The sequence below is a fragment of the Ursus arctos genome, unplaced genomic scaffold, assembly GCF_023065955.2.
Source record: "Ursus arctos isolate Adak ecotype North America unplaced genomic scaffold, UrsArc2.0 scaffold_14, whole genome shotgun sequence".
Classification (NCBI taxonomy): domain Eukaryota; kingdom Metazoa; phylum Chordata; class Mammalia; order Carnivora; family Ursidae; genus Ursus; species Ursus arctos.
In genome coordinates this window covers 71,749,024-71,886,606 of record NW_026622808.1, presented here as the reverse complement: position 1 = coordinate 71,886,606, position 137,583 = coordinate 71,749,024, and the positions used below count along the sequence as shown (strand labels likewise).

The window sequence follows — 137,583 nt, the reverse complement described above, 5'->3', positions numbered from 1 at the left end:
GGAAAAGGACAGTCTCTACAACAAATGGTGTTGGGAAAACTAGACAGCTACGCACAAAGAATGAAATTAGACTGCTTTCTTACATCATACAGACAAACACAGAACAGTTTCAAGAGCTCAGTGTGAGACCTGAAACCATAAAAATCCTACAAGAGGGCAAACAGTAGGGGACGCCTGGGTGGCATAGTCGTTAAGCGTCTGCCTTTGGCTGAGGGCGTGATCCCAGCGTTCTGAGATCGAGCCCCACATCAGGCTCCTCTGCTATGAGTCTGCTTCTTCCTCTCCCACTCCCCCTGCTTGTGTTCCCTCTCTCGCTGGCTGTCTCTCTGTCAAATAAATAAATAAAAATCTTTAAAAAAAGAAAAAAAGGAGGGCAGACAGTAACTTCTTGACATGGACTGTACCAACATTTTTCTAGACTGTCTCCTGAGGCAAAGGAAATGAAAGCAAAAATAAACTATTGGGAATACAGCAAAATAAAAACTTTCCACACAGCAGAAGAACAATGAAAACGTAATAATGAGACAACCTACTCAAAAGGAGAAGATATTTGCAAAGATCATATGCAATAAAGCAATAGTGTCCAAAACATATAGAACTGATACTACTCGACCCCCCAAAAACAAATAATCCAGTTAAAAAATAGTGAGAAGACATGAACAGACATTTCTCCAAAGAAGAAATACTGATGGCCAACAGTCCCGTGAAAAGATGTTCACCATCATCAGGAAAATGTAAGTCCAAAGGACAATGAGGTATTACCTCACACCTGTCAGAATGGCTAACATCAACAGCACAAGAAAGAGCAGGTGTTGGGAGGATGTGGATAAAGGGGAATCCTCATGAACTGTGGGTGGGAATGCAAACTGTGGTGGCCACCGTGGAAAACGGTATGAAGGTTCCTCAAAAAATTAAATATAGAACTACCCTACGATCCAGCAATCACTCTACTGGTATTTACCCAAAGACTAGGAAAACAGTAACTTAAAAGGATACGTGCACCCCTATGTTTTTTGCAACATTATTTACAATATCACAATATGGAAGCAACCCAAGTGTCTGTTGAAAAATTGATAAATGAGATGATAGATGTGTGTATTCACACACACACACACACACACACACACACACACACACACACACTGGAATATTACTTGGCCATAAAAAGAATGCAACCTTGCCATTTGCAGCCACATGGATGGAGCTAGAGAGTATTACCCTAAATGAAATCAGTCAAAGAAAGACAAATACCATATGACGTCACTCTTACATGGAATTTAAGACACAAACATACATAAATAAAGGAGAAAAAGAGACAAACCAAAATACAGACTCTTAGCAATAGAAAACAAACGGATGGTTACCAGAGGGGAGGTGGATGGAGGGATGAGTGAAATAGATGAAGCGGATTAAGAGGACACTTTTATTGATGACCACTGAGTAATATATAGAATTACTGAATCACTCTATTGTACACCCGAAACTAACGTTAACACTGTATGTTAGCTCTACTAGAATTAAAATAAATTTTTCAAAAATATTTTTCTTTCAGTAACCTATTTGAAAAAGCTTCTGCTGTGCAATGTGCATAAGCCCTACTTGGGAGGATTCACTCTACAATAATTATTCCCTCTATGCCTCAAATTCAAATTTCACTGAGTTCTTACACTTTACCTGTGGAGCTGTGGTCCTTTTCTGTCCAGGCTCAGCACCTATGCATTCAAGATTGGAAGTAGAGACAGATGCCACGTCACAATCCAGAAAGCTGTTATACTTTCTGTTTTAGTGTGAGATAGTCACAGACTGTGGGACAGGTTTCAGAGCGGGTTTGTTATATATCCTGGATCTCTAATTCAACGGTCATTACCTGGATCCATTTGGCTAATAGGTTCTGTGTGGATGGGCTTGCTTCCAACCACATACATGGAAGATGCAAAGGTGGGTGGGCTCAGTGCGGGACAGGAGGACCAAGTACAGACAAGAGTACGAACCCTCCCCTGATCCAGGAACTCCTACGGGAGCGGGTATGGGTGGTAGAATCCATGGGAAACTCCAAGGTCACCAGGTGAACACAGGAGGCACAGGTCAAGGGATCTGGATATGCAGGGCTTGGAGGCTGCTCTGAGCTACCTCTGGGAGGGAGGGAGGGAGGGAGGGAGGGAAGGAATGAGAAGGAGACACTGCCTGCCCCTCGACCATGCCATCTGCCCACCGCTCTGGCACATGTCAGACTACACAGCTGACACAGCCTTGGCTCAGGATGGGCTGGCTCGGGTCCCTCAACCCTCAGTGGGACAGCTAGCTCCAGGGCTCAGGGACATGCTGAGGGAGGTGAGAGGGAAGGCTACCCCTCCCAAGTCATCCTCTCCTTGAGCAGACAGCCCCCCAGGACTGCTGAAAACACGCTAACTGGTTTGAAAGACATGCCATGGATGAACTAAGGCATAGAGAAATATAAAACAATGTTCGTTTTTAAGTTCAGAGCTGTCATCTCAGGAAGCGGGGAAAGCTTCCCAAAGAGGACTGCGAGGAGGGCAGGCCAGGCTGAAAAGGGAGACATGGCTCTCCTGATTGGGGACCTGCAGCCCCCTTCCAGGGCAGGGCATCGTCCTCACCTCATGGGGGATCCATGGAAGTGTTCCTTCAGGGGACTGACAGGGCCAGAGGTGTGTCTCAAGAAGGCTACCCTGGCATAGGACTGCATAGGGCACCGGGAACGAGGGCCAGATGGAGGACGGGCAATACCCTGGAGGCCATGGGGCAAGAGCAGAGGCACATGACCTTGAAGATGATGATGAAAAGCAGGAGGTCGCAGCATGGAGCCGGCCCGAAAGTGCCATGGGAGCAGTGCCCACAGCTACACTGACTGGGTGCCTTCTGTGCCAGGTGTGGCTGACTTCAGTGGGCTCCAGACTAGTCCTGACCACAGCCCTAGGAAGTGTGCACCACCCCCGGCCCCCTCTCCCCTTGCAGCTGCTAGGAATCACGGTCACAGACCCTGGTCAGTTTTCCTGGAAACCAAGCAGTGGCTCCCCTGCACGCTGCCCCTCTGGTGGCAGTCCAAGGAGAACGTCATACCTGTCCAGAGACTGATGTCTACCTGTCTCCACACAACTCCACAGACAGGAGGGTGTTGCTAAATTCCACAGCCCCTGATGAGACAGATCCACAGAACCCAACACCCAGTGGGTCACTCGGGACCTCGCCTATGGTCATGGAGCTCACCATGCCCTATTTCTTTCACTTCCCACAGAAAGCCTGGTTCTGATCCCCCACAATATCATACATCCTGGTTGCTGATGTGTTGTCATGCCATGAACCCACATGGCACCTTTCTTTTAGAGAAGGCTACCACTGCACCCCCTATAAAATATTTCTAATGAAGTACAAGTCCATCAGGACTACGGTGTGAACAGAGCTACACAGCCTGCATGGTAGTAGTCAGTAATTCTAACAAGGGTTGACCCCCCCTCCCATCTCACAAAACCTTCCTCTGTCCCCACAGAACCCATGGTCTGCCCTCAGAAAAACCCCCAGGAAACAAAGTTTAATCTGAATGCTCCCTTCACCTTCTGGTTCAAATCTTGTCCAACCACAATGATATGAAACTAGAAATCAGTCTCAAGAAGAAAATGGGACACGATGGGTAGTAAGGAGGGCATGTATCGCATGGTGCACTGGGTGTTATACGCAACTAATGAATCATCGAACTTTACATCAGAAACCAGGGATTTACTGTATGGTGACTAACATAATATAATAAAAAAAACATTTAAAAAAAAGAAGAAGAAGAAAATGGGACAGTTGAAAGTATGTGGAGATTGGGGCGCCTGGGTAGCTCAGTCATTAAGCATCTGCCTTCAGCTCAGGTCGTGATCCCAGGGTCCTGGGATCGAGCCCCACATCAGGCTCCTCCACTGGGAGCCTGCTTCTTCCTCTCCCACTCCCCCTGCTTGTGTTCCCTCTCTCGCTGTCTCACTCTCTGTCAAATACATAAATAAAAAAGTCTTTAAAAAATATGTGGACATTTAACAACATGCTACTGAACAACCAACAGTCAAAGAAGAAATCAAAAGAAATTTTAGAAGTACCTTGACACAAATGAAAAAGAGAAACTACAAAAACTTATGGGATGCAGCAAAAGTAGCTCTAAGGGGGACGTTCATAGAAATTCAGGTCTTCGTCAATCCATAAGAATGCTCTCCAATAAACAACCTGATTTCATGTAGTAAAGAAGTAGGGGGGAAAAAAAGCAAAGCCCCAAATTAGTAGAAATAAGGAAAATAAGTAAAAAAATAAGGAAAATAAGTAAAAAGGAATGCGTAAATAAATCCAATGGAGACTAAAAAGACAAAAAAAAAAAAACAATGAAAATAAGAGCTGCCTTCTTTGGAAAGATAAACAAAACTGACAAACTTAGCTAGACTCACCAAGAAAGACAGAGGACTCAAATACAATCAGGAAAGAAAGATAATGGATTCCTGTCTCACATCAAAATCAAAAGAACACAAGCAGCAAACTCTTTGACCTTGGACACAACAACTTCTTCCAAGACACGTCTCTAAAGGCAAAGGAAATAAAAGCAAAAATGAACTATGGGGACTTCATCAAGATGAAAATCTTCTCAACAGCAAAACAAACAATCAACAAAACTAAAAGGCAACCTACAGAATCGCAGAAGATATTGGCAAATGATATTACAGATAAAGGGCTGGTATCCAAGATCTATACAGAACTTCTCAAACTCAACACCCAGGAAATGGGCAGAAGACACAAAGAGATACTTCACATGAAAAATTGCTCCACATCACTTGCCATCAGGGAAATACAAATCAAAATTACAATGAGATACCACCTCACACCAGTTAGAATGGTTAAAATGAACAAGGCAGGAAATAAAAAGTGTTGGAGAGGATATGGAGAAAGGGGAACCCTCTTACACTATTGGTGAGAATGCAAGTTGGTACAGCCACTTTTGAAAACAGTATGGAGGTTCCTCAAGACGTTAAACACAGAGCTACCCTACGACCCACCAATTGCACTACTGGGTATTTACCCCATAGACACAGAGTAATGAAAAGAAGGGGCACCTGTATCCCAATGTTCATAGCAGCAATGTCCATAATAGCCAAACTGTGGAAGGAGCCAAGATGTCCTTCAGCAGATGAATGGACAAAGAAGATGTGGTTCATCTATACAATGGAATATTACTCAGCCATCAGAAAGGATGAATACCCACCATTTGCACCAACGTGGATGGACCAGGAGGGGATTATGCTAAGTGAAATTAAGTCAATCAGAGAAAGACAATTATCATATGGTTTCACTCCTATGTGGAACGGAAGGAATAGCATGGAGGACATTAGGAGAAGGAAGGGAGAAGTGAAGGGGGGGAATGAGAGGGGGAGATGAACCATGAGAGACTATTGACACTGGGAAACAAACTGAAGGTTGCAGAAAGGGAGGGGTAGGGGAATGGGTTATCCTGGTGATGGGTATTAAGGAGGGCACGTGTCATAATGAGCACTAGGTGTTATATGCAAACAATGAATCATGGAACACTACATCAAAAACTAATGAAGTACTGTAGGGTGACTAACATAATTTTTTAAAAAGAGGAAGATACGAAATCCACACAGAAAAACTGTCACTCTTTGCAAATGACATGAAATCCCTAAAGATTCCACAAAAAAACTGTTAGAATAAACAAATTCAGTAAAGCTGCAGGATATAAAGTCAACATACAGAGACCTGTTGCATTTATTTTTTTTTCAGATTTTATTTATTTATTTGACAGGGAGAAAAAAAGCACGAGCAGGGGGAGTGTCAGACAGAGGGAGAAGCAAACCCTCGCTAAGAGGGGAGCCCAACACGGGGATCGATCCCAGGACTCTGGGATCATGACCTGAGCTGAAGGCAGACGCTTCACTGATGACCCAACTTCTTGCATTTCTATATACTGATGACACACTTTCGCAAAGATAAATTAAAAAAGCAATGCCATTTACAATTGCATCCAAAAAAAATCTAGGAATAAAAGTAACCAAGAATGAGAAAGACATGGTACACTCAACACATGGCAGAAAAGAAAGGAAAAACATGTGTGTCGGGGGGGGGCAGAATGTATGGGTCAAAGATTTGGAAGGCAACACAAACAAATGGAAGCATACGCCATGCTCCTTAACTGGAAGAGTTAATTATGTGAACATGTCCATCGTACCCAAAGCAATCGACAGATGTGATGAAATCCCTATCTGAATTCCAGTGGCATTATTCGAGGAAATAGAAGACAGTCCTAAAACTCGTATGGAATCACAAAAGACCCCAAATACCCAATGCAACCTGGAGAAAGAAAGGTGCAGTCAACACACTCCTGGATTTCAAGCTGGATTACAAAGCTGTTGTCATCAAAACAGGATGGTACTGGCAGAAACACAGACACCAGGTCAGTGGAACAGAACAGAAAGCTCAGGAACTTACCCACACGTAGATGATCCTAACTTACGACACAGCAGCAGAAGATATGCCATGAGGGAAAGGACTGTCTCTTCAGTGAGTGGTAACAGGCAAACTGGACACTAAATGCAGAAGAATATAACTGGGCCACTTTCTTACACCGCACACAAAATTTTTAATGGATGAATGATTTGAACATAAGACCTGAATCCATAAACCTCCAAGAAGACACAGGTACTAAGTCTCTCGACATTGGTTTTGGCAAAGAGTCTTCAGATCGGACACCAAATGCAAAGGCAACAAAAGCAAAAATAAACAAGTGGAACATCAAACTGAAATCTTCCACACGGCAAAAGAAACCAGCAAAAACTTAGAAGGCCACTGAGCCAATAAGAAAAAAATATCTGCGAATCATATGTGTGAGAAGAGGCTAATATCCAGAATGCACACAACACTCTTACAAATCAAAACAAAAAAAACTGTATAAAAAATGGGGGGAATATGTGAATAGATACTTTCCAAAGATGGCACACAGGTGCCAACAGACAGAAAAAGTTGTTCGACATCACTAATCATCGTTAGGGAGACATAAGTCAAAACCACAATCGGCTATCCCCTCACAACTGTTGCAACGGCAATCGTCCCAGAGGCAGACGACGGGACCCTGTACACTGTTGGTGGGAATGGAAATGGGTGCACCCACTGTGACAAACGGTATGGAGGTTCCTGAAAAAAATAAATACAACTACCACATGACCCAGTAATGGCTCTACTGATTATTGATTTGGAGAACACAAAAACACTGCCTCAAAAAGACAGATGCACTCCCACGTTCACTGCAGCATTATTCACAATAACCAGACATAGAAACAGAGACTTTGGGAGCCTTATGCCAAGTAACTCAGACACAGAAAGACAAATACCAGATGCTCTCATGTACATTCCACATGGAATAAACAAATACTGAACGCATAGATACTGAGAACAGATGGGTGGGTGCCTGATTCGGGGATGGGGTGGTAGAAACGGTTGAAGGTGGTCAAAGGCGCAATGTTTGAGTGATAAAATCCAACAGTCATGGAATGTTCTGTCCAGCAGGGAGACTAAAACTAACCCCGCAGGATGGGGTATAGGTTTCCCTGCTCTTTGAAAGTACAGTGTTCCAAGGAAACCTTCCACAGAAGAAATGGTGTCAAGAAGGAATGACCATTAATTTATATGGAAAAATTAGAAAGCACGCTCAGACTCCAAAAATTCCTTCTCTTTGGCTTTTCTTAGGCCTCAGGACACAACTCCTAACGGATGCCAAAAATAAATGGAGATAAAGCACAGCAGAGGCTCACAGACACAATTCAAAGCGCTGGTGGCTGGACGCGGAGAGCTGTTCCCAGCGGAAGGAGCTGGTTGGGGTGCACGCCGCCTCTGTCATGCTTCTCCCCAAAACAGACGCAGAACGCGATTCTCACTGTTTGACTTTTTTCATAAGAGGGAAATCTTCTTCAGGTCTCTTCCTGTTACTGAAGCCGGGTAATAACGTAGATCTTTCAAGAAAGCCAAGTGTCTTACTGTGAACGTTTAAAAAGTGGGGGATACCTGTACTTGAATGTTGCTGAGGGAGGAGATGTGAAAGGTTCTCCCAGACACAAACTTCAGCAGATCCACTGGGAAAGGCACCTTCCTCAGCATGCGGCACACGGACTACCTCCTACCCCAAGAAACCTTCTCCTTCCCCTAGCTCAGGACAACCCACAACAGCTGGGAGTTACCCCAGTTCCTCCTTTCTCTCATTCCCAATATCTAAGCTGTCAGCAAATCCTGTGAGCTCCATCTTCAAGACGCACCCAGAATAGGACTAACCACTCCTTCCAAGGCCACCTGTCTGGTCCACACTGAAGCTCATCTCTTGCTTGAGTTCCTAGAAAAGGGTCATCATTGACCTTCCTTGCCCATCCTCAACCCTCTGTCATCTGTTCTCAACACTGAAGCCAGGATGGCCTGGTGAAACAGGGTCCCGTGGGGTCACAGCCCTGCAATGGCTTTCTGTCACGCTCTGTCACGTCCCTGAGGTCATGTCCTAAGCTGTCTCCTGTAGCCACAGGGCCTTCTTGCTGCTCCTGGACGTGCCTCCTATGCTCCTGCCCCACGGCCTTTACACATGCTTTCCCTTCTGTTTAGAATGCTCTTGATGTAAAAAGGAGAATTACAGACCGATATCCCTGATGAATATAGATGCCAAAATTCTCAGCAAGATCCTAGCTAATAGGATCCAATACATTAAAGGGATTATCCATCATGACCAAGTGGGATTCATCCCTGGGATGCAAGCGTGGTTCAACATATACAAATCGATCAGTGTGATAGATCACATCAACAAGAAAAGAGTCAAGAACCATAGGATCCTCTCAATGGATGCAGAAAAAGAATTTGACAAAAAACAGCATCCTTTCCTGATTAAAACACTTCAGAGTGTAGGGATAGAGGGTACATTCCTCAAGCTCAAAAACCCATCTATGAAAAGCCTACGGCGAATATCATTCTCAATGGGGAAAAGCTGGAAGCCTTTCCCTTAAGATCAGGAAAAGGACAAGGATGCCCACTCTCGCCACTATTATTCAACACAGTACTAGAAGTCCTTGCAACAGCAATCAGACAACAAAAAGGAATAAAACGTATTCAAATCGGCAATGAAGAAGTCAAACTGTCTCTCTTCACAGATGACATGATACTCTATATGGAAAACCCAAAAGACTCCACCCCCAAATTACTAGGACTTATAGAGCAATTCAGTAATGTGGCAGGATTCAAAATCAATGCTCAGGAATCAGTTGCATTTCTTTACACGAACAATGAGACTGAAGAAAGAGAAATTAGGGAATCCATCCCATTTACAATAGCACCAAAAATCATACGATATCTCAGAATTAACTTAACCAGAGAGGTAAAGGATCTATATTCTAGAAACTACAGATCACTCTTGAAAGACATTGAAGAAAACACAAAAAGATGGAAAAACGTTCCATGCTCATGGATCATAAGAATACACAGTTAAAATGTCTGTGCTACCCAGAGCAATCTACACTTTCAATGCCATCCCGATCAAATTACCAATGACATTTTTCAAAGAACTAAAACAAATAGCCCTTAAATTTGTGTGGAACCAGAAAAGGCCCCAAATCTCCAAGGAACTGTTGAAAAGGAAAAACAAAGCTGGGGGCATCACAATGCCGGATTTCGAGCTGTACTACAAAGCTGTGATCACAAAGAGAGCATGGTACTGGCACAAAAAAAGACACATAGTCCAATGGAACAGAATAGAGAATCCAAAAATGGACCCTCGGCTCTTTGGGCAACTAATCTTTGACGAAGCAGGAAAAAACATCCAGTGGAAAAAAGACAGTCTCTTCAATAAATGGTGCTGGGAAAATTGGACAGCTACATGCAAAAGAATGAAACTTGACCACTCTCTCACACCATACACAAAGATAAACTCCAATTGGATGCAAGACCTCAATGTGAGACAAGAATACATCAAAATTCTAGAGGAGAACATAGGCAGCAACCTCTACGACATCGGCCAAAGCAACCTTTTTCATGACACATCTCCAAATGCAAGAGAAACAAAAGAAAAAATGAACTTGTGGGACTACATCAAGATAAAAACTTCTGCACGGCCAAGGAAACAGTAAAAAAAACTAAGAGGCAGCCCACGGAATGAGAGAATATATTTGCAAATGACACTACAGATAAAAAACTGGTATCCGAGATCTACAAAGAACTTCTCAAACTCAATACACGAGAAACAAATAATCAAATCAAACATGCGCAGAAGATATGAACAGACACTTTTCCAATGAAGACATACAAATGGCTAAAAGACACATGAAAAAATTTTCAAGATCATCAGCCAACAAGGAAAATCAAATCAAAACCACACTGAGATACCACCTTACGCCAGTTAGAATGGCAAAAATTGACAAGGCAAGAGACAACAATTGCTGGAGAGGATGTGGAGAAAGGGGATCCCTCCTACATTGTTGGTGGGAATGCAAGTTGGTACAGCCACTCTGGAAAACAGTGTGGAGGTCCCTTAAAAAGTCAAAAATAGAGCTACCCTATGATCCAGCCATTGCACTACTGGGTATTTACCCCAAAGATACAGACATAGTGAAGAGAAGGGCCGTAGGCACCCCACTGTTCATAGCAGCATTGTCCACAATAGCTAAATTGTGGAAGGAGTCGAGATGCCCTTCAACAGACAAATGGATTAAGAAGATGTGGTCCAGGGGCGACTGGGTAGTGCAGTCGTTAAGCATCTGCCTTTGGCTCAGGGCGTGATCCCGGTGTTCCGGGATCAAGTCCCACATCGGGCTCCTCCGCTGGGAGCCTGCCTCTTCCTCTCCCACTCCCCTGCTGTGTTCCCTCTCTCGCTGGTTGTCTCCCTGTCACATAAATAAATAAAATCTTTAAAAAAAAAAAAAAGAAGAAGAAGAAGATGTGGTCCATATACACAATAGAATATTACTCAGCCATCAGAGAGAACGATTACCCAACATTTGCAGCAACATGGACAGGACTCGAAGAGATTATGCAAAGTGAAATAGGTCAAGCAGAAAAAGACAATTATCATATGGTTTCACTCATTTATGGAACATAAGAAATAAGATTGGTAGGAGAAGGAAGGGAAGAATGAAGGGGGGGGCGGTAAACAGAAGAGGGAATGAACCACCAGAGACTATGGACTCTGGGAAACAAACTGAGGGCCTCAGGGGAAGAGGGATGGGGGATTTGTGCTGGGCTAGTGATGGGTATTAAGGAGGGCACGTATTGCATGGAGCACTGGGTGTTATACGCAAATAATGAATCATGGAACACTACATCAAAAAATAAGGATGTACTGTACGGTGACTAATAAAAAATTATTATTAAAAAATGCTCTTGATGTGATATCATTCACCTTCTTTATATCTTGACTCAGGTAACACCTTCTTAGTGAAGTCCCACCTGGCCCGTATGTGAATAGCAAACACCACCCTCACCTCCCCTTGTCTGTCTCCTGTTTTATATTTCCATAGCACTTATCAAATGTCTCCAGTCCATCTCGGCAAGCAAGAAACCAAGGCAAAAACTGTTCGCTTAACCACCGACTTCCCCCAATGTCGTGCTCCAAATCCCCAGGGGAAAAGATGCCCCAGGCTCTTGCACAGCCAGGATGCCTGGGACACGGGGGTCCACCTCCTGCACCCTGAACACCATCATGAAAGGGAGCCATACGAGGAATCCACCTGCACACGAAACCTGAAACCAGACACCTTCCTCGATGACAGGTGAGCACACACGCTTCCTCCCCTTGCCTGAGGTGCTCATCCAAGAAAGCTGAGCAAAGACGCATCCCAGGGTCCAAATCTCCCTCTGGCTGAGGTCCTGGGAAAGAGACATCTCTCCTCCCTGCACCAACCACCTGGGATTGGTGTCCGGAATCCTCCTGTGCTCAGGCAGAGCGGTGCTCCTGTCCCTCTTTCCTGTGAGGTCCTCACAAACCAGTGGTCAGGAAGGAGCCTGCAGCAGTGTCAACAGGCCGCCCAGCTCAGCCTCAGTCCTGCACGTCCGCCCCACGCGGAACTGGACCTTCACAGAGACTGGTGTCCTGTGTGGCCTCAGAACCTAACGGCAGGAGTGGAGATTTCAAGGTCCAAAGGAACACTGACCTCTTCCACAAAGCACAGCAACGTGGAGAGAGGATTTCTCAGGGGTGTGGCTCCGGAAGAAGTGCTTCTGCTGGCTGAACTCAGACACCAGGCAGAGGACATCTGCTGTGTGTCCTCCGAGGAAACGGGCAGCACACTGGGCAAGAATCCATAATGCTGCCTGGGGGCTGCTTCCCACTGACCACCCTGCTGAGCCGAGGGCTTGAGAACCAATCAGGAACCAACTGTCTTATCACATATGCAGCCTGAGTGCTGCCGGGGCGGGGGGGTGGGGGTAGGGGTGGGGGGAAGTGACCCCAGTCCCGATCCTTGTAGCAACCTGGCCTGCCCATCAAGAGCGACGGTCCAAGACCATGACGTCACAACCCCCCAGCTATCTGATCCGACCACCCTGCCAGGCTAGCACCCGCTCAGTGAGTCCTAAGACCCAGAGAATTCTTTGCACTCCAGCTCAATCCTTCTCACAGAGAAGCAATCTCCAGCCTCAGAAAAGCCTCATCATTAGCTCTGGAATTCCCTGGGTTGTGTCTACATTGGCCCACACAGGGGTCCCATGCAGACCACTCCGCAAATGCCCTAGGGTTGCAAGCCACTTTCAAGCTGCCCTTAGAAAGGCAGAAACTGGCCCGGTTAGGCAGACCAGCCAAGTGACTCGATGTGCTGCAAACTCGGACAACATCCTCCCTGAGCACCAAGGCTTCCGAGTCCAAGCTTCCAACCTTCACTCACTGGGCACTGAGCACCATGCCAGCATGAACACTGCTCTTCGATTCACTGGCCTCCCAGGCCTTCCAATCAGAAACCCAGCTCCAGACACCACTCTAGTTTCCCTTCAGAGAGAGAAGTCAACTGATGGAATAAAACACTCCCTGTGCACAGCACACTTCTATCCACATCGAATTCCTTGGTCTTTCTCATTCGGGCAGCCCTACAAGACCCACACCAGTGAGAGATACCACAAGTTCAATCATCACGTATATATTTGACCTTGTGTTGTTCCTTTTGCTATGTGTATCTCAAAGTCAATGTCTATATTGCTTTCTTAAAACATCAATAATAATAATGACACTGTCACCTAAGGGTTAGGATCACCACAGCCAGACAACATGACTCTGGTCCAGATAAGGATGAAGACACAACCTCAGCCCATGAATCAAACCCCACACCCTCAGGAATCCCGACACACCTCACGGGTGAAGAGTTCCTTTGCTACATGGAGTTGTCTGCGTCCAAAGGATACAGGCAACCCCCAGCATTCATTCTGTTTTCTTCGTCAATTCCCCAGCTCAAGTCGCAAGTGACTCACTGGGTCAAGCTTCCAGAGCCCAGGATGGGCCTCCAGGTAAGCAGCACCCCCCCGCCCCCACCCCAGGAAAGGTAACGGGGGGGGGGGGGCTCGATTTCCTTTGGGAGCACAATGTGGCACTCCCCGAGCTCCTAAAGAACCCACACTCCTTCTCCCTTTCTCCCTCTCACAAAGGCCACCAAACCCTGTGACAGCTCTGAGGCTGTTTTAACAAATAATTTCTCATATCGGAATGTGGCTCACAGAAGAGAAAAACATGAACACCCACAAAGGATTCTCTTAATATTTCAGAAGACTGTTTTTCCATTGTTTAATTAAAACAGGAAATAAAAGGCACAGATAGCCCCTTCCACTAGCAGGTCCAATTCACTTCAGTGATCGAAAGTAGAGCAGGAAATAAAAGAGTAACAGATGTTCTGAGGACCCATCACGTCCATCACCTCAGGTTTGAAACTTCGCACGCATGCAAGGAAAGAAGCACCACCAAACATCTCGGCCTGGCGACTCTGACAGTCTGAACTGGAGTGACAGGGACAGACGATGAGGCTGTGTGTGCTGGCTGAGGCTGGTGGCCCAGAAGAAGGGGCTCGGCCAGCTCTCCACCTGTGCCTCACCTGTCCTCAGACAGGAACTTGCACACGGCCCTCACCTGTCACAACTCTCACCCAGGAGACCCACAGCCACCCCTGGAGCCCTGCCTGCCCACACTGTTCTGCAGAATGCATTCAGCTCTCCTCCGGGACCCCTGTCAGCTTTACCCAGACCTGGAACTCCCCCGGCTCCTGCAAAGCTCCAGGATTGCCCCTCTTCTTCCAAAATCACACTGGCTCAAGGCTTTCATGGGAAAGCTATAACGCTAACTAATGAAAGGTTCACACCTACTTTCCCCTTCTGTTGCATTTCTCTGCACCTTCCTTCCTACCTGTGCAAACTGGTACATATCAGTGGAACATGAACATGCTCTGAGACCTGAATCTTTCATTGCAGCTTTCCGAGGACTCCTTATGCGATAAGAAACTAGTGTATCCTACAACAGGGTGTTTTACAATTCTCATCTATAGAATAGTACAGCCCAATTCACTATAATTTTACCTCACTCTTCATGAAGCAGAACACTTTTTCCTTTCTTCTTTTACTTAAATTCCAGTTAGTTCACATGCCATGGAATATTCACTTCAGGGGTAGGATTTAGTGATTCCTCACCTGCATACAGTACCCAGTGCTCATCACAAGCGCCCTCCTTAATACCCCTCACCCATTTAACTCTTCCCCCCACGCCCCTGTCCTGCAGCAACACTCAGTTTGTTCTCCAAGGTTGAGTCTATTTCCTTGTTTGCCTCTCTCATCACCCCTCAACTCTGTTCATCTGTTTTCGTTCTGAAATTCCACATGAGTGAGATCATAGGATATTTGTCTTTCCTCACTGATGTTGCTTAGCTTAATACACTCTAGGTCCATCCACATCCTTGCAAATGGTAAGATTTCATTCTTTTTGAAGCTGGGGCATATTCCATTATATATATGTACCCCACATCTGCTTTATCCATTCATCAGTGCATGGACTTTGGGATTCTCTCCATAGTTTGGCTACTGTGGACATTGCTGCTATAAACATTATGGTGCATGTACCCCCTTCGAATCTGCATTTCTGTATCCTTTGGGTAAATACCTAGGAGAGCGATTGCTGGATCATGGGGTTGTTCAATGTTTAACTTTTTGAGGAACCCCCACACTGTTTCCCAGACTGGCTGCACCACTTTGCATTCCCACCAACAGGATGGGAGGGCTCCCCTTTAAGCAGAACATTATCTGCCGTCAATTTCATAAGAGGAAACAAAACCTCTGTGAGATGCACCCAGGGTCAGGCAAGCAGTTGCAGAATTCATGCCAGGGCTCCTGACGCCAAGCCCCTTGAAGCCACCAGCATGCCACTATCCAAAAGAATTACCAGACTCTCCTTCTGACTCCACCACCAAAGAAACTACAGAGAGAATATGGCACCTCAAAATATCGAGATAATACATTTAGTAAAACTAGAAAGTCAAGCTCAACTTTTAAACAGGAACAGGCCGCTTTGGATAATTTTGAATTTTCCCTCCACCCTAATTTTAACTCTTCCAATGAAAAGACTAACCAATGATGAAACATCACCTTTGACAAATGACAAGACATCATCCAAGTCTGTATCTGATGACAAAAAGCCACCTAACTCTAGATGCTGGCCACTCAACCATATCTTAGGCCCAATTAAATCAACACTGTTAGATGAAGGAACAAATTAGATGTTACAAACAGGCACAGAGTGAATCTCACCTTCCCTTTCTAATACAAGAGGGTTCCTAGGAAACAGATGTTCAAAATACATTTGTAAGCAATAAATGGACAAAGAAATTGTCATCCCCTGCAAAGTTCTACCTGCAGGGAAACTATGTGACTCTTGCACCAAACCCAGAATGCTGACAGCTACTTAAGTTTTACTTTGAGGCTCAACTAGAGAAAAGAGAAAAGCCCAGGAGGTTTTGGGATAATGAGAGGTTTTACCTCCAGTCCTGACATAGACAGGACCTTTCACCAAACGTACGTGTGCTTTCTCTGAACGCTGGCGTCCTGTGACAAGCTGCCTCGCTGACTCAGATGCTGAACTCGGGTCTCGTGGAGCCAGAGCAGAGAAGTGCTGTCAGCTGGGGAGAAGAAGGCACCTCTGACCTAAAGCCTGCACACCTGCTTTGGTTTCTGGGCGAAGGGGCAACACATGCTTGTTGTTTAGCAGCAATTATCTTCATTCTAAATAGACGATGACCTTGCCTTTTCTGGAAAGCGGACTTACTCTCCTAAAGAAACCCTCAATCCGTCTGTTCCCAATGCAACTGGTTTACACCCGCCTCCAGGCCCCCACCTGGAGGATTTTCCAGCACGATTCTAACAGCCAATTACCACTAACCTGGGGGCACATGGGGCATAATGCTGAAGTTGGGGGACGGCTCTGGGGCTTGTTACCACCACACGTATGCCTGGGGGAACAGGGAACACCCTGCTGAACTCGGGGTACTGCTCAAGGTCCATCACCAGCACTGTGTCAGGGAACCGGGAGACACTCCACTGAAGATGGGGACTGTGTGCGGCCCTTACTCACACTCTTCCCGGGGAACACGGGAAACCCTGACATTCTGCAACCCATCCCACAAAAGCTCAGGTGAGCGGGCGCCCTGGAGTTCACGGGTCTGGGGAATATGGCCAGTTGACGGACATCGGGCAGAAGAGACTTTAAACGGAAAAAGAAAACTCACCTGAGTCCCCACGATGAACTCTCTCCACGCGCCCTTCCAGAACCCCGCCTCCCACCCGGGGCGCACCCTACCCCCGGACCCCCACGCCAGTGCACAGTGCTCACTCACCAGCGGGGAACTCCGCAGGGCAACTCTCTCTCTCCCAGCGCCCCTTCTTCTGCCCCAGGTCGGCAACCCGCTGCAACTCCAGGACCGCCCACAGAGACGTAGCTCCACCCCCACGCAGTGATTGGTCGGGGAGGGTGGTGCCCGAGCCCCTTGGATGTCGGGCAACCCGCCCTGGCGCCCTGCAACCCTGCCAGTGCAGGGGGTCCAGGAGGCGCCTCCCTGCCCCAACACCCAGCGCAGGCATGGGTGGGGTCGTGGGCCGGGCCCCACTCACACACCTGACCCCTTCCGGGGGAACCCTCTAGCTGCAGAAGACCCTCAGAGCCCTTTCTGCACCAGCCCTCCCTGCTGGGGTGTGCCTGGTTCCAGGCAAGGTCAGCTGCTCTCAGACCCTCCAAGGCTTGGGCTTTAGGAAATGCAATGATTTCATGCATTTCCAAAGCAACTTTAAGACTCCAATTACAGCCCTACAAGAAGCTGAACCATTCACTGAAAATCAATTACACACACACACACACACACACACACACACACACGCACAGCTGTCATTTCACCAATTACTTAAACATTCAAGGTTCTTCCTACCTTTTCTTTTTCAGATTGATATTTATACTCACATGAAATGTCATCATTTCTAATGAATACTGATGTCAAAATAGAGAGCCATCGACACAATATTCACAAAATGGAACTTCCCTGTTGTAATTTTCAATATAGCATTTTTTAAAGTTCATACATATTTTAGGTTTTTGGTAACTCATACAGGAGAAGATCAGCATTGAAAAACTCTAAATACTGACAATGAGTTTTAAGCCTAGAGAACAAAAATTGTCCAATTTCATAGATAATAAGGAACCAAAGGGAAAGCATGGAAGCTGTAGTCGAATAATTTTACACATATGCATCCTCTATTATTCTACTACTGAGGGGCGTGTTTTATTACCACTATGCATGCATCAATTGTCTTCCACGTGCACCTGCACAGGTATAATGAATTACTACAGTAGAATGAAATGTCTGGGAACTACTTGGCGGCATCTATAATGAACAATGAAATTTCGATCTTATATTTGGTGAACTTCCACTGTCTGCCCCTTTAGACAATGGACCCTAAACAGAAGGGGGAATGAACCACGAGAGACTATGGACTCTGGGAAACAAACTGAGGGCTTCAGAGGGGAGAGGGGTGGGGGATTGGGATGGGCCAGTGATGGGTATTAAGGAAGGTACATATTGCATGGAGCACTGGGTGTTATATGCAAATAATGAATCACGGAACACTAAATCAAAAACTAAGGAAATACTGTATAGTGACTAACATATCATAATAAAAAATTATTATTAGAAAAAAAATTAAAGGTAAAAAAAAGACCAATACAGCTTTTCTGTTTCAAGAACAGTCACAATTGAGAAAAAACTAACTTCCAATCCCTAAAGCAAAACACAGAACAAGTTCCATTTCACTCCCCTTTATTCAGATTCTCTGTGGGTTCTAAGCTATTTCCCTACCTCCTTTCCTGCTGAGCAGGGAGCCCGGGCTCGATCCCAGAACCCTGGGATCATAACCTGAGCCAAAGGCACATGCTTAACTGGCTGAGCCAGCCAGGAGCCCCAGCCATGTTTTAAGCAAAAGGACACTTTCTCACGATGCCTTCACATGACTTCACATGGTACCAGAGATCTGCATTTGCCTCTAGGAGGTTGCAGATGAAGGCAATTGCAAACTCTCACAGTGGTTTATCAAATACAATGACCTGCCTGGTGACAGTGAAACTCTTATGAGCCCACGAGAGGGTGCTGTGACACTCAGCTGTGGCTGGGCTGGCACAGAGAACCAAATCCATTTCCCTGCCTGATGTCTGTGAGGAACAGATGCCCCCACTGTGAATGAGACCCTGCCACTGAGCTGTCCAGAGATGGCCATCCTCACGGAGGATGAGGATAAAGGACAATGCCTGAGGAGACCTCATCTGTCTCTTTTATCTTTTCATATTTTTGACAGTGGACAAATCACTGCCTAGGAGTCCCCAGCTACCTTAGTCTCATGTGTGAATGGCCAAGAGGTTTTACAAAACACTCAAGATTTTGACCTCACAAGTGCCCACAACCACTTACCATAGGGATTCAACATTAAGCAAAGATACTGTTCGTTGGAAGAGAGGTCCTGCCCACTGTTGTTTCTCACTTATATGCTCATCTTCCTTACCTCATGGTAACATAACCACCTTGATTCCTGCTTCCGTCTTCAGGAAGGCTGAGGTGACTTGAAGGGCATTACCCTGACACCGACTGTCTTAGCTATAAGGATGTGGACCTTTCCCTAGGCCTTCACACCAAATGTGGAATCGGGATCAGCATTGAGGAGGCTGAAGTTAGTTGAAATTGTTTTCTTGTACCCGGTGGTTTATTACCAATAAGGATGGGGCAGAGTCCTGGAAATTCCAGAACCTTTTCATTAATGCTTCCTACTCGTGAAAGATGATGTTCATTGGTCTTTCCCTGTATAGTGTGTTGTCTCACAGATAAGTGTTTGGCACTTTCGTTAGGCTTCCAAGATCACTTTGGTTCATACTTCCATATTCACGAATGATAATGATAGGGCTAAGAAGGTTCCTGTACACTGTTGTATCTTACAGATAAGTGTATGGCATTTTCGTTATCTTGCCACAACCACTTGTGATAGGGTTTGCATGTTAAGAAAATATTTTTCGTTGGAAGCGGGTTTTTTCCAAATTTTGTTTCTCAGTACTATGTTCGTGGGGTTTAAATCATGGTACCGAAAGCACAATGATAATGTTAGGGCTAAGACAGTCACTGTACACTGTTGTTTCTTATAGATAAGTGTATGGCATTTTCGTTACATTGCCAGAACCACTTATGATAGGGTTTGCACGTTAAGAAAATATTTTTCGTTGGGGTGCCTGTGTGGCACAGTGGTTAAGCGTCTGCCTTCAGCCCAGGGCGTAATCCCGGCATTATGGGATCGAGCCCCACATCAGGCTCCTCTGCTCTGAGCCTGCTTCTTCCTCTCCCACTCCCCCTGCTTGTGTTCCCTCTCTCGCTGGATGTCTTATCTCTGTCAAATAAATAAATAAAATCTTTTTAAAAAAATTCTTCATTGGAATCGGGTTTTTGCCTAATGTTTTTCAGAGCTACATTCGTCGGGTTTTACTCATGGTACTAAAAGCACCATGATGATGTTAGGGCTAAGACAGTACCTGTAGACTGTTGTATCTTACAGATAAGTGTATGGCATTTTCATTACATTGCCAGGACCACTTATGATAGGGTTTGCATGTTAAGAAAATATTTTTCATTGGAAGCAGGTTTCTCCCAAATTTTGTTTCTCAGTGCTATGTTTGTCGGGTTAAATCATGGTACCAAAAGCACAATGATGATGTTAGGGCTAAGAGTGTTTCTGTACACTGTTGTTTCTTACAGATAAGTTTATGGAATTTTCGTTACCTTCCCAGAACCACTTATGATAGGGTTTGCACGTTCAGAAAATATCGCCTCACGGGTGAAGAGTTCGAAAGCTACATGGAGTTGTCTGAGTCCAAATGATACAGACAACCTCCAGCATTCATTCTGTTGTCTTTATCAATTCCTCAGCTCAAGTCGCAAGTGACTCAGCGGGTCAAGCTTCTGGAGCCGCGGATGGGCCACCAGGTAAGCACCCCCACCCCAGGGAAGGGGGAACATGAACACCCTCAGGTGCAGCATCACATCCTTATATGGCAACCGGTCATTGTAAAACATTCAGGGTGATTGTTCCTCTACCTAGTAGGGGTCCAGGTGCTGCTGTGGAGACTAGTGTCTGTATAGAAGGGCATGTGTGGCATTTAGGAGGACAGATTTGTTTCACAAACTGATTCCATGCCCACACGTTGTTATTGTGTTTAAGAAAAGTTTTATGAGAGAAAATGTCCTGCCCCCCAAATAGAGTTGACAGAAAATTTCATTGTGATTCAGGGGATAAAGCTGGCATGTGGAGAATAAGGAGAAGATACCTTCTGGATTTAAAACACCATTTCCACCCATTTCCCCTATTCCTGAGCTACCAGATATTTCCAGAGCAAAGAATTAAAATGTATTCCAGAGGAAAAAATAAGCATTAGTAGAAATTTGAGTTTTAAATGTCCTATTTACTCTGTCTCATCATATGATTCTCAAATTATATACATTTTCTTACCCTCTGTGTGACATATGTTCTTTTTTTTTCCTGTACACAGCAAAATCTATACATTAGGGTAGCTCATTTGTGTGCATGCCCTGAACATTTTCCCTTGTCTGTCTGGAAGTGAAGGGATGGTTATTCTCAGAGCAATGAAGAAAAAAGAATATGTGTTCACCAGCAGGCTGGGTGAAAACACAGAATCAATGCTTTTGTAAACATGCTTCAGATACCCAACACTCTGGGATTATGTGTGCTCTGGATCCTGATTCTACACCTAATCACACCCATCCTGATCCTGTGGTGGTGAGAACTTGCCATGGAAGATATGTGCCCAACCCCCAAAAACAGTACAAGTGAACATGATAGTATAAAGAAGAGAGTGTTGCCAATTTAAAGCACATTTCTCAATGGGAACAAGGCAAAGGAAATTTCAACAGGGTTTTAAAATTTCCACATGCATATGCCAGTGTAAACCATTGCCACTTGCAGGATTACCACTCCAAAGTGTGTGATACAGGACATGTATTTCCGTACAAGGTCAAGGTCAAGGTCAAGATCAATGTAGGTTGGACTCCTGCCTCCATCCGTATGTGCTGCCTGAGAAGTAAACAGGTTTAGTAGGCCTTACAGAATGATGATAAGACCACGAAAGTCAACATCTACCTTAAATGTTGTTCCATCATGGAATCTTATCCTCCTGTCATACATTAAGATGCATGACTGGTATGCCCCTAGAGAATACTGCACTTTTCCCATAAAGCAGTGCACATGTTTGTATCTATTGATGGATTTGTGTACAAGGTGCCTGGTGATCACTTTCCCTTTTAGCCTGGAAACTTAGCAGTGAACAAGGTCAAGCCTATTTGGTTCCTTCCAGCTCTTTGCTCACCTGAAGGGTGATGGGTCCTGCTGAAGAAACATAACACTGTCTCCAGGCACAATTCCATGTATCTTCCTTCCCTCAATTCTTTTTTTTTAAATAATTTTTATTTTGTTATATTAGTCACCATACAGTACATCCCCAGTTTTTGATGCCATGTTCCATGATTCATTATTTGCGTATAACACCCAGTGCACCATGCAACATGTGCCCTCCTTACTACCCATCACCAGCCTATCCCAATCCCCCACCCCCTCCCCTCTGAAGCCCTCAATTCTAAATTCATACATCTCTCACAGGGCCTGCTTTCTTCTTGAAGATGGCACCATAATGGAAATAACAGCAAACATGATTCGACTAAAGAGAACCCATGTAGACTCTTTCTAAATTAAAACTGACCCGGGGTTCTAGGTATTTTGCCCCAATGATCTCAATGTTTTGGATTTGTGGATGCAGCTGCGGGACTGGCTGGGGATGCTGAGTGCGTTATGGCACATGGACTCTTTTCCTTTCTCATTTGGGAGAGAGGAAAAGGGAGCACACTGTGGTAACTTTCCCTCTCAGGTTCCAGGATTTGCATTTGTTCCGCAGGGTAGAGAGAGGCCCTGGTGAGTGTGAGCAGGAGAGCAACCCCATGACCACAGAGGTCACGTGTGGAGAGGGGAGGGTGGAGAAGGAGTGGAATGGTGGCAGTGGGAGCAGTGTGCTCAGCATCGGCATGAAAGGCAACCAGGCTGTTGAGAATAACTTTGAAGGCAGGCACAGGTGTAGAGAGTGAGGAGAGAAGGGAGCTGGCAAGGCAAACAAAACGAGGTTCTGAAGGATGAGAACAGGAGGCCTCTATCTCTTTCCTCTTTGTGGGGACTGAGATAAGAGCCCTAGATCAGGAGGATGGACTAAGAAGGGAGGAAAAAGCGATACTGGCACTTATGTTACTAGGAGGTATTGTGCTGAGCTCCATCTGTACTTACATAAGAGTTAATCTCTTCCTTCAGCACCTTGTACAATAATGTTGATGATACGAATAAAGACCTAGGACACACTCTGCAAGCACTCTAGGAATCACATAGCCAGGGGCTGATTAAAGAGATGCAGGCCCAAGGTGCCTTTTGAGCATCAGGGGCCCCAAGATAAGGACATGTTAGTCTGTGTTCCTCATGCATGTGTTGGAGGAGCAGGACCGTTATTCAGAAAGCACAGGCACTGCTTCTTCCAGGCGGCCATCGGTGCTCTTCCCTACAGCATAAGTACTGTGTTAGGGGCAGCCAGAAGCAATACTTTAATCTTCACACTCAAACCCAGCATCCTTTCACCTAGATGTCCAAAACCACAGTTTTTCTTAATAAAAATTTTTTATTATGTTATGTTAGCCACCATACAGTACACCCCAAGTTTTTGATGTAAAGTTCCATGATTCATTACTTGTGTATAACACCCAGTGCACCATACAATACATGCCCTCCTTACTACCCATCACCAGCCTATCCCATTCCTCCACCCCCCTCCCCTCTAAAGCCCTCAGTTTGTTTTCCCAGAGTCCATAGTCTCTCATGGTTCATTCCCCCTTCTGTTTACCCCCCTTTCTTCTTCCCTTCCTTCTTCTACCAATCTTTCTATTTCTTATGTTCCATAAGTGAGTGAAACCATATGATAATTGTGTTTCTCTACTTGACTTATTTCACTTAGCATAATCTCCTCCAGTCCCATCCATGTTGCTGCAGAGAAACAAAAGAAAAAATGAACTTGTGGACTTCATCAAGATAAAAACCTTCTGTACAGCCAAGGAAACAGTCAAAAAAACTAAGAGGCAGCCCACGGAATGGGAGAAGATATTTGCAAATGACACTACAGATAAAAGACTGGTATCCAAGATCTACAAAGAATGTCTCAAACTCAATATATGAGAAACAAATAATCAAATCAAAAAATGGGCAGTAGATATGAACAGACACTTTTCCAATGAAGAGATACAAATGGCTAACAGACACATGAAAAAATGTTCAAAATCATTAGCCATCAGGGAAATTCAAATCAAAACCACATTGAGATACCGCCTTACGCCAGTTAGAATGGCAAAAATAGACAAGGCATGAAACAACAATTGTTGGAGAGTATGTGGAGAAAGGGGATCCCTCTTACACTGTTGGTGGGAATGCAAGTTGGTACAGCTGCTTTGTAAAACAGGGTGGAGGTCCCTTAAAAAGTTGAAAATTGAGCTACCCTATGATCCAGCAATTGCACTACTGGGTATTTACCCCAAAGATACAGACATAGTGAAGAGAAGGGCCATATGCACCCCAATGTTCATAGCAGCATTGTCCACAATAGCTAAATTGCAGAGGGAGCCAAGATGCCCTTCAACAGGTGACTGGATTAAGAATATGTGGGTCCATATATACAATGGAATATTATTCAGCCACCAGAAAGAATGATTACCCAACATTTGCAGCAACATGGACGGGACTGGAGGAGTTTATGCTAAGTGAAATAAGTCAAGCAGAGAAAGACAACTACCATGTGGTTTCACTCATTTATGGAACATAAGAAATAGCTGGAAGATCAGGAGAAGGAAGGGAAGAATGAAAGGGGGGTAAACAGAAGGGGGAATAAACAGTGAGAGACTGTGGAGTCTGGGAAACAAACTGAGGGTTTCAGAGGGGAGGGGATGGGGGTTGGGATAGGCTGGTGATGGGTATTAAGGAGGGCACATATTGCATGGAGCACTGGGTGTTATACACAAATAATGAATTATGGAACACTACCTCAAAAACTAAGGATGTACTGTATGGTGGCTAACATAACATAATAAAAAATTATTATAATAAATAAAGAAATAAATAAAACTGGACCAGTTTCTTACAGTATATTCAAAAATAAACTCAAAATGTTTTAAATACATAAATGTAAAACCTAAGACCATACAAGTCTTAGAAAAAACATAGGCAGTAATTTCTTGACATTGGTCATATAAACATTTTTTTACATATGTTCCCTGAAGCAAGGGAAACAATGCAAAATTAAACTATTGGGACCGCACCAAAGTAAAAACCTTTGGCACAGTGAAGGAAACAGTTAAGAAAACAAAAAGATAATAATCCAGTCAAGAAATGGACAGAAGATGTAAATAGACACTTCTCCAAGGAAGTCATACAAATGGTCAACAGACACATGAAAAAATATTCCACATCACTTGTCATTAGGGAAATAAAAATCAAAACCACAATTAGATACCACCTTATCCCAGTTAGAATAGCTAAAATTAACAAAGAGTAAACAATAAATATTGGTGAGGATGTGGAGAAAGGGGAACCCTCTTACACTGTTGGTGGGAATGCAAGCTGGTACAGCTACTCTGAAAAACAGTATGGAGGTCCCTCAAGACATTAAAAATAGAGATATCCTATGACCCAGCAATTGCACTACTAGGTATTTACCCCAAAGATACAGACATAATGAAAAGAAGGGGCACATGCACCCCAATGTGCATAGCTGCAATTTCTGAAATAGCCAAACTGTGGAAAGAGCTGAGATGTCCTTCAATGGATGAAATGATAAAGAATATTGGTTCATACATACAATGGAATATTACTCAGCCATCATAAAAGGATGAAAACCTACCATTTACATTGACATGGATGGAATGGAGAGTATTATACTAAGTGAAATAAGTCAAGCAGAGAAAGACAATTATCATATGGTTTCACTCATATGTGGAACATAAGGAATAGTGCAGAGGACAATAGGGGGAGGGAAGGAAAACTGAACGGGAAGAAATCAGAGAGGAAGAGAAACCATATGAGACTCTTGATTCCAGGAAGAAAACTGAGGGTTGTGGAAAGGGAAGTAGGTGGGGGGATGAGGTACTGGGTGATGGGAATTAAAGAGGGCAGGTAATATGATGAGCTCTCGGTGTTATAGTCAACTAATGAATCAATGAACATTACCTCAAAAACTAATGATGTACTATACCTTGGCTAATTGAATTTAAATTAAAAAAATAAATTAACAAAAAAAGAAAAGAAAAGAAAGTACTTTACCAGCAAGGCTGTCATTCAGAATGGACAAAGAGATAAAGAGCTTCCAGGACTGGGAGAAACAGAAAGATTATGTGACCACCAAGCCAGCCCCTCAAGAAATGTTAAGGAGGTCTTATAAAAGAAGAAACACCCTAAGAGTAATGTAGACCAGAAATTATCAGAGACTCTCTACAGACAATGTAACAGGGACATTACAGGCAATCCGATGGCACTAAATTCATATCTTTCAATAGTTACTTTCAGTGTGAACAGGCTGAATGCTCACATCTAGAGACACAGGGTTTCAGATTGGATAAAAAAAATCAGGACCCATCCATATGCTGTCTACAAGAGACTAATTTTGAACCTAAAGAAACCTCTAGTTGCTTTCTCCCCACACTTGTTTCTCAGAGTTAAGTATATGGCACTATCCTTATGTTTTGACACACACTTCTGAAAATGCCTCTATCTTCATGAAATAAGATGTTAGTGGAAAGTCAGTTCCTCTACAGGGTTGTTTCTTTGAGTTCTGTATGTGGTACTTTTCTTATGCTTTCACATGCATTTTTGAAATGTTTCTATCTTCCATAAAGATGATGTTGTTTGAAAGACAGTTCACCTACTGTGTTATTTCTTCGAGTTACATATAGGGCACTTTCCTTACACTTTCCACTCATACATTTGAAAATGCTTCTCTCTTCATGAAACAAGATGTTAGTTGAAAGGATACATTCTAAGCAGACTTGTATCTCAGAGTTAAGTATATATGGTACTTTCCTTATGTTTTCAGACATGCTTTTGAAAATGCTTCTACCTCAGGAAAGACGATGTTAGTTGAAACACGGTTTCTCTACAGTATTCTTTCTTAGAGTTAAGTTTGTGGCACTTTTCCTTATGCTTCCACACATACATGTGTAAACTCGTCCATCTTCATGATACAAGAGGTTAGTGAAAGTTGCATTCTACACAGACTTGTTTCTCAGAGTTAAGTATATGGTACTTTCCTTATTCTTTCCAACACACTTTTGAAAATGCTTCTATCTTCAGGTAAGGAGAAATTAGTGGAAAGCCAGTTTCTCTAGTGTTGTTTATTAGATTTTAAGTATATGCCACTTGCCTTATGCTTCCACACATACATTTGTCAATGCTTCTATCTTCATGAAACAAGATATTAGTTAAAACTTGAATTCTATGTCTTTGATGTAGTGTAAATAAGGTGCACCTGCACCCCAATGTTCATAGCAGCAATGTCCACAATAACCAAACTGTGGAAGGAGCCGAGATGTCCTTCAACAGATGAATGGATAAAGAACATGTTGTTCATATATACAATGGAATATTACCCAGCCAACAGAAAGGATGAATACCTACCATTTGCGTTGACAGGGATGAACTGGAAGGGATTATGCCAAGTGAAATAAGTCAAGCTGAGAAAGACAATTATCATATGGTTTCACTCATATGTGGAACATAAGGAATATTGTGAAGGACCACAGAGGAAGGGAGGGAAAGCTGAATGGGAAGAAATCAGAGAGGGAGAGTAACCATGAAAGACTCTGGACTTTGGGAAATAAAATGAGGGTTACAAAAGGGAGGATGTGGGAGGGATGGGGTAACCAGGTGATGGGTATTAAGGAGGGCATGTGTCGTGATGATCACTGGGTGTTATACACACTAATGAATTGTTGAAGACTATATCAGAAACTAAAGATGGACTCTATGTTGGCTAACTGAACACAATTATATATATATTCATTCTTGATGGAGTGTAAAAAAAAAGTGTATCGGGCTTCCCGTTTGGCCTCAGGGAGAGCCTCCTTGTATGCCTGAGGTTTCAGCTTTTCAATACGGTCATGGTTGCCAGCCACATCCCAGGGGTCGCGAGTCACCCGGTTTCCTTCTTTGTTCTTGCCTGATTAGCCTGACACTGCCCAGGTGTCCAAAATCCATCTGATGCACACAACTAAGGTTTGGGTCTGGTCAGGGCCACACCCAGGGCCAGGGTTAGGGTTACAGTCCTGAAGACCAGAGGCCAATTTGATGGCAATGCAGAGTCCTACCGTGAGGGCTGAGGGTAGGGCTAGCATTAGGGTGAGGCTCAGTCTTTGCATTTGGCCTCAGGGGGATGCTCCTGGTGAGGCTGAGTTCCAGGCATTTGGCTAGAATCATGTTCTCCAGCAATATCTCTGGGTTCCAAGTGGCATGGGTTCTTTCTCTGTCCCTGACAGATGAGTCTGGCATAGATCAGGTGACTCAAATCCATTACACTCTCAGAACTAGGGTTCGGGCACAGTAGGCTCTTTTTATAGGCAGGACTAGTGTTAGGGCTATGGTCTGGTAGAGGGTAGGAGTCAATCTGATGGCAGTGTGGAGACTAGCCTTGAGGCCTGAATTGAGGGTGATATTTAGGGTGAAACTGAGGATTCGTGTTTGGTCATAGGGACGATGCACATTGTGGGGTGGAGGGTTAGGTTTTTGCTAGAAGTATGCTATTAGCTTCACTGCGGTGTTTCCCATGGTATGGCTTGCTTCTGTATTCTGTGGTATTTGTCGTGCACTAGTCTTGTGTCCCAAATCCAGTCATTCCTTGTGTTGCTGAGTTTCAGGTTTTTCGCTAGAATCATGTTCTCCAGTAGCAGGAGGCACGGTTTCCGTCTGTGTTCCTGATTGATGAGTCTTGCATCAGTCATGTGTACCAAATTGATTGTGCCCTAAGAACTTGTGCACGGACACATGACATTGCACAGCAAGGGCCAGGGTTAGGGTTCTGGTAGGGAGATAGTAGGAATCTATCTGATGGGAGTGTGGAGACCTACCCTGAGACCTGAGTTCAGGTTAAGCTCTAGAGTGAAGCTCAGGGTTAGGGTTTGGTTTCAAGGTTTTGGTACATTGTGGGGTGGAGTGTCAGGTCTTCGCTGGAACCATGCTATTAGTTTCACTGCTGTTGTTACCCATGGCATGGCTTGCTTCTGTCTTCTTGGGGGATTTGTCTTGCAGCAGTCGTGTGTCCCAAATTCCATCATTCCTCAGAATTACAACTGGGGCCTGGGCAGGGCCAGAGCCAAACCTATGGTAAGGGTGAAAAACCAGGAGAGTGTAGGCATCTAACCAGTGGAGGTGCATAGAAGTGCCCTGAGGGCTGAGTTGAGGGTTAGCAGTAGGTTGAGAATCTAGCTTCCCATTTGACTTCAGGGAGATGTTCCTAGTGTTCCTGAGGTTTTGGCTTTTCAGTACAATCATGGTCACCGGCCACAACCCAGGTGTTGCAAGTCTCCTGGTTTACTTCTTTGTTCTTGACTGATTAGCCTGGCACTGCCCACGTGTCCAGTCCATTGGACCCTCCCATCTCGGAATTGGGTTTGATTTGGGCCAGCTCTAGGGCTAGGATTAGGGTTATAGTCCTGAAGACGTTAAGCGTCAATCTGATGGCAGTGCCGAGTCCTATCCTGAGGGCTGAGTGGAGGGCTAGCATTAGGGTGAGTCTCGGTCTTCAGGTTTGGCCTCAGGGGGATGATCCTAGGGTTGTTGAGTTTCTGTTTTTTCCCTATGATCTTGTTCTCCAGCATCATCCCAGGATTGCAAGGGGTATGGTTTCCCATTGTGTTCCTGACTCAAGAGTCCGGTATCAGTCAGGTGACCCAATGTTTTGTGCTCCACCCCCCCCACCCATAACTTGGGTTCAAGTACAAAAAGTTGCACAGCCAGGGTTTGGGTTAGGGTTCTTTTCTGGGACATAGTAGGAGTCAATCTGATGGCAGTGTGGAGAACTGCTCTGAGGTCTGAGCTGAGCATGAGCTCTAGGGTGAAGCTCAGGGTTAAGTTTTGGTTTCAGGGACTAGGCACATTATGGGGTGGAGGCTTAGGTTTTTGCTAGAACCATGCTATTCGCTTCACTGTAGTGTTTCCCATGGCATGGCTTGCTTCTGTATTCTTGGGGTATTTGTCATGCACCAGTCTTGCGTCCCTAATCCAGTCATTCCTTAGAATTACTCTTTGGGGCCGGGTAGTGCCAGAACTAAGTTGAAGGTCTTGCCACAGTTCTCTTTCTTGTTGGGCCTCTGCTTTGATAATATTTGCCCAACTGTACAATGACTTTTGGTCTATGGCAATACTAATCTGTAAGCTGATCCTGGAACTTGCTGTTTTCAGTTAGCTTTTCCTCTCCAATGGTTGGGGACTGTACCACACTCTGGAACCCTCCTTCTTTTTTCACCCTGGGGATTCTAGGACCATGCTCTCCCACCTGGGATTCCCTCCCACTTCACTACCTGAACATCTTCCACACAGACTTCTAAAGGTTCCAATTTTGTGCTCCACTGCTTATAACACTTTCCATTACCCAACTTATAGAGGCTCCCTCTACCCATGGTTTATCTTCCAATATATCGCCTGGGATTCACTTCTCTGCACCTCCTACTTTGCAAAAAGTGGTAGCTTTTCTTCTTTTTTTAAGATTTTATTTATTTGAGAGAGAATGAGAGAGAGCATGGGAGAGGGGAGGCTCAGAGGGAGAAGCAGACTCCCTACTGAGCAGGGAGCCCAATGTGAGACTCAATCCCAGGACTTCAGGATCATTACCTGAGCCATAGGCAGTTGCTTAACCAACTGAGCCACCAAGGCACCCCAAGTGGTCACTTTTCTATTTGTAGAATTGCAGCAATTCTTTTATGAGATCTCTAGTTGATTGCATACCAATGTTCAGAATGATTTGATATCTAACTGAATTTCAGAGACCAGGTGAAATTAGGGCCCCTTACTCCTCCACCATCTTAACTCCTTCTGCCTGGTTTCCTTTTATACATTCCCATGCTGTCCTCCAACAGGAGCATGGCAGGCCTATGCAACCAGGAGCCTTTTAATGGCCACAATGTCTTTTCAAATCATTCATTTATCCCAGCCTCACACTCAGCTTGGAGGGAGTGAAGGGATGACTGATCTTCGGAGTGGTTAGGGTGACAGGTGAGAGGCACTGCCAGTCTAGAATGCCCTCCTACCTACTAGAAGGTTCGAGAGAATCATCTTGTCCCCAGTAATACAACCTGGTTCCTACCCCACCCACCCAAGGCCAGAGAAATCAGCTTGGGCAGGCTCAGGTCTTAAAAGAAACTGCCCTTGCTCTGGGCTGAGCCTCTCCTTTCCCAACCCCCAATCCCCAACCCCCCACACCACCCCATCTGTCCCCTTTCCTTACCCACCACTTCCTCCACATCTCTGCTCTTCCCATCCATTGATGATTCTCCCCCAGCTGGCCCTGGCCCCATTCCCAACACTCCCTCCATCCCCCACCTCAGTTGAAGACTACTCTGTTCCCTCACTGACCTCAGGCTGCAGTCCCCACTTCACTTCCTCTTCCAACACGCCCCTGCCTGCACAGAACTGGGTCCTCCCTCTCCCTTGCCCATGAATGTGGCCTCTTCTCCCCCACCCCCAGCTCTTCTTTCCCATGTCGCCCCCTCCCATTATTCCTGCCCTCTATTAACCAGAGTGCAAGCGGTGTGGCATCGATGGGCCCAGCGCAGACCTTGGCTGATCTCAAGCTGGGTTGCTGGAGTTTACCCACCGCCCCCCCACCCACACACTGGGAAGGAGGTACATGGATGCAGGCTTTCACCCAGCAGTTCAGGGAAGACAGGAGCTGTCTTCATCTTTGTGGTTCTGCAGATTGATTCCTCCTGCTGGGACCAGAGGAAAAGGGGTGGGCAGTGGGACTAGGATCCAATTCAGTTGTTACTCCAAAATGAATTTCAAATGGGGGCGCCTGGGTGGTGCACCTGTTAAGCGTCTGCCTTCAGCTCAGGGCGTGATCCCTGCGTTCTGGGATCGAGTCCCACATCAGGCTCCTCCGCTATGAGCCTGCTTCTTCCTCTCCCACTCCCCCTGCTTGTGTTCCCTCTCTCGCTGGCTGTCTCTATCTCTGTCAAATAAATAAATAAAATATTTAAAAAAAATGAATTTCAAATGGACCTAAATCAAAGGACTAGGCGAAATTATGGGAGAATGTGTAATTTGAAGAGGGAGAAGTCTTGGACTTGACTTTAAAACTGAAATACCCAAACATTAAAAATTAAAGAAGTGTAAACTAGGGAATATTTGCAACACATATGGCAGATAAATAATTTCTTTACTACAGAGTCCATACAAACCAATTCTTTTTTAAAATTATTAACATATAATGTATTGTTTCAGGGGTACACGCCTGTGATTTATCAGTCTTACACAACACACAGCACTCACAACACATACCCTGCTGAATGTCCATCACCCAGCTACCCCATCCCCCCACCTCCTCCCCTCCAGCAACCTCAGTTTGCTTTCTAAGATTAAGAGTCTCTTACGGTTTGTCTCCCTCTCTGGTTTCATCTTGTTTCATTTTTTTTCCTCTCTTCCCCTATGATCCTCTGCCTTGTTTCTTAAATTCCACATATCAGTGAGATCATGTGATAACTGTCTTTCTCTGATTGACTTATTTCACCCAGCATCATACCATCTAGTTCCATCCACGTCATTGGAAATGGCAAGATTCTATTTCTTGATGGCTGCATAATATTCCATTGTGTGTGTGTGTGTGTGTGTGTGTGTGTGTGTGTGTGTGTGTATCACATCTTCTTTATCCATTCATCTTTTCAATGGACATCTGGGCTCTTTCCATAGTTTGGCCATTATGGACATCGCTGCTATAAACATTGGGATGCAGGTGCCCCGTTGGATCACTACATTTGTATCTTTGGGGTAAATACCCAGTAATGCAATTGCTGGGTCATAGGGTAGCTCTATTTTCAATGTTTTGAGGAAACTCCATATTGTTTTCCAAAGTGGCTGTACCAGCTTGCAGTCCCACCAACAGTTTAAGAGGGTTCCCCTTTCTCCACATCCTTGCCAGCATTTGCTGTTTCCTGTTTTGTTAATTTTAGCCATTCTGACTGGTATAAGGTGGTGTCTCATTGTGGTTTTGATTCGTATTTCACTGATGCCAAGTGATGTTGGGCACTTTTTCATGTGCCTGTTGGCCATTTGGATCTTCTTTAGAGAAATGTCTGTTCGTGTCTTCTGACCATTTCTTGATTGGATTGTTTGTTCTGTGGGTGTTGAGTTTGAAAAGTTCTTTACAGATTTTGGATACTAGCCCTTTATCTGATATGTCATTTGCAAATATCTTCTCCCATTCTGTTGGCTGTCTTTTGGTTTTGTTGACTGTTTCCTTTGTTGTACAAAAGGTTTTTATCTTAATGAAGTCTCAAAAGTTCATTTTTGCCTTTGTTTCCCTTGCCTTTGGAGACGTGTCTAGCAAGAAGTTGCTGTGGCCAAGGTTGAAGAGGTTGCTGTCTGTGTTCTCCTCAAGGATTTTGATGGATTCCTGTCTCACATTTAGCTCTCTCATCCATTTTGAGTCTATTTTTGTGTATAGTGTAAGGAAATAGTCCAGTTTCATTCTTCTGCATTTGGCTGTCCAATTTTCCCAACACCATTTGTTGAAGAGACTGTCTTTTTTTTCCTCCATTGGATATTCTTTCCTGATTTGTCAAAGATTAGTTGACCATAGAGTTGAGGGTCCATTTCTGAGTTCTCTATTCTGTTCCATTGATCTATGTGTCTGTTTGTGTGCCATTACCATACTGTCTTGATGATTACAGCTTTTAATAGAGCTTGAAGTCCAGAATTGTGATGCCACCAGCTTTGGTTTTCTTTTTCAACATCACTTTAGTTATTCAGGGTCTTTTCTGGTCCATATAAATTTTAGGATTATTTGTTCCAGTTCTGTGAAAAAAGCTGATGGTAGTTTGAGAGGGATTGTGCTGAATGTGTAGATTGCTTTAGGTAGCATAGACATTTTAATAAGATTGGTTCTTCCAATCTATGAGCATGGAACATTTTCCCATTTCATTTGTGTCTTCCTCAATTTCATGAGTTGTCTATCAGTTTCTGAGTGAGACCTTTTGCCTCTTTGGTTAGATTTGTTCCTAGGTATCTTATGATTTGGGGTGCAATTATAAATGGGATTGACTCCTTAATTTCTCTTTCTTCTGTCTCATTGCTAGTGTATAGAAATGCAACTGATTTCTGTGCATTGATTTTATATCCTTCCACTTTGCTGAATTCCTATATGAGTTCCAGGAATTTTGGGGTGGAGTCTTTTGGGTTTTCCACATAAAGTATCATATCATCTGCAAAGAGTGAGAGTTTGACTTCTTTGCCAATTTGGATGCCTTTTATTTCTTTTTGTTGTCTGATTGCTAAGGCTAGGACTTCTAGTACTATGTTGAACAGCAGTGGTGAGAGTGGACATCCCTGCTGTGTTCCTGACCTTAGGGGAAAAGCTCTGTTTTTCCCCATTGAGAATGATATTCATAGATGGCTTTTATGATACTGAGGTATGTACCCTCTATCCTTACACTGTGAAGTTTTAATCAAGAAAGGATGCTGCACTCATACAAACCAATTCTTAAAAGGACCAACAACCAACAGAAAACTGCTAAAGAACATGAACAAGCAAATGATGAAAAAAGAAACACACAACTTTGTAAACACCTGACACAATATCCAGTTTCCCTCGTAACTGAACACAAAATAAAACATGAGAGAATTTTTCACTTATCAGACCAGAAAACAATAGTTTTATAGAAGACTCATGGAAATGGGCATTTTCATACACATAGTGGGAACTGCATTTGCAATTTCTATCAAAATACCAAATGTACCTACCCTTTATCAACTTATCCTGCAAAGTCGCACACACAAGATAGCATGCTGGGCTATTCAGCATGGCATTGTTTATAAAACAAAAGATAGAAAAGATCCTATATGCCCAACAACAGGACACTGCTACATGAATCATGGTACATCTATACAATTCACTATCACATGGCAAAGAAAAGAATGAGGTAGATCTTATAGGCTAAAATAGAACCATCTCCAAGACACACTACATGAGGGGAAAAAAAAGGTATAGATAGTGCATATCCTAAACTCCTGTGAGTGTGTTTTAAAGGGGGATACATAAGACTGTAAATGCACAGACTCTCTCTGGAAGGATCAAGAAATTTGCAACAGTTATTTCCAGGGTACTCCTAACCTGGGGTACTCTGGGCTAGGAGGAAGACTTACTCTTCATTGTTTCCTTTTATAACTTTTGATGAGAAGGGTCTCTGGAGGGACATTGAGAAAGTAGCTTGGGAGAAAGGGGCACAGGTTTCGGCCTCAGAGTTATTCTAATACTGTGAATACTGCCCTTGAAAACGGGGATTATAAAAGAACTTCCCTCCTCAGGTGAGGCCTAAATGAAATAAAGAACATTTGGCATTTAGTCTCCCACACAGGAACCCCTCAACGAATGGGGTGGTCACAATCTTGCTACTAGCCTGCTAGGACTTAGGTTTGCTTCTCCCAAACCCCACCCAACCACCACATAAGTATTGACCACTGTTAACACAGGGTGGCTCCAGAGAGGCACAAAGAAACCAGGGCTTCTCTCTCATGGGCCAGGACCCATTTGTCACAAGTCATGTTTCACCAGGGTGTGGAGGCTGATTTCTGGCTTGGGGATTTGTTGCTTGATCTTTCATGCCCCTAAGACCTGCTCATTCTATCTGTCCCTTCTCTTCTGGCCCCCTGACACTGCCTGGGTCAGAATCTCCCTTGTAGTCTGACAAAAGCTATCTCTACGTCTCCAGGATTCATTTCTCCCCTCACCAGCCTAGCCTCCACACTCCAGCCACAACTATATGTCACAATCAGTATGGTTACATATATTCCCTGACTGAACTCTGTTCACCATTAGGTCATTGGTAACCAGTCCCTTCTTCTGCTGCTCCCAACTACCACACTCCCCGAAATTATCTCATCACTCTGTATGTCCATGATCTTGTTTTTTATTAGCTTTTCCCCTCCTGATCATGAAAGTAATTGAGGCATATTGTAGAAAATATAGACAAAGCAGTAAAATTTAACCACTAATCACCCCATGTACTTATTGTCTTTCAGTCTTTTCTATGCATGTATATTTAAGAAAACTGGGCTATCTGTACCCACCATTTAATTTTGTACTTAGCATTGTTCATTTAATATTGGGAATATTTTATATCACTGAATATCCTTTAAATTATTATTTTAGTGGTTGCATAATATTCTATCATAATTTAATCATTCCCCTATCATTAGTCACTTGGATTGTTTTCTTTCTTTCTTTTTTAAAAACAGTACCACTGGCAAGTACATAAATCACTGTCAAAATATTCATTTTTAGGGTAGCTAAGGTAGTACTATATCAAACCATACCAACATTGTTTTTTTAAATGTTTTAACTTCCCCTAAAATGATAATGAATTATTATAATGACTTAAAATGTATAAATAATAATGTGATAAGGGGAACAAATCTCTGTAAGATGGAAAATGGATGAAGTGGTAACTGAGAAAGTTGCATGGAGGGAATAACAGCTTGAAACACTTGCTGAGGGCAATACAATGGAAGGAAGTAGCTGACATACCCTGCCAAATCACAAAGCAACTCGGGACTTGGAAACACCAGGTATATTAAGGGTGGGAGGGAAAAGTAAGGCTAAAAATATGGGCATTAACCAAAAGTTTATAACAACACGTGATTTTCTTCTCTCCCACTGCTACAGAACCACTCATGGCATCCAAACCCCAGACAAAAACATCAGAGGATTTCCTGCTAAAGAAGCATATGAGCCACAGACAAAAGATCTCAGCATTCTGGCACTTAGAGGTTTCCAGGGAAAGAGCTTGCTCCCTACCAAGTACTCTAGAAGGAAGCCTCTTAACTGAGCAAATCCCACTCCCACATACAGAGGTCTCAATTGGACTTTTGATAAACACACAGAGACTTATTTGTATATGTCAGTAAGAATCACAACATATTTGAGGAAAGTCTCCAATGAGAATAAACAAAGACAAAAAAGGACCCAGGGGCAAGGGCATGAAGGGGTGAGATATCAGGTTACAGAGAAACCTTTAAGAAAATGTATCTCTAAAATGAGAAAAGAATACTACAAAAAAGAACAAACGGGGGAAAGGGGCTTTTTAGAAATTATTGCCAAAATAAGAAATTCACTAGACAGGCTGAAAAATAACGAATGTATTTTCCCTGAAAATAGCACAAAACAAGGACATGGTAGTAACACAGAAAGTAGTTGAGGATCAAACCACAAGGTTCAACATTTGATTGACAGGAATTCCAGAAAGAGTAAAACCAGAAAAAAAAAATATATGGAATTACTCAGCCATCAGAAAAGATGATTACCTAACAATTGCATCAACATGGATGGAACTAGAGGAGATTATACTAAGTGAAATAAGTCAAGCAGAGAAAGGCAATTATCATATGGTTTCACTTATTTGTGGAACATAAGGAACAGCATGAAGGACATTAGAAGGAAGGGAAGAGTGAATGGGGGGGAATCAGAGATGAACCATGACAGACTATGGACTCCCGGAAATAAACCGAGGTTTTAGAGGAGAGGGGGGTGGGGGGATGCATTAGCCCAGTGATGGGTATTAAGGAGGGCATGTATTGCATGGAGCACTGGGTGTTATATGCAAACAATGACTCATGGAACACTACAACAAAAACTAATGATGTACTGTATGGTGACTAACATAGCAATTAATTTACATATATATGGAAAGGGAGGAATTATCACATAACACAAGAAAATTTCCAAAAATAAAAGTAACTTGAGTCACTAGATTGAAAAATTCCACTGAGTACACTGGGGAATCGAGTGCACCAAGAATAAAGAGGAGACTTTAAAAGCTTCCAGGCATGGGAGTATGGGGACAGATCACAGTAATGCAAGCAGTATTTATTGATTATCAAAGAAATAAGAATCAGACTGGAGGGACGCCTGGGTGGTTCAGTTGGTGAAGCAGCTGCCTTCTGCTCAGGTCATGATCCCAGGATCCAGGAATCAAGTCCCATATCGGGCTCCTTGTTCAGCCAGGAGCCTGCTTCTCCCTCTGCCTGCTGCTGCCCATTTGTGCTCTCTCTCTCTCTATGATAAATAAATATATAAAATCTTAAAAAAATCAGATTGGAACCAGGCATCTACGAATTCTGGGGAAATTTTTTCAATGCAGAATTTCAGAGCCAGTCAAAGTACCAATCAAGCTTGAGGACAGAAAAAGTTGTTTTTTGATATATAAGCTCTCAATAATTTTGTCTTCCATATACTCTTTCTTGACAAGTGACTTGAAGATGTGCTACAGTGAAATGAGGGAGTTAATGAAAAAAGAGCAACATGTACAATTCGGGACACAACGAAGTCCTGTATAACAACAAAACAGTGGGCAGGAAAACATCAAGGACAGACCAGAACAGGAAGCTAGAGATCCCTTGAAGAGAAAAAAAGGGACTCAACAGAGTATCTAACTGGATGGAGAATCTGAAAATCACTCAGGGTGTGCTAAAAGCAACCAGTACAAGGGGAAAAGAAAGGCAACTAAAAACTCCAGTAAAAACAAAATGCAGTGTGTGTGTGTGTGTGTGTGTGTGTGTGTGTGTGTATTATCATAGTAAGCTACTTAGATCTGCAATATTTGCATGGTCATATTAACATTCATGCTGTTTATTTTCAACTTTTAGAACAAATCAATAAACAAAGCATAAAAGACTGTGGTTACAGAATAGAGTTCAAGAATCAGACTTGACATTGTCAGAGGCAGAAAGGTGGAAAGGGAGAAAGAAATGGCAGGGTATATCCCGTATATTAAAATACAGAATAAAATACTGTTTATAGTTAATACAAAAAAACTAAATATGGAAATATAATAATGTATTTTTTCCTGATTATAAAATTCTTGTTCCTTATAGAAAATGTGGAACTGATTTAAAGAGAAAAAAATGACTTTTTGTCACCCGTTATTCTATAATCTATAGGACCAGATTTGAGCCTAAGTTCTGCAATTTACCATCTGCATGGCTGTGAATATGTTACTTAACCACTTACAACATTTTCTTATATTTCCTTCAGGTAATTTATCTATTACTTTTTAACAGTATATAGCATATGAAACATTATATGTGAACTGTACTAAACACACAATTATGAATTCTTTTTTTTTTCACTTTAAAGCATAAAGTAGAACACAAGCAGGGGGAGTGGGAGAGGAAGAAGCAGGCTCCCAGCAGAGGAGCCTGAGGTGGGACTCGATCCCAGGACGCTGGGATCACACCCTGAGCCGAAGGCAGACACTTAACGACTGGGCCACCCATGAGATAGGCTGGTGATGGGTAGTAAGGAGGGCATGTATTGCATGGTGCACTGGGTGTTATACGCAACTAATGAATCATGGAACTTTACATCAAAAACCAGGGATGTACTGTATGGTGACTAACATAATAAAAATATTATAAAAAAGAAAAAAATAAACATGATGTTTTCTGAAAAAAAAACATATTATAAAAAAAATAAACACATCGACTCTCAAAAAAAAAAATAAAGCATAAAGTGGATAGATACCATAGGTTCTTCCATACTTCTAAATATATACTTGCTAAAGGGCAGTCAGAGGGTTCCCAAAGATGAGACTGGAATCAAACCTTAAAAGAAATCTAAAGCTAGGCAAAGTGGACAGGGGCAGATAAGAAGTGGTGGTACTAAGTTCCCGGGACAGTGTGAGCAAAGGCACAGAGAAAAGCAAGCACATATCTCCAGGCTACAGTAAAAAGTACATGGAAAGTGGAGAGATTAGGTTGGAAAGAGACTATGAAAACCTTAATAAATCAAGTCAACGGGTCCAGACAGGTTTCCTATGAAACATCAGAAGGATTTGGTAGGCCTTGTTTGCCTTTGCACTCCTGGAACCAGCACCATGTTTGTCACAAAGAGACTGAAAAGTACATTGTAGCAAAAGAATGATACACAGAAAGCCAGAAATACCTCCTGGGTTTCCAGTTTGGGTGCTGGATAATGCTGTCATTTGCTTAAGGAAGGAATCCAAGAAAAGCAAGATTTAGAAGGTTGTGTTTGGGCAACATCCAGAACTTCTGACCTCATTTTTTAAAAATGCCGCTGGCAATTATGTAGTGAATCACCAGGTGTGACTTTAAGCCTTAGAGGATTCAAGAACTGGCCTCAGGGAGCCTATATGCCCCCACAAATGAGCAAAAAACTGAATGTGCTACCTGCATTTCTTTGGAAAAGGATCTACAACTTCCATTAGTTCCTCAAAGGGGCTGTGAGCTCAGAAAGATTGAACACACTGGATGGAGGAGTGAGCAAAGTGACATGTGAAAGGACAACTGCCTTGGCAAGGGAGGGAGGGGACCCAGAACACTGAATAAGATTAGATTAGCTTTGCCCAAAGACCTCTTCCTGAGCTTGGAGGAATCCAGTGGGGGGTGTGTGGGTGTATGTGTGTGTGCGTGTGTGTGAATGATGAGTCTCTCCTGTGCCTCCCAAAGTACAAGATTTTATTATCACTTTCACATCACTGTGCTCCCCTTAATACACAACTGTTGCACTCTCTTGAGACTTCTTGGCTCTAGTTTAAATACCCATCAATTGGCCTGGCTCTTTGACAGCTAAAACTCTGATAGTTCTTGGCAACTTAACAGGGTTTGACATCAGGGAAATTCAAATCAAAACCACACTGAGATACCACCCTATACCAGTTAGAATGGCAAAAATTGACAAGGCAAGAAACAACAAATGTTGGAGAGGATGTGGAGAAAGGGGAACCCTCTTACAGTTGGTGGGGATGCAAGCTGGTACAGCCACTTTGGAAAACAGTGTGGAGCTTCCTCAACAAGTTAAAAATAGAGCTATTCTATGACCCAGCAATTGCACTACTGGATATTTACCCCAAAGATACAGATGTAGTCAAAAGAAGGACCATATTCACCCCAATGTTCATAGCAGCAATGTCCACAATAGCCAAGCTGTGGAAGTAGCAGAGATGCCCTTCAACAGATGAATGGATAAAGATGATGTGGTCCATATATACATAAAAGACTATGGACTCCGGGAAACAAACTGAGGGTTTTAAAGGGGAGGGGGGTGGGGGAATGGGCTAGCCCAGTGACGGGTATTACAGAGCATATTGCATGGAACACGGTGTTACATGCAATTAACGAATCATGGAACACTACATCAAAAGCTAATTATGTACTGTACGGTGACCAACATAACATAATTAAACAAACAAACAAACAAACAAACAGGGCTTGAGCTCCCACCTGCTTCTAGAAATAACAGCCAACGGAGAAAGAAGTTGACCTCTAGGAAAAGGAAAACCTAAGCCAACGGTGACAACTAGTAGTAGTCACTTCTCATCTACCTGAAACCATACAGAAAAAGGAGAGCAGTAATTTATTTTGAGAGCTGGAAATGCATTGGAAGTAAGAGTTGTTAGTTGGGTAAGGATCTGGTCTGTCTGGTAATCCACTAGGCTCACATGATTTGTGCAGGATTGGAGGTCCTGAACCTGGGTGCAGGTTTATGGAAACCAAGACCTGGAGACGAAATACAGTAGAAATGTAAAAAGTCATTTTGTTGAATGAGGAATATAAAAGTATGATGTATAAAACTTGGTTCGCTCATATATATACAGTATTTGGTATATTCACTTAAACAGAAATAAAGTTAGGGCACAGAACCCTTATAGCCAAGGTACAGGACATCCAATACAGCCAATGTGGTTAGCATCCTGTTTTGCTGAAACCACAGAGCACTCTGCATATCCACATCTTTATATAGGGCTTCCCCACTCCACCTTTGATCACTTGCATTTGTGGCCTGTAGACTTGACTGCAGTGGCCATTACCTTGGTTACATATTGGGTTCCCCTTCAGAACTGGGGGGAAAAAAGTTGGCCCTGGGAATGAAAAAAAATTTTAAGTGCACTAGGTGATTCTAAGATGCAGCCAAGTGAACACCACTGTTTCACTGCAAGGTTGGGTCAGTGATTCCCAAGTCTAGCTTTACATCACAATTACCTGGGTAGCCTTTTCTGAACTATCAACAGCAATCTTGAGCCAGGAAACCACAATCACCCATGACAAGCATTCAAATAGGAGGATGAACATACAATGTGAAGCTAAAAGAATTAACCTGTCCTAAGGATCCTAACCCAGCAGGTAACATTCAGGAAAATATACTTTTGGTCTCTTGACAGGTCCAGGTCACAGATTTATCCCGTCTTCACCTGCTTTCCCTCTCTTCTGGGATTCCTGATCCTGCAGGGGGGAAAACCTAAGCTTGTTCCTCAGCAGACACGGGGTTTTATATTTGGGTTTCTCCACTCCCAGCTGGGGGACAGGAACAGTCACTTTCAAGGTTCAAATGAGTACACGAGCATTTTTGGTTCTCACTTTTGAATCCTATTAGTTTCTTAGAATTGTGTCTGTATGATTTAGAGTGCAAACTGGGAAAAGGTGGTGCACATGCTTGGATGAAAGACCCTGGTTGAAGGGGAGGAGAAAGAGGAAATAAGCTTTCTTGTTTATGCCTTCTGTACATAAAAGTGCTCTGTAAAATACAAAACAAATGAGCCAGCAAGAGTCCCAATGGCGGGACTTCTACATGAGAGTTGAACCCGATAGCTTATCACCAGGTAGGGCATTTATGATATGCTCTTGCTTGCTGAGTGGGGTGAAGAGACAGACCCAGAACTTGGGAGACTCAAATTCCAGTCTCAGATTTGCTGCTTACTGGTCACACTGCCTAAGGCACATCATAAAATCTGTCACCTCAGCTTCCTCACCTGAAAATGAGGCCATATACCCCTTTCTCAGGCTTTCCACAGATCTGGGTGGGGATTATTGGTGGTTAGACACAGCACGGCAGAACAGAAAACCTGGATTTAAGTCCTGGATTTGAATGTAGGCTGTTCTTTGTTGTCTGACCACTCTCAGCTAACTGGGACAAACACTTCTTTCAGTGTTCAAAGGAATAAAGGATCTATGTGAAAGCATAAGACAAGTGCTAGGGATTATGATTCTACACATGAAGGTGTATAAACAAAGAATTAAGTTCTATATTAAATACAAGGCAATATTACATAGCTCTACCTATTGCATAGTTTTATAAATTATTTTTTTCCAGGAATAAAGGCTCAATGGTAACAAAGGTTATCTTACCTTAGCCAGTTTCTTCATCTTTCTAAGTTTTCACATTCCAATACCTTTGAACTTCTCCAAAAAAATAAATAAATAAATAAATAAAGACCTTAGAAGTCCCACTCTGCCTCTCCTTCCCTCTTTGGTCCTCTCAAAATTAGGACTTCATTATTTCTTCTAAAGACCAGCCAAAAAGTGAGAATGACACCCAAACTGAGTCCCCTGGCTGGGCCTGAGCAGAATGAGCATAGAAAATGTGGGCACGCCTATCAGCAAGCTTTATTCTTTGACTCCTCTATCTGGGAAGGGGACTGTTAGAGGCATCTCACTCCAATGGACTGCAATGGAAGCTAGGGCGACTTGGAGAGTTGTTGATGTTAGCAAATGAATACTGTCTGGTAGCATTTTGGCCCCAGTGTTTTGTCTCCGTCAATCCTCAAGTGCTTGGCCACAGACTGCAGAATGGAAGACTCATGAGACGTCCCCAGAGCTTTACATACCAAGGTTCATGAGGTATAGACAATTAAGAGAAACAGCTGTTTCCTCCTTCTATCCATTTTAGGAACAGCAGATAATGTTTTGTTTTTTTCTTTTAATGTTTAAATTGCCTAAGAAATGGAAAGCTTATAAATGTTCACAGGTGAGTTGGTGAATTGCTACCCCAAGTAGTTTCCCTAACTAGTCATTAGTTCTTAACCCAAAATTAGAGTACAAGATTCAAAGCCCCAGAATTCCACCAAGCAGACCTATACCAATAACCTGCCTGTTGCTCAAGAAATGGTGAGTTTTAAAAAACAAGATTAAAATACCTTTCCTCAAATAGGATGGTTATCACTTAGATTTGCATGACCCATTTCTAAGAAAGCCACATTCCATTTCAAACATGATGACCACTGAGGGTACAGTTAAGAACACAGTCCTTGTCTTTAGGCGCTTAGCTTTCACTCAAGTCAGCCTCTGAGATGCTTATGTTCTGGGATGCACTCCTGAAAACTGTTACTTTTAAGAACATGGTTGGCCTCATTTTTACTGAGGTAAAAAACAGCAAAGATGTGTTCAATTAGGGTGTAGTGGATTATGATTAATGCCTGGAGTAACAAGTACTTGTTACTCCACAAGATGGGTTCTGTGGTGTCGCATGAGGTGCGAGTTAGAAATGAAAGCCGCACCGCACTTGGCACACTCATAGGGCTTCTCCCCAGTGTGGGTTCTCTGGTGCACAGTGAGGCTCGACCGCTGCCGGAAGGCCTTGCCACACTCATTGCATGTGTAAGGCTTTTCCCCATTATGAATTCTCTGATGAATAAGCAGGTATGAGCTACACGTGAAGGCCTTCCCACACTCGTTACACACATAAGGAAGATCTCCACTGTGAATCCTCTGATGCACAATAAGGCAAGACAGCTGACTGAAGGCTTTTCCACACTCACTGCAATCATAAGGTTTCTCCGCAGTGTGAATTCTCTGGTGCACAATAAGGTGTGAAAAACAACTAAAGGCTTTTCCACACTCTTTACACTCATATGGCTTTTCACCAGTATGGCTTCGTTGATGTACGATAAGATTTGCACTCTGGGTGAAGGCTTTGCCACAATCGTTACAGGCAAAGGGCTTCTCCCCAGTGTGGATCCTCTGGTGGACAATGAGGTTTGAGCTCCGAGTAAATGTTTTCCCACACTCATTACATTCATAGCATTTTTCTGTAATGTGAACTTTCTGGTGTCGGGCAAGTTGTGAGCTATAACTGAAGGCTTTCTCACATTCACTGCACTTAAAGGTTTTTTCTAAAGAGTGGATTTTTTGATGTACGGTCAAATTTGAACTCTGAGTGAAGGCTTTCCCACATTTTGAACAAACATATGGTTTCTGTCCAGTGTGGATTCGCTGATGTACAACAAGGTTTGCACTCTGAATGAAGGCTTTCCCACACTCGTGACATTCGAAGGGCTTCTCCCCTGTGTGGATTCGCTGATGCACTACGAGGTTTGCACTCTGACTAAAGCCTTTCCCACACACACTACATGTAAAAGGTTTCTGTCCAGGCTGGCTTTTCTGATTTTTAACAGAGCTAGAACTAAGGCTATATCTTTCCCCAGATTTCTGACATTTCTGATCTTCCTCTACTTTGAAGCTTTCAGGTACAAGACAGTCCTTCACTGTCACATGTCTGAAATCTTTCTTTTCCCTCTTAATTCTCTGCCTCTTTAACATGTTCCCTTTTACACAGGCTTCTCCTAACTCAAGTCCTTGAGGATTAACTTTCTGGATTCTTCCTGATTTTATGAACGGTTTTTCTGCTTCATCACATATCTCAGTTTTTGGAACCAGTAACTGTGGGTTCTTAGTTTCAGCACCTGAAACAACAAACAAAGTACAGATGTCAGCTTATTCTGGCCTAGAAAAAGAACAGGATCAAGTGATAAATGTCAGGAAGTATGTGACTTCAGTGTACATAAAATGGCTTCATCAAAGGAAAGAATTCCCCCCGTGTGTCATCTCTCTCCCCCACACCCAGAGCAGAATCCACTGATTCATGGTCTTTCCAGCACTTCCATTTACCTCCATTAGACATCCAGCCCACTGCCTCATGCCAGGAAAACCATCTTCAGACAGCTCTCCTGGTTGTGTGATGAATGATGTTACAATTAAGACCAGTTATGAAGGACACCAATCTCTCCCCAGGCTTGCCTCCTTACCTTGGCCACTTAGTGTGGATTTGCTTACAACCCACCAATTAATTAGGGAGATTTTGTCCCTGGAAATGAAGATCTATACAACTTAGACTTTTGTGTATAAGGAAGCTGGATATCAAAGAAAGGATAAGAAAGGGTCACAGTGGATGCCAAAAGGACCAGAGCGACTAAGAGTGCCTGAAAATTGAGAGGCTATGCCGCATAGAGGTTAAGAACATGGACTGTGGAGCCAGACTGCTTGGTTTCAAATACCTGCTCTGCCACTTACCAGCTGCATGACTTTCGGCTAGTAACTTAACTTCTCTGTGCCTCAGTTTCCTTATCTACAAAACAGGGACAATAACAGTATCTATCCCATAAAACCATGAGAAGATTAACTGAGTTACTCTATAGTAACACCTGAGAACAGCCTTGGAGCACAGGAAGTGGCTCTGTGAGGGTCTGCAGTCACTTTGAGCTGGACAACTAGTGCTGTGGGTCCATGTGTTAAGGCCCAGGAGCAAAGATGAACCTTAGGGCATAGGAGCTGTTATGGTGATAGATGGCAACCCTAGAAGGGACTGAAGAATATGAACAGAGTAAACAGCTGAACCCTTGTGTTGAATAAACAGCTTCGCTTTGTGTCAGGGAAAGCTGACCTTTCTAAGTTTGAGACATTGTATAGCCTGCTCCATTATGCCAGTATCATGAAAACACCAAAACATCATGAAGTTTTAAAACTCCTGACTAGTGTCTGGCTGCTCTACATTGCCTCAGAACCTTAATGGTGTCAGAAAAGGGGTCCTGCAGTCAGTAACATCATAATTCTTTGTCCCCTCTCCATCCCTACTACCCTTGAAACAAAAATGTGCACCCATGCAGCCTAGTGTTGGTAGAGTGAACCTTTCAACAGTATTTGAATTATACCAAGCTCAGGAGCACTACCCAGATAAGGTACAAGAAACAAGGGCGAGAGCAGTGGGAGGCAAGCCTCCAGAGGGGAGATATTCCTACTGGTGTCAGCTTAGAAGCAAGCAGGAAAGCTGTGAGCTGCAGGTCATGCAGCAACTGCAGAGGTAAGAATCCAGCATCTACAAAACATTCCACCAGCACAGACCAGGCAACTCTCTAACCTAGGAGATGAGTGAGTGAGACATGGATGTCGGGATATAAAGCATCATGGGGGGCAGGGAAACAGTCCACTATGGCTGCCTTGTTAAGAAAACAGTTACATGACACTCTGTCACAATCATTCAGATGAGATGGGGGATGCTGGAAAAAGGCAATGCCTGAGAGCAGCATATAGCAGAGCACCGAATGTGACAACAAATTCTGAAGTGCCAGTCTTTTTCCAGTTATTTCTTTCCTTTTTTTTTTTATTATATTATGTTAGTCACCATACAGGACATCCCTGGTTTCCGATGTAAAGTTCGATGATTCATTAGTTGCGTATAACACCCAGTGCACCATGCAATACGTGCCCTCCTTACTACCCATCACTGGCCTATCCCATTCCCCGACCCCCTCCCCTCTGAAGCCCTCAGTTTGTTTCTCAGAGTCCATAGTCTCTCGTGGTTCATTCCCCCTTCTGATTACCCCCCCTTTCTTTATCCCTTTCTTCTACCGATCTTCCTAGTTCTTATGTTCCATAAATGAGAGAAACCATATGATAATTGTCTTTCTCTGCTTGACTTATTTCACTTAGCATTATCTCCTCCAGTGCCATCCATGTTGCAGCAAATGTTGAGAAATCATTCTTTTTGATAGCTGAGTAATATTCCATTGTATATATGGACCACAACTTCTTAATCCAGTTATTTCTCCTCTTACTTTTCTGATATCTTTGTCATATCTATTCTATTTTTCTCCCTGTAGTTTAACTGCCCTTACGTCACTTTTTTCTCTTTATTTTTTTAACTGAAGTATAATTAACATACAGTCTTATATCAGTTTCAAGTGTACAACATATTAATTCAACAATTCCACACATACATTCCATGCTCACCACCCTAAGTATAGTCACCGTTTGTTTCCATATCTTTTTATCTTACTTTGTTCCCACTATCTCTTTCCCCTACTGCCTCTTCATCTCTCCTCTCTTGGTTTTTATTTTTAAAATCAGTGTGTGTGAAATATTCTGATTTTTTTCTTATAATGGTTTCATGTCTCTTCTGCTTTTCCTTTGCTCATTACTTTCTTCTATGTTCTCTACTTTTCTTTATCTCATATATCTCATCTAATTTTTCTCCCTTCTAACATCTCCCTCCTGCTTTTTTCCATCTCCTTCTTCTTTCCTTTAGCCCTGCATCACTTACACCGGCTGGGGGGGGGGGGGGGCTTCTATCCCTACCAAGCATGTCTCCAACAAGAATAAAGTCCAAGAATACTTCAGTCTATGACCTCACTTGCATCCCCTGACCGTACTCCTACCCTTTTTACCATGAGATTTAGAACACTAGAAAGACATAAGAGAACACTGGTGGGAGTTACCGAACCAATTACAACCAATAACAGAAACAATTACTTTTACTTGCATCACGCTTTCTGTCAAAACTACTACCGAAGCAGGTACAACTGTGGCCTACAAGGGTCTCCATGTAGTGGTTATTTAACAGTTTCATCACAGGGATGAAGTAAGAGCTAGGATCTTGGCCAATGCCCAGGGTGTAAGAAAAGGAAAGGCTGCTCATTCTGTGTTCTCAAGCTCAAGTCCCCTTGGGTTCTTAGCCAATAGTGTAGAACCTGTACCTCTGGCTTGTTTGAGATGGTCTTTTTCCTTTTTTGGATCTTGAAGGATTATTGTAACCCTAGTAAAGTACAGAAATAAACTAAAATGCACTTGTAATCAACTAGAGAATAGGCCAAGTAGTAACTTTTGAAATCAATACTCTTCTTTCATTTTTTAAAAAAGAGATCTGAAATGCTGTACAAGTCTGCCATCTTAGATGGTGACTGCATTATAAGATATGAAAGGTAATTTAATTTACTAAGTTTGTAAGTCATTACAAATTCATTAGATTTACAAAAGCCATGAGTTTATCAAGATTTTACACATAAGATTAGAAAGTCTGCCTACTTAGGTGTTTGAAATGTTTTAAAGAATTAGATATAGTAAATTTGAAACAATATATTTTATATATTTTTATTTGAGAATAAAAACGAGACAATTTTTATGTCAAGAAACTGATATGTAGGTGGAGCAAAATGCTTTAAAAAGTTTAAAAAATTAATCTGTAAAACCTGAGGCTTAACTAAACATGAATTAAAGAAAAAGTACAAATACTCTCATTTTTATAAAAATTTCTCTAGATGTATAAGTAAAATAAGTTATGTTTAAAAGCTTAAAAACTTGGTTTTAAATGTATAAACTTTAATAAATTCAATAGTAATTAATACATAGGAAACTGCAGATAAAACTCCCTCAAATGTTAACCACCAGTAACACATCCAAATTTCCAAAACATGTTCGTGTATATTATATGATTTTATCAAGATGAAACTATTCTCTTTCACCTGTATGGGAGCTAAAAAAAAAAAAAACAAAAAAACAAAAACACTACCCAGCACATAGAAAGCAGGCCCCCCAAAAATCCTGATATTTACCGAATGAATATACCCCAGCTGACAGAACAGGAAATGCAGGTCGAGAGAGAAAGGACTTGTTCAAGGTCACAGAGTTATCAAAGGCAGGGCAGCAACTACACTCAGATCTTTCTCTTAATTCCTAGAGCTCATGTCACTGCTGTTACCTGCTGCTATGCAAATAGCTGGCAGCACACAGAAAGGTAACTTTTGGCTGGGAACAGGGTCTTGAGGTTAGAGGCAAAGAAGGAAAACAGTGACCATTGCTGGCGGATGGGTGTCACTGGCAAAGTTAAGGCTGTGAATGAGTGCTACAGCAAGGGAACAGAGAAGGAGTGATGCTACACAGAACGTACCAGAGAGAATGCAAGAGAGAGCAGAAAGTGGACAAGAGAAGCTGCTTACAGTTAGGGGGAATGATTAAAGAAGAGACAAGAAAATGAGAGGTGATAACCCTAATCTTCCCCACAATACTGGTTTAAGAAAGTAGTCAGTCTGTGGAATGGGTTAGAGAGCAGAGTGGGTTCAAAATATTCAGGTGTACTCTGTACCAGGCAGACTTATAGAATGTGAGTGCCAGAAGGACCTTGGCAGTCAGCCAGAGATTACTTCTACAACACAGGACCCATGGCTATCATATTCTGGACCCACAGTCAAGAATTACAGGTCTCTCCTCCATAGGTAAGCTTCTGCCATTGCTAGTCAGACATATCCTGAGTCCCAGCTTAGAGAGAGAACCAGGTGATAAGCCAGCCATCTGTACCATCCATGAAGACCTTGCTTTGAACATCAGTATAGCTGACACACCTGCTCAAAATCCTCTGGAACCTGCACAAACATCTATAAAAACAGAACATTTCCAGAACATTTCCTCAAAATCACCACAAAAATTGATCCTTCCTACCTTAGCTAGCTTCCCCTCCAGGCTCACCAACCAATGATAAACACAAAGCATATGAAGAGGATGCGTCTCTGTGTGCGAATAGACATGAAACTTGCTAATCAGTAAACGTGATTAAAAGGTGAATTTGGAGTTCACCTGGGTTTGGTGTCTTAAGACTGTGTGCAAAATAAGCCGTTTCCTGTGACAAATGCATACGCATCTTTTGGCATTCCTCTATCCAGCTCTCCTTGATAGTTTCGATACCTCAAAACTCTTTCTCAAGTTATAAGACCAGACCACCAGTCTCTGAATAGATTTTTGAGAAACCCCAATGGTCAGATACTGAATCGGGGGTTGAACCTTACCTAAAGAGGTCATGATCCCATGAGTCTCCAGTATCTCACTCTTGGTCAGCGTCCCTGGTAGTGAGTAGCTGCCAATGGCTGAGGCAGCAGGTGCCTCCTGTGTTGCTTTCAGGACGACAGCCATGTCCCAGAACATGTTTGGACCCTAGAGACAAGAAAGCTCAGGTCAGTTTATGAGGGGATTGTCAATGGGAGGTGGTATGATTAGTTTTGAATATGAGAACATAAGTACCTATTTGTGGAGACCATAAAAAATATATTTTTTTAATTTTTTAACTTAAAAAAAATCACCAAAAAAACAAAAAAGGAAAATAAAGTCACAGTCTTCTCTGATCCCCAACTGAGTCAGACAGAGAATCAAGCCTGCAACTTTCTTCTCTATCACTTTCATTTCACTTCATTGCCCACTCTGGCATCCAAAACTAGCTTGCCAGGGAGTGCATGACAAACGAGCATATGGGGAGATTTTCCAGGCTAGAGTTTTCTAAGGGCTAAACATCACAGAAGCAAGATTATGATCTTTGGGGAACCTCAGTCCCATCTGGCTAGTGATGGTAAGGAGCAGTATTTGAAAACATTACGGAGCACAGTGCAGTGTGTATCCTCACTACTCGAAGTGCAACCTATAGATCACCATCACCTGGGAGCTGGTGGGAAGTACAGAATCTTAACCCAGATCTTCTGAATAGAATCTTCATTTTAACAAGACCTCCTGGTGATTAAAATTTGAGATATTAAATCATATTAAAATTTGAGAAGCATAGGTTAGAGCAATCAGATCCTGACTGGAGTCATGTGAAGAGTTTTTAAAAAACACAGATGTCTGGGTTCCACCCCAAGATTCTCATTTAATTGGAACCAAGTATGGCATGAGCAACACAATTTTATAAAAAGCTCCCCAATTAATTCTGCGTAGCAAGGTTTGAGAGCCACTGGTTTACAGAAAGCACTAAATGTCCCATCAATCAGCAGAGACTGTTTCTATTATATTCCAAAGGCCTACAGGCCAGGGCCCTCGCCAGAAAATAATACTCCAGGTGTGGAAACAGAGGGACACACTCCCCTCTGAGACCACTTGAGGTCTTCAGGTCTCTCCTCCCACTTTCCTCCCAGACCATTATTTACCTTTTCTTCCTGTTCTGATACATCAAGGCCTGTCTGAGGACCTTCCCCAGGAGCCCAGACTTTGATGTTCTCGGAGTGCCCTTGTTGGCTGGATGCCTGACCCAGGAAGTTTTCTTCCTCTTCCTCCTCCTTTTTCACTATCACTGAGCCCCACGGGGCTAAGGCCATGGCCTCTCTCAGTTGTGCAGTCATCTTCTTTGCTCAGGATGGGAACTCTTATAGGTGGGGGCTGCCCTGTAGAGGTCAAGCCCCATCTAATCTTTACGTTTCAAAAGCTTCTTGAGTTTCTTCCCAGGGCCAAGATGCAGACTGTCTACTGAAAAACCAGAAAACATTGTTAGCACCAAGTAGAGGTTTGCCTGGATGCCATTAAGCCCATTGGCCAATTTTACCAGTGCCTAGGCAGCAGCCACTACAGCAAGAGTCTGCTCTACTCCTCCCTCATAGGATGGAGAGGGTTCAACTGCAAACATGTAATTTATTCCCATAATAATCACATTACAAACAGCTTTATATAATGTTTATTGATTTTCTTCCTGATTATAGAGTTAATGTATTTTTATTGTAAAACTTTAAAAATACAGAAAATGACTAAGAAATATCACCCCTACTCCACCACCAAAGAGCTATAGCACTGAATCTCAGATACTTCTTTTAAGGGAAAACCTTCAACCACAGACAATTACGACTTATTAAACTTTGTTTCTATCTATGGGGATATATATATTACAACACAAAGAGGTTTTATCACCAAAGATACACAATAGCATAAACTAAAGAATCTCAAGAAAAAGACTGAGAGTCTAGACACCATTTAGGGGTGGTCATCTCTAGGTGATGTTATTTATTTACAGGTGGTTTTGCACTTCTTTTTCTTTGATGTTTACTTTTTCCATTTCTTCCAAATGCCTTGTACTACTCTTAAGATTAAAAAAAAAAAGATATTTTATGTTTTATGTTGCCATTCTTCATGCTTATCATTTTTAGTAGCTATACAATAACCTATAACATTAATTCTCCTGTTATTCTCATCAAAAAAGGATCAAGTAATACAGAAATATGTATAAGTAAATATATGCCCTACACACACACACACACACAGTAATTACCAGTCATCAGTGTTTTCTCTGCATTTCCATACAGATAACGTACACCTTTACAAATACTGCTTATTTTCCCAAAACAGAGATTAAATCACATTTGTGCATTTTTCAGCATTCCGACTCAATTTCTATATTTCATATACTATTCCATAGTCTTAGATATATCTTTCAATATAAGTACATACAGAGCTACCTCATTCTGGTACACTATTCTAAATTATAGCTATATTATAGTTAACCAACCCTATTTATGAGCTGTTGCTTTAGTAAAAGGAGTTTTGATTGTTTCCAGTTTATATTCTTAACTAATGTCAAAAATTTTTCTGTGCAAATAGTTTTTTCTTCTGCTGAGTTATTCCTTCAGAATAGAGCGATTATTGGTTTAAGGATTTCATGGCTGATATACAGTGCCAAATTGCTTTCTAAAAGGATCACACCAAATCACACCACCACCAACTTCACAACACCCTTTTATCATAGCCAAGCCAGCGGATCTTTGTTGTTGTTTTTGTTGTTTAATTTATGAATAAAATGATCTTACTAGTTTAGTTTATTTTGAAGAAATTAAGATTTTTCTGTTCCCCTTCAGATGTTTTATTGGGGGGGGGGAGTGCAAAATCTTATTAAGTACCCTTTTGCTATTATTGAAGTAATCACATGCTTTCTCCTATGTCAACTTACTAGGAATTTACTGTACACACTGAACTTCTTAAATAACGCAATAGCACTTTCACTCCTGCAACAACACTCAATTCTGGAGGATTCTTCTTTCCATGACTAGCTGAATTCTACCACGTACGAAGGCCCTTAACACTCATCTCACCTGTGTATAGGCAAGACTGCCTACTTCGAGCGTTCTTATTGGACTGCTGACAAAACTCACATCGCCTCCACCCCAGACAGCACAGGGTCCCCTACCAAGAGCTTCCCTTTCACTGTCCTTTCCCTATTTCCAAATGTGGCAACCCACCTCCTCCCCCTTCATACCCCAAACAGCCCTGTTCCCGGGGTGAGCCTGGCCTCTGGTGCTGTCCGTGTCCAAAATCCCCCAGCACAGACCCCCGGTAGGCGGCAGCTGTGTTTCTGAAGTGGTGGGACGCGGAGCCGCCCTACGGACAGACAAGCCTGGGCCCCCGAGGGGGGTCGCGGCAGTCCGCTCCTGGGATGCCCCTCCCGCAGCCGTGAGGTCCGCGACCACCCCGCCAACCCCACTGACCGTGTTCATCGAAGAGGCCCGGTCGGAGCTCGCAACCTCTATAGCAAAAGGCCAGCAAGATCCGATGCCCCGCGCCTGCCGGCGCGAGAACAATGACCGGACAGGAAGTGCCTCGAGACGGGCTTCCGGCTTCCCAAGTCGCCAGGCCGGCCTCTCTAGGAATCTCGGAGGTGCTGTCTTCTCGATGGGTGTCCAATGTCGCTGCGGACCAGGGATGGGAGCAAAAGTGTTTAGGAGGGTGTAGGGGTACTGTGGCCCTGAGCTTCAGGGAAGGGTACATCCCCTGAATCGGCAGTAGTTACGCGAGGCGCATACGCAGGAGCCTGAAGCCAGAAAGCATTTGTCTGTAGAAAGCCCTGATATAATTCTGCCTCAAACGTTTTATTTTCAAAATACAAACGGTACAGGAAAGTTGAAAGAATGGTACCATGAATACCTGTATCCTGCATCTGGACTCAACACTTGGCTACGTTTTCCTTATCTCTCTATATATACTGAAAAAATTTTTTTGAAAGTTGTAAACTTCAAACCACTTCATTCCAAACACTTCAAAATGCATCCTTTAATAATAATATTCTCCACACGTTATAATACCACCATCACATAATGGTAAGAAAATTAACAATTTCCTAATATCATCTAATATCCAATCATATTCAAATCTCCCCAACTATCCTAAAATATATATTTCATCATTTTGTTTTCAAATCTATTTCACACAATGCATTTGATTATGGCTTTTTAAGGGTCGTTTTACCTTTTATTTTGAATTTAATTCCAGAGTTGGAAAGATAATAGCCTTCCCCCAGTTTCCCTCAACAGGTACAACTTACATAATTACCGTTTAATATAAAAATCAGGAAACTGACACTGGTGCAATGTTTGTGTAGACTTCTACCTCATTTTATCACTTGCATTTGTGTAACCTCTACCACAATCAAGATACACAACTGTTTCAACATCACTAAGACCTTCCTAAGTGCTACCCCTCCCTCTCCCTCCTGTCCCCTCCCACCATCCCCAACCTCTGGCAACCAGTAATCTTTCATCTCTATATAGTTTTGTCATTTTAGAATATTATATAAATAGAATCATACAGAATCACCTTTTGAGGTTGGATTTTTTTTCCACACTCCACATAATTTTATTGAAATTCACTTGTCATTGCAGCAATGGGTCATTCCATTTTATTTTATTGCAGAGTAGCAGGTATTCATGGTATATATATATACTGTTTTGGCCACTTGTTGAAGCTATTTGGGTTCCTTACATATTTTGACTATTACAAATAAAACTGCTATGAACAGTCATGTACATATGTTTGTCTGAATTACGTTTTCATTTCTCTGGGGGTAAGTGCTCAGGAGCACAGATGCTGGGTCATATCATCAGTGCATGTTTGGTTTTTAAGGAACTGCCAAACTATTTTCCAGAGTGGCTGTACCATTTAACATTCCCAGCAACAGACAAGACCCGGTTTCTCTGCATCCTTGCCAATTTAATAACACTATTTTTTTTCTCTTTTTTTAAGCTATTGTGATAGATGTGCGGTCATTTTTAACTTGTATTTCTCTACTGGCTAATGATGGTGGATACCTTTTCATTTGTTTATTTGCTATCTATATTTTGGTGAAATATCTTTACATGTCTTTTGCCCATTTTCTAATTGAATGAATTGATACACTGAGTTTTGATATTTCTTTATATAGTCTAGATACAAATCCTGTTGGATATATGATTTACAAATATTTTCCCCAAGTCTGTAATGTCTTATCACTCTTAAAAGTTTTTTTTTTTTTCAGAGCAAATTATTTTGTGTTGAGGTCCAATTTATCATTTTTCCTTTTATGGAGACTGCTTTTGATGTAAGTCTAAGAGTTCTTTGCTTAGTCCTACCTCCTGACTGTGGATGGATGGATGGATGGATGGATGGATGGATGGATGGATAGGTATGGCTATCAAATTCCACCAGCAGCACTTGTTGAAAAAGCCATCCCTCTTCTACCGGACTGCTGTTGTACCTTTGCCAAAAATCAGTTGGACATTTGTGTGAGTCTATCTCTGGCTCTTAGTGTCTTATGATTCTTCAATATCTTTTAAAAACAACCTCCCTCACCCACTTTTTATACCTTTCATTCTGGAAAATTTAATACATATGCAAAAGCAGAGATCAGGACAATGAACTCCCAGTATTCATCTAGCTTCAACAATTACCACCCCCTTCCTTTTTCACCATACTTTTGAATCCAGTGCAGTTTTCTTATACATTCCCTGTTCTAAATTTGTTTCTTGTGGTGTCATTTACCTTGTCTGCTTCCTGTATTTCCTGTAAACTGATGATTAGGTCTAAGAAGAATGATAAATTCAGGTTACACTTTTGGCTTATTGCATCACATGAGGAGGCACATAATGTAGGCTGTCTCAGTCTTAGTGATGGTTAAGAGGTGAATGACAGCTCCTCTGTTAAAGTACATATTTCCCTTTATAATTACATAATCTGTAGTGATTCTTCTATAGCACAGATATAAAACATCTCCATATTCCTTACCTCATAACAACTTTGTGAGGCAGATATTCTCCCTCCTGTTATACAGTTGAGGAAATCAAGGCTCCAAGTAATAGAGGCATCTGTCCAAGAAAGGTGGCAGAAGCTGACTTATACCCAGGTCTTAAGACTTTAAGTCTTGGGCTCTTCCATTTTTCACTCTTGTTTACTTTTCAGTCTAATGAGAAACCAGCCCTCAAGGAACTCTGGGGTTGCATTAGTAACATTTATCAACACATCAGTTCAATGATACTATTAGAAACACAATCTGGATATTAAGGTATTTATAGTCCACCTGCAGAATTAGGAGTTTTGAGAATTACAATATAAAATTAGCAACTCAAGAATATAGGATGAATTAAATCTACAAATGTACAAACAAGAACAGACTGAATGAATGACTGGTTCACAAGCAGAAATGGGCCTGACCACTCAGAGGTGGATTCTGAATTGATTTAATCAGAGCTTTAAGGACTTGGTCCTGTGTGAAACTTATGTAGTTAGTTGGGTACTGGAACAGAATGTTGTTTCTTGAGTAACAAGCTTTCATATGTCAGCAACGGTGAAATGTTGATTAGAAATGAGAATAAAGTGGCAGGGATCAAGAGCTCAGGAGTTGGAGTTAAGGATTTTTCCCTATGAACAAGGAAAGCAACATAGGACTGTCCTTCCATTTTGACATTCTACATCTGCCAGATTTCAAATTTGAAGGTTGAAAAATAGTTTTCCTTGTCATCAATGTTAACAGCTGGACATAACATTGTTTTTCCATAATAAGCCAATATTTTACCATAAAAAAACTAGGCATATTATCTATGATCCCATCAAAATTCTGAAAGCTATCTTTTTAAACATTCTTCTTAGACTATTAAATCCAAAGTTAGCTATCCACTTCCTCTTACTATAAGAATGAGGATTTTTGAAGTTCCCAGAGTCCTAATATTGATGTAATGAATAAACATTATATTATGACATGTTCTAGATTTTGACCACACCTCTTTTACCCAACTTTATTGACAACTAAATTATTTCACAAAAGTTGTTCACAAACATCCTTTCACTTAATCCTCAAATCCTTTGAGGTAGGCATTATGTCAACATTTGACTGACAGAGAAACTGAGGCCTAGAGACTGACTTAACATCACATAGCTAGTAAGACAAAGAGCCAGGACCTAACCCTCGGTCTTCTGATTCCAAATCTAGTACTCTTCTTAAGTTGTCCTCAAACGACAGACTCTTGCCCACTCAACTCCATGTCTGACATGTCTCCATCATACAGTCAATAGAGACTTTTTATGATGCTATTTTTAAAATGTACAATATACACATTTTCAGAAACAATGTCCATTTTTTAATACAAAGGTATTTCTGCTATCATTTACAACTACATTTACACCTCATAAGCTTCTTCAGAGTCTTCAAGTGCTCTAAGGTCCCTTTTCAGAGTCATAACAAATGGTCTGGGACATACAGTATTCCTTAACTAGAATTTGGTTTATGTTTTTGTAGTCTTGAAAGTCTAGATTAACTTTCTTTCACATGCAAATCACTTGTCTATAAAAGGGTCAATTATGAATTTTTTCCTTGCAAGGACCATATACTGCCATTTGTCTAACAGTTACTTAGGTAGGCAGGGATTTTATTCCATTTTACAAATGACACTAGATTTTCTGAATCTCTGTCTTGGACTCATTGGCATTTTCAAGCCAAGAGAATTCCTCCATGGTATGGATTTCTTGTTGAAGATGAAGGTTTGAAGTCTGAGAGAATTCTTTTTCAGACTCATCACATTCACAAAGTTTTCCATCTGTATGAATTTTCTGATGTACAGTAAGGTTTTTTCTCTGCCTAAAAACTTTACTACAATCATTACATCCATACGGTTTCTCCCCTGTATGGATTCTCTGGTGGCCAACTAAATTCCTCTTAGAAGTAAAAGATTTTCTACACTTCTCACACTCATATGGTTTTTCCCCAGTGTGCATCCTCTGATGTACAACAAGGTTTTTATTCTGACTGAAGTCTTTTCCACACTCATTACATTTATAAGGCTTCTCTCCGGTATGGATTCGTTGATGTACCATAAGATTTCTACTAGAAGTAAGAACTTTTCTACATATATGACATTCATAGGTTTTTTCCCCACTGTGAATTCTCTGATGTTCAATAAGGTTTCTGTTGTAAGTAAAGCCTTTCCCACACTCAGTACATGCATAGGGCTTCTCACCAGTGTGGATTCTCTGATGGGCTATAAGGTTTGAGCGGTAACTGAAGACTTTCCCACAGTCACTGCATTTATAAGATTTTTCCCTTGTGTGAATCCGCTGATGTCCAATGAGGCTTTTCTTCAAAATGAAGCATTTACCACACTCATTACACTCATAGGGTTTCTCACCACTGTGGATTCTCTTATGTTCAATGAGGTTTCTGTTAGAACTGAAAGCTCTTCCACACTCACTGCATTCAAAGGGCTTTTCTCCGGTGTGAATTCTCCGATGTACAAGCAGGCTTGAATTATAACTAAAAGCCTTCCCACAATCCTCACACTTGTAGGATTTCTCCTGTGTATGTAGTTTCTGATGGACCATGAAACTTTTGCTCATGATGAAAGTCTTCCCACACTCTCGACATTCATAGGGCTTCTCCCCGTTGTGTAGTCTCTCATGGTCAATGAGGTTTCTGTTAGAACCAAAGACCTTGCCACAGTCTTTACATTCATAGAGATTCTCTCCAGTATGGAACCTCTGATGTAAAATGAGGCTCTTCTTTAGAATGAAAACTTTCCCACACTCATTACATTCATAAGGTTTCTCTCCATTGTGGAGTCTCTGATGGTCAAAAAGGTAAGCACTCTGAGTGAAGGCTTTCCCACATTCAGTACATTTATATGGCTTCTCTCTGCTATGCATCCTTTTATGGTCAATGAGGTTTGACTTTGAATTGAAAATCTTCCCACATTTTTTGCAACCAAAAGTCTTCTTTTCTGTGTGTACTCTCTGGTGTAAGAGGAGGCTTTTGCTTCGAATGAAAACTTTTCCACATTCCTTACATTTGTATGGGTTCTCTGCACTGTGGAGCCGCTGATGGTCAACAAGGTAAGTGGTCTGAGCAAAGGTTTTTCCACATTCTTCACATTTATAGGGTTTTTCCCCAGAGTGGATTCTCTGGTGCAGAATGAGGCTCTTCTTCAGAATGAAAGCTTTCTGACACTTGTTACATTTATAAGGTTCTTCCCCTTTGTGGAGTCTCTGATGGTCAATGAGATAAGCATTCTGAGAGAAAACTTTCCCACATTCATTACATTTATAAGGTCTCTCCCCAGAATGGCGCCTTAGATGTATAATAAGGCCTGAATGCCTATAGAAGCCCTTTCCACACTCTTTACATTTGTAAGGCTTCTCCCCAGTGTGGATTCTCTGATGGTTTAGAAGGTAAGCACTTTGAGAGAAGGCTTTCCCACATTCATTACATTTATAAGGTTTTTCCCCAGAATGGTTCCGTAAATGCATTAGAAGGCTTGAGCGCTGAATAAAGCCTTTTCCACACTCCTTACATTTATGAGGTTTCTCACCAGTGTGGATTCTCCGATGGTTTATAAGATGGGAGATTTTATTGAAATGTTTACAACATATATCACATCTATAAAACTTCTTTCCTTCAGTACCTATTAAACTTTCTGAAAGAGCTGAACCTAAAGTCAAGCTTTCTCCAAATTCCTTCCACTTTTGGCCTTGTTTTTCTGGTAGAGTCCTTTTCTTCTTATCTCTTTCACAGATGGAAACTTTCTTTAGGGTATCTCTTTCGCCGGTTTTAGTTCTCCAATGACTTGCCAAAACTTGCCATTCACATGCTTCCTCGAAACCAGGGGTCTGAGGAGCACCTCCCTGAAGTCTTCTGGATGTTCCTTTCTGAGAATCAGCTCTTTGAGAAATGCTTGGCTTTGGTGTCACCTCCTCATTCTCAGTCATGGTCTCCCATTCTGGTAAAAGGAATTAAAAATGCAAATGTTACCATGTCCCTGTGTTAGTAAGAATAAGCTCTTCAAATGACTTTAAAACAAGCCAGTAGGGTACACTTTTATATGAATACAAAAAGAAGACACTTTGCATTAAATGAAAGTACAAAGTAAAATACTACACTCACAAGGTTGTGTTTTAACACAGAACTCACTTGGACACTTCTAAGCTCTTTGTCTTCAGGGAGCATATGGAAAAATATAAATGATGTTGAATAAACAGATGCAAGGAAGAACCAGAGAGAGAACATGGGATCATGTGTAGGTGGTTCAGACATGAGGCTCAGGAAGAATCAATGCAACAGGCTTATAAAGAATTGTCTCTTTATTTTCTTCTTGCTAGGAAGATGGGAACTCAAACGGAGAGAAAATATACCTCAGGACCCTAAAGCAATCTTTAGTTTTTGAAGAGTCAAGTGCATAAACATTTTTTAATTACTTGAAAGCAAGTAACCTACAGGGAAAAAATCCACTAAAAAGCAACTTAATGCTTAGAATTCATCTATAACTCCCACTAGTCCTTTTAAAATTGAGAAATGGAAAACATCAGGACTCAGATTCAATTAAATATAAAAAGGAAGAGGGGCACCTGGGTGGCTCAGTTGGTTAAGCACCTGACTCTTGATTTCCGGTCAGGTCATGATCTCAGGGTCATGAGACTGAGCCCCACATCAGGCTCTACACTCACCATGGAGTCTGCTTGTTCCTCTCCCTTCTCCTGCTTGCTCACTCTCTCTCAAATAAATAAATGAAATCTTAAGAAAAAAAACACTTCATATATATATATGAAATACAGAATGAAAAGAAAACATAGAAAAGACATTTTAAAAACATAATACATCTATAAAATGATGTGGCTGAACTAGTAAACTGCCAGTCCCTTTCTACTCCAACATTCTCAAATATTGTAAAATGTGAAATTATCTTTTTGAAAATGTTTTGGCAACTTACTTTCACCATCCAAATGTAAGGAGAAATTATGAACTTGTTCCCCAAGTGATCTAGTAAGTAAAATAATGTGAATAATACTGATATTATCTTCTATTAGAGGATAACAACACTGTTCTACTCAAATACAGAGAAAAGACATAGGAAAGAAATAGCTATTTTATTTCATTATAGATTTAATTTATATGAGAGGGTGAGGGCAGAAAATACCTAATAAATGTCAATTTGAACTACATTCTTAGGTTAGGTTTACATATCTCAACTGCCCCTTTCTCCAGGATTCAGGCAGTACTGCCAATCACACTGCTTCACCTGACAATAGGGATGGGCATGTGTCCTATCCAATTAGTACTCCAGTTTCCTCGTCCACAGTGACTGGATGAAGGAGTGGTTTCACAGTGTAAGCAGGATGCTGGTTTCAGGAAGGTTCTCTTTAAGGAAGCAGAAGTGTTTTAAAGAAGTAGAAGTGCTTTTAAGAAGTGGAAGTGTTCCAAGTGGTTAATTGAGATGAAAAACGGTTAAGAAATTAGCAATTCTTGGGGCACCTGGCTGGCTCAGTCATAGAGCATGCAACTCTTGATCTTGCGATTGTGAGTTCAAGTCTCACACTGGGCATAGAGTTTACTTAAAACAAAAACAAAAACAGAAAGACAGAAGAAATGTCTTAAAATATATATTCAGTATTCTAAATGTCTTGAAAGGAAAAAAAAATGATTAAAATTCTTAAAAAAAGAGGGCGCCTGGGTGGCTCAGTCAGTTTAGTGTCTGCCTTCAGCTCAGGTCATGATCCCAGGGTCCTGGGATCGAGTCCCACATTGGGCTCCCCGCTCAGTGGGGAGTCTGCTTCTCCCTCTCCCTCTGCCCCTCCCCCCTGCTTGTGCTTTCTCTCTCCTTGTCTCTCTCAAATAAATAAAATCTTTAAAAATAAAATTCTTAAAAACAGAGAAAATAGCAATTCTTGTATACACAGTCATTAGCTGGTTAAACTATTTTAACCAATTTTAGTATAGAAATCAGACAATGTGTAAGCCTATTGAACTTTAGCAGACTTCAGAGAAAAATGTCAGATTGATAGAGGAAGCTGGTTACTTTTTGCAATCTTTAATGAAGCCTCCAAGAAACATACAGGCTTCCCTACTTCCAACCCTCCCCTCTTCTTTAATCCATCTCCATTCCATTGCCAATTATCTTTCCAATAGGTAAATTTGATCATGTCACTCACTTGCTCAAAACAAATGATTCTTCACTGCCTAGAGGATAAAGCACAGGTAACCAGCATAGCCCAAGAGATGCCCTCACCCGCTGTCTGCCTATCTTTCTGGTTTCACTTCTTGCCAGCACTCTTGATGCCCCTAGACTCTAGGCAGAGAGAACTACATGCAGATGCCCAAACATGTCATGTTTTTGCTTGCTTCTCTATCACTGTCCATGCTCTCTTCTCTTCCTGAATTGTTCTTCCTCTTCCCAATTCATTACAAGCCCAATACCTACACCCTTAAAAATAAGCCCCAAAGTCACCCCCTTAGACATTACCAAATATTACAAAAATAAAAAGGATTCTATGGGAATACTAGAAATGATTCTGTGCAAATAAACTGGACAATTTAAGATGAAATGGGCAAATTCCTAGAAGGACGTAAATTACTAAAACAGACTCAAGAAGCAATAGAAAATCTGAATAGATCTCTAAAAAATAAAGAAATTGAGTCAGTAATCAAAAAACCACCCACAAAGAAAAGCCCAGGCCCAGAGTGCTTCACTGACGAATTCTACCAAACAACAGAAGACTTAATACCAATTTTTCACAAACTCTTCCAATAAATAGAAGAGCTGGGAACACTTTACAATTCACTCTATGAGACCAGTATTACCCTGATACCAAAACCAGACAAAGACGCCACAAAAAAATAAAAAAGAAATCTACAAATAGATCTTCTGAATATAGACATACAAATCCTCAACAAAATACTAGTCAACATAATCCAGCAAAACATGAAAAAAAAAATTATATGCCATGACCAAGTGAGATTTATCACAGGAATGCAATTTGGCATAATATTGGAAAATCAATTAATGTAATACACCGTATCAATGTAATGAAGGACACAAATCACATAATTATCTCAATAGACGCAGAAAAAGTATCTGGTAAAATCCAATACCCCTTCATGAATAAAACACTTCACAAAGTAGGAATAAAAGAGGAACTTCTTCAATGTGATAAAGGAGACCTACCAAAAAAATCCAAATCTAACATCATAATTAATGGCGAACAATTGATGCTTTCTCTCTAAGAACCCTTAACAAGAAAAAGATTTCTGTTCCTGCCACTTCTATGCAACATAGACTGCAGGTTTCAGCCAGGGCAATTAGGCAATAGAAAGAACTAAAAGTCATCCAGATTGAAAAGTTAGAAGTAAAACTACCTCTATTTGCAGATGACAAGATCTTATATATAGAAAATCCTAAAAAATCTACCAAAAAACTGCTAAAACTAAGTTAAGTACAGCAAGGTTGCAGGATACAAGATCAATGAACAAAAAACAATGGGATTTCTACACAATAGCACTGAACAATCCTAAATGGAGATTAAGAAACAACAGCATAAAAAAGAATAAAAGACTTAGGAATAAATTTTAGAAAGAAGTACAAAACTTACGCTCTGAAAACTATGAAACACTGCTGAATGAGGTTAAAGACTAAATAAATGAAAACATATCTCATGTTCATGGATTGGAAGAGTTAATACTGTTAAAATGGCAATAATCCCCACATCGATCTACAAATTCAGTGCAATCATCCCTATCATAAATCCCCTGGCTTCTTCACAGAAATTGACAAGTTAATCCTAAAATCGATATGGAAACTCAACAAGCCTAGAGTAGCTAAAGCAATATTGAAAAAGAACACAAATGAAGGGCTCACACTTCCCAATTTTAAAATGTACTTCAAAGCAACAGTAATAAGACAGGATTCCACTGACATAAGGACAGATATATAATCAAAGGAACAGAACTGAGAGTCCAGAAATAAGCCTCCAAATTTATGGTTAACTGATTCTCAAAAGGGTACCAGAACAATTCAATGGGGGAAACATGCTGCTAAGATAATGGAATGGTGCTGAGACATGATGCTGAGACATGGAAAGAATGAAGTTGGACCCTTATTTATACTATATACAAAAATTAACTCAAAATGGATCAAAGAACTAAACACAAGAACTAAAACTATAAAACTCTCAGAAGAAAACACATACATAAATCTCCATGACCTTGAATTAGGCAGTAGTTTGGTAGATATAACAGCAAAGCACAAGCAACAAAAGAAAAGATAATTGAAATTCATCAAAATTAGTAACTTCTGTGCTTCAAGGGATATAATTGAGAAAGTGAAAAGACACTCACAGAATGGGAGAAAATACTTGAAAGTCCCATATCTGATAAGGTATTTGTATTTAAAATATATAAACTCCTACAATAAAAAGACAACCCAATTAAAATATAGGCAAAGACATTTCTTCGAAGACACACAGCCAATAAGCACATGAAAAGTTGCACAACATCTTTAGTCATCAGGGAAATACAAATGAAAACCACAATGAGTTGTCTTTTTAGGTCCACCAGGATGGCTATAATCAGAAAGATCATAAATTATTAAATTATTAAAGATTGTAAATGCTGGGGAAGATCTGGAGAAACTGCGGGGTGCCTGGGTGGCTCAGTCAGTTAAGATCTGCCTTCAGCTCAGGTCATGATCCCAGAGTCCCAGGATAGAGCCCTGCATCGTGCTCCCCACTCAGTGGGGAGTCTGCTTCTCCCTCTGACCCTCCCCCTTCTTGTGCTCTCTCTCTCACTCTCTCTCTCAAATAAATAAATAACATCTTAAAAAAAAAAAAAAAGATCTGAAAAAAATGAAACCCTTATATACTACTGGTGAAAGTGTAAAATGGTGCAGCAACTTTGGAACAGTCTGTCAGCTCCTAATATGATTAAACATAGAGTTACCATATGACCCAGTGTTTCATATGGATGGATCTTTTTGTGATTTGTCTTGCATAACCAACCACCTAGACCTGCATATACGCAGGCAGGCTACAGAACGTTGTTTGTGAGACTGAGGTTATGTGAATAATCTTTGGAGCCTCATTACTTAAAATATATTATCTGGCCTCCAGGTCAGAACTGGCCCTTCAGGATGCCAAGAGTTATAAATCCTGCCTCACATCCCCTCCACCTACACATGGGGCTGGCTCCCCAGAATGTAACCTGGGAGGGGAGGCAAACACAAATAACCCAGGCTCCTTGAAAATATAAAAACATGATAACATAGAAATGCAGCTCACCCCAAACTGCACATAGGTGAACAAATGTTTAACTCCAGACCCCATCATCTGCCCTATAAATATGGCCCTTATGGGAATCGTCAGTTGGAAGTCTCACCTGAGGGGAGGATGCTCTGCCCAAGCCTCTCAATCTGGACTCCAGCCAGGCTGTCTCCACCGGGCTTCCCCACTTAATGAGTTAGATGCTGTGTACCTGATTTGATGTAGCTTTGTCTTATTCTCATTTACTGCTTACTATTGCTCTCATTTATCTGTAGATTCCTTTCCTCCTCTGTTTCTATTAGATTTCTATAATAATAAAGTTTTCTTTCCTTTTAGAAACCAAAATACAGCTGTTGTGAATCTTTTCACAGAACACCCAGCTATTCCACTCCCTGGTATATTTCCAAGAGAAATGAAAACATACATCCACACAAAAACTTGTGCACAAATATTCACAGTGTTATTTATATAGCTCAAACATGGAAACAAAATGTCCACCAACTGATGACTCAATAAAATGTGATATATATACACAAAAGAATATTATTCAGCATTAAAAGGAATAAAGTATTAATACATGCCACAATACGGATGAACCTTGAGAACACTATGCTCACTAAAAGCAGTCACAAAGACCACATACTGTATGATTCCATTTATATAAAATGTCCATAGATTAGGCAAATCTAAAGAGATAGAAAGCAGATTAATGGTTGCCTAAGGTTGGGTTGGAGGGGCAGCTGGGTGAAATGAATGTGACTGCTATATGGTACAAGGCTTCTTTTTGGGGTGATAAACTGTTCTAAAATTAATTGTGGTGATAGTCACACAGTTCTGTGTATTACTAACAACCACTATACTGTAACCTTTTAATGGGTGAATTATAAGGTATGTGAATTATATCTCAATAAAACTGTTATTAAAATAAAAAGTCACCCCCACTGTACATCTTTCCCTTAGCCACCCAAACCTGCCCCCACTTTCCTAGACCTACAATCCCAAGCTCCTATGGGCTCCCACACTTGCGCACACTTTTATTACACAGCATTTGTCACACCGTATTGTAATTATTACTATAAATGTCTACCACTCCAACTTAAATGTTTGAAGGCGGGGGATAAGCTTAACATATGGGAAGTAGTCAGTATTTCCTGAATTTCCTTTAAATTCTATTCCAATCCCTTAAATAAACGTGTACAAATCTTTTACATACTGAAACTGTGTGTGCAAGCCATCTGACAATCTGCTTTTCTACCAAATAGTTTATCAATGCATGGAAATTGAGAGCACAGAATTGTCATATTTGATAGTGTCAGAGCGTAACTCCAAGTCAAACACCATGGTTTGCTTAGTACTTTCTCTATCTCAGAGAATTAGGTTGTGCCCAACTTTTAGCTATTACACTTTCCTGGTACTATCCTTAGACATTTACTTATTTTCCTCTTTCTGAACCATTTCCTTAAGGTATAATGCTCAAATGAAAATCACTAGGTCAAAGGACATAAACCTCTGGGTATCTGTTTGCTAAAGTCCGAACAACATTGCAGTTGAAGCATATCTTATTTGTTAAAATTGATTCAAATTTCTCTTTCCTCAAAGAGCTAGACTAAATAAGGAATTCCACTTTCTTCTCTCTCTTTTTTTTTTTTTAGTTTAACTTTTAGATCCATCTAGAATTTATTTCGGCTCCATGGTGAGTGTTGTTTATAAAAGTAACCAATTTACTCATAAAACATATTTTTAAATTCTTAGAAAAGATGGCTTATTGAGTAAATAGCATTACAACTACTAAAAGTTACTTGGGTTAAAAAACAAACAAACACGCATCTCCAAAGGCAAGAGAAAGAAAAGATAAAATGAACTTGCGGGACTTCATAAGATAAAAAGCTTCTGCACAGCCAAGGACACATTCAAAAAAACAAAGAGGCTGCCCACGGAATGGGAGAAGATATTTGCAAATGACACTACAGATAAAAGATTAGTATCCAAGATCTACAAAGAACTTCTCAAACTCAATACACGAGAAACAAATAATCAAATCAAAAAATGGGCAGAAGATATGAACAGACATTTTCCAATGAAGACATAGAAAATGGCTAACAGACACATGAAAAAATGTTCAAAATCATTAGCCATCAGGGAAATTCAAATCAAAACCACATTGAGATACCACCTTATGCCAGTTAGAATGGCAAAAATGGACAAAGCAGGAAACAAGAAATGTTGGAGAGGGTGTGGAGAAAGGAGATCCCTCTTACACTGTTGGTGGGAATGCAAGTTGGTACAGCTGCTTTGGAAAACAGTGGGGAGGTCCCTTAAAAAGTTAAAAATTTAGCTACCCTATGATCCAGCAATTGCACTACTGGGTATTTACCCCAAAGATACAGACGTAGTGATGAGAAGGGCCATATGCAACCTAATGTTCACAGCAGCATTATCCACAATAGCTAAATTGCGGAAGGAGCCGAGATGCCCTTCAACAGGTGACTGGATTAAGAAGATGTGGTCCATATATACAATGGAGTATTACTCAGCCATCAGAAAGAACGATTACCCAACATTTGCAGCAACATGGACGGGACTGGAGGAGATTATGCTAAGTGAAATAAGTCAAGCAGAGAAAGACAATTATCATATGGTTTCTCTCATCTATGGAACATAAGAACTAGGAAGATCGGTAGGAGAAGAAAGGGATAAAGAAGGGGGGTAATCAGAGGGGGCAGGGAAGCGTGAGAGACTATGGACTCTGAGAAACAAACTGAGGGCGTCGGAGGGGAGGTGGGGGAATGGGATAGGCTGGTGATGGGTAGTAAGGAAGGCACGTATTGCATGGTGCATGGGGTGTTATATGCAACTAATGAATCATCGAACTTTACATCAAAAATCAGGGATGTACTGTATGGTGACTAACATAATAAAAAAATATTTAAAAAAAAAGACGATGTGAAGGCTTGAAAAAAAAATGTTAAAGAAAATATTAACGAGAATATAGAATCTCTACGGGCGGAAATGAGAGCGAATCTGGAAGAAATTAAAAATGCTATGAATCAAATGCAGTCAAAACCAGATGCTCTGACGGCCAGGGTAAATGAGGCAGAAGAGCGAATTAGTGAATTGGAGGATGGGATGGGAGAAAAGAAAGTTAAAACAGAAACTTGGCTCAAAAAAAATCCAATCTCAAGAATGTAGATTACGGGAGATTACTGACTCAATGAAACGTCCCAATGTCAGAATGATCGGCATCCCCGAGGGAGTGGAGAAACAGAGAGGTCTGGAAGAGATATTTGAAAAAACTGTAGCTGAAAACTTCCCTAATCTGGCAAAGGAAATAAGCATTCATGTCCAAGGGACAGAGAGGACCCCTCCCAAGGTCAACCACGGCAAACCTACACCACGTCACGTCATAGTGCAGTTCGCAAATTTTAGATCCAAGGATACAGTATTGAAAGGGACCAGGGTGAAAAGATTTCTCATGTACAGAGGTAAAAATATCAGAATAACTTGAGACCTGTCTACACAGACCTGGCAAGAGAGGAAGGGTTGGCAGGGTATTTTTTGAGCTCTATCCGAGAAGAACATGCAGCCAAGGATCCTTTATCCAGCAAGGCTGTCATTCAGAATTGATGGAGAGATAAGGACCTTCCAGGATTGGCAGAAACTGACAAAATTCGTAACCACCAAACAAGCCCTACAGGAGATATTAAGGGGGGTTCTATAAAAGTAAAAAGGCCCCAAGAGTGATACAGAACAGAAAGTTACAATCTATAGAAACAAAGACTTTACAGGCAACATGGCATCATTAAAAACATACCTCTCAATAATCACTCTCAATGTCAATGGCCTAAATGCTCCCATGAAATGCCACGGGGTTGCAGATTGAATATTAAGGCATGACCCGTCCATTTGCTGTCTACAAGAGACTCATTTTGACCTAAAGATACATCTAGACTGAAAGTGAAGGGATGGAGAACCATTTTTCATGCCAACGGACCTCAAAAGAAAGCTGGGGTAGCAATTTTCATATCAGAAAGATTAGATTTTAAACTAAAGACTGTAGTTAGAGATACAGAAGGACATTATATTATTCTTAAAGGATGTATCCAACAAGTGGATATGACAATTATAAATATCTATGACCCAACAGAGGAGCAGCTAGATACACAACCCAACTCTTAAACAGAATCAAGACACATAGATAAAAATACGTTAATAGTAGGGGACCTCAACACTCGACTCTCAGCAATACACAGATCATCTAAGCAGAAAATCAACAAAGAAACAAGAGCTTTGAATGCCATACTCGACGAGTTGGACCTCATAGAGATATATAGAACACTACACCCCAGAACCAAAGAATACTCATTCTATTCTAATGCCCATGGAACATTCTCAAGAATAGACCATGTTCTGGGTACAAGAATAGACAGGTCTCAACCGATACCAAAAGACTGAGATTATTCCCTGCATATTCTCAGACCACAATGCTTTGAAAATGGAACTCAATCACAAGGAAAAATTTGGAAGAAACTCAAACACTCGGAAACTAAGAACCATCCTGCTCAAGAATGATTTGGTAAACAAGGAAATTAAAAATCAGCTTCAACAATTTTTGGAGACCAAGGAGAATGAAAACACACTGGTCCAAAACCTATGGGACACTGCAAAGTCAGTCATAAGGGGAAAATACATAGCCATCCAAGCCTCACCCAAAAGAATAGAACGACCTAAAATGCAGTCTTTATTTTCTCACCTCAAGAAGCTGGAGTTGGAACAGAAGAACAGGCCTAACCCACGCACGAGAAAGCAGCTGATCAAGAGTAGAGCAGAGATCAGTGAATTAGAAACCAGGAGCACAGTAGAGCAGATAACAGAACTAGAAGCTGGTTCTTTGAAAGAATAAGTAAGATCAATAAGCCACTGGAAAGACTTATTCAAAAGAATACAGAAAGGACCCAAATTAATAAAATTATGAATGAAAGGGGAGAGGTCACAACAAACACCAATGAAATAGGAAGGATCTTTAGAAACTATTATCAACAACTTTATGCCAATAAATTAAACAACCTGGAAGAAATGGATGCCTTTCTGGAAACCAATAAACCACCAAGACTGAAACAGGAAGAAACTGATTATTTAAACAAACCGATTAATTATGAAGAGATTGAAGCAGTGATCAAAAGCCTCCCCAAAAACAAGAGTCCAGGGCCTGACAGATTCCCCGGGGAATTCTACCAAACATTCAAAGGACAACTAATACCTATTCTCCTGAAGCTGCTTCAAAAAATTGAAACAGAAGGAAAACTACCAAAATCATTCTATGAGGCCAGTATTACCTTGATCCCCAAACCAGGCAAAGACCCCAACAAAAAGGAGAATTACAGACCAATACACCTGATGAATACGGACATCAAAATTCCCAAGATCCTAACTAACAGGATCCAACACTACAGTAAAAGGATTATCCATTATGACCAAGTGGGTTTCATCCCTGGGATGCGAGGGTGGTCAAAATTCGCAATCGATCAGTGTGATAAAGAGTCAAGAACCATATGATCCTCTCAATAGATGCATTTAACAAAATACAGCATCCTTTCCTGATGAAAACTCTTCAGAGTGTAGGGATAGAGGGTACATTCCTCAATCTCATAAAAACCATCTATGAAAAGCCTACAGCAAATCTCATTCTCAATGGGGAAAAGCTGGAAGCCTTTCCCTTAAGATCAGGAACACAACAAGGATACCCACTCTCGCCATTATTATTCAACGTAGTACTAGAAGTCCTTGCAACAGCAATTAGAAAACAAAAAGGGAAAAAAGGTATTCAAATCGGCAAAGAAGAAGTCAAACTGTCTCTCTTCGCAGATGACATGATGCTCTATATGGAAAACCCAAAAGAATCCACCCCCAAATTGCTAGAACTTATAGAGCAATTCAGTAATGTGGTGGGATACAAAATCAAAGCTCAGAAATTAGTTGCATTTCTATACACGAATAATGAGACTGAAGAAAGAAATTAGGAAATCCATTCCATTTACAGTAGCACCAAAAACCATACATTATCTCAGAATTAACTTAACCGAGACGTAAAGGATCTATATTCTAGAAACTACAAATCACTCTTGAAAGACATTGAGGAAGACATAAAAAGATGGAAAAATATTCCATGCTCATGGATCGGAAGAATTAACATAGTTAAAATGTCCATGCTACCCAGAGCAATCTACACTTTCAATGCCATCCCTATCAAAATACCAATGACATTTTTCAAAGAACTGGAACAAAGAGCCCTTAAATTTGTGTGGAACCAGAAAAGGCCCCAAATCGCCAAGGAATTGTTGAAAAGGAAAAACAAAGCTGGGGGCATCACAATGCCGGATTTTGAGCTGTACTACAAAGCTGTGATCACAAAGACAGCATGGTACTGGCACAAAAACAGACACAGAGACCAATGGAACAGAATAGAGAACCCAGAAATGGACCCTCGGCTCTGTGGGCATCTAATCTTTGACAAAGCAGGAAAAAACATCCAGTGGAAAAAAGACAGTCTCTTCAATAAATGGTGCTGGGAATATTGGACAGCTATATGCAAAAGAATGAAACTTGACCACTCTCTCACACCATACACAAAAATAAACTCCAAATGGATGAAAGACCTCGATGTGAGACAGGAATCCATCAGAATCCTAGAGGAGAACATAGGCAGCAAGCTCTTTGACATCGGCCACAGCAACTTTTTTCATGACACATCTCCAAAGGCAAGAGAAACAAAAGAAAAAATGATCCTGTGGGACTTCATCAAGATAAAAAGATTCTGCACAGCCAAGGAAACAGTCAAGAAAACAAAGAGGCACCCCACAGAATGGGAGAAGATATTTGCATACGACACCACAGATAAAACATTAGTATCCAAGATCTACACAAAACTTCTCAAACTCAATACATGGGAAAAAATAATCAAATCATAAAATGGGCAGAAGATATGAACAGGCAGTTTTCCAATGAAGACATACAAATGGCTAACAGACACATGAAAAAATGTTCACAATCATTAGCCATCAGGGAAATTCAAATCAAAACCACATTGAGATACCACCTTACGCCAGTTAGAATGGTAAAAATGGACAACGCAGGAAATAACAAACTTGGAGAGGATGTGGAGAAAGGGGATCCTTCTTACATTGTTGGTGGGAATGGAAGTTGGTACAGCCACTTTGGAAAACAGGGTGGAGGTTCCTTAAAAAGTTAAAAATTGAGCTACCCTATGACCCAGCCATTGCACTACTGGGTATTTACCCCAAAGATACAGACGTAGTGAAGAGAAGGGCCTTATGCACTCCAATGTTCATAGCAGCATTGTCCACAATAGCCAAATTGTGGAAGGAGCTGAGATGCCCTTCAACAGATGACTGGATTAAGAAGATGTGGTCCATATATACAATGGAATATCACTCAGTTATCAGAAAGAACGATTACTCAACATTGGCAGTAAGTTGGAAGGGACTGGAGGAGATTATGGTAAGTGAAATAAGTCAAGCAGAGAAAGACAATTATCATATGGTTTCACTCACTGATGGAACATAAGAAATAGCAGGAAGATCGGTAGGAGAAGGAAGGGAAGAATGAAGGGGGGTAAACAGAAGGGGAATGGACTATGAGAGACTGTGGACTATGGGAAACAAATGGAGGGCTTCAGAGGAGAGGAGGGTTGGGGGACTGGGAGAGACCGGTGATGGGTATTAAGGAGGGCACGTATTGCATGGTGCACTGGGTGTTATACGCAAATAATGAATCCTGGAACATTACATCAAAAACTAAGGATATGCTGTATGGTGACTAACATAACATAATAAAAAATTATTATTAAAAAATGTAAAAAAATAAAATAATAAAATCTACAGAATGTCCGGCCCACTATCAGCACATCTAAGATAGTAAAAGACTTATTCTCATTAAGTGTAAAAATTTACACTATAAATTGTTGTAAACCATAAAATAATAAGGTTGCAACATACCAAAAAAAGTCAGTATTTTCATGTACACTATAGTCAATTAGAAAACATCAGAAAAGATTCAAATTCCAAATAATCAACGTAACCTGAAATAATCAAGATCCAGATGAAGACAATTTTAAAACAGGCCTGTCACATAAAAGCAGTACTGAACAATAGAAAGGCATGTAATTCCTGAATAGAAATTCAGTATCATAAAGCTGTCAATGTAAAGCATGACAGACAATGGAACGGTATGCAGCTATTTAAACTGATCCTATATATCTGTATTTCATTCCAAATTAGATCAGTGCATTAGTTGATTCCTCGATTTTTAATGTATAATTGTCCAAACAAAATCTTACCTTTTTATTCAAAGTCCAGCACAAAGCTACCTCCTTTATGGCCTTTCCTAATCTCAGGAATGGTACCGGTTGCTTTGTCCTCTTCATTTCCATCTTCAGAGGTGTATCACACTCTTATACTAATTATTTTACTCTGCCTTGTTTATTCTTTCTATGCTCATCTCCAAACCATGATAAGCTACTTAAGGGCAGAATCATTTCCATAGCGGCTATCACATGATAGATATTTTCATGTTTGTTGGAAGCACAAATGGCTACTAAATATTTTTAAATGTTCTTATTTTATTACTAGTCATAAAAATCCACTAGAGAATAAAGATAATACGACTTTAAAAAAATCATATCAGCAACAATTTAAAAGAATGGGATTACGCAGTACCAATAAAGGCAGAGCAAAAGGAGTGTTACGTATTTCTCTATGAGGACAGAGATCACCAGGGAAAGCAATTTGGCAGTATGAGAAGAACCTTAAAACAATTCAAACACGTAGGCCTAGTAATTGTACTTCTAAAAAAAAAATGAGAAATAAAGAAAGACCTTAGGTACAGAGACAGACGATTATTATAGAAATTATCTAGAATAAGGAAATGGCTGAATTATGGCACAAATTATATAGCCAGTAAACAAACAAACACACTCATACAGGAAAAAACAGAAAAGTAAAATGTCAAAATTTTGCTAGTAGTTGTCTACAAAGAGTAGGGTTAAGTTGTATTTTCTTCTTTATAATATTCTATGTTTTCCAAAGTACTTTCATAATCAGGACAACAAAAACTGATGAAGGAAAGAATGATGGGAAGAAAGAGTCCTTACCTAGGGAGGTCACATTTCCATAATTCTCCAACATCACATCCCAGTACAAAGCCCTCTGAATCGGGCCCAGACACTCCCATTCCTCTGAAGTGAAGCATACTGATACCTCCTCAAACATCACCAACTCCTGAAATAACAGGTATGTGTGAGATTATCCATGCCCAGGAGCTCCTCTATTGAAAAGTTCCTTTCACTTCTGGGAAAGGGCACATTATGAGGCCATGAGGCAAGCAAGGGCTATCAGAGAGACATAAGGAAACCTCACATAAAGTCTACCTTCCAGTCGCAAGAACTGTGATTTACAGATAGGAAGTGACTGGGCCCCAAAGACCAGGATGATAGAAGACACAGCCACAGTTTGGTAGTGCAGAAAGGGCCTTAGGAAGGAAAGAGAATGCAAACCTACCTGGGGTTGGGCTGTTAGGAGCATGAGGGCCATTAATTGATTTCTTGGGTTCTCTTCCTGGGAAAGGGCAGAAGCTTCACAGGAAGGCGAATCTGAGGAAGGAGCATAAGCTGCATGTGAAATTACTGCTGTTCCTGACCATTAATCCAAGTCCCATTTCTTCTATAAACAAGGAATTCAGAAAGACCCAGAACTTCCAGGACTAGACAATGATGGCTATAAAATGACTTACAAACCTCTTCTGAGTGACACCCATGTACAGGACTGGAATAATAAAAGAACAGAAATAAGAATGGATAAAAGGTCACAGAGACCCAGGAAAGGATAGGTGAGGAAATAACAGAAGACCTTGGTACCATAAGGGTTTCATATACAAGACAGGAGAGGAGGCAACTAACTGCAAGTTGGGGGAGGAGCCATAATAAAGATCCTGTGAAAGTCCAAAGCCAGGATCACTAAGTACCATGTGGAGGATCCTGGAGACTGAACATCACTGGGTCAGTAAAAGGATTTTGGCAAATTTCGGTCGCTATGTGGCTGCCAATGTGTGCATGAGGAACTGCTGTTCCTGGAGTGCTCATCCCTTCCTGAAGAATGTCCTGGTCCTGAACAAGAACTGGAACCTAGGAACAAGCAAAACAAAATAAGCTGACTCTTCTTGTATCTCCAGAAAATAGACTCACCTAACCATCATGGACCTCTTTCTGCCCACAAACTAGAACTGTGAGATCACAGACCCACCTCAAGCATGGAGCATCAAAACAGCAGTAAAGCTTTGCCTTGAGAACAATGGAGCTGGCCCTCTAGCCTCACTCAGAGGGTGACCGCTCCCACTGAGACTGAACAGAACGGTGGAAACAGAAGCGAGATCTGGGTGCGGGCTAAGGAGGGAATGGGAAGTAACAAGTAATAATTAGGAGTATGGGTTTTAGCTTCAGAGCAGTTTTAGAGCAGACTTGGGTTCAATATACTCTTCTACTTATTTACCCCTTTATTATCCCTTCCTGCTCCAGTAGAAGGAACACCAGAATCTAGACACATGGTTTTGCTGCTAGCTAGATATCTGACATAAGGCAATCCAGTGAATCTTTCTCTGCCTCCACTTTCCTATCTCTCAAATAAGGATGGATTAGTGCTTAGTAATGAAATACATAGCTCTAAAATTCTTCATTTTTATGATTAAAATAAACAAGCCCATTCTTAGTGCCACTCCCAAGTTTAAGTTATGTTTCAGACTTCTTATATACAAAAGTTTCTAGTGGACTACAGACTGACAGAGATCTCACGCACACTAGGAAATATATCAGGATTCCAATTTAATGGTCAAGGATATAAAATCTTTCCAGAAGTAAATATCTCAACCCAATCCCTTGGCCCACAGAATCCCCAGTAGGGGCACACAGGGGGAGGTCCTGCCAGATTTAGAAAGCTTCATTCTTGCTGTCCCACTGCCTTTTATACTCCAAGCTTACATCATCCTTCCTAACAAACTTCTACAGGTAATGCATATGCTTCTATTTAAGGGAACACTTAGAAACATTATGTTCTTCAGGTTATTCAACCAAACTCTGCATTAGCAAGCATCATCCAGAGGGATAAAGTGAAGTCAATGCCTTTTTGCTAATTCTGAATTAGGCCCAAGACGTCAGTCATAAATCCTTTTCTCTGCAGACAGTCTATGATCTCAAATAGCTCATGAACCTGCTGTAAAAAGCATTAGGGTTGCTAATGAGCTATTAATTGTTTATGAAAATTACAGGATCACCCTCCAGCCCAGCCTGCCCTGCCTGAATTTTCTCCTTCCTTCCACCCCAAATCTCTCCCCTTGCCCTTTCTCACTTTTAGTGCTGGTCCATCGAGGTCTTTCTGTAGCTCCTCTACCAGGGCCACGGCCTCCTCACCACTCCCAGGGCGATGAATCTGCACCCAGGTCCGAATCTCCCCGGGAAGGATGCTCAGGAACTGCTCCAGGACCAGCAGCTCCAGGATCTGGGCCTTAGTACGTGCTTCTGGCCGCAGCCACCGACGACAGAGCTCCCGGAGCCGGCTCAGTGCCTCCTGAGGTCCAGATGTCTCATGGTAACGTAACTGTCTAAAGTGCAGGTGAGAGGTCTCCCAAACAGAGGAGCTGCTTCCTTGGAAGCTGGTTCCCCATTTCCAGGTATCATCCTTCCCTTTAACAAGACCCTCTTGTCTCAGAGCACTGTGGGCCCAATTTTCTCTTGTCATTGTCGTCCTTTAAGAAAGGCTCCTCTCCAGGCCCCTTCAATCCTTGCTTGACTTCTTCCTTAAAGCTTGGAGAACATCAGCTAGAAGACCTCAGGAAATCACTGATAAAGTTAACCCAAAGTAATAACCAAGATTTCCAGAACCCAGTCAGTTTCTAGTGATGAAGAGAACCTCCCTGAATGCAAGGTTCTAGGTTTCGGGCAGTGCCTCTTCTGACAGAAGCCTAAGGGTCTAAGGACACAGACACTCATGCTACCCAGACCACTGCTGCCACCAAAGTCATGAAGTCCGTTTAGTCTTTATTCACAATGTCTCCTCCACCTAATTATAATAAATATTTACCACTCTAACAATGGACATCCTGGCTATTCCTGTGTGACCCTGAATAAGTTACCTCACTTCTGAGTCTGTTTCTTAACCTGAAGAATAAGGGTAATAATACTCCTACTATATAGCCTTGTGTAAGCATTTGGTATTTACACAGATTTCAAGTTTTAAACAGTGCCTGGTATATGGACTCAAATGTTAGTTATTATCTCTCTATAACTAGAACTCTTTCCTATGTTCTGTACAGTCAACAAGTAAGGTCTTAAACCTGATACACCTGAGATAAAATCCTAACACCTTCACAATTAACAAAGAAAGGCTGAGCTAAGTTAGCATTACTGTACACACTTTGAATTCTCTGAAAATTGTTCATTACATCAATCAATATATTTAGATAAATTTGACTTTTATTATATAAAACTTAGGCTTGTGGCTCTCTAAAAATCTTTTTTTTAGAAATAACATTTATTTTTCTTATTACAAAACATAAAATTTGTAAAATCAGAAAAGACAAAACTAGAGAATAATCACAGCTATTGTTTTGTTCTATGTTCCTCTGATCATCTGCACCAACTGGGATCACAAGATTGGAACCAACAGTACATCTCTGTAACTTGCTTTTCACACGTTATCTTGTAAACATGTATTATATAACCCTCAACATTACTTTAAGAGCATATGAGCCCATTCACGCTTAAGTGAAATTATTTATAATTTCCTCCTATTATAAAGTAGGCCACAATGACTATCCTTGCTAATGAACTTTTGGTTACATCTCTGCTTATATTTCAGGAAAAATTCCAGAAAAAAAAACAACTGTTGGGCTGGAAGGTACAAATAGTTTTAAGCTTTTGAGATTATAACAGTTATATCACTGTCAATGACATATGAAAGCACCCTCACTAATTTTATTTAACACCTGGACCCTTACAGAGCATGTTTATAACTAAGCAGAGGAGGCAGAAATATAAACACAATTTTGATATAGTATATAAATAAAATTTATAGGAGGTCATACAAGCACAGAAAGAATTCATAAAGGGTTATTTTGGATTGGACTTTAAAGAAAAATAAAAAGACCACTGGAGTATTAGGCAAGCCATTCCAGGAAGAACTGTATTTCCAAAAGCATGGGAACAGTAGCACATACAGCTCTATTAGAAATGTACTTAGGGAGGAGGGAAGGAGGGAGGGAGGGACGGAGGGAGGGAAGGAAGGAAGGAAGGAATATGCTTTGCAAACCAGAGAAGGGAGGTAAACTCTGGAGGCAAGGCTGTAGGAGTAGAGTCAAGAGGTAAACAGAAGTCAAATTCTAACGGCCCTTAAAAGGCAGAACAAGAGGGTGTGATCATGTACTGTATGTGATACGCAACCACTAAAGAGATTTTACTTTATATTTTTCCTTGTTATTTTTTTAAATAGGTAATACTCTTTCAAAATTTTAAATTATAAATTGCATACTGTGTAAAGCTTCCTTCTCCCCAGTAGTTTCTTATGTATCTTTCCAGCTATTTATGTTTATACCATTAAGTATAATAAATATTGTTTTGTATTTCTTTTTTTTTACAAATGGTAGAACACCAGGAATCTTTCACTGTATCTTCCTTTTCCCAATTAACAATGTATCTTAGGGCCACCTGGCTGGCTCAGTCAGTGCAGCATGGGACTCTTAATGTCAGGGTTGTGAATTTGAGCCCCACATTGGCTGTAGAGATTACTTAAAAATAAAATCTTAAAAAAAAAAAAAGGGTATCTTAGAAATCTTTCCTGTCACACATAGCCCCTCCTGTCTTTTTACTGATGCACGGTATCATTATACAGGTGAATCATAATTTATTTACCTACTCTATCACAGATGGGCAGTTTTCAATCTTTTCTTATGAAAAATAATATTATCATTAAAAACCTTGAGCACACATCAATTTGCATGTGTGTAAGCATATACATGAAAAGTTTCTCAAAGAACTGCTGGATCAAAATTTATGTGACCTTATAAATTTTTTTTAGATTTTATTTATTTATTTGATAGAGAGAGAGGGAGCAAGCACAAGCAGGGGGAGGAAAAGGGAGAGGGAGAAGCTTACCAGGGGGCCTGACATGGGGCTCAATCCCAGGACCCTGGGATCATGACCTGAGCCAAGGGCAGACACCCAACTGACTGAGCCACCCAGGACCCTGTGACTTTATCATTTTGATATTGCCAATTAGTCCTTCTTTGGGCCTGGACTAATTTACAGTTTACACTCCAAGCATGAGCAGTATGGGAGTGCCTTTCTCCTCACTCCTTCACCAAATCTAACTTGCATTTTAAGTGAGTGAATGTATTTTTAAAAGTCATTTATATTTTATATTCTGTTACCTATTCATATCTTTTGCACATGTTTCTATTGGAATGTTTGGTCTTATTAATGTGTACACACTCTTTACATTATAAGAAAATTAGTCCTTTGTTACAAGGGGAGTGGCAAATTTTTCCTCTTCTCATGTCTTTGCCATACACTTCATGAGACTTAGCTTGTATTTGTTTTGCCACGCAACCAATCTTTTTCTTAATGCTCTAGGTTCTGCGTCATAGTTAGAAAGGCCTTTCCCACTCTGAGCATGAATGAAGTATTAACTAACAGGATCAAAAATCTATATGGGAGGAATGATGGGGGAGGGAGGACTAGATCTCAGGAAGGTCAGTAAAGTTTTTACAATGGTCTAAACAAATGATTAAGTTCTAAACTAAGTAGCACTAGGGATAACATAATTGAGAAAAACTGAGCAGTTCTTGGTAACTGATCTGGGGGTGATGGAAAGGAACTTTCGAAAAGGATTTCTATCCCACCTTCACAGACAGAAAGACTCAATATTGTCAAAGTGCCAGTTCTTCCCTATTTTATCAATAGTTCAGCGCAACTTCAATGAAAACCTCAGCCAGTTATTTTGTGGATACCAACAAACTCATTCTACAGTTTACAGTAGAGGCAAAAGGCCCAGAAGAGCCAGCACGACATTGACGGAGAAGAACAAAGCTGAAGAACTGACACCACACATGAAGCGTTATGACAAAACTATAGTAATCAAGATAGTGTGGTACTGGCGACAAAATAAATTAATGGAACAGAATGCAGAGCCCAGAAATAGATGCACACAAATAAAACTGTTATTTGATAAAAGAGCAAAGGCAATACAGTGGAACAAAGCCTTTTTGGCAAATGGTGCCAAGATAACTGGACATCCACATGTAAAAAAATGAACCTAGACACAAATCTGACACCCTTCCTAAAAATTAACTCAAAATGGATCTCAATGTGAAATGAAAACTATAAAATCCCTAGAAGATAAAAGAGGGGAAAACTTAAATGATCTTGGGTATGGTGATGACTTTTTAGATACAACACAAAAGGTGTGATCCATGAAAAAAATAGTAAGCTGGAATTTGATAAAATTTAAAAACTTCTGCTTTGTGAAAGACATTATCAAGAGAATGAGAAGACAAGCCACAGACTGAGAAAAATATTTACAAAAGGCATACATAACTGATAAAGAACTGAACTCTTAAAACTCAACAATAAGAAACAAACAACTCAATTTAAAAAAATGGCCCAAAGACCTTAATAGATACCTCACCAAAGAAGATATACAGATTCTAAACAAGAACATGAAGAGATGCTCCACGTCCTATGTCATCAGGGAAATGCAAGTTAAAACAATAAGATACCACTACACACCTATTATGATAGCCAAAATCCAGAATACACCAAAACACATCCAGACAACACCAAATACTGGTGAGGATGTGAAGCAACAGGAACTCTCATTCAGTACCAGTGGGAATGCAAAACTGTACAGCCAACTTTGGAAGACAGCTTGGCAGTTTCTTGCAAAACTAAACATACTCTTTACCATACAATCTGGCAATCGTGCTCCTTGGTATTTATTAAAAGGAGTTAAAAACATATGTCCATACAAAAACCTGGGCACAGATGTTTATAGCAACATTATGCATAACTGCCAAAACCTAGAAGCAACTAAGATGTCCTTCAGTAGGTGAATGGATAAACTGTGGTCCATCCCACCAATGGAGTATTATTCAGCACTAAAAGGAAAAGAGCCGTCAAGCCATGAAAAGATACGGAGGAATCTTAAAATGCCTATTACTAAGTGAAAGAAGCCAACCTGAAAAGACTATATACTATACAATTCCAACTACATGGCATTCTGGAAAAGGTAAAACGTTGGGGTTGGTAAAAAGGTCAATAGCTGCCAGGGGCTGGGAAGAGAGAGGGATGAATAGGCAGAGCAAAGAGGATTTTTAGGACAGTGAAACCACTCTGCACGATACTATAATGGTGGCTACATTATATATGTCATTTTACATTTGTCCGAACCCACAGAATTTATAATACCAAGAGTAAACCCTAATATAATGACTATGGAATTTGGGTGATTATGACGTGTCAATGTAAGCTCACTGATTTTAACAAATGTACCAGTCTGGTGGGGGATGTTATTAGTGAGGAAAGCTATGCATGAATGGGGGTAGAATGTGTTTTCTGCTCAATTTTGGTATGAAACCAGAACTGCTCTAAAGAATAAAGTTTATTTTGAGATAAATAAAACTTGGGGGAAAAGGATTTTTACAGTAAATTATTAGAATTCTATTTACTCTTACTTCACAGATACAAATAAATCTTAAAACATACAGTTTGCTTGCTTCTCACGAAAGGCTTGCGAGCTATAAGTTAGAAAAAACAAAAGAAGGCTCAGAGGAGCTAAGCAGTTCAAGGCCATTGGACTGGTTAAGTTGTGGGAGCAAATTCTGAAATCACGGAATCGAATTTCAAAAGTCCAAAATACTTCCATCTAAAGATTTCTGAGAGCCAAACAACATTCATTCTAAAGCAGTAGTTTCCAAACACCAGTTCATTATAAAGATTTAGTCTGGCAAACTGTAAAACGAAAAATACAGTAACTGTACACAGTCACTGATAGAGGTTGGCAATGAACTTTCTTGCAAAGAACGGAATTTATTCTGAGTTTACAGTGTCAGTACCTGGCGTTAAAATACATTCCCTTAAGTAATTGTGGCATGGGTAGTGTGAATTTGCTTTTTAAATACCATTATAGGGGCGCCTGGGTGGCACAGCGGTTAAGCGTCTGCCTTTGGCTCAGGGCGTGATCCCGGTGTTATGGGATCAAGCCCCACATCAGGCTCCTCCGCTATGAGCCTGCTTCTTCCTCTCCCGCTCCCCCTGCTGTGTTCCCTCTCTCGCTGGCTGTCTCTATCTCTGTTAAATAAAGAAATAAAATCTTTAAAAAAATACCATTATAATACAAAATTAAAAGATGGAAATTATTCCATCCCTACCAAAAAACAAAACAAACAAACAAAAAGTCCCTGGGAGTCTGGCTGCCACCGGTCTAGGTCTCAAGCTGTCTCTACCAGCCTCAGAAAAGCCTGAGGAAAAGCAGAAAGGCCTGGCTACTGAGGCAGCTGTCCTCATTGTCTGACTCGAGCACCACAGACACACACGGACTCAGATGTGCGGTCCTCACTACCTTCCCCAGGCCGGCATCTGCCCAAGCCGAGGCCAGGGCGTCCACGCCAACACAGAGCTGAGGAGGGACCGTGCTGGGGGTCAGTGCCGGAGACCGGCCGGCGAGAGTTGCGCAGCCCTACGGAGCTTAAGCCCCTACCCCGGGCCGCCCTCCGCGCCTGCCCACCCGACCGGAGCCCATCCCGCTCACCAGGGATTCCCGCTGCGCCTCCGGCTTTGGGTACCGTCGCCTGGGCGTCAGGACGCCCAGAGATGACACGGAACCGCACGCGAAGGCAGCCAAGGTTCAGAATAATGGCTGACCTGTGGGTACCGGTACTTCCGGTTGCTCACCAACCCCTCCCATTGCTGGCTCTCTGGGAAGCCACATCTCTATGATCCCTCGTGTTCGCCAGAGGAGGCGAGAACCGCAGAGCTTCTGGGCCCCTGGTTTTCATTTCTCCCACAGAACTGGTGGGATTCGTTGCATTCCAGACTTGAAGGATGCATAGGTGAATAACGTGGCCCGGGCCCTCAGGACGCTTGTTACCTCCTAAATGAGTTGTACCTACTATCTTAGCTTGTACGACCTGGACTTCTACATAGAAGGTCATGGCTCTTGAGTACGCTATGCTTGGGAGAGGTCCATAGGCGGTAGTTCTGAAATCAATCTAGTATCTCCTAGCCTTAGAAGTAGTTGGGAAGCAGAACAAAATGTAACTGAGGCCCTTCCCAATCCAAGAGATTGTACAGATACTTCTTTTTGGGGTACTGGAAAATAATGGAAGTAGTTACTACACGGGTGAAGGGATCATTTCTCAACATTAAATTCTTTGAGTCAAATATTAAAAGCTTTTGAAACCATATGCTAATCATTTACTCATTTGTGGAACATAAGGAATAGCAGGGAGATCGGTAGGAGAAGGAAGGGCAGATTGAAGGGGGGGTAAACAGAAGGAGGAATGAACCACGAGAGACCATGGACTCTGGGAAACAAACTGAGGGTTTCAGAGGGGAGGGGGATGAGGGGATGGGCTAGCCCAGTGATGGGTATTAAAGAGGGCACGCATTGCATGGAGCACTGGGTGTTATATGCAAACAATGAATCATGGAACACTACATCAAAAACTAAGGATGTACTATATGGTGACTAACATAACATAATAAAAAATTTTTTAGATAAATAAATAAAAGCAGCTTTTGCTTGTTACCTGAAAAATATGCCATCTGTGCTCTATACCACAGTCACCTCTGCCGACCTGTGATTTTTGTGCAATTCTTGAGGAATGGTTCTATCCATCCTGACAGCCTTCCATTTGTAGTGTGCACTATGACAACTCAGTCTGTTTTGTTTCAGGGCTTTCTCTACCAGCCAGGTCTTAGGTACTGCCTGGAAAAAGTGGGTGAGAATAACACCCCCAAGAGCAACCTTAAAAGAATGACAAATAACAATTGGTGCATAAAATGCCCAAGCATCCTGTGCTTTGACAAGAAAATTCTCAGCTACGTCCTACTTGGATCCTTAGGGGGCCCCTAGTGAGATTGAGCCTTAGTTGCTCACAGTAGAATCACTCAATAATTCACACTTTATTGGCTTGTCCTTTATTGCCTGTCTTGTTCTGCCTGCTGTCTCCTCCCTTCTGCTTCCTGGGATCACCTCCCAAATAACTTACCTACTCCTAAGGACTTGTGTCAGGCTCTGCTTTTGGAGAAACCTAAACTTACAATCAACATTTTATATTCAAATAAGAGTGTGTCCTTCCACGGTGCCCAATTTTGTAAACACTCATGTATCAGTCTGATTGGAGACTAATTATCTTATTCCAGAGGGTCCAGGAGCCAATTCTTTAACCTCTAAGTTAGATAGGACTTTACACAGGGACACATATTATCAAGCTTTATTAATACATTTCATCCTCCTGAATGATACAATAACGAGGAAAAGAAGCATCCCTGGTCAAAGAGGGGTCTATGGTTAAAATTTCTTACCACTATGAGAAGGGATCCAAGCCGAACCAGGTAGAAGAGACAGTGAGAAACAGGTCCTCGTGGAGAATCCACCTCGATGGATGGCATTCTGGGAGCCCCAAGAACAGAAATAAATGAATACTTACCCCAGTGTTGCACTGTGAATGTAACTTAGTTGCTCCATATATACATGTTTTCTCTCTACTCTTTTCACTGCTGTTCAGCTGTGAGGAAGAATCTTCTGTCCCCCTCATAGCTTCTTCAATTTCTGTTCCATCATATTTTATTTGCTGTGTCTCCTAATGGCTTAGCTTCTTTCCATACATCATTCCACCTTCAGTTCCTGCTTTTAACTGTCTTGTTTTTGCCCTACTCCTAATTCAGAATTTCCATAGAGAGGTACTCCTGTTGGCTCAGCCATTAAATATCATCTCTGGGGAGAGCTTTGTCTGCACTGCCCCCCCACCCCGCCATAGCAGAGGATGATATTTAACCTAGAGGTAAGCTACACATGGGTCTAGTGCCTGTCTCTGGTTCAATCTCCTGTGGTCCATTACAGAATAAGTAGGGTCACTTGGCAAAAAATATGGTTACCTCAGCTTCCCCCTCAGCTAAAACTGGGTCAGGAAAGCCTCCTGGGAAAGGCCTTTTGGCAAAGCAGTTTCTGTGATTGACTAGGCGAGGACAGTAGTCAACTGTGGAGAAGGTGGGCTTATATAGTCAGGGACACAGACATCTTCAACTTCTCACATACTAAAACGGTATGATAGTTTATGGCCCTGGTTAAAACTAGATTGAAAGGAATCAACATTTTCATGTTTAGTAATCATGACTATGATTACTCTGTCATCTTGCATATTTGACTTGAAGTGCTTGCCACCTCTTTGTCTCCCCAACATCTTCTCTGAGAGCTATGGTACCATAAGATGTCATGGTTGCAAAGGACCTTAGAGTTAATCATTTTACCAAGGATCTTACTTCTGTAATATAACACCACAAATTTGTCTCTTCCTTTTCAATTGCCCCTCTAGTTTGACTGTGATGGTTCAACATTTGTCTGTCCTGATATCTCTTCTACTCCCCTAAATTGATCAACTTTCCCCTTTCTATTTTTTTTCTGTCCCTGAAGAAAAAAAAAGAGCTGTTTCCAATTCCCCATCCTGTTCTCAATGTGTCACTTCGTTCCTTACCCATAATGTGAAGGTTTTTGTTTTTGTTTAGAGGTTTAGGTTTCTTGGTGATCCTGTTTCCACCACAGGACAACACTTAGTAAAAGTAGTTTTCTTCTTTCTTTTCACACTAGATGGGAACAGGATGCAGAGTTCAGAGTTGACTTCAAAGAAGGAAATTTCTAAAAGATCAGAATCATCTAATTGTACATCAGGAGGACTCTGTGAGGTGGTTCCTGGGGGATCAGAAGCTAGATGCCTATAAAAGCCAACCCTCACATGAAGAAGGAAGTAGACTGGAAAGCGATTTCTTGGAAGTAATAGGCAAGGAATCTTAAAAACACACAAAAGTGTGGATGTGCTGAATATAAGGAACTTTGGGAACATCCTAATATGTCCTTCTGAACATCAAGGAGTTCTGAAGGTGTAGAAATTCTATCCATTTGGTGAATGTGGCAAATCTATTAAGTAGAGCTCACCCCTCATTGGGCATTAAAGAATCCACACTGAAGAGAAGCCCTATGAATGTAATGAGTGTGGTAAAACCATCAGGCAGAACTTTCCACTCAATGTATTTTTTTACCTCAGACATTGTAATTTTCATGTCTAGAAGTTCAATTTGAGTCTTTTTTTATTTCTTGTATGTCTGAAAGTTTAATCTTTCCTCTGGGTTTTTGATTACATGATATATAATTATAACTTTTAATATCCTTGTTGGTTGATTCTAACACCTGTATCAGTTCTGGGTCAGCTTTGATTGATTTTGTGTGTCTGTAAATACAGGCTGTATTTCCTATTTGTTTGCATGCCTGGTAATAAGCGTATGCCAGATATTTTGAATTTTACTTTGTTACCTGGATATATTTTGTTCCTATAAATATTCTTGAGCTTTTTTTTAAAGAGTGATGCAGTTAAGTTACATTAGGGTCAGAGAACATACTTTATTATTTCAATCCATTTAAAAGTATTGAAGTTTGTTTTATGGCCTACTATATGGTCTATCCTGGAGAATGTTCTGTGTCCACTTGAGAGAAATGTATATTATGTTGCTCTTAGGTAGAGTGTCCTAGAGACGTATGTTAGGTCTCTTTGGATAAAGCGTTCAAGTCCTCAATTTCTTTGTTGATCTTCTCTGATTTTTCTATCCACTCTTGAAAATAGAGTATTGGTGTTTCCAGCTATTGTTGAATTGAAATGTCTATTTCTCCTTTCATCCCTATTTTTCCTTCATATATTTTGGGAGTCTTTTATTAGATGGATATATAACTGTTTTATCTTCCTGATGGATTAACTCATCTCTTTCCATATCATTATGAGATGTACCTCTTCATCTCTAATAACATTTTTCCTGTTTCAAAGTCTATTTTGTCTGATATTAGCATAACCAATCCAGCTTTCTTATGGTTGCTCTTTGCATGATAGATATTTTTCTATCCTTTTACAGTTAATCTATTTGTATCTTTGAACCTAAACGGTGTCTTCTGTAGAAATATATATATTGTTTCTTTATCCAATCCGATCTCTCTTCTTTTTTATTTGATTGCTTAACCCATTCACATTCAATGTCATTATTGGTGTGTTCTAGATGTTTATCCAAAGGATACAAAAATAGTGATTCAAAGGGGCACATGCATCATGATGTTTATAGCAGCAATGTCCACAATAGCCAAAATATGGAAAGAGCCCAGATGTCCATCAACAGATGAATGGATAAAGAAGTGCTGTGTGTGTGGTATGTATATATACATATATTATGGAACATTACTCAGTCATCAAAAAGAATGAAATCTTGCCATTTGCAGCAATATGGATTGAACTAGAGGGCATTATGCTAAACAAAAGAAGTCAGTCAGAGAAAGACAAATACCATATGATTTCACTCATATGTAGAATTTAAGAAACAAAACAGATGAACATAGGGGAAGGGAAAGAAAAATAAAATAAGATGAAAACAGAGAGGGAAGCAAACCATACAGGCTCTTAACTGTAGGAAACAAACAGGGTTGTTGGAGGGGAGGAGGGTGGGGGGATGGGGTAATTGGGTGATGGGCATTAAGGAAGGTACTTGATGTAATGAGCACTGGGTGTTATATGCAACTGATGAATCACTAAACTTTACCTCTGAAACTAATAATACAGTATATGTTAACTAAATTGAATTTAAATTAAGAAATGTTTAATGTCATTATTGGTATAGTTTGATTTATATTTGCCATTTTACCTTTTATTTTTCATACATCTCATGTCTTGTTTCTCTTGTCCCCCTTTACTTCTTTCATTTGCATTAAGTGAATACTCTAATATGTTAATTCCCTTAGTGATTTTTTTCATTGCATATTTTATATTATTACTTAGTGGTTGTTCTTTATATCTTGAGTTATGAGAATCTACTTCAGATTTACAGTAACTTCCAGTGAGATACAGAACTCCTGTGTAGCTCCTGCCCACATAGCTTTATTTCCTTCCCCCCCTTTTGTGCTATTGTTTTTTTTTTTTTTAAGATTTTATTTATTTATTTGACAGAGAGAGACAGCCAGCGAGAGAGGGAACACAAGCAGGGGGAGTGGGAGAGGAAGAAGCAGGCTCCCAGCGGAGGAACCCAGTGCAGGGCTCGATCCTAGGACCCTAGGATCATGCCCTGAGCCGAAGGCAGACGCTTAACGACTGAGCCACTCAGGTGCCCCTGTGCTATTGTTATAATTATTACTTTGTGTAATTTTATGTCTTTTAAAGAATCTGAAAGATAACAAGTGTATCTTATGGACCTACCCAGGGTGGGTGAGTACATCTTAAATGACAAATCCACTCTGAACACTGCAATCTAAGCCTTTAAATTCTTTCCTCTAAATTAAAGAAAGAAAGGTTGGACATTTCCATTTCATTCATGGGGGCGGGGGGTATCTTTTGGTTTGTGTTTCAGACAGTCAACCAAACTGTTAGAACTCCTAACTCCCACAACTTACCAATTTAAATGCTAATCTCTTCTGGAAATAACCTCAGACGCACCCAGAAACATCACTATCTGGCATCTCTTAGCTCAGTCAAGTTTAATATAAAGTTAACCGTCACAACAATTTATCCCTTTAACTGGTGTAGAATCTCACCTAGCAGATAGCATCTCTTTCAATCCCAATATTGGTACTTTGTCTCTTCTATAATCTTGCTGGAGGTTTATCAATTTTATTGATTTTTCTAAAGTTTTGGAAGTTAAAAAAAAAAGTACAGTGAGTTCCTGCGTATCTCTCACCCAGTTTCCCCCACTGGTCACATCTTGCATAACTAGAGCACAATATCAATTCAACCAGGAGAGTGGATGGTACAATCTACAGAGCTTATTGAGATTTCACCAGTTTTGCATACACTAATTTGTGGGCATATAATTCTATGCCATTTTCTCTCTTTTTGTTATTAACTATAACTTTGTTTTGTTATTTTAATGATTGCTTTGGGATTTATAGTATGTATCTTTATTAGTCTACTTTCAAGTGACATTATATCACTTTCTGTATACTAGTGGTTTTCAATTTGCTTAGTAGTGGTTCTCCCCTGGGGGCAATACCTAGAGATATTCTTGAAACACCAGCATCTAGTGGGTAGAAGCCATGGATGCTGCTAAATGTCCTATAATGCACAGGACAGCCCATCACAACAGCCCAAAATGTAAGACGGGGCACCTAGCTGACTCAATTGGAAGAATGTGCAGCTCTTCATCTCAGGATGGTGAGTTCGAGCCCCACACTGGAGATTACTTAAATAAACTTTTAAAAACATGTAAGACAAAGGTTGGAAAAAAATCATTATTTCCATCTGATGTCATTTTTCTTCTTCCTGAAGGCCTTACTTTAACACTTTTTGTAGTGAAGTTCTGCTACTGATGAATTCTTTTAGGTTTTTCTCTTTTTAAGATTTTATTTATTTATTTGAGATAGAGCCAGAGAGAGTGAGAGAGAGAAACATGAGCACTGTGAGGGACAGAGGGAGAAACAGACTCCCTGCTGAGCAGGGAGCCAGATTCAGGGCTTGATCTGGGGCTTGATCCGGGACTCCAGGATCATGACCTGAGCCGAAGGCAGACACTTAACTGACTGAGCCACGCAGGCACCCCTCTTTAAGCATTTTAATGTCTGAAGATGTGTCTTGGTTTGTGCTTGAATGATGTAGTGACTGGTCTAGAATTCCAGGATGGCAGGTTTTTCTCTCAGTACTTTAAAAATGCTGCTTCACTGTCTTCATGCTTGCATGGAGTACAAAGGGAAATCTGTTGTTATCCCTATTTTCTTCCTTTGCACGTTTTTTCCTCTGGCTGTTTTTATAATTTTCTTTTCTTGACTGGTTTTGAGCAATTTGTGATGTACCTTGGAGTAGTTTTCTTCAGATTTATTCTAGGCTTATTGGTCTCCACTACTGAGGCAAGCCCCTTCTGAGTACTTCACCCAATGCACAAAGGAATTGCATTTTCTGTCCGACTTGTGGGAAGACACTATTCCTGGCCTTGCTTTTGTGCCTGGAACTGTTCACTCAAATCCTTTGGAATGTTTTTCCCACCCTGTCCTTAGATAAGGTTCCTCATATCATGTGCCCGTCAGTACTCTGCTGAATATCCTGGGGGAAGCGGGAACCATTCACAGATACCCAGAAATCTCTGTGTAGTTCTCTCTCCTCCACTGCTATCCTGTGAACCCTACCTGCCTTGGTCTCCTTGGATTCTCAGCTCTCTCTTCAAGAATTTCACCAGACTCCACTTGGCTCCTCTTCCCTATGCTCCTGCCTGAGGATTTTTTTAAGGCAATAAACTGGGGCACATAAGGGCTCACTTCACTTGTTTCTATCTATCAGGGATCCTTGTTTTTTGTTGTTGATATCAATGTGTTAAAAATCATTGTTTCATATATTTTGTCCGGGATTTTCATTTCAGGCAGGAATGTAATTCTGGTCTCTCTAATTCTAATACAGCCAGAAGAGGAAGTCTCTCCTTCAGTATTACTCATGTCTAAGTATTTTCTCATTTTCATTAAGTTTTCTTCAACCCATGAATTATTTAGAAATGTTGTGTTTTATTTCCAAATGTATGCGGTTTTATTAGTTAATTTCTATTCAAACTGCGTTATGATCAGTGTAGAGGACATTTTGTTGCACTGTCTGGATTTCCCTGGATTGGCCCCTTGCCTTCCACGCACTAGAGGGGCCCTCAGCTGTCAGTTCTCTCCAGGAACTGTCCTCAGCTGAAGAAGTCTACCTCACCCAAGATCATGGTTCCCTTTAGGGTCGTGTGATGGAGCTTGTATTCAGTGACTGGTTGATGAAGGGGTATAAGGGCCCAGGCCTCTCACGTATGGTCTACGTGGTCCTGAAAGAACAGCCCGGTCTGACCGAGTTTGAAGCAATTCAGATGACTTCTCCTACTACTAATCTGGTGTTTTCCCTGCACTATAGGTGTTTATCCCAAAAACACTCTCCAATAAATTTGCTGTTATCCTTTGTCTATGCTAAAACAATTAGATAACTCAGTTTTTAAAAATTTGTTAAGTTTTAAATAACTGTTCCATGAATACTTGCAAATGTGCATACCTAATTTTATATAACTTTCTTGGTTTAGTGTTTCCCAAACTTGAACCCCAAATTACTCATGAGTAATAATTATTAGTAAGACTTTTATTTTCCACTTAAAGCCCGTGACAAATCTCACAAAAGCTTCATTGATGTACTGCTCCTCTGCTCCCAGTTGACTTTTTTCTAATGCATGCTTTCACTGAGGGTATAGCCCTAGAACATCTGGGCTTCTTATGGAAATCTCACTTCTAATTTTCCACCTCTTACAAGCCCATGGATTCAAAACCTGCCCTTGCAGCAGATAAAATCTATGTCCCCAGTATCACCAAACTGCCTCTCAGCACCCAAGGTATCACCACCCACTTACCTTGCTGGCTTCCACCTCCTCTTCATTTTAGGCTCTGTGTGTTTATTTTATCTTCTCAAAAGCCCTTTAAAAGGATGTTTAAATTTTACCCAGAATTTCCAGGTTGTTTTGTAGCCAAAGGGCTTTACAATTACCTAGTCTGCCATACTGTTCTATTATACCTTTTAAAGACATGAATCTCCGCTCAATTCTGCGGTAAAACAAACACTGCAAATATGACAGCATTTTATTGCACACTCTGTAAACTGGTTGCTAATTTGTCATGATTATACAAACTTTAGTATATGTCTCAATAATTTTGTAATTTATAGGTTCTTCTGAGGGAAAAATGGACAATCATCACAGTAGTCATGTAAAGAGTCAAGGATCCTAGTGAAAAATTTTCTTCAATTCCCACTGCAAAAGTATTGTTTTATATAGATCCCTGGACCCTGGTCCAGATTTGGTGGGCTTCAGAAATTGATCCGTACATGTGCTATTACCTCTTGTGGTTCCCAAATTTGGAGTCTACTGGTCTTAGTTTCAGAGGCTGGTTACAGCTTTTGCATGTCTACAACCCCTGTGGTCAAATTGTGCCATATGCATTTAAATGGTCAGTGGGAAGAGTGGGAACTAGTCAGGTCCTTATCTATGTTGCCCAGAAAGGAGTCTGCCATCTCCTTTATACCACTCACAAACCTACTTTCTGGAGCAGAAACAGACGTCAGGGAACATGGCTGATTTCATATAGCCATCTGAGGTCTACATATAGTAAAGATGTGAAACACAGACAGGGCCAGAGAAAGGAGCTGGGACAATGAACTGGCTGTCCAAGTCCTCTAAGGAAATTACAGGACACTTTCTACTGGCTAGAGAGCTCTAGTTTATGTAGTAGGAGTATGAAAATAACAAGCTTCATGTTGCGTTTAAATCAGAAATAAGCCAAATCACTTCATTCCAAAAACAGGTGCCTAAAGAAAAGCAAACTGAAATGTTTTCTTCCACTCTGAACAAAGGAAGAAACAAGAAAAAAAATTCAGTGATATAACAAGTAAATAACAACAGATTTATTGGAGGAATTATAACTATGTCCTGCAAAAACAGTTTTGTAACATCAGAAGTGATTAAAGACAGTCTAGTTTCTGAAAACAATCTAACAATACGAGCATACTATTTATTTATATCAAATGGAATTATTTCTATTCAATGGAAAAATTAAAAAAAAAAGAAGTCTGTTACTGAGGATACAGAACTGAAATGAAATTTACTCTTATGGGATTTAAATGCAACAGAATTATTCAGCTATTTAAAGCCCTTTTTGGTTTTGATTTTCTTCTCAGTTCCAAGTAAGAACGAATACAATACACACCATCAATAAAAAATATCTCTAAACCTAGGGAGACACTCTTCTCTCTATGCAGAATTCTTTGTCTTTCATATTTCCCTTTAATCAAGGCATATAAAATGAGATTTTATTTCACACTATCTCAACTAAAAGGAGACATATATATTTCTATTCCACACAAGAGCAATTCTACACAACCAGGATGTCTATGGCTAAAAATATCACCTCTTCATATTCCTCCAGGATATTCAGAGTACTAAAAACATAAAAGAATACATGTGAGTGCACAGGAAGCCAGTAGATAACAAAAACAGGGATGGGTAATACAAAGTAGTCTAGCGATGCATATTTCAAAAGAGCTGGGTTTTTGATGGAGAATAGAGAAAAAAATGGTGATAAAGACATGTAAATGGGTTGAGAGAGACAAAAACTAACAATTGAGGGGCTGCAGAGGAAGCACTGCTATTAAGGAACAACCAGGCTTCCATTAGCACAGGAAGCTGGAAAAAACACAAAGAGACCCTGAATCCAGAGTGCATCTCAGAAAGGCCTGTAAGTATGGTAAGAACTGCATAATTAAACTCTGACTGAAGCTAACAGCTGGTAGTCTTGAAAAAGTCCCTGGAGGAAGGTGGATAACCAGTTCAAATTATATTGCAGAATGTTTATCTGAAAGGGCATGGGGACCACTTATCAGCATTTACTCTTGAAGCTCAAGACAAGTATCAGCCTAGAAAATGGGGAAGGGTCTATTATCTTGCCTGGGGCAAGATATGTGAAGATCTGTATTCAGATTGCTGGGTTTAGATGATACAGTATCCTTCCAGAAGGTATCACAAAAATCTTTTAAGATGAAAAAGAAAGCCTATTTGAAAGAAGAATCTCAGATACTATGAAACCGTGATAGGAAAATGTCAGAGAATACCTGCTTAGCAACATAGGAAGTATCAACAACTCTGCTTGGTAATAATAAATGCTCAAAAAATGACCTCTGACAGGCATACAAGAAGCCAACTGCCTGTTTTCTTAGTTTTGGCCACTAGTAGACATTAGTCACGGGGAGTTTCCACATAAGTAATCAGCAGGTGAGGGTGGCTGGCATGACAAAAGGCATGGAATACTAATTACAAACACCTCTCTTAATTTTAAAAGGACACGTGACAAGGGAAAAATGATGGAAGGACCCTTACTGCTACAGTAGTGTAACCCACTGCCACATGTGGATTACTACCCTTGTGTCCACCCAGACTATTGGGGAAGTGCCTACCCAACAGTCCTATCCCCAAATGCAGCAAACTTTTTGAATAACCATGCAAAAAGACTATTACATCCCAAAGCTGAATGTAAGCCACTATCCTATCAAAACAGGATAAAACCAAACAATCCCTTTTCACACAACTATACCCTTTACAACCTTCTGCTTCTTTGTCTCCAGTAACAGCAAGGAAGAAATATATAATTCTTTTTTTTAAGATTTTATTTATTTATTTGACAGAGATAGAGACAGCTAGCAAGAGAGGGAACACAAGCAGGGGGAGTGGGAGAGGAAGAAGCAGGCTCATAGCGGAGGAGCCCGATGTGGGGCTCGATCCCATAACGCCGGGATCACGCCCTGAGCTGAAGGCAGACACTTAACCGCTGTGCCACCCAGGTGCCCCAAGAAATATATAATTCTTAAAACTAAATTACAAGATGCAGAGCTAAACCATAAATTGAACTCAGAGAAGACAGATAGTATCTTCCTTATGAAATCATGATCAAATAATTATCCAGATACAACTACCTTTCATAGAGGTGTCTACTCAGGAGAGTCCCAACCGGTCTCCCACTCACATATAGAACTGCCATGGTGGGCGGAGGCACTTTGGTATAATGAAGAAAGCATGGACTTAAAACTCGGATCTGAGTTCAGATCCTAGCTCCAATCGCTAACTAGTCAGTCACCTAACCTCACTGAGACTCAATTTTCTTGTACAAATGTTATAAGAATTGAATGGGATAATAATCACTACATGCATAAGACAAATGGCATTAGGCTTAGAGATTCACTGTATATGAAGAAAGAGAGGTGACTTACCAATGGGCAGATTCTAAGTGTTCCCAGACGGATTTTGAGCTAAGTACTGAGAAGTTTAAAACACTGGTTGAAAATGGGCTAAGGTCTTCTCAAAGGGCTGGACATAAAGAAAGGCAGAGGAAGCCAGTGAGCACCTGCTGCACTGAGCGCACAGCATCCCTCCCTTTTCCTCGATGATAAAAGGGAGAAAGCAAACAGATCAGAAAGCCTCAGCTCTCCTCACTTCCTGACTCTCAAAGAGCGTGTGAAGAGAAGAAGCTTCCAGTTGTGGCCAACATCTTACAACCGGGAGGCTGCAAACCATGAAAGCCAATATGCTGACAATCATGGAGCTAAGACTTCAGTTCGATGATTGCTCAGTGGCCAAACCAAATTTGCCACTGCTTACCTCTAAACTTCCCCATAAGTAAAAAAATCAATGTTCGTAAGGTTTAAGCTACAAGTACTTGATATTGTGTTCATTATACCTGAAAATGTCCTAAATGCCACCTTAGCTTAGGTAAAACTTTTCCTGAATCACTCTAAGAGCTTGGAAACACTGCTCCAATGTCCCATGCTTGAACTATTTTCATTTACTATGTGCCAGCCTTGTCACACAATATATGCATTATCTCATTAAATCCTCACGACCCTGTGAGGTAAGCAGTTACTCCCTTTTTACAGATAAGTATAAGGCTCAGTGCAGTTAAGTGACTTGTACAGAACTGACAAGCTAGTGCATGGCACATCTGGGATCAGAACACATTACCTCTGATCCCAAAGTCTGCACTTTAAGCTACTGAACTGTACATGAGAAGGCAGAGTCTTCCCCTTGTTTTAGATTATGCTGACTACATCTTTACAGGTTATGCATCTGCAATTGTTTCAATTTCATAAGGGGTTATTTTTTATGGTTTTGTAGATCTGTATTGAAAAGATGAAGTCTCTAGTACCTGCAGACCCTTCTACAACTGTGGGAGAGGAGAATGTAGTAAAGTTTTGTTGTTCTTTTAACCTAAGAGTTAAAAAAAGTCCCCTTATTTTAAAACTGCAAAAGACCAACGACTGGTGTTTATTATTTAATAAACAGGAAACAGGCCATAAAAGGAAGTGACCTGCTCATGCTTCCACTGCTACCAAGTGCCAGTATTAGGGTGGAATCCCATGAGTCTAGGGTCCATGTTCTACGTGCCTTTCATAATGCTGCTGAGTGAAAATGAGCATGTACTCACTGCATTTAAAAAATACTGTACTTCTTTCCTGAATATAAAAGTAGTACATTCTTGTTGTAGAAAATCTAAAAAGCATAGAAAAGTATAGAGAAAATAGAAATCACTTATAATCCTATCACCCAATGATAATCACCATCAATGTTTTGGTTTGGTATTATTTCATTTCCATTTTTCTCCTATAGGTAAATGTTTTTTAAAAATTTGGATCAAATTTGTTTTTTCTTTATCTTCCATTTTTTACAAATAATTTCCCCCATGGCATTAAATATTCTTTAAAAATGTTTATAATGGCTGCAAAACCATCATGTAGATAGACCATCATTCATTTAAACCCCATACTACTGAAAATCTAGTTCTCTTCCTTCAGTTATATATAACAGAGGGATATCCCTCTGTTAATCTTTGTCTGCTTCTGGTTACTTTCCCTGTATAGAGTCTTAGAAATTGAATTAAGGTTGAGAATAATGAAAAATTGTTTTTCCAAAAAGTAGCAATTAGGCCTAGTATCAACAATATGTTATTTATGATGTTTCTTTCTCCTCATTATGTTTTCTCTGGTGTTGAAGAAGCTGTGAGCTATAACGATAGGCTTTCCCACACTCACTACATTTATAGGGTTTCTCCTTAGTGTGGGTTCTCAAATGTAGAATAACTTGAGAAGTCTGCCTGAAGGTTTTTCCACATTCATTACATTTATAGGGTTTCTCTCCCGTGTGAACTCTCTGATGATCAACAAGGTTTCGATTAGAAGTAAAAGCTTTCCCACATTCATTACATTTGTAAGGTTTCTCTCTACGGTGAAGTCTCTGATGTTCACTAAGTGTCTTCCTTAAAATGAAAGCTTTTCCACACTCATCACACTCGTAAGGCTTCTCCCCTGTGTGAATTCTCTGATGGTCCATAATCTTTGTATTAGAAACACATGTTTTCCCACACTCCTTACATTTGTAAACTGTTTTCCCTTTGTGCATTCTTTGATGCTGAGTAAGGTTTGAACTACGGCTAAAGGCTTTCCCACACTCGATACAAGTGTAGGGCTTCTCCCCAGTGTGAACTCTATGATGTGAAATAAGACCTGAACTCCGACTAAAGGCTTTCCCACACTCCTTACATTTATAAGTTTTCTCCCCACTATGGATGCCCTGGTGCCGAATAAGGTGTGACTTACCACTGAAAGATTTCCCACATTCACTGCATGTGTAGGGCTTCAGTCCAGTGTGGATTCTCCGATGAACAACAAGGTTGGAGCTATGACTGAAGGCTTTTCCACACTCCTTACACTTATAGGGTTTCTCTCCTGTGTGGATTCTCTCATGTACTGTAAGATTTGCACTCTGACTAAAGGCTTTCCCACACTCAGTACATACATACTGTTTCTTCTCAGCCTGAATTCTCATGTTTGTTGCAGGATCCAAGCACTGACTACCATCTTTTTCAGACTCTTGCTCACTCACTTCTGTAAGTGTTTTATTGTCTTTAACTGTCTTATGCCTGAAGCCCCTTGCCTTTCTCCTCATTTTCTCTTGCTTGAAGCATCACAGTGGCCTGTTGAATCTTCTCTTTCTCTTCAGAGGAGCTTTCTAAATTTTGACTTCCCTGGCAACACCTCTGTGGAGTTGTCTTGAAAGTGTGAGGTTCTGATTTTTCAGGAATGATACTTTGGAATCAACACCTCCTCAGTCCCAATTCCACCATCTGACAGAAGAAACAGAAATTGAACATGTCACCTACTCTCTATCCAAAGATAACCAGCATGTGGTATACTACAGGGTCTCATAAGGAAGAGGAAGTGTTCAAAGACAGGGGGAACTGATCAAAATAAGATGAGAAAAATAAGGGTAGACCCAGAGGCCAAGGTAAGGGCTTAGGGAAAGATAGGAGGGGAACCCAACAGGTCCAGCATCAGGATAAGCAATGAGTAATATAAAATCCACCCTGGTTTCCTCCTGTCTCACACTCTACTCCCAGAATTAGAGCCATCAAACTCCTCATCTGGTCCCTAGAAAAAATGAACTGAAAGATTCTTAGTTCAGTAGCTCTTCAAAAGAGGTTGGCTTTTAGTTCTTGCTGACCTATTCCCCTAATACCAATGATACAATGGCTGGCACAAATTAGATGCTCAAAAATTGTTTCATAGATCAGTAACTGGGATTGTCTTAGGGTATGACTAAGATTTCATCTTTTGCTCTAAGTCCAGGTATGAGGCCCCTGTCTACATCTCTGTTCTTAAGCCCTGTCTTAATAAGGGATAACACTGTTCTTCCAGTACCAGAGCCTATTGGAGCCTAGTCACACCATAGCCTACTCTGTAGGGATTGCTCTGTAACTGGATTCAGCCGCATGCACTCATTCAGTCTGTCTGCTTCTCACCAAGCTATCACTGTAACAAGCTATCACCCAATCTACTATGCAAACCTGAGAGGCTGAGTTGGGGAATAGGGCTAGCTAAAGCATGGTAGGGTAAGGCCATGGTCTCATAAGACTTTGCATGGTATAATGGTTAAGTATCTAACATTGGCAAAAGCGTGAAAGTAGACGACAGCAACAACCGAAAGGGGTCAATACATGAAACTGATGTCAGGAAAAAGTAGGAACTTCCCAATGGGCTTGACATGGAAGTTGGGATATATAGGTAACTCCAGCATACCTCAAATCTGGAGGGGCTTGGGGTCATAAAAGAAAAAGAAAGATGACTCCATGATACTAGTGCAATAATTAATATTCCTTTTACTATGTTCCTCTTCAAACTTGTCGATATTTATAGTATACATGGTTACAAATATACGATAGATATAATTTTGCATCCTACCATATGTAATTTTCCACACTATTTAGTCATCATAAGATCACTTTATGACTCTATAATACACTACCAATTGAATTCATTACAATTTACCTATAATTTTGCTAGTGTTAGATGTTTTTGTTGATCCCTGTGGTTTAACCACTTCAATAATGTTATCATAATCACTTTACAGTTTTCTTCCTACTGAAATATATTCGTAGGATAAAAGTTCCACAAAGGAGTTATTGGGTCAGAGGGAATTAAATTGTTTTGCAGTACTGGCTATCGCTTTTCAAAAGAGTTTGACCAGTTTCCACTGTCCCACCGCTTTTTGGTAAGCTGAGTCACACTCTCTGAAGGAGAAGCATGTCCAATGGTGAGTGCTCAACACCAGCAAGAAAGGAAGAGAACTCCCAACTGAGGTTAGAGTTCATATTTCAGGAATATAGGTGCCACGGATGCTATACAGGGACACGTACATACAAATCTGTGCTCAAGATATAAAGGGGAGGCAGAGAAAGCAGTGGTAGGGGGGTGGATTCTTGCCAGAATTCTGAAGCAAACTCACATGCAGCTGTTGCTACCTCTCCTAATCAAAGAGGAGGAAACTCAGTGAGAAGCCAGGGACGGCAGAACAGAGTAGAACAGTAAGTGAAGCCATTTCCAGAGTTCTCTGAGAAAGCTGATGGTTCTTTCTGAGTTTCTTTTCCATTTGCAATCTTCTCTGAAACTCTTTCCTTCATACATGTCTTAAAGTAGTAATTATTGAGCATTCTACTCTGTACACATTTCTGCTTTAGATCTAACAGGGAAAATTTTAAAAAGCATTATAACAGAAAAGTAGAAAATAACTATTTGTGGTATGAATGAATGAATGGATGAACAGGTGGGTAAATTTATATATTTATATATAAAGGCCTCTCATTTTGCTAACAAATTGTCTTCTGCTAACTTGTATTATTTTAAAAATACTTTTATAGTATTTCTTATGAAAAGTTGGGAAATGACTTTAGAGGATCCCCATAATTACTAGAACAAAACATTTTAGAGATTCAGAAGGAGACAATGCCTTGAAGCCAGCCCCAGCATGTCTCATTTCTAGGCATGACTGATCTAAATCTTCTCAGCCAGCTACTGTAGTAACTATTCTATTGTTAAAGGCTACTATGGAAAAGATCAGTCTCGTGGCTTTCAAGAAAGAGGTGTCTGAACTGCTAATAGCCAGGTAGTTACATGGCTCTGTCACAAAGCAATAAACACCATTATTGAATGTAAAAAAATAAATAAATAAAATAAAGCATTGTTACATACTGAATGTGTCCCCCCGCCCCCACCAAATTCATCTGTTGAAGCTCTAACCCCCAATGTGACTGTATTTGAAGATGTGACCTTTAAGGAGGTAACTAAGGTTAAATGACATCATAAGGGCTTGATCTGATAGGATTAGTGTGTCCTTATAAGAAGACATAAGAGAGAGCTCACTTTTGCTCCCACTCCTGGCTCCCCTCCCCACAACAAACTGAGGACAGCCATATAAGCACACAACAAGAATGTGGCCATCTATTAGCCAGGAAGAGTCCTCAACAGAAACTGAATCAGGTAGTCACCTTGATCTTGGACTTCCAGGCTCCAGAACTGTGAAAAAAAAGCATATCTGTTGTTTACACTGCCCAGTCTGTGGGATTTTGTTATGGGCAGCCTGAGCACACCAATACAAGCGTGAAGTATTACACCTACCTTTAGGGAGCTTACAGTGGAATAAATGGTGAAAAACGAGGAGACCACATTAAGATTTACAAAGTACCCAATCAGGAGGTGAAGGGTGCTAGGGAAGGGAGCAATTACTGGGACCAGGAATGCTTGGGGAAAGGTGCTTTAAGAAGGCAAACTTTTGGCTGAGTCCAGGACATGAAGGAAGTGTTTCCTCAAAAAGAAGCTTGTGGGGGAGGGAAAGGAAAAAAAAAAAAAAAAAAAGCTTGCACAGGGCCAGTGTACTCAGAAATAAGTGGGAGATTACACTATCACATAGCTTCATGATGGTGGGGATTTTGTCCATTTTGCTTACCTTTGTCTCCCCAGCATTGAGCACAGTTCCAAGCATATAGTAGGCACCAAAAAAAATTCTTCTGAATGAACAAATGAAAGAATTAAGTTCCCTGAAGTGATATGAGCCAGAACACTGAAATTATGCGGCAGAGAAGGATATAATTTGATGGTCAATGGGTAACAAGTATCAACCATCCTGCTTTTCTTTCCCCATCTACACTCTTTTCTACCTTGCTGTTCTCCTCTCTCTCTCTCACTTGTCAAGAATACAGTTTCCAGCATCATTCCAGCATGATCAACAGTAGCCCCTTTAACTCACAAAAATATTCCAGTCTGGACAATATATTTCACATCATCCTACCTAAAAGTGAAATTAGGAAAAGAACACTTTAGGGGCACCTGGGTGGCACAGCGGTTAAGCGTCTGCCTTCGGCTCAGGGCATGATCCTGGCGTTATGGGATCGAGCCCCACATCAGGCTCCTCCACTATGAGCCTGCTTCTTCCTCTCCCACTCCCCCTGCTTGTGTTCCCTCTCTCTCTCGCTGGCTGTCTCTATCTCTGTCAAATAAATAAATAAAATCTTTAAAAAAAAAAAAAAAGGAAAAGAACACTTTAAGGTATAATATTGTATATCAACTACACTTCAATTAAACGTATTTAAAAAAAAAGATTTAGGAAGATTAGCCCAGATGGATTAGAGGTGAAAAAAAAAGAATGGAGGAAGGGAAATGAGTTGGGAGACAACTTTAGGAATGCAGTATGGGTGACCATTAGAGGGTCTTCCACTTTCTAGGTGTCCAATAAATGTTTGTTGAATGAATGAACAAATGAATGAGATAGTGAGACCCTAGTCCGGGATAATGATAGGAAAGAGAACAATGAAATCCAGCAATTTTCAGGAAAGCATACACTTGTATTAGACTGGATACAGAGGATGAATGAAAGAAAGTATTCAAGGTTATCAGATCCAGGCCTGAATATCAACAATGGTAATGTCAGTAAGAAAGATGAAGATGTAGGAAAACACTTTGGATGAGAAGAGGAAGAATATGTCAGGAATGCAAATTTGAGAAAAAGACAGAGGGGACAAAGGAAGTTGTGCAAAAGTATAAGCTCACTGAGATAGAGATTTTGGTTAGAAGAGCAGGAAGGGAGAAAGAGAAATGCACAAGGATGTGCCATAAGGTGGTTGTGGGGGACCTGAGAAGGAAGCAAGACTTATTAGAAGATCAGGGAGGGGGGAGGGGGGTAATCAGAAGGAGGAATAAAGCATGAGAGACTATGGACTCTGAGAAACAAACTGAGGGCTTCAGAGGGGAGGGGGGTGGGGGAATGGGACAGGCTGGTGATGGGTAGTAAGGAGGGCACGTACTGCATGGTACACTGGGTGTTATACGCAACTAATGAATCATCGAGCCTTACATCAAAAACCAGGGATGACATAATATAATAAAAAATATTATTATATAAAAAAAAAAAAGGGAAGATCAGGGAGGGCCAGTCTGAGGAGAGGTTGGTCTAGAGGAAATCTGACTACTTGGTCCTCTGCCTGATTAGATGGGAAATTCCCTCAGAAAACCTGGAAGAATTCCCAGGCACTAGGAGAGAAGGTGAACTCTTGGCTGGAGAAGTAAAAGGAGGGACAGATGAGACCATAGGGCCAGCAGGACACTAGGGATATCCAAACTATGAATAAAAGCATAATCTCAGAGACAAATGGCAAATGGATTAGAACAAATGAGGCCCCACAAATCTCTGAGGCTGATGGGTGAGTGTTCTGATCTTAGGACCACAGTTCACTTCAGGCTGTGAGAAACTCATAAAGGGCAGAGTCCTATCCCCAGAAAGAGAGAGAAAGAAGTTTTACCTTGGGAGGTTGTATTCCTTTATCTCACCAGCATCACCTGCCTGTTCAGGTTTCTGTGATCAGTAGTCACATGGTCCGTGGTTACTGATTAGCTGCAACGGAGTGAGGAGTAAGAGGGAATACCTGCAAAATTCCAGACACAGATGAAGGAAATATAAAAATTGAAAGAAAAAAAAAAAAAAGAACTGGGAGGAAATACCAGGAGACTACGTGATCTCAGGAAGCAAAAGGCCTATGCCTTAAGCATAAAACAAAGCCTGACATCGTAACAAAAGCAGATAGATTTGACCATACAGAAATTTCTGTACTTCAGAAAACCACTGTAACGAATCTGTAATATAAACTAGGGTTGCCTTATACTAGAATTAATTGGGTGTATGCTTGTGTCACAAGTACACATTAAGCTCTAAGCCCCTGAGAGCAAGGCCCATGGTATACATGGGTGGAATTCCACAAAGTACCTAGCACAGAGAGAGCTCAGTAATTGAAACGTTAAACAAGTTCAAGATTCTAATTCTATCTGGGTGTACAAATGATAAGAACTGCATCCTTTACACATGACCACCACATCCCTCCTCCACTTGGTCATCCCTTTTGTACTTCATATTGTTTGAACACCATGACAGTATATTTACAATCTTGGCAATGCTGTCTCCACAGGGCCATCCAGGGGCCCTAATTCTAGATTGACTTAGTCTAACTACTCAGAGATTCTCAGAATGTCAGAGATGGAAAGAATCACCCAGATCTCCCAGTGTCTTCTATCAAAATATTGTGATGGGGAAACCAACTTAGAAGAAAGCTGCAACTCAATTCCAAGTCTCCTGACACCCAAATTTGAGTTCAACTATATTACCTTTCCTCCTATCCCCAAACTGTACTCCTCAAGGTCCAGAGGCGCCACTCCCACTTCTCTGCTTCTCTCCTCCTTAATAAATAGCCAGGTATTAGGGAGGGCACGTATTGCATGGCATATATAGCACTGGGTGTTATATGCAAGTAATGAATCATGTAACTTTACATCAAAAACTAGGGATGTACTGTATGGTGACTAACATAATAAAAAATATTATTAAAATAAATGAACAAATAAATAAATAGCCATCCAGAAATGCTCCCTCTTTCAGCCATGGTCCCCTTCCTCTAGTCAGCAGGATTCCTGTTCCCAGATAACTAATTTCACAGTATAGGTCTCACCTGCCCAGCACAGCCTCACTCCAAAGGATCTGCCCAGCACAAATCCTGCCTGATCTCTTCCTTGGGTTTGGTGAGGAAGTTCCTAACGGGGTGTTGTATCGCTGTAAACAGACAGAAATGATTGAGTTCTCTGAGAGCTCAAATCCAAGCAGACACTGAGGACAGCGTCCCATCCCTGGACAGCTCCCTTCCTACACAACTATGAAAAGAAAGGATGATCATTCCCTTTCTGAAGATGAGGAAATGCAGCTCCCAGAGACTGAATGACTTGCCAAAGGTTGTAAGCTGGTGAGACAAATCTTGTGTCTGAAGGTAATCCTCATTCCATCAAACTACAGCTGCTTCTTTTCACCTGCTCTGTTTGATATCTAAAAGTCTCCATATTCTTAACTGCAAAATGCATTCCAACTGCAATCCTGCTTTCCAGCCAAAGCTTGCAGGGAGCAGGGAGATGAGAAGGGAACTTTGTTCAGTCAAGTATCTTTAGAGAGGAAAAACTAAGTCTTTAAAGGGAGGATGAAAGGTTAATGTTTTCTTGTTTCTTTGTTTCTTTTTAACGATTACCTAGTTCTCAGGACTACTAGCCCTCAAAATCTGTTTTGCGTTTTCAACCCCTCCAGATTCCCAGACTCGGCTTCTAGCCCTTCAAGCTTTTCCATTTATTTTCTACCAGAAAATACTTCTGCTTTGTACACACTGTAACCCTACGACCTAGCACTTAGTAGTAGGTGCTCGATAAGTATTGAATGAATGAATGAATGAATGGGTGAGCAACCTCCTGCAAAACTCTGTTCCTCACTGGGAACACAGCGGGGATTGGACTCGTGATCCGATTCAAGCTGGGGTTGTGCAGTCCTTTGAGCCCAGCTGGGATCCGTTACCAGTGTGGCCTGTCGGGCTAGGGGCGGGGATGACAAAGTTCTATAACCACCATCAGCGCGATCAGAGCGAGCAGCTACGCGATGTGGGAGACGAGACCCCAGACAAAGGGACAGCACCGAACGAGGGAAGGGGAAGCCCTCAACTACCCCTAGAGACCTCCTTCCCGTTGCCGCAGCGGGCTACGCTGAAGAAGGCCTGGGTTCCGGCCGGCGTCGCCCACCCTCTCCCAGAACACGGACCGAACCCCCACGCCAGGCTGCCACATACCCCTCATCGAAAGCGCCCGACCCACATCTTTGAACACAGCGGAGAAGGAACTGCGTCACCGACGCCCCACTAACTCTCAACGAACCTTACCCTCCGGCCCTTCTAGGCAGATGGAGGTTTCGGCATCTCTGTGCCCTGGAGGTCGGAGCCTCTCGCCCGCCTCAGGAGTCCGCCAGCTTCGCCGGAGCTCTGGCCCCGCCTCCCGCACAGTTTTTGCCCTACCATTGGCTGGGAGGATGAAAGGGCTTGGAGAGTTCAGCCAACTGACTCTAGAGGGCTCGAGGAGGGGTGAAGCCTGGGAAGAAGAGTGGTTAGGGCGGGAAGAGGAACCAATCAACTAGGCAGCCAGGCTGCCTTTCTCCATCTGAGAGGCTCCCTGAAGTCACATTACCTGCTCCAGAAAAGTCATCTTTCCTTCCACAGATCCCGCGCCTTTCAGCCTCAAAGCCAGGATCAGTTCCCATTTACCGGCAGCCTATAAAAATACGTACGGGGTGCCTAAGATATCACTGTTTCAGACACTGCAGATAAGGTAGTGAAGAAAATGAACTCGCTGCCGCATAAGGCTTACTTTCAAGTCAGGGGATGCAGTGATAAATGAATACGTCTGGGGGAGGAGTATTCCTAACAGAGGGAACATCAGGAGCAAAGTCCTTGAATCAGGAGGCAGGTGGAGGGCACATTTCAGACCTTATTTATAGACCATAAGGGCTTTGGATGTGTCAGTAATAACATTGGAGGGTTTTGGAACTGAGAAGTGACATGATCTTACCTTTTTCTTTTCTTGCCACGTATCCAAAGTTAATTAGCTATTAGATACAAAAGAAGCCAAGGAACTTGTTCTACAAATTCTGTGGATTTCTTGCTCATAGCCCCTGGTCATTCTGACAAAAACCACACATGGAAGTTTCAATCGATGACATAATATTTTAAAAATTTGGTTGAGAAAAGTCTGAAGGTGGATGAGAGTAGAAGCAGGGAGATTAAGACACTATTGCAGTATTCCAGAGGAGAAATGATGGTGGCTTGGATTCGTTTAGAAATGGTGGAGGTGATGAGAAACGGTTCTGCATGTACAGTTGATCTTTGACTAATGCAGGGGTTACGACAGTGACCCTGACAGTAAAAAGAAAATCCACATATCCACATTTTGACTTCCCCCAAACTTAACTGTTATTAGGTCTGTTGACCAGAAATCTTATGGATAACACAGTCTATTCGTACATTACATGTATCATGGCTCCCTAGCCAGCCTCTGACACTAAGGTCAAACCCATAAACACCACTGTGTTTGGAGACACTATGCCGCTCAAATCACATCCCCAGGGGCTGGCCATGTCAAAGCCCACTGACTTACAGCTGAGGGCCCAGCACCACAGCCTGCCAGGCTGCCTTTGGGGGGGGGGAGGGTGTTTTCCTGGGTCTTTACTCCAAGCAGTCCTATCTCTGTGGTGGATATAACGAGAAACAGCCTCACCAAGAGGATCCCTCATCCCCATCCTGGGCTTCCTACACCAAAAACCTCTGGGTCATTGACCATATTTCCTTCAGGGTTGGATCTGTTTCTTTGGGATCTAAGAGGCAAATGGTTGGCCTCAGGAAATAGCTTCCTTGAGATTGGCCAATATCCATCTTCCTCACAGGCTGGACCATGTGTGGGCCTTGTTTAGATGGGAAATTAATATCTAGCCCTGACCTTTGTAATCCTGGAGCCAACTGGGTGCCCACAGATACAGCATTCCATCCCCATTCCCTGCCTTGCAATTTCCCCCAAAGGTCAGTGGTTTAAGGCTGTTGTTCAATCCCTGTGGTCACAGTCCTCAAAGGGCAGTTGATGGAAGTGCTCATGTCCCATTTTCCTCCAGACTTGGATGTGGACTCCTTCTGCCTAAGCTTGTCTCCTCCCCTCTGCTTATTTTCTACCCAGAACCATGTTTCTTCTCCAGAATGTCATAAAACTTTGTACCTGTTCCTCTTCACAATTTTCATGTGCCTATGCTCTGTAGATCAAGTGTGGAAAAGCACTGATTTGGATAAGGGGTGACATGGGGGCTGGAATGTTTCAAATTTCCTATGGCCCAGCTAACAGGGTAGAGATAGAAACACAACTTGATGGCTAGAAGGACTGACAACTGCATATGGCAGTGTGTTTGGGGTTTATGGATGCAGTCCAGGGTAACACTGGTCCCAGGGGAGGCATAAACAGGGATATTCATCCTTGCCTGTTGGAACTGTTGCTGCTCAAATACCTCTCTGACCTGGAGCAGGGTGGACATCCCTACCACACTCTACACATTTCATCTTGTCTAACAGTCATTTCTGTTTTAACTTTTTGCTTTATTATCCCAGGAAAATCATGTACATAAGTATCTTACTTAAGGAACATGGGCCTGACTTTACAGCTGCTGAGCTGGGAAAAACAAGGCAGGATTTCATTCTAGGATGTGACATATCCCTGAGCAACTCCTATCTCTTATTTTAAAAATCAGAGGACTCGCTCATTTTATCTCCTCCTTTTTCCAACAATAGGGCATGAAAGGGAGCTATTTGCAGAGGGAACAAGCTAAGGTTACTTTTTATTATAAAGATTAATAGTCTTCCACTTTGTGGTTTGATATGTATGGAGCTAGACATTATCACTCCTGTCATTGCAACAAGAGAAATGCTGAACAAGCTGAAAATCAATAATTCTTCAAAAATCCATCAGAGAACTGAGATCTCAAGGCAAAACTGCCACCACAAAACCTGGAGAGGCAGATGAATACAGAAGAGTTACAGCCTCAGAATCTAAGAGTCTGCAGGAGCCAGGATCTGGGCTGCAAATGTTACCCTATGAATGAAGAATCCCTGGGGGCTCCATGAGCATGGCTGGAAAGTGAAAATCTCTGGGGGGGGGTAATTCTGGTGGGGGCCTCCACACTTTTACGATTTACCTCCAGTAGCCCCACCACATTGTCACAATGAAGGTCAAGGGAAAGTTGTTCAATTTCCATCTGGAAAAGAAGAGAAGCAACCATCTGGAACACACCCAGAGCCCTCTGATCTCCTTAAGGAAACCTTCCCTCAAGGGAAATTGTGTTAGCAGGGCAACCACTTTGGGTTTGATCAGAGCATAACTGACCTGGGGAAAGTAAATCCCCAAATCTAGACCCCTCCAGGTTTCTCTGTAGAGGAAGGGACCCAACTCCAGCTCCCTCTATTCTCTTAGCTAATGGGAACAAAGGTCTGAGAAGCACTTGTAAAGGCCAAGTCCCAGGGACGCACTTTCACTAAAATCCTGAGATCTAATCATACAATTCCGCAACACTTCCCCTACCTTTCCACTGGATTAATGTGGCTCTGGTATCAAGACATGATTTCAACTGAAAGACTGTCAACTCTCAGATTTTACTGAAGAAAAAGTATCCGGGGAAACCTAAGCAAACGGTAGAGACAAGCAACAAAAACCTCCTGCAAAATACAAAGCACCTCAAAGGAATTTATAGCTTCAAACATTATGGCTCACAGCAAACAGCAAATATGGGAGTAACTCCCAGAACATAAAAAACTCACATTAAAAGAAAATGTACTTCAGTGGTTTTTGTTCAATGCATCACGTCCAGATTTCCAGCAAACACTACAAAGTGTGTTAAATGGCAAAAACAACACAGTTTGAAGAAACAGAGCCCTCAGTAGAACCAGACTGGGATATGACTGAGATTGGGAAATTATAAAACTGGGATTTTAAACAAACACATTTAATGTGCTAAAGCTTCCAATGGAAAAGTGGACAGCATGCAAGAAGTGATGGGCACTATAAACAGAGAGGTGGACTTGTGGGAAAGCATCAAAAGGTAATTGTAGAAATACAAATCATTGTAAACAGAATTGGAGAATGCTTTTATTGAGCTTCTGAGCGAGGAAAGTTCAGTGAGCTTCTGAGCGAGGAAAGTTCAGTGTTCAGGAAAGGTACAGCAGCAGAACCTTCTGACGCTAAATGATAACAGAGAAAAGACCAATGAAAATAGAATAGTCAGGAACTACAGGGAAATGAAAAAGGTGTAACATCAGTGGAAATACTAGGAGAAGAAAACACAAGACAGAGAATTAGAAGAAATATTTGAAGTACTAATGGCAGAAGACTTTTATTTAACGTACATGAACCTCAGATCCAAACATCTCAGAAAACACCAAGCATGTTGCATATCAAGTTATCAACTCCTTTGTTATGACAAGTGTCAGAACATTAAGACAAGAAGAAAACCTTGAAAGAATGCTGGCAGGGGTGGGGAAAACTGCACTGTAGTAAAACCACAGTTAGAATCACATTGTTTTCTCTTCAGCCAGAGAAAAGGCAAGCAAAAAAGGAGAGGAGTGACATATTTCAAGTATTGAAAGAAAAACTGTCAATTTAGAATTTTTTATCCGTCAAAATCTCCTTCAAAAGTGAAGTCTACATCAAAATCCTAGAGGAGAACACAGGCAGCAACCTCTTTGACCTCAGCCGCTTTAACTTCTTGCTAGACACGTCTCCAAAGGCAAGCGAAACAAAAGCAAAAATGAACTATTGGGACTTCATTCAGATAAAAAGCTTTTGCACAGCAAAGGGAACAGTCAACAAAACTAAAAGGCATCCTACAGAATGGGAGAAGATATTTGCAAATTACATATCAGATAAAGGGCTAGTATCCAAGATCTATAAGAACTTATCAGACTCAACACCCAAAAAAACAAATAACCCAGTCAAGAATTGGGCAGAGGACATGAACAAACATTTCTCCAAAAAGTCATACAAATGGCCACCAGACATATGAAAAAATGCTCAATATTATTCAGCATCAGGAAAATACAGATCAAAACCACAATGAGAGACCACCTCACACTAGTCAGAATGGCTAAAATGAACAAGTCAGGAAACAATAAATGTTGGTGAGGATATGGAGAAAGGGGAGCCCTTTTACACTGTTGGTGAGAATGCTAGCCACTCTGGAAAACAGTATGGATGTTCCTCAAGAAGTTAAAGATAGAGCTACCCTAGGACCCAGCAATTGCACTGGTAGGTATTTACCCCAAAGGTACACATGTAGTGATCCAAAGGGGCACCTGCACCCCAATGTTTATAGCAGCAATGTCCACAATAGCCAAACTGTGGAAAGAGTACAGATGTCCATCAGCCGATAAATGGATAAAGAAGATGTGATACACACACACACACATATGTAAATATATACATACACACACATATACACACACACATACACACACATATACACATATATATGTATCTATATGTATACGCCCATACAATGGAATATTACTCAGCCATCAGAAAGGATGAAATCTTGCCATTTATACTGACATGGATGGAACTGGAGGGTATTATGCTGAGCAAAATAAGTCAATCAGAGAAAGACAATTATCATATGGTTTCACTCATATGACAAATATAAGAAACAGCACAGAGGATCATAGGGGAAGGGAGGGAAAATGCAATGGGAAGAAATCAGAGAGGGAAACAAACCATGAAATACTCATAACTATGGGAGCGAAACTGAAGGTTGCTGGAGGGGAGGTGGATGGGGGGATGGGGTAACTGGGTAATGAGAAAAAGCTAAGCCATCACACTAACACAATTCAATAGTAACCTAAAATAGCTACATTCATTTCAGACAAAGCTGACTTCAGAACCAGGAAAATGCTCAGGGATAAAGAGAGGCATTACCTCAGGAGGAGGGGGTCCATTCTCTTGTAAGACATAAACAATCCTTCACCTACATGCATCTAACAATACAGCATCAAAGTATGTGACACAAAAACTGTTGACGATGGGAAAGAAAAATGGGAAAATCCACTCCCTTGGTGGGTGGACATTCAAATACATAAATCCTCCATTACAGCATGAAACCCTGCTCTTTCAGTAATTGATACATGCATCAGGCATGAAAGCAGTAAGGATGCACTGAACAGTACCTTCAACTGACCGACCTAAATGATGTTTATGAAATATCGTATCTAGCAACAGCAGATCACACAACCTTCCTAAACTCACGTGGAACATTCACCAGAATAACCACATTCTGAGTGGAAAAAAAAAAAACAGCAACGAAGAAAACAACCCACAGCATATGCAGTTTAACACAACAGAACTCGAGGGAATTTGCAGAATTTCAACCTAAAGCCGCAGAATACACATTCTTCTCCAGTGCACATGGAACATTCTCCAGAATAGATCACATACTAGGTCACAAAACAGGTCTTAACTGGTACAAAAAGATTAAGATCATACCATGCATGTTCTCAGAACACAATGCTTTAAAACGTGATGTCAAACACGAGAAAAAACTTGGAAGGAATACAAATACATGGAGGTTAAAGAGCATTCTACTAAAGAATGAATGGGTCAACCAGGAAATTAAATAAGAATTTAAAAAAATTATGGAAACATGAAAATGAAAACACAACTGTTCAAAACCTTTGGAATGCAGCACAGGAGTCCTAAGAGGGAAGTGTATATTAATACAACCTTTCTCAAGAAACAAGAAAGATCCCACATACACAACCCAACCTTACACCTAAAGGAGCTGGAGAAAGAACAACAAATAAAGCCTAAACGCAGCAGGAGAAAAGAAATAAAGATTAGAGCAGAAATAAATGAAACAGAAACCAAAAGAACAGTAGAACAGATCAATGAATGTAGGAGCTGGTTCTTTGAAAGAATTAATAAGATCCATAAAGCCAAACTTATCAAAAAGAAAAGAGAAAAGACCCAAATGAATAAAATTATGAATTAAAGAAGAGAAATCACAAGCAACACCAAAGAAATACAAATAATTATAAGGACATATTATATGCAACTCAATGCCAACAAATTAGGCAATATGGAAGAAATGGATGCATTCCTAGAAACATATAAACTACCAAAGCTGAAACAGGAAAAACAAACAAACAAACAAACAAACAAAACCCAGAAAACCTGAACAGACTCACTACCAGCAAGGAAATTGAAGCAGTATTCAAAAATTTCCCAACGTACAGGAGTCCAGGGTTATAATAAATTGTTTTGAAAGAATTAAGTCAGGGAAGGCTGGGAAGAAGGGGGCAGGTAGGGCAGCATGTTGGCACCCCCCCCTCCGCAGCCCTGCCCTCCCGATTTCACCAGGACTGCCCTGTGTGCCCTTCTGGAGCTTCTCCTGAGTGGCCCCATGGAATCTGATAGCGCCTGGCTCCCTAGCTGTGGAAGGTGGTGGGAAAGATGAGGGCAGATGGGGCGGCATGCCAAGCTCCCTCAGGTTCCAGAGCCCCTATCATGCTCCACTGGGACCACAACTGCGTCCCCCAGAGACTCACAAAAGGGGACCCCGGGTGGAATTCTCTAGTGTCTGGTCACTGAACAGGTAGCAGAGGGCACCTAATGGGGGGTGGCTGGAAGGAGGAGGAGGAGGGCTGGGCATGCAGGCTCACTACTACAGGGGTTTTCATGATTCCTCTCCCTAGGGAGCAGCACCCACTGGAGCTCCACCTCATGTTGGCCAGGCATGCTCTTTCTATGCCTCACCTGAGTGGCCCTGTGGCAGTTTCTGGAGTCTGGCTACCTAGCTATGGGAGGTGGCGTGGGAGAGGAGGAGACCAGTGGCACTTGGGAAGAAGGGGCTGTGGCATGGCATACCCAAGCTCCCGCCCCCCTGCCAGTACCCCTGTCGCTGCTTCACTGAGACCACCCTTTCCTGAACGGATCCAGTGGAATTCTCTAGTGCCTTGTCACTAAGGAAGCGCTGGAGGGCCAAGGTGGGGGGCACTGGATGGAGGAGGAGGGCAGGGCTGGAGGGCTCAATGCTCTCTGGGGTCTCATGATCCCATGCCCTAAGGAACTAGCCCCCACTTGCGGCTCTGCCTTTCAGTGCTTGGGGGGCGCCAGTTCTGCGACTCACCAGAGTGGCCCTATGGAACCTTGTGGAGCCTTGTCACCAAGTGGGTCTGTGAGGGTGGAAGGTGAGGGGTGGGTGGGCTCAGCCCAGTTAGGGTCCGCAAGCTCCTTTGGTACAAGTGTCCCCCTCCCCGCTTCACCAGGACCTCCCCAAGGCCTTTCCCACGCCTTACTTGATAGTCCCAGTGGAGCCATTTTGTGTCCCTGTCGCTGAACGGGTGCAGGAAGGCACATGGGTGGGGGAAAGGCAGAAAGAGAAGAAAGCAGGGGAAGGACTCTGTGGGCTGTCTCACACTCCCCCAGTGCCAGAACAACCTCTAGGCTCAGCCCTGCAGGAATACCTGCCCTGCCCTTTCTCTTCCTGGCCCATGGAACACTCTGGTCTGGTGGGACGACAAATGCAGGGTGGGTGGGGCTGTGCCAGGGAAGGAGAAGGAGGGCGCAGCGGGGGGACTCAGGGCAGGTGAGGTGCTCTTGCTCCCTGGGTGAGAGTGTCCCCTCACGTCTTCTCTGGGAAGGCCGTAGGCAGGTCTCACCTCTCCACCACCAAGTGGCCCTGCAACAGAGTCGTGCCCCTCAAGAGGCAGGTGCAGAAGGGGGTAGGGCTGGGGGTTGGTGAGAGAACGCTGCCAGGGTGGGCGGGGCTACGGCAGGAAAGGAGTGGACGGCAGACCGACGGACGCGGGCACTGAAGTGCCCACACTCCCCTCCCGGAGTGTGACCCACCCAGCACTCCAGTCTTGCCTCTCCGCGGAGGGGCCCTGCAGCACTTTCCCGGGCCCTGCGCTAAGCAGGGGCCTGCGGTGTGGGATGACGAGCGGTAGGGGGCGCTTCCGAGCTCGTGGGTGCCCGCGCACGCCGTCCTCAACTGGATGTGGGTCCCCAGGGCCACTCAGGAGAGGCGCCGTACAGGGGGGCACCGGTTGCTGCAGGGCGGAATCCCGAGGCCGCTAGCACCGGGAGGAGCGTGAGGACCCTGGAGGCGCTGAGCCAGCCCCTCAGCCTCCTTCCTGCCTCCGCCTCCTTTCCTCCCACAGCCCCTGCCCCATGCACACGCCCCACCCCCCAGATCCTCACTATTCCGCGGCCCAACCAGTGCAGATGCCCCCTCGCAGCACCGCCCTACAGCACCCCTGAGCCACACCTCCCCTGACTGCCCCCAGCACCTTCTGACGCCAGTGCGTCCAGCAGGTTGAGGAGTGCACTCGGGGCCTCCGTGCGCCTGGCTCTCTACCCCAGGCCAGCCTCCCTCCCACACCTACTCCGTGTGGGGCACCAGAATGGGCCGCAAAGCAACTCGGGAGAGGCGGAACAGGCCCACCCCGGTGTTCCCAGGAAGCCCGGAGGGGGCGCTCGCACCCGCGACCAAGGGGGAGGGTGAGCACTTGAGCCTGCCCACCTCAGCCTCAGCCTCAGCCTCTGCCTCAGCCTCTGCCTCTGCCTCAGCCTCTGCCTCTGCCTCAGCCTCAGCCTCAGCCTCTGCCTCAGCCTCAGCCTCTGCCTCAGCCTCTGCCTCTGCCTCAGCCTCTGCCTCTGCCTCAGCCTCTGCCTCTGCCTCAGCCTCAGCCTCAGCCTCTGCCTCAGCCTCTGCCTCTGCCTCTGCCGCAGCCTCAGCCTCAGCCTCAGCCTCTGCCTCAGCCTCTGCCTCTGCCTCTGCCTCTGCCTCAGCCTCTTCCTCTGCCTCTGCCTCTGCCTCAGCCTCTCCCTCAGCCTCTGCCTCTGCCTCTGCCTCAGCCTCAGCCTCTGCCTCTGCCTCTGCCTCAGCCTCAGCCTCTTCCTCTGCCTCTGCCTCTGCCTCAGCCTCTCCCTCAGCCTCTGCCTCTGCCTCAGCCTCAGCCTCTGCCTCTGCCTCTGCCTCTCCCTCAGCCTCTGCCTCTGCCTCAGCCTCTGCCTCTGCCTCTGCCTCAGCCTCTGCCTCAGCCTCTGCCTCTCCCTCAGCCTCTGCCTCTGCCTCAGCCTCAGCCTCTGCCTCAGCCTCAGCCTCTGCCTGTGCCTCCCTACCCTCCGCAGCTCCTCCCACCGCGCCTAAGTCCTCCCACCAGACTCAGCCCGCCATGTGCCTTCCTGCCCCTGCTCCTTGGCTGGCACCACATAGTGCCATGGAGCCACTTAGGTGAGGTGAGGTGAGGCACGGGAAAGGCTAGCAGGGGCAGTCCCTGGGAAGCTGGGAGAGGGGGAGCCTCGCGCTGGGGGAGCCTGAGGACCTGACCGCCTCTCACAGGCCACCTAGTTCCAGCCACAGCCTGGTGAGTGTCACCTGCGAAGGGGAGTGTAGTGGGGGAGCTGATAGTCTTGGGAACTGTACAGAACTTGGTGTAAAGAAGAGCCACACACCTTTCTGACAAAGGCAGAATGTCTCTGTCTGTCTTTTTGATTACTCTTGGAAGGTACATTTTCGCCCGATGAATTTTCACAGACGCGTGCCTGTGAACTAGCACTGCACACAGTATGGAAGTTTTCAGGATTCTTTGTGACTTTGCCTGCTGGTTGCCCTGATCCGCTTTGATGTCTGCTACCTCCTGGATACTTCAGAATGGATCCAGGGTCCACGAATCGCCTTTACGATTTTCTTTTATGTTCTCTGGCTTGATTTCACTTCATTTCATTTCATTTTATTATTTTAATTCCAGTGTAATTCACATTCAAGTGTTGTAGTCATTTCATGTATACAATATGGACAGTCAAAAAATTCAATGCATTACTCCATGCTCATCAGGACCAGTGTACTCTTAATTCCCTTCCCACACTTTGCCCACCCCTCTACCCAGCTCCCCTTGGGTAACCACCAGCTTGTTCTCTATGACAGCCTGTGAAACACTGCATTCTTTGAAGTTTTAACTGTGTATCATCTGTTCCCTTCTGGAATCCACTCCACCACAAGGAGGACTCAGTCCGACGCCTATGCAACAGAATCTGAGTTTTGAGTTTTCTCTCTGGGATTCAGGAAGATTCAATTCTTCATGGTTGCACAGGATCTATGTTTTAATTTTTTTTCCCTCCACAAACTGATGCTTTCAAAAGACATACTGTTCCTTGGGCTGTTTTACTTTTCACGTCATTTTTGTGGATGGAACAATAATAAATGTGGGTCTAATTTCATATTCAGAGCGTCAAGCCCTGCAATACAAGCTCTTATACTTACTGCTCTTTGTTGGTTTCCCCATGTTACCCTCCCCCTGAGTTATGATGATTTTGTTCTGAAATTGTGAATTTTTAAAATTAAGATGACTTTTTCTTTTAAATTGAAACATGGAAATCCTCATGATTATTTCAGTTGGTCTTGTATTTAGTATATTCACTAGTAGAATTAATCTGGGTGTTCATTCCCTTAGTTCAGGGGCCTCAATGTGAGGGGACAACATTCCATATTCCCTTCTGGGGTTTACTTTCTGTTATGATGATGTATACTTAATCACTGTTAGCAACTTTCCCGAGAGAAAGTTGCCAGACAATGCAAGTCACCCTTTAAGGTATGGAATTTCACGTGTTTTTTTAGTATACTCGCAGAACTGTGCAACATCACGACAGTGGGTTCCAGATGTTTTACATTATCCCCACACAAGAAATCCCATACTCCTTCTCAGAGAATCCTCATTTCCCCTAACCTGTGAGGCCCAGGGAAACAGGAATGTACTTTCTCTTTCCATGGATTTGTTTATTTTGACCCTTTGGTATAAATGGAATAACGCAAGGTGTGACCATCTGTGCCTGGCTTCTTCACATTGCATAATGCTTTCAAGGGCCATCGATGTTGCAGCGTGAATGGGTTCTTCATGTCTTTTAATCGGCTGAACAGTATTCCATTGTATAAATCCTGCACAGTTCGTTTGCTCCTCAGTGGAAGAACATTTGGGCTGGTTTCACTTTTAGATGATTATGGATAATGGTGCTAGGAACATGCATGGATAAGATTTTCTGCGGACATATGTTTTCAATTCTTTTAAGTATATACTTAAGAGTGCATTTGATGGGCCATGTGGTATCTGTGTTGTACTATTTGAATTCCCGCAAGACTCTTTCCCAAATGACTGTACCCTTTTCCATTCCTGCCAGCGGTGTGTGAGTCTTCCAATTTCTCCACATCCTTGCCAACGCTTACCTGTCTTTTGGATGATAGACGTCCTGTGGGTACAAAATGATAGGTCACCCTGAATTCGATTTGTATTTCCTTCATGACTGACGGTTTTTGACTTCTTTTCATGTGCTTCATGACTATTTGGATATCTTCCTTGGAGACATGTCTGTTGAGATCATTTGCCTATTTTTAATGGGTTGTCTTTTCATATTGAGTTGTAATACTTCTTTTTATATTCTAGATATGTTTCTTATTAGGTATATGAATTGACATTTTTTTTTTTGCTATGTTAAAACTTATCTATTCACTTTCTTAACAGTGACCCTTGAATCACCAAAGGTTTACATTTTAGTTATGGCCCATTTATGTATAATGGAGTCTTAACAGTGAAAAATCACATAGACATTAATTCATATCCTCATCATTATTTGGTACTATAAATTACAGGCCAAATATGAAAGGGTGATGGAAGAGTTGAAATAGTTCCTTTCAAGGTTTGCTATGGTTCCCAGAGAACTTGTACTGGAATATGTCATTCCCCTCATCAGATATTTCCTTATTATCCTATTAGTGTTCATGGGTTCAGTACTGATAGTAGTTACTATTAGTAACATGACTCCTTTTGGTTTCTCTCTCTCTCTCTCTCTTTTTTTTCCTAGTTAGCCTGGCTAGAGGATTATCAAATTTTATTTTTATCTTTTCAAAGAACTAGTTTTGGTTTTATTGATTTTTTAAATTGATTCCTCATATCTGATTTTATCAATTTCTGCAGAAATTATTATTTCCTTTCTTCTGTTTGCTTTAGGCTTACATTGATTTTGTGTCTAGCTGATTGTTTTAGATCTTCACTTTTTTTTTTTGATGTATGCTTTTGGTGCTCTAAATTTTCCTCAATGTACCACTTTCATTGTATTCCACACATTTCATTAAGTTCTATATTCATCTTCATTTAGTGCAAAATATTTGAAATTTCTTTTGAGTGTTCTGTGTTTTTGAACCATGTGTTACTTAGTCCCAAATATTTTGGAATTTTCCAGTTATCTTTCTATTTTAGCTTTTAATTTTCACATTCTTTTGGGTCTCAGAACATAGTTTGCATGAGTTCTGTTTCTCAAAACTTCACAAGTATGGGTTTTTTTTCCCCACACAGCACGTGGTTATTCTGCTGAATGCGCCAAATGAGCTTTGGAAGACTGTGTGTTCTGCTGTTACTAGATACAATATTTCAAAAATGTCATTTAGATCAGTATATTAGAGGTACTGTTCAGTTCATCCTTATTGATTTTATGCCTGATACATGTATCAGTTACTGAAACAGCAGGGTTTCATGCCATAATGGTGAATTTGTGTATTCAACTGTCTATCCGCCAAGAGAGAGCATTTGTCCATTTTTCTTTCCCAACTTCAACTGTTTCTGTGTCACATGGTTTGATGTTGCGTTGTCAGATGCATGTATGTGAAGGATTGGTTATGTCTTTCTTTTTAACAGATTTATTTATTTGAGACAGAGAGAGAGAGAGCAGAGGAGGGGTAGATGGTGAGGGAGAGTGAGAGAATCTCAAGCTGATTCCCTGCTGAGCTTGGAGCCAGGTGGGGAGCTGGATCTTACAACCCCTGAAATCAGGCCTGAGCCAAAACAGTCTCATACTTAACCTACTAAGCTATTCAGGAACCCAAGGACATAACCCCAGGTTATGTCTTATTAGAGTATGGATACTTTTCACTTTAGGTAATGCCCATCTTTATCCCTGATCATTTTCCTGGTACTAAATTGGTTTTGTCTGAAATGAATATAGCTACTCTAGGTTACTTTTCATTTGTTTAACATGGTGGCTTATCTCTCTGTCCCTTTACTTTTAACTTACCTGTATTTTCAAAATCAGACTGAGTTTCTTGTAGAAAATATACAGCTGAGCCTTATGTTTTAAAAATCAATTCTGATACTCTCTTTTTTAGTTACTGTGTTGAGATTGGTCATATATAAAAGGATTACATGCGTAGTTGGATGCATCTCTACCATATTTATAAGTGTGTTCTAACCATTGCGACGCAATTTCCTTTTTATCCATCACTTTTTAGTTTTTAATTTAATTAATTAATTTATTTTTATAATAATATTTTTATTATATTATATTAGTCACCATACAGGACATCCCTGGTTTTTGATGTAAAGTTCGATGAATTATTAGTTGCGTATAACACCCAGTGCACCATGCAATACGTGCCCTCCTTAGTACCCATCACCGGCCTATCCCTTTCCCACACCCCCCCCGAAGCCCTCAGTTTGTTTCTCAGAGTCCATAGTCTCTCATGCTTCCTTCCCCCTTCTGATTACCCCCCCTTTCTTTATCCCTTTCTTCCCCTACTGATCTTCCTAGTTCTTATGTTCCATAGATGAGAGAAAGCATATGATAATTGTCTTTCTCTGCTTGGCTTATTTCACTTAGCATTATCTCCTCCAGTGCTGTCCATGTTGCAGCAAATGTTGAGAAACCGGTTTTTTTGATAGCTGAGTAATATTCCATCGTATATATGGACCACAACTTCTTAATCCAGTCATCTGTTGAAGGGCATCTCGGCTCCTTCTACAATTTAGCTATTGTGGACAATGCTGCTATGCACATTGGGGTGCATATGGCCCTTCTCTTCACTACGTCTGTATCTCTGGGGTAAATACCCCGTAGTGCAATGGCTGGGTCATTTTTTAACTTTTTAGTTAAAGTTAAAGTAGCTCAATTTTTAACTTTTTAAGGGACCTCCTTTAGTTTAGTTAAAGTAGCTCAATTTTTAACTTTTTAAGGGACCTCCACACTGTTTTCCAGAGTGGCTGTACCAACTTGCATTCCCACCAACAATGTAGGAGGGATCCCCTTTCTCCACCTCCTCTCCAGCCATTGTTGTTTCTTGCCTTGTCAATTTTTGCCATTCTAACTGGCGTAAGGTGGTATCTTAGTGTGGTTTTGATTTGAATTTCCCTGATGGCTAATGATTTTGAACATTTTTTCATGTGTCTGCTAGCCATTTGTATGTCTTCATTGGAAAAGTGTCTGTTCATATCTTCTGCCCATTTTATGATTTTTTTATTTGTTTCTCACGTATTGAGTTTGAGAAGTTCTTTGTAGATCTTGGATACCAGTCCTTTATCTGTAGTGTCATTTGCAAATATATTCTCCCATTCCGTGGGCTGCCTCTTCATTTTTTTGACTGTTTCCTTGGCTGTGCAGAAGCTTTTGATCTTGATGAAGTCCCACAAGTTCATTTTTTCTTTTGTTTCTCTTCCCTTTGGAGATGTGTCATGAAAAAAGGTTGCTGTGGCCGATGTCATAGAGGTTGCTGCCTATGCTCTCCTCTAGGATTTTGATGAATTCCTGTCTCACATCAAGGTCTTTCATCCATTTAGAGTTTATTTTTGTGTATGGTGTGAGAGAGTGATCAAGCTTCATTCCTTTGCATGTAGCTGTCCAATTTTCCCAGCACCATTTATTGAAGAGACTGTCTTTTTTCCACCGCATGTTTTTTCCTGCTTTTCCAAAGATTAGTTGCCGAAAGAGCCAAGGGTCCATTTCTGGATTCTCTATTCCATTCCACTGGTCTATGTGTCTATTTTTGTGCCAGTACCATGCTGACTTTGTGATCACAGCTTTGTAGTACAACTTGATCCAGCATTGTGATGACCCCAGCTTTGTTTTTCCTTTTCAACAATTCCTTGGCGATTCGTGGCCTTTTCTGGTTCCACACAAATGTAAGGGCTGTTTGTTCCAGTTCTTTGAAAAATATCATTGGTATTTCGATCGAGATAGCTTTGAAAGTGTAGATTGCTCTTGGTAACATGGACATTTTAACTATGTTAATTCTTCTGATCCATGATCATGGAATATTTTTCCATCTTTTTGTGTATTCTTCAATGTCTTTCAAGAGTGATTTGTAGTTTCTAGAATATAGGTATTTACATCTCTATTTTAGATAATTCCAAGATAACGTATGTTTTTTTGGTGCTATTGTAAATGGGATGGATGCCCTAATTTCTCTTTCTTCAGTCTCATTGTTCATGTAGGGAAATGCAACTGATTTCTTTCTTTCTTTTTTTTTTTTTAGCTTTTGGCTATTTTTTTATTATATTATTTAGTCACCATACAGTATATCCATGGTTTTTTTTTAATGGTTTTTTTATTACATTATGTTAGTCACCATACAGTACATCCCTGGTTTCTGATGCAAGGTTCGATGATTCATTAGTTGCGTATAACACCCAGTGCACCATGCAATATGTGCCCTCCTTACTACCCATCACCAGCCTATCCCATTCCCCCACCCCCCTCACCTCCGAAGCCCTCAGTTTGTTTCTCAGAGTCCATAGTCTCTCATGCTTCATTCCCCCTTCTGATTACCCCTCTTTCTTTATCTCTTTCTTCCCCTACCGATCTTCCTATTTCTCATGTTCCATAGATGAGAGAAATCATATGATATTTGTCTTCCTCTGCTTGACTTATTTTGCTTAGCATTATCTCCACCAGTGCCGTCCATGTTGCAGCAAATGTTGAAAATTCGTTCTTTTTGATAGCTGAGTAATATTCCATTGTATATATGGACCACAACTTTTAATCCAGTCATCTCTTGAAGGGCATCTCGGCTCCTTCCACGATTTAGCTATTTGGATAATGCTGCTATGAACATTGGGGTGCATATGACCCTTCTCTTTACTACGCCTGTATCCTTGGGGTAAATACCCAGTAGTGCAATGGCTGGATCTTAGGGTAGCTCAATTTTTAACTTTTTAAGGGACCTCCACACTGTTTTCCAGAGGACTGTACCAACTTGCATTCTCACCAGCCATGTAGGAGGGATCCCCTTTCTCCAAATCCTTTCCAGCAATTGCTGTTTCCTTTCTTGTCAATTTTTGCTATTCTAACTGGCGTAAGGTCATATCTTAGCGTGGTTTTGATGTGAATTTCCCTGATGGCTAAAGATTTTGACCATTTTTTCATGTCTCTCTAAGGCATTTGTATGTCATCATTGGAAAAGTGTCTGTTCATATCTTCTGCCCATTTTATGATTTGTTTATTTGTTTATCATGTATTGAGTTTGAGAAGTTCTTTTTAGATCTTGGATACCAGTCTTTTATCTGTAGCATCATTTGCAAATATATTCTCCCATTCCATGGGCTGCCTCTTAGTTTTTTTTTGACTATTTCCTTGGCTGTGCAGAAGCTTTTGATCTTGATGAAGTCCCACAAGTTCATTTTATCTTTGTTTCTCTTGCCTTTGGAGATGTGTCATGAAAAAGGTTGCTTTGGCCGATGTCGTAGAGGTTGCTGCCTATGTTCTCCTCTAGGATTTTGATGGATTCCTGTCTCACATCGAGGTCTTTCTTCCATTTGGAGTTTATCTTTTTGTGTGGAGTGAGAGAGTGGTCAAGTTTCATTCTTTTGCATGTAGCTGTCCAATTTCCCCAGCATCATTTATTGAAGAGACTGTCTTTTTTCCAACGGATGTTTTTTTCCTGCTTTATGAAAGATTAGTTGCCCAAAGAGCCGATGGTCCATTTCTGGGTTCTCTATTCTGTTCCATTGGTCTATGTGTCTGTTTTTGTGCCAGTACCATGCTGTCTTTGTGATCACAGCTTTGTAGTACAACTTGATCCGGCATTGTGATGACCCCAGCTTTGTTTCTCCTTTCCAACAGTTCCTTGGCAATTCGTGGCCTTTTCTGGTTCCACACAAATTTAAGGGCTGTTTGTTCCAGTTCTTTGAATAATATCATTGGTATTTTGATCGAGATAGCATTGAAAGTGTAGATTGCTCTGGGTAGCATGGGCATTTTAACTATGTTAATTCTTCCGATCCATGATCATGGAATATTTTTCCATCTTTTTGTGTCTTCCTCAATGTCTTTCAAGAGTGATTTATACTTTCGAGAATATAAATCCTTTACGTCTCTAGTTAAGTTAATTCCAAGGTAACATATGGTTTTTGGTGCTATTGTAAATGGGATGGATGCCCTAATTTCTCTTTCTTCAGTCTCATTATTCGTGTATAGAATGCAACTGATTTCTGAGCATAGATTTTGTATCCCTCCACAGTACTGAATTTCTCTATAACTTCTACTAGTTTGGGAGTGGATTCTTATAGAGTATCATGTCATCTGCGAAGAGAGACAGTTTGACTTCTTCTTTGCTGATTTGAATACTTTTTATCATTTTTGGTTGTCTGATTGCTCTTGCAAGGACATAGTACTATGTTGAATAATAGTGGCGAGAGTGGGCATCCTTGTCGTGTTCCTGATCTTAAGGGAAAGGCTTCCAGGTTTTCCCCATTGAGAATGATATTTGCTGTAGGCTTTTCATATGGTTTTTATGAGATTGAGAAATGTACCCTCTATACCTACAATCTGAAGGGTTTTCATCAGGAAAGGATGCTCTATTTTGTCAAATGCTTTTTCTGCATTTATTGAGAGAATCATATGATTGTTGGCTTTTTCATTCTGGATAAAATCTAAGACACTGATCGATTTGCGAATGTTGAACCACCCTTGCATCCCAGGGATGAATCCCACTTGATCATGATGGATAATCCTTTTAATGTACTGTTGGATTCCATTAGCCAGGATCTTGTCGAGAATTTTGGCATCCATATTCATTAGGGAAATCGGTCTGTAATTCTCCTTTTTGATGTGGTCTTTGCCTGGTTTGGGGATCAAGGTAATATTGGCCTTATAGAATGAGTTTGGTAGCTTTCCTTCTGTTTCTATTTTTTGAAATAGCATTAGGAGAATAGGTATTTTTTCTTCTTTGAATGTTTGGTATAATTCCCCAGGAAAACCATCCGGGCCTAGAGTTTTGTTTTTTGGAAGGTTGTTTATCTTTGACTCAATCTCTTCATAATTAATTAGCCTGTTTAAAAAATCAATTTCTTCCTGTTTCAGTCTTGGTAGTTTATAGGTTTCCAGGAAGGCCTCCATCTCTTCCAGATTGCTTAATTTATTGGCATAAAGCTGTTGATAAAAGTGTCTAATGATTCTTCCTATTTCATTGGTGTTGGTTGTGACCTCTCCCTTTTCATTCATAATTTTATTAATTTGGGTCCTTTCTCTATTCTTTTGGATAAGTCTTGCCAGCGGTTTGTCAATTTTATTTACTCTTTCAAAGAACCAGCTTCTAGTTCTGTTGATCTGCTCTACTGTGCTCCTGGTTTCTAATTCATTGATTTCCGCTCTAATATTGATCAACTGCTTTCTTGTGCATGGATTAGGCCTGCTCCTCTGTTGCTGTTCCAGCTTCTTGAGGTGAGAATATAAAAACTGCATTCTAGATTTTTCTATTCTTTTGAGTGAGGCTTGGATGGCTATGTATTTTCCCCTTAGGACTGCCTTTGCAGTGTCCCATAGGTTTTGGACCATTGTGTTTTCATTCTCGTTGGTCTCCATAAATTGTTTAAATTGATTTTTGATTTCCTGGTTTATCGAATCATTCTTGAGCAGGATGGTTCTTAGTCTCCAAGCGTTTGAGTTTCTTCCAAATTTTTCCTTGTGGTTGAGTTCCAATTTCAAAGCGTTGTAGTCTGAGAATATGCAGGGAATAATTTCAGTCTTTCAGTATTGGTTGAGACCTGTTTTGTGACCCAGAACATGGTCTATTCTTGAGAATGTTCCATGGGCATTAGAATAGAATGAGTATTCTTTGGTTCTGGGGTGTAGTGTTCTATATATATCTATGAGGTCCAACTCATCGAGTATGGCATCCAAAGCCTTTGATTCTTTGCTTAGTTTTTGCAAGGGTGTTCTGTCTATTTCTGATAGTGGAGTGTTGAGGTCCCCTACTATTAATGTATTTTTATCTGTATGTCTCTTTATTCTGGTTAAGTGTTGCCTTGTGTATCTTGCTGCTCCCCTATTGGGGCATATATATTTATAATTGTCATGTCCACTTGTTGGATACATCCTTTAAGAATAATATAGAGCCCTTCTGTATCTCTAACTATAGTCTTTAGTTCAAAATCCAATCTATCTGATATGAGAATTGCTACCCCAGCTTTCTTTGAGGTCCATTTGCGTGAAAGATGGTACTACATCCCTTTACTTTCAGTCTGAATGTATCTTTGGGTTCAAAATGAGTCTCTTGTAGACAGCAAATGGATGGGTCATGTCTTTTTATCCAAGCTGCAACCCTGTGTCTTTATGGGAGCATTTAAGCCATTCACATTGAAACTGAATACTGAGAGCTATGATTTTAATGATGCCATGTTGCCTGTAAAGTCTTTGTTTATATCAGTCGTGACTTTCTATTCTGTATCACTCTTGGGGCCTTTTTACCTTTATAGAACCCCCCTTAATATCTCCTGTAGGGCTGGTTTCGTGGTTATGAAATTGGTTAATGCCTGGCGATTCTGGAAGGGCTTTATTTTTCTATCAATTCTGAATGACAGCCTTGCTGGATAAAGGATCCTTGGCTGCATGTTTTTCGCTGAAAGAGCTTTAATAATGCCCCCCCCAACCCTTTCTCTCATTCCAGGTCTGTGTAGACAGGTTTGACATAATTCTGATGCCTTTGCCTTGGTACGTGAGAAATTTCTTTGCCCTGGCCGCTTTCAATAGTGTATCCTTGGATCTAATATTTGCGAATTGCACTATGACAAGACGTGGCGTAGGTTTGTCGTGGTTGAGCTTGGGGGGGGGGTCCTCTCTGCCTCTTGGACATGAATGTTTGTTTCCCTCGCTAGATTAGGGAAGTTTGAATGGACACTTTTCCAATGAAGACATACAAATGGCTAACAGACACATGAAAAAATGTTCAAAATCGTTAACCATCAGGGAAATTCAAATCAAAACCACACTAAGATACCACCTTACACCAGTTAGAGTGTCAAGGGATAAAGAAAGGGGGGGTAATCAGAAGGGGGAATGAAGCATTAGAGACTATGGACTCTGAGAAACAAACTGAGGGCTTCAGAGGGGAAGGGGGTGGGGGAATGGGATAGGCTGACGATGGATAGTAAGGAGGGCATGTATTGTATGGTGCACTGGGTGTTATATGCAACTAATGAATCATCGAACTTTACATAAAAAACCAGGATGTACTGTATGGTGACTAACATAATATAATTAAAAAAACATTAAAAAAATAAAATAAAATAAAAGGCTAAAGTTCTTTATGATTTTTAATCTTAATCTTGTTTCATAATAACATCAAATATTTTCCTAGCTTTAGAGTCAAATAAATAATGCAAGGATATTCAAAGAAAAAAAAGATTGATTCTGTAAACCAAGAAATTAAAAATATGTTTAAACAATTTTTTTAAAGATTTTATTTATTTATTTGACAGAGAGAGACAGCCAGTGAGAGAGGGAACACAAGCAGGGGGAGTGGGAGAGGAAGAAGCAGGCTCCCAGTGGAAGAGCCTGATGTGGGGCTCGATCCCAGAACGCTGGGATCACGCCCTGAGCTGAAGGCAGACGCTTAACACCTGCACCACCCAGGAGCCCCTGTTTAAACAATTTTTGGAGTGTAAGAAGAATGAAAGCACATCGGTCCAAAACTTATGGGACACTGCAAAGGCGGTCCTAAGGGGAAAATACATAGCCATCCAAGCCTCACTCAAAAGAATAGAATGATCTAAAATGCAGTTTTTATATTCTCACCTCCAGAAGATGGAGCTGGAACAGAAGAACAGGCCTAACCCACGCACGAGAAAGCAGTTGATCAAGATTAGTGCAGAGGTCAATGAATTAGAAACCAGGAGCACAGTAGAGCAGATCAACAGAACCAGAAGCTGGTTCTTTGAAAGAATAAATAAGATTGATAAGCCACTGCCCAGCCTTATTCAAAAGAGTAGAGAAAGGACCCAAATTAATAAAATTATGAATGAAAGGGGAGAGGTCACAACCAACACCAATGAAATAGAAAGGATCATTAGAAACTTTTATCAACAGCTTTATGCCAATAAATTAAACAACCTGGAAGAAATGGATGCCTTCCTGGAAACCTATAAACTACCAAGACTGAAACAGGATGAAACTGATTATTTAAACAGACCAATTAGTTATGAAGAGATTGAAGCAGTGATCAAAAACCTCCCCAAAAACAAGTGTCCAGGGCCTGACGGATTCCCCAGGGATTTCTACCAAACATTCAAAGAAGAAATAATTCCTATTCTTCTGAAGCTGTTTCAAAAAATGGAAACAGAAGGAAAACTACCAAGCTCATTCTGTGAGGCCAGTATTACCTTGATCCCCAAACAAGGCAAAGACCCCATCAAAAAGGAGAATTACAGACTTATATTCCTGATGAACATGGACGCCAAAATTCTCAACAAGATCCTAGCTAATAGGATCCAACAGTACATTAAAAGGATTATCCATCAAGACCAAATGGGATGCAAGGGTGGTTCAACATTCGCAATTGATCAGTGTGATAGATCATATCAAAAAGAAGAGTCAAGAACCATATGATCCTCTCCATTGATGCAGAAAAAGCATTTGACAAAATACAGCATCCTTTCCTGATGAAAACGCTTTGGAGTGTAGAGTTAGAGGGTACATTCCTCAATTTCATAAAAACCATCCATGAAAAGCCTACAGCAAATATCATTCTCAATGGGGAAAAGCTGGAAGCCTTTCCCTAAGGAACATGACAAGGATGCCCACTCTCGCCATTGTTATTCAACACAGTACTGGAAGTCCTTGCAACAGCAATCAGACAACAAAAAGGGATAAAAGGTATTCAAATTGGCAAAGAAGAAGTCAAACTGTCTCTTTTCGCAGATGACATGATGCTCTATATGGAAAACTCAAAAGACTCCACCTCAAACTACTAGAAGTTATAGAGCAATTCAGTAATGTGGCAGGATACAAAATCAATGCTCAGAAATCAGTTGTATTTCTATACACGAACAATGAGACTGAAGAAAGAGAAATTAGGGAATCCATTCCATTTACAGTAGCACCAAACATCATGCATTATTTCAGAATTAACTTAACCAGAGACGAAAAGGATCTATATTCTAGAAACTACAAATCACTCTTGAAAGACATTGAAGAAGACACAAAAAGATGGAAAAATATTCCATGCTCACGGATCAGAAGAATAAACATAGTTAAAATGTCTATGCTATCCAGAGCAATCTACACTTTCAATGCCATCCTGATCAAAACACCAATGACATTTTTTAAAGAACTGGAACAAACAGCCCTAAATTTGTGTGGAACCAGAAAAGGCCACGAATCACCAAGGAATTGTTGGAAAGGAAAAACAAAGCTGGGGGCATCACAATGTCGGATTTTGAGCTGTACTACAAAGCTGTGATCACAAAGACAGCATGGTACTGGCACAAAAACAGACACATAGACCAATGGAACAGCATAGAGAACCCAGAAATGGACCCTTGGCTCTTTGGGCAACTAATCTTTGATAAAGCAGGAAAAACCATCCAGTGGAAAAAAGACAGTTTGTTCAATAAATGGTGCTGGGAAAATTGGACAGCTTCTGTCCCTGTCTCCCATTCCTCATCTTCTGTGACCCCTTTTATCTGGATATCATTTTGCTTTATGGAATCACTGAGTTCTCTATGTCTTCCTTCATGGTCTTGTAGTTTTCTTTTCTCTCTGCTTTTCAGCTTCCGTATTTTCCATCATTTTGTCTTCTATATCACTGACTCACTCTTCTGCCTCATTCATCTTTGTTTTATAGCCTCCATTGGGACTTCCTTTCCATAATAGCATTTTTCATTTCAACATGACTAGATTTTAGTTCTTTTATTTCTACAGTAAACAATGCTCTAGTTCCTTTAACACTTTTCAAGTCCAGCTAGTATTTTTATAATCATTGTTTTAAATTCTAGTTCAGGCATGTTACTTATACCCGGATTGATTAAGATGGCAGTGTTAGTACCTCGTTCTTTCTTTTGAGGTGATTACTACCTCCTGTTCTTTTTTGGGGTGAATTGCTCCTTCTCATTTTGTGCAGAAATGAATAGAAGAAAGAAAGAGAAAAATAACAATAACAACAACAAAAACAGAAAAAAAGAACAGGAAAAAATACAAAACTAAATAAGAAACAAAACAAACGTAAAAACTAGAGCTTGGGTGTGTTTTGGTCTGCTTGTTAAAAGAATCTAGATCCCAAAAAGAAAGAAAGAAAGAAAGAAAGAAAGAAAGAAAGAAAGAAAGGAAAGAAAAGAAAGAAAGAGAAAAATATGTATACACACAAAAATAAAAGGAAATACAATAAGAGGAAACAAATATGTGTATATATAATATATAATATATAATATATATAAATTACAAAAGAATATAAAATAAGTGAAAAAATAAAATAACTGAAGAATAATACTGAAAGACTATAGAATAAAAATAGAATGTATGCTATATACTCTTTTCCCCAAGAGCTGAAGGTTTGCATTCCTCTGTGATCAGAAAACTTGGTGCGAGCCAGTTGTTCATGCTGGTCTTCAGAAGGAGTGGGCTGTTGCGTTGATTCCCAGGGGCACTTGCCCTAGTGGAAATGTGCCTTCAGTGCACAGGGAGACAGGGTTTGGTGTAAGCAGCTCTGGATTCTACTATGTGGTGCTGTTTTGCTCCCTGCAGACTTTCAGAACTGATTGGTGGGATGAATATGGTGGCACCGTGTTCTCTGGTCCCAGAGCTTAAATTTCCTGCCCCCCCCCACTCTTCAGTGAACACTCACAGAAAAGTGGTCACTCACTCTTGTCTCCCTGGTGACCATCAGAATTCTGTGTTATCATGGCCTGTGATCAAGTGTTTTTTCTCTCAGGCACATAACTGAGTTTCAAAACTCTGAATTTTCTGGACTCCTGCAGTGCGGACCTGCAGTGTTCTTTCTGGGGTGGGGAGGGGGGTCTTGCCATGCTTCTGCCGTCTGTTGGAGCCTTGCTAGGAAAATGGTCAAACGACCAGGCAGCTGTTCACAGTTTATGACAACACAGAGGAGAAAATCTGCATCTAGCCTCAGTTTTCAGCCAGCTTCCCCACCCTTGCACCTGGGAATTCTGCTGCACTCAGCCACACCTGTTCTTCTTGTGACCCTGGGGATCCTGAGACCAACTATCCTTCCTGGGATTCTGTCCTGCTTCCCCACCTTTAAGCACGTTTAAGCAAGAGACATGTCCCACCCTAGCAGACTTCTAGCTCTGATTTTGCCCTCCACTTGTTATAATACTTTGCAATTCCCTCCTTAAGCAGGCTTCCTACCCTCTGCACTATCCACAGATATATCACCCCAGATTGAAGTCTCTGCACCCCTGCATTCCAAAAAGTGGTCACTTTTCTTTTATTTTTAAAGATTTTATTTATTTATTTATTTATTTATTTATTTATTTATTTATTTTCAGCTAGCCAATGTATAGTACACCTGGCTTTTGATATAGTGTTCGATGATTCATTAGTTGCATATAACACCCAGTGCTCATCACAACACATGCCCTCCCTAATACCCACCACCTGGCTACCGTATCCCCCCCCCTCCTCCCCTCTGAAACCCTCAGTTTCCCAGAGTCCATAGTCTCTCATGGTTCATCTCCCTCTCTGATTCCTCCTCCTTCAGTTTTCCCTCCCTTCCCCTATGGTCTTCTGTGATATTCCTTATGTTCCATGTATGAGTGACCATATGATAATTGTCTTTCTCTGCTTGACTTATTTCACTTAGCATAACCCCCTCCAGTTCCATCCATGTCAATGCAAATGGGGGGTATTCATCCTTTCTGATGGCTGAGTAATATTCCATTGCATACATGGACCATATCTTCTTTATCCATTCATCTGTTGAAGGACATCTGAGCTCCTTCCACAGTTTGGCTATTGTGGACATTGCTGCTATGAACATTGTGATGCCTGTACCCTGCTTTTCTCTACATCTGTATCTTTGGGGTAAGTACCCAGTAGTCCAATTGCTGGGTCATAGGGTAGTTCTATTTTTTTACTTTTTGAGGAACCTCCATACCATTTTCCAAAGTGGCTGACCAGCATACATTCCCACCAACAGTTTAAGAGGGTTCCTCTTTCTCCACATCCTCTCCACCATTTGTTGTTTCCTGCCTTGTTAATTTTTGCCATTCTAACTGGTGTAAGGTGGTATCTCAATGTGGTTTTGATTTGAATTTCCCCAATGGCTAGTGATGTTAAACATTTTTTTCATGTGTCTGTTAGCCATTCATATGTCTTCTTTGGAGAAGTGTTTGTTCATGTCTTCGATCATTTTTTGATGATTATTTGTTTTTTGGGTGTTGAGTTTGAGAAGTTCTTTATAGATTTTATCTATAAATCTATATATCTTTATCTATAAATCTATATGTCTTTATCTGTAATGTCATTGCAAATATCTTCTCCCATTCCGTGGGTTCCTGTTTGTTTTGTGGACTGTTTCCTTTGCTGTGTAAAAACTTTTTAACTTGATGAAGTCCCAAAAGTTCATCTTCGCTTTTGTTTCCCTTGCCTTTGGAGATGTGTCTTGAAAGAAGTTGCTGTGGCCGATGTCAAAGAGCTTACTGACCGTGTTCTCCTCTAGGGTTTGGATGGATTCCTGTCTCACATTGAGGTGTTTCACCCATTTAGAGATTATCTTTGTGCATGGTGTAAGGGAATGATTGAGTTTCATTCTTCTGTATATAGCTATCCAATTTTCCCAGCACCATTTATTGAAGATACTGTCTTTTTTCCATTGGATATTTTTTCCTGCTTTGTCAAAGACTATTTGGCCATAGAGTTGAAGGTGCATTTCTGGAAGCTCTGTTCTGTTCCATTGGTCTATGTGTCTGTTTTTGTGCCAATACCATGCTGTCTTGGTGATCACAGCTTTGTAATATAGTTTGAATTCAGGCAACATGATGCCCCCAGCTTTATTTTTCTTTTTGAACATTCCCTTGGTGATTCAGGGTCTTTTCTGGTTCCAAACAAATTTTAGGATTATTTGTTCCAGCTCTTTGAAAAATGCTAATGGTATTTTATTAATGATGGCATTGAAAGTATAGATTGCTCTGGGCATTATAGACATTTTCACAATGTTTATTCTTCCAATCCATGAGCATGGAAAGTTTTTCCATCTTTTTGTGTCTTCCTCAATTTCTTTCATAAGTATTCTGTAGTTTCTAGAGTATAGATCCTTTACCTCTTTGGTTAGGTTTATTCCTAGGTATCTTTATGATTTTGGGTGCTATTATAAATGGAATTGATTTCCTAATTTCTCTTTCTACAGTTATATTTTTAGTGTATAGAAAAGCATCTGATTTCTGTGCATTGATTTTGTATCCTGCCACGTTACTGAATTGCTGTATGAGTTCTAGTAATTTGAGAGTGGAGTATTTTGGGTTTTCCACATCAAGTATCATGTCATCTGCAAAGAGAGAGAGTTTGACTTCTTCTTTGCCAATTTGAATACCCTTTATTTCTTTTTGTTGTCTGATTGCTGTTGCTAGGACTTCTAGTACTATGTTGAACAGTAATGGTGAGAGTGGGCATCCCTGTCATGTTCCTGACCCTAAGGGAAAAGCTCTCAGTTTTTCTCCATTGAGAATGATATTTGCTGTGGGCTTTTCATAGATGGATTTTATAATACTGAGGAATGTTCCCTCAATCCCTACACTCTGAAGAGTTTTAATCAGGAAAGGATGCTGTATTTTGTGAAATGCTTTATTTCTGTCGTTTTAAATACATACAATTTAGTTGTGCATAACACCCAACACACATGGAATATCTACAATAACTGAACTGTGGAAGGAGCCAAGATGGCCTTCAACGATGAATGGGGAAAGGATACAATTCTTGATCTGTAAAATATTTATTGGAAATTTTATGGGTTTCATTTCAATTAGATCCATTAGATACACCATTAGCAGTTAGGACAAATAATAGGGTATTCTACTTAGCAGAGAAATATCATTCCATAAAGACATCACAAGAGAAGAAACTAGACACCAATATCCCTTATGAATATAGATTAAAATGTCCTTAATAAAATGATAACAAAATGAATCTAGCAGCATATTGAAGAGATTATGCTCCATGGGCAACTAGGTCTCATCCAAGGAATACAAGGGTAGGTCAACATAAAATAAATTAATGTAAAATACCACATGAATAGACTAAAGGGGGAAAAATCTCAATTGATGCAGAAAAAGTATTTTGCAAAATTTTGCAAATAACCTTTTCCTGGTTTAAAAAAAATAGGGGTGTAGGGGTGGCTCAGTTGGTTAAGCTTTTGACTCTTTGTTTGTTTGTTTTTGTTTTTGTTTTTTTTGTTTTTCACCAAGTCAGGCTCCTTCATTTTATTTTATTTTATTTTATTTTATTTTATTTTATTTTTTAAAATTATATTATGTTAGTCACCATACATATAACCTTTTCCTGGTTTAAAAAAATAGGGGTGTAGGGGTGGCTCAGTTGGTTAAGCTTTTGACTCTTTGTTTGTTTGTTTTTGTTTTTGTTTTTTTGTTTTTCACCAAGTCAGGCTCCTTCATTTTATTTTATTTTATTTTATTTTATTTTATTTTATTTTTTAAAATTATATTATGTTAGTCACCATACAGTACATCCCTAGTTTTCGACGTAAAGTTCCATGATTCATTACTTGCATATAACACCCAGTGCACCATGCAATACTGCCCTCCTTAATACCCATCACCAGCCTATCCCATTCCTCCAACCCCATCCCCTCTGAAGCCCTCAGTATGTTTCCCAGAGTCCATAGTCTCTCATGGTTCATTTCTCCTTCTGTTTACCCCCCCTTTCTTCTTCCCCTTCTTCTCCTACCGATCTTCCTATTTCTTATGTTCCATAAATGAGTGAAACCATATGATAATTGTCTTTCTCTGCTTGACTTATTTCGCTAAGCTTTTGACTCTTATTTTGGCTCAGGTTATGATCTCAGGGTCCTGGGATCCAGCCCTGCATTGGCTTACACTCAGCACAGAGTCTGCTTGTCTTTCTCTCTCTGCTCCTGCCTCCACCAATAAATACAAAAAACCTTTAAAAAACACTCAGTAACCTTGGAATAGAAAGCAATTTCCTCCACATGATATTTATGAAAAATCCACAGCTACCATCATACTTAGTGATGAAAGACTGAAAACTTTCCGGTAAGATCAAGAATGAGACAAAAATGTCCTCTTTACCCACTCCTATTCAATATTGTACCAAAAGTCTTAGCCAAAAGAATTGAATAAGAAAGATTTTTTAAAAAATGCATCCATACGGAAAACAAAGAAGTAAACATGCATATTGATAGATGACATGATTTTGTACATAGAAAATCCTAAATAATCACCACATAAAACTATTTGAATTAATAGACAATGAATAATCTGAATGGAAAATTATGAAAGCAATTATGTGTAGAATAGCATCAAAACCAGTAAGAAATGTAGGAAAAAAATGTAACAGATGCGACAGGTGGATGTTCATGTTTCTGTCTGTGCATGCCAGTTGCTCCAGTATTTCTTGAGAAGGCTCTCTTTCATCCCTTAATTGCCTTTCCCCTTTATCAAAAGTAATTTGGAAGTACACTAGTTTTAAATCAGGAAAGCCATTGGAATTTTTAAAATTTAACTTCAATTAGCCAATGTTTAGTACATCATTAGTTTCAGATGTAGTGTTCAATAATTCATCAGTTGCATATAACACCCAGTGGTCACCATTAGAATTTTGACTGCTTTGGGTACTATGAATATTTTAACAATACTAATTCTTCCAATCCATGAGCATGCCAGTTTTTATGTTTTTAACAGTATTTCTGGAATCTTGGCACCAATACATAAATGTATTTGTAATGTAACTCCAAAAACTCCAAAAACGCCAAAAACAGTATTTTAACAGTATTTAACTGTTTTTAACAGTATTTCTGGAATCTTGGCACCAATACATAAATGTATTTGTAATGACTTTGTGTAAACAGAAAACTCCAGAACAATTCAGCACTCTGATAAGAGAAGCAATCTCTACACAGATTTTTTTTGTGAGGGGCAGGGAATGGCAAACCTTTCTATTTGTGTATTAAGTTATTTTCCTCAATGAACAAACTGTGTATTTTATTGTGAAGTATTTATCTACAATTTAATAACCAAGCAGATGGCGTCCTTCCTCCAGAAATAAGGACAGAAACAGGGAGTAGCAGTTAAGATGGTGGAGGAGTAGGGGTCCCCTTTTTCAGCTGGTCCCCTGAGTCGAGCTGGATAGGTACCAGACCATCCTGAACATCCACAGAATCAGCCTGAGATGCAGGAAGATACATCTGGATTGCTACAAATGAACATCTCCAGTGCTGAGTAGTGAGGTATGAAGTGGGGAGCTGTGAATCCGTGCACAGATATCGGAAGATAAATGGAAGGGGGAGGGGCCTCCATGCTTGGGCACCAGGAAGAGGTAGCCACCTGCACTGGGGAGCAGACTGATTCGTGGACCGGCACCCGCGAGAGAGCAGACTGAAACCGTGAGCCGGGGAATGCATGCAACCAGTCTGAAAACCAGACCTCCGGAGTGCGCGAACCACACTGAAACGGAGCTCTGGAATGCGCGGGGGCGGCTGGTGGTGGGCGCTGTTAGAAACACAAAGGACAGAGACCTGCCGGCCCTGGAAGTGAGGGCTGGGACGCCAGGTGTTGGGCGCACATCCTGGGACGCTGCAGGGTTGAACAGCACCAACAGAAACAGAGTGGCCAGAACACCAGTGGAGAACGGTCTGCGACCCCTCTGTTCCGAGACAGAGGCTGAGATTCCACTACTGCTGCTCTGACTCTCAGAAGAGACACAGCAAACTGCCAGGGAAAGCTGCCAGGGAACAAAGGCCTGGAAATACCGGCTCATAGTGTGCCCATCCCCATCCCCCCTCACAGGGGACACAGAGACTCTACCCAAACAGGGTTGCCTGAGTATCAGTGCGGCAGGCCCCTTCTGCAGAAGGCAGGCTGAAAAATCAAGAAGCCCACATCCCTAAGGTCCTTTTAAAACAAGTGCACACTGCCTGGGTCGTGGTCAATAATTTGGGCTCTGACAACCCCACAACCTCTCCTCATCAGAATGATGGAAGGAGAAGTCCCCCCCAGCAAAGAAAAGACAATGAGTCTGTGGCGTCTGGCACAGAACTAATGGATATGGGTATAACCAAATTATCAGAAATGGAATTCAGAGTAACAATGGTCAAGATGATGTGTAGGCTTGAAAAAAGTATTAACGAAAATGTTAATGAAAGTATAGAATTTCTAAGGGCAGAAATGAGAGCGAATCTGGCAGAAATTAAAAATTCTATGAATCAAATGTAGTCAAAACTAGAGGCTCTGATGGCCAGGGTGAATGAGGCAGAAGAATGTATCAGTGAATTGGAGGATGGGTTAGTAGAAGAGAAAGCTAAAATAGAAACATGGCAAAAAAAATCCAATCTCGAGAATGTAGGTTACAGGAGATTACCAACTCAATGAAACATTCCAATGGCAGAATCATCGGCATCCCCAAGGGGGT

General features: G+C 41.4%; 3 protein-coding genes across 13 annotated transcripts; all 3 read right to left on the bottom strand.

Annotated features, from left to right (window-relative positions):
* Positions 1-32,037: 32,037 nt before the first annotated feature.
* ZNF35 (zinc finger protein 35) lies at positions 32,038-83,769 on the bottom strand. 3 transcript variants are annotated; one of them, XM_026501531.4, is made up of 5 exons: positions 83,655-83,769; positions 53,958-54,158; positions 51,639-51,954; positions 50,514-50,658; positions 32,038-45,365 (listed from the first exon to the last, which is right to left on the bottom strand). In XM_026501531.4, the coding sequence occupies exons 3-5, from the start codon at positions 51,828-51,830 to the stop codon at positions 44,119-44,121; spliced, it is 1,584 nt and encodes a 527-aa protein (XP_026357316.1). In that variant the 5' UTR covers positions 51,831-51,954; positions 53,958-54,158; positions 83,655-83,769; the 3' UTR covers positions 32,038-44,118. The 3 variants fall into 3 exon arrangements, with proteins under 3 accessions (XP_026357316.1, XP_057167973.1, XP_026357317.1); XM_057311990.1 differs by lacking the exon at positions 83,655-83,769 and adding an exon at positions 56,506-56,847; XM_026501532.4 differs by lacking the exon at positions 83,655-83,769 and adding an exon at positions 56,506-56,847 and having other exon boundaries at positions 51,639-51,951.
* ZNF197 (zinc finger protein 197) lies at positions 57,484-83,804 on the bottom strand. 6 transcript variants are annotated; one of them, XM_048226858.2, is made up of 6 exons: positions 83,655-83,804; positions 77,202-82,641; positions 75,826-75,985; positions 75,363-75,454; positions 74,957-75,083; positions 57,484-60,482 (listed from the first exon to the last, which is right to left on the bottom strand). In XM_048226858.2, exons 2-6 carry the CDS (start codon positions 77,589-77,591, stop codon positions 58,165-58,167), a joined length of 3,087 nt encoding a protein of 1,028 aa, XP_048082815.1. In that variant the 5' UTR covers positions 77,592-82,641; positions 83,655-83,804; the 3' UTR covers positions 57,484-58,164. The 6 variants fall into 6 exon arrangements, with proteins under 6 accessions (XP_048082815.1, XP_044241065.1, XP_044241062.1 ...); XM_044385130.3 differs by having other exon boundaries at positions 77,202-77,656; positions 83,655-83,748; XM_044385127.3 differs by having other exon boundaries at positions 77,202-77,692; positions 83,655-83,742.
* A 9,710-nt stretch (positions 83,805-93,514) lies between these two features.
* On the bottom strand, positions 93,515-106,345 carry ZNF660 (zinc finger protein 660). 4 transcript variants are annotated; one of them, XM_048227194.2, is made up of 5 exons: positions 106,155-106,222; positions 105,006-105,106; positions 103,809-103,931; positions 101,960-102,020; positions 93,515-98,804 (listed from the first exon to the last, which is right to left on the bottom strand). In XM_048227194.2, exon 5 carries the CDS (start codon positions 98,624-98,626, stop codon positions 97,631-97,633), a length of 996 nt encoding a protein of 331 aa, XP_048083151.1. In that variant the 5' UTR covers positions 98,627-98,804; positions 101,960-102,020; positions 103,809-103,931; positions 105,006-105,106; positions 106,155-106,222; the 3' UTR covers positions 93,515-97,630. The 4 variants fall into 4 exon arrangements, with proteins under 4 accessions (XP_048083151.1, XP_026357318.1, XP_044241060.1 ...); XM_026501533.4 differs by lacking the exon at positions 101,960-102,020 and having other exon boundaries at positions 106,155-106,258; XM_044385125.3 differs by lacking the exons at positions 101,960-102,020; positions 105,006-105,106; positions 106,155-106,222 and adding an exon at positions 106,245-106,345.
* Between the last annotated feature and the right edge of the window lie 31,238 nt (positions 106,346-137,583).

What these genes read in the sequence shown, in the direction of transcription:
- ZNF35 (XM_026501531.4), bottom strand. Translation starts at nt 51,830, where the DNA reads ATGACTGCACAACTGAGAGAGGCCATGGCCTTAGCCCCGTGGGGCTCA. An exon ending in TATCAGAACAGGAAGAAAAG is followed by an intron (nt 50,659 to 51,638) that starts GTAAATAATGGT and finishes TCTTGTCTCTAG; the next exon opens with GGTCCAAACATGTTCTGGGA. An exon ending in TGGGATCATGACCTCTTTAG is followed by an intron (nt 45,366 to 50,513) that starts GTAAGGTTCAAC and finishes TTGTTGTTTCAG; the next exon opens with GTGCTGAAACTAAGAACCCA.
- ZNF197 (XM_048226858.2), bottom strand. Translation starts at nt 77,591, where the DNA reads ATGACAAGAGAAAATTGGGCCCACAGTGCTCTGAGACAAGAGGGTCTT. An exon ending in TCCTAACAGCCCAACCCCAG is followed by an intron (nt 75,084 to 75,362) that starts GTAGGTTTGCAT and finishes CTGTTATTTCAG; the next exon opens with GAGTTGGTGATGTTTGAGGA. An exon ending in TGGAAATGTGACCTCCCTAG is followed by an intron (nt 60,483 to 74,956) that starts GTAAGGACTCTT and finishes TCCTTTTACCAG; the next exon opens with AATGGGAGACCATGACTGAG.
- ZNF660 (XM_044385125.3), bottom strand. Translation starts at nt 98,626, where the DNA reads ATGAGGAGAAAGGCAAGGGGCTTCAGGCATAAGACAGTTAAAGACAAT.